This window comes from Ixodes scapularis, unplaced genomic scaffold (assembly GCF_016920785.2).
Source record: "Ixodes scapularis isolate PalLabHiFi unplaced genomic scaffold, ASM1692078v2 PGA_scaffold2__306_contigs__length_199485367, whole genome shotgun sequence".
NCBI classification, from domain to species: Eukaryota; Metazoa; Arthropoda; class Arachnida; order Ixodida; family Ixodidae; genus Ixodes; species Ixodes scapularis.
In genome coordinates this window covers 11,893,690-11,995,007 of record NW_024609857.1, presented here as the reverse complement: position 1 = coordinate 11,995,007, position 101,318 = coordinate 11,893,690, and the positions used below count along the sequence as shown (strand labels likewise).

The 101,318-nt window shown below is 45.7% G+C and overlaps 4 protein-coding genes across 10 annotated transcripts; 2 read left to right on the top strand and 2 right to left on the bottom strand.

Moving 5' to 3' along the window:
* Positions 1-4,285: 4,285 nt before the first annotated feature.
* LOC8033753 (protein dopey-1) lies at positions 4,286-71,146 on the bottom strand. 7 transcript variants are annotated; one of them, XM_042291704.1, is made up of 34 exons: positions 70,922-71,146; positions 67,253-67,415; positions 63,322-63,674; positions 62,374-62,563; positions 60,561-60,736; positions 58,678-58,867; positions 57,434-57,567; positions 56,503-56,797; positions 55,859-56,252; positions 54,325-54,588; positions 53,068-53,300; positions 51,509-51,718; positions 49,567-49,667; positions 47,425-47,836; positions 45,404-46,465; positions 41,575-41,734; positions 39,308-39,512; positions 37,852-38,083; positions 35,642-35,833; positions 31,968-32,093; positions 28,430-28,567; positions 24,699-24,859; positions 23,141-23,207; positions 22,808-22,946; positions 21,619-21,752; positions 21,421-21,530; positions 18,975-19,186; positions 16,829-16,981; positions 15,684-15,820; positions 14,491-14,546; positions 13,638-13,652; positions 10,959-11,120; positions 7,331-7,469; positions 4,286-5,939 (listed from the first exon to the last, which is right to left on the bottom strand). In XM_042291704.1, exons 2-34 carry the CDS (start codon positions 67,397-67,399, stop codon positions 5,595-5,597), a joined length of 7,044 nt encoding a protein of 2,347 aa, XP_042147638.1. In that variant the 5' UTR covers positions 67,400-67,415; positions 70,922-71,146; the 3' UTR covers positions 4,286-5,594. The 7 variants fall into 7 exon arrangements, with proteins under 7 accessions (XP_042147638.1, XP_029851607.3, XP_042147639.1 ...); XM_029995747.4 differs by having other exon boundaries at positions 53,068-53,297; XM_042291705.1 differs by having other exon boundaries at positions 21,619-21,749; positions 70,922-71,127.
* A 228-nt stretch (positions 71,147-71,374) lies between these two features.
* LOC8037256 (dynein light chain Tctex-type 1) lies at positions 71,375-75,947 on the top strand. Its single transcript, XM_029995769.4, has 5 exons — positions 71,375-71,555; positions 71,676-71,717; positions 71,783-71,906; positions 72,031-72,108; positions 74,880-75,947. The coding sequence occupies exons 1-5, from the start codon at positions 71,532-71,534 to the stop codon at positions 74,948-74,950; spliced, it is 339 nt and encodes a 112-aa protein (XP_029851629.1). The 5' UTR covers positions 71,375-71,531; the 3' UTR covers positions 74,951-75,947.
* Positions 75,948-76,173: 226 nt separating this feature from the next.
* Positions 76,174-85,442, bottom strand: LOC8024793 (coiled-coil domain-containing protein 174). Its single transcript, XM_029995767.4, has 11 exons — positions 85,199-85,442; positions 84,931-85,029; positions 84,749-84,852; positions 84,569-84,630; positions 84,035-84,248; positions 83,081-83,179; positions 82,157-82,302; positions 80,813-80,907; positions 80,051-80,171; positions 79,178-79,363; positions 76,174-77,216 (listed from the first exon to the last, which is right to left on the bottom strand). The coding sequence occupies exons 1-11, from the start codon at positions 85,262-85,264 to the stop codon at positions 76,933-76,935; spliced, it is 1,476 nt and encodes a 491-aa protein (XP_029851627.3). The 5' UTR covers positions 85,265-85,442; the 3' UTR covers positions 76,174-76,932.
* Positions 85,443-85,462: 20 nt separating this feature from the next.
* Positions 85,463-96,127, top strand: LOC8024791 (transcription initiation factor TFIID subunit 12). Its single transcript, XM_029995768.4, has 7 exons — positions 85,463-85,560; positions 85,756-85,942; positions 87,810-88,004; positions 89,397-89,474; positions 89,972-90,086; positions 95,570-95,658; positions 96,028-96,127. The coding sequence occupies exons 2-7, from the start codon at positions 85,796-85,798 to the stop codon at positions 96,064-96,066; spliced, it is 663 nt and encodes a 220-aa protein (XP_029851628.2). The 5' UTR covers positions 85,463-85,560; positions 85,756-85,795; the 3' UTR covers positions 96,067-96,127.
* Positions 96,128-101,318: the final 5,191 nt, after the last annotated feature.

The window sequence follows — 101,318 nt, the reverse complement described above, 5'->3', positions numbered from 1 at the left end:
TCTCTGGACACAGCACCCTTAGATGAGGCTCCTTATTGTGCAAAACACGTTTTCAATCAGATAAGCTGGCCCTCAACGAGAGTTTTCACTATGAAGTCCTATTGAAGTGAAGCCCTAACAAATCACAGTGCACCACCTCTAGAAATTGATTGATGGGACCTGTAAACCCCCATACTGTGAGAAGGTTAAGCCTGACTTTTCTGTAATCATTTAAATTGTGTTGTTAGAAAGTACAAAAGTAGGAACTAAGTTTCAAGAATGGAAAGAAAGTTTTCTTTCCCGATAGTCTTGTATCTATAATTCAGTCATGCGGGAATCTCTGCTGATATTTCTGGAACCCCTGCACACGAAAAAAGTATGATTTAGTGTTAAAAGCTTCCTCCTCACTGACACCTTCCCTCAAAAATGGTGGCATGCAGCCAAGGGACAGAGACCGAAACAGGGAAAAATGGCACAAAGGAACGAAAATCGCACTACTTTTCTGTATACATGGGCTTTAGCGATTCTAACTTGTGCACCTTTATTGACTAATTGGAGTCTTAAGTTGCCAGATTGAAATCCCTAATGTTTACAAGTTTGAACCCATACAGTGCACTTTATGTTACTTTACGTCCATATGTGGAGCACAAAAAAATTTTGTTGCTTACATAGAACGTTTCAGCATCAAAAACGTTTAGCGATACTCCCGAGTTTCCAGATGCCAGACGACGCCCACGTTGACGGCGCTCTTTATCAGATAGTTTACCGCGTACAATGTGTACACTTGATAGTTTTTATGATGAAGCGATACTACACTAATTCGGCTGATAAACCTGGCGATTTTCCAGAGCCTTCGATACTGTCGAGTTACTCTCCTTCAGTGTGCACAGAAGGTCAAGCTCCTCCTTGCCTACCCTTCTGGTCACATGACCTCCCCGTTAACAAATAAGCGTCGCACACCTCAGTCCTCCTCTCCCACCCATCAACCAATCAGTGTCAAGCCTCGTGGCCATGCTTTTATCTGGGCTTCATGAAATGCCGAACAACTAGCCAAAGAATGTTTTATGTTAAAAGCTTTCACTGAGAATTGGAGGGAGGTTATAATGATCCTGTCAAACTCTATGGAGGAAACTACAAGCAACTATGGGAGACTGGAATTTCACTTCAATTATTTTCGTTCTCCCACAATGCATGCAGCACTTCCGATTCAATTGATCACCTCTGTTTAATCAGTTTCTAGGGCATGCAATCACCCGTTTGGTTTAGATCTTGTACGCTATTTTCTGGGGTACTCTCCTATACGTTACAACAGTAAAATTAAATATTAAAGATCATTTCAAACTTTAATAAAAAATAGAATTGCTCATGGATGAAAGATAGTCCACGGCACCATTCAACAGGAAGGAGGTTACGTGTTTCGGCGTGTTTCGACCCGACGCAGCCGACGCTAAGAGCTAATGGGACCAATCAAGCTGCATCAAAAGCACGAGTCACTGGGTGTTTATGATTGGTTCAGCGATTATAGAACACAAACAAACACGACAAAAACCATGATGGTGCGCTTTTAACGCTGTCCAATTAGTCTCATCGGATTCGTAGCCCTGGCTGCATCTGGACTTGGCTGAAACAAACTATAGAGCCATTGTTCATCACTAGCAGTCTTGATTAGCCGGTGGAAGGTACTTGCTGTATGCGTTTCCCAATTGAGCTCGTGTAGTTGCTCTTCCTAAAACTTAGTTTTTGAAGACGAGCATGATGGCAAGACAAATATAATCCATGTGTGTAGTTGCAGCTTGCTTCATTGCATAAGCAATTTATGTGGCTTGTTGAAATTACGACCCCTTCTAACTGCAACAGCTTGGCAAACTTGAGACACACCAGAGGCATAAAAACAACTCCTAACCTCTTATGATTCCTGGACCAAGATATCCATGCACCAATATCTGCAAAAACTGGGAATAATAATGGGTAGACAGAAGTGTAGTAAGTTGGGCGAGTTGGTATGATGACATGATGAACAGAACAGCGCACACAAAGACAAGGACAGAGAAAAGGAACATGCAGGACACACAAGCGCTGACTCGCAACTGAAATTTATACACAAAAAAAGAAGAAAACGTTCTGAAAGACATGCAGGGCACGCAGTGCTTATGACACGCGACACAACACCATCTAACTGCAATGTCTTTGCCCCATAGTTCTTTCTAAAAACAAGGTTTCAGTGTTTAGTAGTGTCACTGATGGGTGGCTGACGCAGCAGTCCCCCAGGCTGTTGATGCAATGTGCTTCTAAGATTTCGCGAGTTGTCTTGTCTCGATAGTGTCCAATTATTGTTGTGCCTTTTAGAATCGGAACACACGAGCAGGAATTGCAGTGAACTGGAAGGTGACCACCCACCGTAGATTTTAGCGAACGATCATGCTCGAGAAGGCGATCGTTTAGGCACCGTCCGGTTTGGCCCACATAGCTTTTACCACACGTTAATGGGATTTTGTACACCACACCAATTGAACATGGCACATAAGGGTGGCTGTGGCATTTCTGGCACTTGCCTTTGTTGAGGTTATCCGCTTTCGAGCGAACCTTTGAACAGATTTGTGCCATTCTTTTTGGAGCCGAAAACACCACAGGCACATCGTACCTTTGGGCTGCTCTTTTTAAATTATGAGAGGTTTTGTGCATGTATGGTACAACAACCTTTCGTTTCTGTGGTTCTCGAGGTTTCTTTCTCCGAATCCCTTTAGTCTTGCGTACTAAGACCGGCACCACCTCGTTTAAGACCTGTGATGGAAAGCCCGACTTTTGGAGTCTCTCAACTTGAGCATTAAAACTTTCACGAACAGTGTGAAAGCAGGACTTCGTAAGTGCAGCCCCAAGTATGGTAACCGCAATCCCCCTTTTAACAACTTTCGAATGTGCGGATGTGTAGTGAAGGATGCCCTTTTTTGACCTAGGGGAGAAACTCCAGCAGATATGGTTTGTTTGAAGAGATAACGAAAGGTCCAGGAACTGTAACTTTCCGTCCGAAGGTTTTTCAACAGTGAATTTAAGCCCAAAGCCGCACCTGGAAAATACGCTCATAACCTTATCAACGTAATCACCTTCAACAGACTTGGGATACACTAGCAAAAAATCGTCAACGTATCGGAACACCTTTGACACTTCTGATGTGCTAAGGGCACCTTCAATAGCTCTATCAACACTTGCTAGAAAAATATCACTAAGAACGGGGGCCACGCATGATCCTATGCACACCCCTGACCGCTGCGTAAAGGTACCCTTGTTCCAGCCAACGATCATAGAGTTCAAATAGAATTTCAGAAGTTCTAGAAAGCCTTCTAAAGAAACACCACTAGAGTTTCTGAAGGAGAGCTCCCCTTGCTCTTCAATGCAGGACTTGACTGAGGCAAGTAATGCTTGGTGTGGAAGAGAATAAAAAAGGTCTTGCACGTCAACACTGAACACAGAGTGGTTGTTGAAATTATTGTTCTTGAAAGCTTCCACTACTGCTTCAGAATTGCTGACTAAAAAGGGGTCCTCGATTTGCAAACCTGATAGGTGTTTTTGAAGAAAGCCCGCCATCTGGCGCTGCCACGTGCCTCTCTCAGTGATGATGGCACGGAATGGGCAGGCTTCCTTATGGGTTTTCACACTAAAGAACACCTCAAGGTTAAGCCCTGTTGCTTTCTTGATGTTTCCGGACAAGCTTGTCAAGGAATGGCGTTCACAGAGCTTTAATGCCTGCGCCTTAATCTGCTTGGGGGACACTTGTACCCGCTTGAAGTTCTTGCTCATGGCGGTACAGGCTTTTTCATTAAAGTGTTCTTCAGGCATCAATACAAAGGATCCTTCCTTATCAGCCTCTAAAACGCGAAGGTGATTATCGGTCAAAAAAGATATCAGAGGACGGGGATCATAGGTATGTCTAGGCCGAGTATGGCTGCCACCGAGAGCGTCAACACATCTGGACACTATCGAGACAAGACAACTCTCGAAATCTTAGAAGCACATTGCATCAACAGCCTGGGGGACTGCTGCGTCAGCCACCCATCAGTGACACTACTAAACACTGAAACCTTGTTTTTAGAAAGAACTATGGGGCAAAGACATTGCAGTTAGATGGTGTTGTGTCGCGTGTCATAAGCACTGCGTGCCCTGCGTGTCTTTCAGAACGTTTTCTTCTTCTTTTTTTGTGTATAAATTTCAGTTGCGAGTCAGCGCTTGTGTGTCCTGCATGTTCCTTTTCTGTGTCCTTGTCTTTGTGTGCGCTGTTCTGTTCATAATGGGTAGACACAGCACAAGAGTATTTACTTGCAAAGAAGAGATCTTGCTTTATTTATATAATAAAATAGATTTAAATTATGTCATCCAAGCAGGTTCAACATGGCAAACTATTCTGCACTGGTGATGCATGCACTCCACTATACACCGCAACACAGCATGGTGTGCACTATGCACACATTAAATTGGCCTCGAACACATGCCACATGCAGTTTTAAAATCCTATTGCGTCGCACAGAATAGTCAACATTACAACGATATAACAAAATAAGCCAACGCTGCGGAGATTTCCTTGCTACAATAAAATGACGTTGCAAACTCCCGCAAAATGCATAATTGCAGCATACCAGACACAAGCTGTAACCCGAGAATGATGGTATGATGCGGCTCTAGTTAGTAATTTGTACAGCATTGCCTCAGTAAATTTGTGGGTGCAGCAAATCAACACTGGGCCTCGGTCAATTGTTCTCAATAAGGTACAAGCAACATTTACATATAGGTAGCAGTATGCCTATACCTCACCCTAGAAATTGCAAGTCATCAACCAAGCCTGCAAAGTCGCCGTAATTTGGCTTCAAGCAAACCTTCCAATCAGGCTCAACTATCACAACCAAGAGCAAATCATTGCTTGCACCCACCGCAGACCTTTTCCCTCAAGTACTCTGTAAGGCTTTTACCCGAGAAGATAGTTTCAGAAAAGAGCGATAAAAAGTAACCGTAACTCGATTCGAAATTCAACGGTACAATCACATAATTCATGCCACTTGAATCCGCCAGCAAAAAGCCAAAAAGGAGAGAAGTGCGTTGTGACTAGCTTATGGCAATGACATTTGAAAGGAGGAACGCACAGCTTAGCTGAACTCCTAGGCACCGGTGTAACAACAAAGCGTCGCTGCGAGGACCGTCTCTGGCGTTTCCGATCTATTATATATTTTTTCTGGACCCTGCGTAGGAGCGCCGTACGACCAACTTCGTTCCGAACCTCCAGCAGAAACATCTTCCGCTGGCCCCGTCATAACAGTCCATCGCTCTATTTAGTGCCCCGTAGCACCAAACAGCACTATACCATACGCAAATGGAGAAACACATAGAAATGTCCGAACAAGACACTGACGGCGAAGAGACGGGCAAAACGAAAACGGCCCGGCACCTTCACGCCGACGTTCTGCATCACTTGAAACTGGCCAAAACATCCTTTCCGACGAGGCGTCATCTCGACTCTCCCAAACGGCAACATCCCCCGTAACGTTTCCAGATGCCGGGAAGTAAAAGTTTTCCGCCGCTCGAGCGCAGCTGGCGGCAAGATTCTCGACCAAGAGCGCCGAGGGTTCCTCTCACGACTGCCGCGCCTCGAGGAAATCGTGTTCGAGAACGCATTCCACAAACTGGAGCGCCGTTTGCAAGCCGCTTTCCTCCGTTGCCACGCTCGGCGTCGTTGCGCTACTGAGCTCGGGGGCCGAGCGCGACTTGGAGAGTTCTTGGCTTCGGGAGGAGGAGGCAACGACGTCGAAGGCGGCGTCTCTGTGCAGGCCGCCGGAGGACGCGTGCAGCTCGGTTGCACGAAACGAGCTGTCCACGAGGCTGTTGAAGAAGCCCTGCATGTCGTACAGCGACTTGATGGACGTCAGGGTCAGGAACGGGTGCCCGGCACGCTGCACGAGCGGCTCGTAGTTCGGGTTCTGCGAGAGGGGTCAGCCGGGAGTCGGTTGCGGTGGACAACGCAATGCGAAACAGAAACAGTCGTTACGAGAGCAAGACGCAATGGGGCGTGAAGTCAGGCTAGTTGGTTTAGCATAGCTTAAGTAAAAAAAAACAAAGGAAGACTAGATGAAGGAGCACACAAACACGGCGCTGGTTGGCAACAAAAAATTTTACTCCTGCACGAAACAGCAGGTAAATAGGAGACGGAAAAGATGGAAACAAAAACAACGAAGTTGGTAAAACACCCCCAGCATGCAGACACATGCCTTGCCTACACAAAGGTGCGGAGAGTTTGCGTAGGCGTGTGTCGGTGTTTTATTGAGTTGGTTGTTTTTGTTTCCATCTTTTCCGTCTTTTGTTTACTTGCTGTTTTGTCCAGGGGTAAAAATTTCAGTTGCCAACCTGTGTTTGTGCGCTCCTTCATTTTGTAATCTTCAGTTTTCTCATGCTAATTTTTTTTTTTTCTTCACTTTAGAGCAAGATGGCAGAGGACTATGGGCTGAGCGAATAGCAGCTCGAATCGAATAGCACCACCTCATTCATAGCATTTGCGGTGCAAAAGGAAGTCACGACAACCAGTTTTCTTAACATTGTTCAAGCTAGGTGTGACACAACGCTATTCGGTTTAAACCACTATTCACATTCTGCCACAGATGACAGCTTGAAGTGTGGTCCCAACATATCCCAGGCACGGAGATATACGACGAAGCACGAGTAAAGATTATTGTCTGGGCATTGTGGAACGGAAGAAAAGCATCAACGTATTTTCGTGCCATGTGGTGCAACTTTTACCTAAGAACAATGGGGTGCTCCTTTCTGAAAGAAAGGCGTTAAAAAATACAGCTGGGACTAGGACCAAACAAAAACTAACTGCACCACCTTCTTGGGCCTTGGCCAACTTCTGGAGATGCAAGTAAGGCCACGAAGGCACTAATTTATTTTCCCTCATACTCAGTTATTCAAACTGTTATAGAAGTTTGGTGTATAAAATCTAAACATGTATTATTTTATAGCTTTTTTAAAAATTATTTGTTTTCTTTTTTGTGCCTAACCCTACTCCCTCTCCTTTGCGAAGTAGCAAATCAGCTTTGTAGCAGGTTGACCTCCTCGTGACTGTAAATAAATAACTATTCTCTCTCAATCAAATGCTGCAATAACAAAAAAGACATTCTTGTAACTTTTGTATATTGAGTAGTTTTTAAGGCCAACAGTGGATGTTATGAATTTCAGTCCACTGCACTTGCAAAGCAACTGCAGTAGACTAGATTGCATTTCTTGGTAATTTGGTATGTCAACGTTATCCGGAGCAATGAATCTTCAGGGACCTACAATATACACTAACGTGTGATTGCATTTAACTGGTACTTACATTCTTGTTCATTAGGGCAGCAAGCCTCATGATGTGTGGCACAAACTCGTGGTGCTCGCTTTTCGAGTTGTCTTGCAAAGGCTGGGTCCCATCAGACGACAGCAGCGGTGCGTTGTCCCCAATAAAGGCCCAGCGATACCTGCCACATCAGGCCACATCGGTAAACGTCATTGGAAAATGTGTAAAGCAAACGCATGTCAGAGAAATCTAGACATGTGGAAAGAGGCGAGATCTCATCGAGAAACTGTTCCGGGGTATCACATAAATTAAATAGCATGCTGCAGGTTTTTTTCAATTAAAAAAAACATTGACAGCCTCTGGGGCTTGGCTGTATCCTTTAGATTCTTAGCACTAGACTCTTCAAAATTTAGTGCCGTCTGGTGGCTCGAAAAGCAGTTTCACTTTTGACAAACTAATGGCGATCATGAAACTACTTCATCAGGCTTGGGTGTCAATGGCAGACGAGAATTGGTTCGTCGATCACCACATAAGTCTTGATTTTGTTTCAGTTTGGATAGTTTGAACATAAGAACTAACTAGTATGAAGCGGCGACCCATAAGCCCCTTTAGTAAATTTCCACCATCAAAAGGTTTTAGAACAAAACTTATGCCAAGAAACTGATTAAACCACATTTCCCCCCCCCCCCCCCCCCCCCAAAAAAAAAAACGCTTATGCAGTTGTGGTATACTTTGTGTGCAGTGTTGTACCGACGTCTAGAACATACAGGCCTTTTTTGTACTCCGCTTGGTAGTATCGTAAACTTCCCTGTTTATCAGCCTCGAGAAGGCCGCCGTTTGTTTGGCACAGATGCCATACACCGAGGTGATGATAGTGATAAGGCACCCAGACCGAATTTCAAAAAAGGTATTTTGCACCATAATATTGCCATGTCAAGTACCAATTTCATTATCCCCTCACTAGAATTTGCAATTGGTCGGCAATAATGCAGTGAATCGAGAATTTTCTGAAGTGCGAAAGAGGCACGGCTCGCTTAGAAACTCCTCACTTTCCGAGAAGCAAGACAAAGCTATGGCCGGCCAAGCAAGTACCGTAAGTCAATTGCCCTTTCGTTGGTGTCGCAGGATGTATGGTACCACCTTTCTGCTTTAGTTGGAGGCGCAAGTGTACCTTATCAAGCATTAATTTTCTGCTGGTTCAAGTAAACTGAGAAAAGAAAACAACCGCATCTCCACATGGTGAATGATGTTGATTGGGGCGAAGCTCTGGGGGTGCTTGTCTGCGTAGACGCTGAGCCACAGCATGCCGAGCCTTTCGTTCATTTTCATCCATGTCACGCTGCGGTCAAATGCTCAAATGCGTATATAATCACATTCCCTACCACACATTCTCTTTCCGACATGGATAAAAATGAACGAAAGGCTCGGCATGCTGCGGCTCACCGTCTACGCAGACAAGAACCACCAGAGCTTTGCCCCAATCAGCATCATTCACCACGTGGAGATGCGGTTTTTTGTTTTTTTTCTGCCCTACACGAGCACAGGAGCACATGCTCACGTGCTCGTGAGCGCGTGAGCTCACGAGCAGGAGCACGTGCACCCGACGGCGGACGGACATACGGACAAGGCTAGCCCCTAAGGAGCTTCGCCCCTAAAACTAAACACTCTGGCAAAGATGTGTTGTAAAGGTTCAGTACTTCTTCCCCGAGATTTCAGGGCTTAGAAGTTCACCTACCACTTGTGCTTCTCGTGATAAAACAAGTGACATAGTGAAAGGTTAGTACTGGGACATGCCACCTTGTCCACCTTGCCAGAATTTTACTATGCAATTACTTGAATAAGTAGTTTTTCGCTAGTCTTTCACACAACGCACCTTGCCTTGCCAGAATTTTACTATGCAATTACTTGAATAAGTAGTTTTTCGCTAGTCTTTCACACAACGCATGTTTCACTTTAGTCTCTACACCTCACCTCTGTTGCACTTCTTGGCTTACCTGAAATGCTTCGCATAAAGGATCCCCGGCAATATTCGAGAGCTTGGCAAAGAATGCGATGAGACTGTTTGAATATGCCTCTTATATTAGTGAAGACCGTTTTTTTCCAACGTCAATTTTTCTAGTTTTTACCTCTTCTCCTGCCAATTTTTAATTTTTTGCATTAAAAAATATTAATGCATTAAAAAATATTAATGAAGCGAATAAGAAGGTGCAATTTTTTCCAGCAAAAAGACACGAGTGTTGTAGATCTTCTAATAAAATGTTAAAAGTCTTTTTCCCGTGCATTAGGTGTAAACATATTTCCCGCGTAAAGGAACTTGCCACAAATACGCTTACGGACATCGACCAAAGATCTCAATCGAGCGACAAAAGTAAATCAAAAGCAACTCTTTCCACCACATGCCGCGCGTCTCGTTCACACCTGTCGCCCGACAGAATTCTCTTTAATGGAGACATGCAAAGGAAAAACTTTTTTTTTAAACAGGCTAGATGGAAAAATTATAAAATGAATTTACAACGAAGAAAGAAAAAATTTAGAGCTATATTTACAGCGTAAAACGAATTTGTAGTTGGTGCCCACGGGAGCCGCCGCTAGTAAAGTGGCAGGCCTGTGCGCCGCCGCGCTGCGTCGCCGCCGCCGCAAAGTCACGCCGCCGTCGCACGCAGAGCGTTGTGCGACACTGCTTCACCGCGTTCTCCACGCCGCCGTCGTCGCCACCGCACAAATTCGTCTGCTTCGGGGCGCTGCCGCCGTCATCTGACCGGCGCACAGATCTATCACGTCTGCTTGCGCTTTTTCAGGAGTTTCCTTTGGGCTCTAAATGTTACTTATTAATCTTAGTTTTTTGTTATACTTCAAACAAAGATGAATAAGTTAGTTTTGGAGGCCAAAGGAAGCTTCCGAAAGAGTGCAAGCACCACATGACAAGTAAGGGCCAGACACGTGATAAGTAAGGGCCACTACGAATTTGTAGTTGGCGCCCACGGGTGCCAACTACAAATTTGTAGAGCGCCGTAAATATAGCTCTAAAAATTTTTTTCCTTCGTTGTAAAATCGCTTTATGACATCCTTTTTCCATCTAAGCTGTTGAAAAAGAATGTTTTTTCCTTTGCATGTGTCCTTTAACTACCTCGGCGTATGTTACGTACCAACCAAATAACAACGTAGTATAGCCACCGACAGAATGGGAACATATCCGGGCACGTATCACGAACTCCTGGGTATGCACTCGTGCCTTCCGCCATGCTCGAGGTGCAAGAGACAAGACAACCAAAGCTCCTCCCTGCTGTTCTCACCTTGCTCTAGTATACTAAATATTACCAGAGACCGAATGGTTTTTGATGCTTTTGAGTATGCATAGAAGGGAAAATGATCCCCAGCGTTACAGTGCCTAGAATGCATCCTCGACCGATGTGTTTGGCGTCTCATTCCACCCACGCATCAAAGACAATCCCGAAGCGGCAACAGATGACGTCGAGGAAATCGGCGCGTTGCATAGTCGGACGTCGCGTCTCGTAGTCGAATGTCACTAACACCGCTGCTGTGCCACCGTTGAGGCCACGGGCGGTGACGACGCGACGCTTTTATGACTTCATCGGGGGCGGAAGTTGAGGGACCGCTTTTTGGGACACGCTCTGGGCATCGTACTAGCCCTTCACGAAGAAGCACCCACATCTGGAACTGAGGCAGCATGTCGGCGGGCAGGGCCACGGCCAGGTCGAGCAGCTTGCAGGCTGACAGGTACAGCTGCAGCCAGGCCGGGTGGTTGTGGGCGTTGAGGCCGTTGCTCACCGCCCAGCTGCTGTCCAGCCCCTGGAGTCTGCGCAGGTGCGAGCTGGCACGGGACATACGCGCATGGGGCATCACTCCGTCTGCCCCCACATATTGCGTAATATAATGTAAACTTGTTACAATGAACTATGATAGTGACGAAGCTTCTGGTCTACTGTAAAAGGAGTTTGCAGAGTGCACATTGTCTTATTACACACTTCGAGGTGGGTTATGACTGGAGTCTGTTCTAATTGGTGACACTGACGGAATGAGAAAGGGTCATATTAGAAAAGAACTGGTTCACTTAAAATTCTCAACTTTGAAAGAAGCTACAGTGACTTTTTTTTATTGAAGTGTACCAATGACCGTCGTCACCGCGCGATTCGGGTCGTATGAGGCTCACGAGTTAGCCGAGCACAACGGCAGCAGTCCAAAAATGGATGCCACTGCAGCCACCCTTGCCAAGCCAAAGCCAAAATAATGATTGCCATAGAAGAGACCGCCATAATAGAATGGTGAACTACTTACAAACTCCCTTATACATCCAAACGCATGTTATAACAGAATCTGTAATAGGCGAAGTTGACTCAATGGCATAATTAGGAAGACCAACCAAACTTCACAAATTGGTGTGTCATAACTAAATGTCTGTTGTAATTTAGATCTGTTGTAACGACATGATAAAAAACAGCGCACAAAGAACAGGACAAGGAAGAGACACACATAGAACATACAAGCGCTGACTCGCAACTGATATTTATAAGAGGAAAAAGAAAACGACGTTCATGCATAAAAAAGGAAAGTTTTCTTTTTCCTCTTATGAATATCAGTTGCGACTCAGCGCTTGTATGTTCTATGTGTGTCTCTTCCTTGTCCTGTCCTTTGTGCACTGTTTTTCATCATGTCTCAATACCAACTGGCCCAACATACCACAGTGCTCCTGTTGTAATGAGGTAATACTGTGCTATAGTCACTGATAAGGCGGGAATGGCAGGGAGGAGTTTAAGCTCTCCCGCCTCCAGGATGAGACATGCCCTACCATTCTCAGTTTGTCAGTGACTATAGCATAAAAGAAATGAATTAAAAACAGATCCACGCCAATGTCGGACACGCTCGTCGCGTCGCAACTTCGAACGAGCTCACACTCGAAAGAATGCAAAGCTGGTATGTTCTTTCCTCGAATGCAAAATGTTACCAGTAGCTTAGATCTGTTTAGCACATGCATAGATTTTTTTTTTCTAAAAAGTGCTCAGCAGGCTTTACAGAGTTTCAATGGCACTTGTGCAAATAGAAAGCAAACGGCTACAGTGAAGCAAAAGGAAAAAAAAAAAGTATGCCTTCTCTCTAGCCGCTGTCACAAGAGATGTAATGCGATAGCATTTAGGATCCTTTGCCTAGCGTGTTACTGGCTCCTTCGCCCACTGAATAAATTGATGAGTATACATTGTGATGTTGACAGAGTAAATTGATAAGTATGCTGTTGTGTTGATCCTAGTTGGTTCACTGTAAATTTGATGGAACTCGACTGTGCCCACCCATCAGTGCCCTTCAATGCTAAGACTGACAAAAAACAAAAAGCTACGGTCACATATTTTATGCGCTTCAACATGCTCAAGCTGAAGCGTCGGTATCTTCAAAACTTTGCATGAAGCATGAGTCAATGCCTACATAGGCCTATAATTCGGGCACTACAATGGCACGCAAATTATAGGGTGATTACTGCTGCATGATGAAGGCTAAAGGACTCGTGTCGGCAGACGTACCACACTCATCACAATGCCCCTCAATAGCTAAGACATAAATGGGCACCCTTCAAGACAGACTACTACTAACTACAAACTGTCTACACATCCATATAAACAATCTGACAACTGTTTATACCTATACAGGCAGCACAAATTTAACCTATGTAAACAAAAATGCTCTCATAACTGCTTTATAATTTTACCCATACTGTTGCGCATGCATCCCTAAATGTCTCCCGAGATCAAAAAGATTACAAGGACACCTAAGCACTTCTTACGAGTTGTGAATGCACAAGCATGAACGTCATTCTTCCGCTCCGTTAGTTCGTCTGCGGTGTACTGGCATGGACAACCACGTTTCCCTACTGCCAAGGTTGCCGAGCGCGCGCTCTCGTGAAGCGACCGCCAATGGCTATCTAGGAGCTGTTTTGCTCAGCCAATGGCATTTCTTTCCCGTTTTCTTGCGGTAACAGACACTGCCGGCTCCGCTTCATGAGATAGTTAATGCTTTCACATTAAAAGGATTGAAAACCAACTGCAAACACAATGGGAGACAGCATGCATGCGTGTGTGCAGGCAAAACAGTTATGAATTAGCAGTGCAGAACACAGCCTAGAGGTGCAATCCCTGCAGCGGGCCTCTACCTTAGTGCAGTCAACAAATCACTGTTATTGCTGTCATATTTTTACAACCAATGCCTTGACCAGAATAGCTCTTAATTCCACAAAGAAAGGCAGCAAGACTAGCCTTCGTGCATTATAAAGCAACTTTCAAGCTCTAATGCTGGCAGCCATCCCATCCCCAAGTGCAATGAGAAAGGTTGCATGTTTGGATACCTGGGATTCCGTTTGCTTCAAGTGTGGAGTCCGCCACCGTCCAAAGCATTAAGAACAAGACAACACACGAGAACTCGTTAGTCCCATTAGTCTGTCCCACTCCTTCTGTAGTATTAATGTTAATCAGTACTAACACATTCGAGTTTCAAGGTAAGAGAAAGATAACGGGTGTTAGTGCTTGTCAAAGGTGGACGATAAAAGTGAAACATTGAAAATTTGTCACCAGGCTGCGTCTAAAGCCCACAAATCATAGCATGTCCTAGCTTCAAAAAGAGGCAGAAAAATTGTAATATAAAGTAAGATAAAAAGGTAGCTTGCACTTTTAGGATGTTTTTCAATATAAAAAACAGTGTTGAAAACTTTGTAAACTAACACAGAACCCTTCATCCATCAAGCACTCGCCCGCATACACACTAAGACTTGAGAAAAGTGCTCTAAGGATGATGACATATTTTGTCTGCAGAAAGCTACACTTTAGTGACTCTTGGCCAGCAATCAGTATTGGGCATGTATATTCTCTTTAGAAATATATTTACCAAAAACTGCCCAATGAAACACTCCTTATCAGGAAAAGAGTTATTAGCTCCTACAGTGCCTAGAGCAAGGAGAAGCATAACCTTTCAATTCAGAAGGCAACGAAAGTTCTAACCACCTCCTGTAACATCCTACTCAAACTTCACAAATTAGCCATGACAGTACCGACCATGAAAAATAGTTAAGCTTTGACACAAAAAGTATAGCAATGAAAGAAAAATGTGAATGACATAAGCTACATATCATATATGTGTCACCTTATCTTAGCTATTATTTTCTAAGCTACAGAAGAAAAATTTAGAAAAATACTAGAACTCACCCAAATGCTTCAGAGTCTGTTGATAGTTCCTGCTCAATCTGTAGAAATGCTTGTACCTTTAAAAGTGGGAGCAAAGCATACCCTTTTCTGAAATAAACTTTGTCATCATTGTATGCTTGAACAAAACATTCCATAAAAAAAAAATAACAAAAATCTTTGAAAGGCGGGGTTTTTACATGTTTCCAAAAACAAAAATTCAAACACGAGTGTGTTTAAAAAAACACATTTTACCCCCACACATGCACACAAGTACATGCGTGCAAACACACACACACACACACACACAATGTTTTGGGATTAGAGAGTCCGAGGTCATTTGGCTATTTCACTGTCTCTGCAATCCTCAAGTATCCTCAAAGTATCCAAGATAAAAACAAGCCCGTTAAGTGTGGGCAAGAAAAGTGACCAATGGCCACCTCTGGAAAAAGCAGTTGGTTGGTAACAAAAAGGATCCATCCCAACATGTGGACCAAGGTTAACTGTCGATAAACCTTTCCAACTTCAACATCCATGGTTCTTGTTCGGGGTGTTCAAGTTGCAAAAGTTCTTATCATTCAACACGTGCCATGTTCCATAGTTCCATGACAGACTCCAAAAAGTGTTTAGGTAAGGATCCACCGTGCAAGTCAAATGTGTATAGTAGTTTAATGTATAGTTTAATATACGCGTTTGAAAAAAAAAAACATATCTACTCTCAAAGCTCCAACCCGTCATACAAAGGTGGCTCGCAACCTTTTATTTCTCAAGTCCATCTGACAACGACCAAACAACTAATCTGCTGACATGTTGCTTACACTTTCAGGTTATAGGAACAGAATATGGTAGTCCTAGCAATGTATCTAAAAGACAAAAGTTTGTTATTTCATATATTTATCCTACCATACTCTTCCTCCCCCTAATACCCTTCTCCCCTGAGGCCATAGTGCCACGCCCTAATAAGAAGGTAAAGGGAATCAATCAACCTTATCCTCCAAAAGCTTTTCCTTTGGAGTTCGAGTTACCATTCTTGATATCTCGAGTTACCATCCCTTTTCCAACAAGGAATCGAGTTACCATTCCTTTTTGATGTCTCCCAAGAACTAACTCGAGTAAACCTCCACCTCAAAAAAGAGGATGGCTTTGCAATGCAACCCCAACAAGTCATAACCGTATCAGAGCACACGGATCATTGTGCAAGGGCCTAAGGCACTCACCAGCTCAGTGATGATTCCCGGCCACAGTGAAGTCACCTGGTGCGGAGACATGCGCAGCAGGAGGACCCTGAAGCAGAGGAACACCTGCGCCTGCACTGCAGGCACGTGGCTCAGCTTCAGGCTCTCGGCCAGGCGCTCTGCGGAGGTCCAGACGAGGGTGGTTGGCCACGGCAAGCTCGTATGCACAGTTCAAACGTAAGAGCACAGGACAGCAACTCCCACAGCCTTCATTACATTCGCCTATCCTCTTCCTTTAGGGTTCTCAATTTCTTTAATCTCAAGGAAGGTCTGTCTCTCTCGGATGGCAGCGAGGGACTATACTCCCGGTCTCGACATTGATGAAGTGAAGGAAGCCCACAGACCATGTAAAGATAAATGCACATACTAAGGAATGTTTTCCACATAGTTATGCATCAATGGATGGCCCAGATTTTCTCAAATAGTGCTCAAACTGAGAAGACAATTTACGGACAAGGAAATTTCGGAGCTCGGTAAGCCTCGCCACCCCCGATTCTCAAACTAGGCTCCTAGGTACCCATGTATTTCCCAAAATAGTTTTCTTAGCCGTCACTGCCACTAAGTAAAGTTCCTTTCTTGGTTTAAGTGGCATTCTAGAAATTCTGAAGCATCCATTTATGCATAATTAGGTACTGCATGTGCCAAACCCTCCCCAGTATGTGTTATTTACAAGGTTTGTAAGCTTCTGCACTGATTTACAGCATCAATGCCAAAACCGGAAGGAGTTTCCAGGCTACAAATTAGGAGAAATAGACATTCCTTGAACTGAAAAAGTTGGAAACATATGCTCTAAAATATTAAAGCAAAACAGAGACACGCAATTTTTAGTTCGAGCACTACACAACATGTACTGCAACCTTTGCAAAACAACAATCATATTCTGCAACCTTTGTGAAACAACAATCATATTCTTCAGAGCGAGAAACAATTCAGCTGTACGACTCCTGGGTCATTTTATACATTAAAACTGAAACTGTTAAGCTTAAAGTCTTAAAAGAGCTTAAAAGAACCCCTGCTGACATTTCACTAAAAGGCCAAGCTTCTTTGAGGCTTCTAGACATTTTATTACCGGTAACGCTACCCACACTTTCTGTTAATGCAACACCTCCCTCGGCCAAGCTCCTTACCCTGAATGTCGGGCATGTAGCGCTGGTATTGGTCTGGCTCGCTGCAGAAGAGGATAAAGGCTAGTCGCTTCAGCAGCTGAGCACGAGATTCGTATTCTTGCTCCTTGCTGCTGAAGATGTTCAGCGAGCCGCTCTGCGTTACTGCAAAACGTGCTGGAAGGATACCGGAAAAGTACTGTGTGGAACTTGGAGTGAACCGTCAATCTTGTACGGGGATAGAGCAGCGAGGAAAATATCAAAGGTAGCCACACTGGAGGCAACAGCTGATTCAAGAGGGCATTTATAAAACTTGAGTGAAAATGAATAATCAACCCATCTTAATTTTGATTTCTTTGACCAAGTTTAGCAATATTTGTATAATGTATAGGCATGTACAAATTGTGGATTTTAAGGTCGAAGCGAATTCAAAGTGAATAGTGATTTTGGTAGAATATTTTTGAAACGAATGTTGAATAGTTTCCTCAAGCCCTTCGCTATCGTGCACGATGCTTTAAGAAATATTCAGCTGAACTCGTGAGGATTGTTCCTAACCTTCCACTTGTCCTCTCCTAAGCTCAGTTAATGTTATATTCATTATATTTAATTTATATTTATTATATTATATTTACGAACGCATGTAAACAACAAATTTGTCACAGCTACCCTAATCGAGGGGATTTATAAATCTGCTTAATATATGCAAATATTCTTTCTTCAATTTCAAATTTGGCAAAAAAAAAGTCAAGCACGAAAGATGAACACAGGTTGTCAAGATAAAGCTGCCTAAAACATACACAGCTTGCACTAATGTCACTTGGTCAGACATAATGGGGGAAGGGGCACGTGAAAGGCTCGCTTCCAATGCATTAAAGAGACGATTCTTGCCACCAGAAAGAGCGGCGGATTCGAGAGAGAGGGCACGCAAGAGCGTAGCTTCCGCTGCGTTAACGAGGCATTTCTAGCCACCAAAAAGGGCGGACTGACGTCACGTGCAAGCAACGTATACTCTTGCATAATCGCGGTGGGTTAGCCCCGTTGAGTGCGCTTCTCATCGAGCCCTTAATACTGCAAGGTAGCAAAACCCGCATAGCCTGCGAGTTCCGCGGGTATTGCTTCCCGGCAGCGCACAGCTGCTCGGTGAGAAGCGCACTCAACGGGGCTAATCCGCCGCGATCAACGCTTTGGAAGGTATGAATATCGCAGTTCATTAGCTTTAGTACCCACACGACAGGGAAAAGCTCACGCCGTTCGTCTGCAGACAAAACAGTGGAAAGAAAAGCGCGCCGCGTACAGAGGAGGAAAGTAATGAAGGACAAAGGCGAGAGGGAGGCAATGTCACAGAGCATGCGAGAAATTGGTGAACAGCGAAAGCAGCATCAGGCAGCGGATGCCGCTGCTAAGCATGCCAGGCGGGCGAACGAGACAGAGAAGAAGCAGTGCCTAGCTCGGCTGGCCGAAATGCGGCGCAACAAGCGGAAAATTGACGTGGGTCTGCGTACGACAGAAACCGGGGTGAATCAAGCACCAAGACCCCGCTTCGCCGGAAAAAATTAAATGAAGATCTATTGGTGGATCCTCAGGGAATGCGTTAGCATGACCCTTGGTGAATGCCACACGCCCTTTGGAAAACGCCAACACTGACCCCTTAAACGAAGCCAAAAAGAGGCAGCAAAAAATAGAGGAAGCAAAAGAGAAAAAGCCAAAAGTAAAAGCCAAAACCGAAAAGTGAAGGGGTCAGCATTAGCGTCTCCCAAAGGGGGACATGTGTGGCCTTTCCCAAGAGTCACGCTAACGCATTGCCTAAGGATCCACCAATGGACCTTCCTTTAATTAACGAAAGGGTGTCCCAAAAATTATTTACAGGGTTCTTCTCACTGCAGAAATAAACCATGCGTCGCCGAACACTCATTATCCATCCAACTGTAGCGCTAGCAGTCCGAACCAAATGCCAAAGTTTCAGAACTAACCGTCATCTTAATCAAAAGTTACGAGTGATTTTCTGAAATTTTCAATGGGAAAATGAAGTAAACATGCTTCGAAGATGCGTGAAGCATGACCGCAGCTAATTCTGTCAACGTGTCTGCGGGACACACTGGGTCTCTTGTACGAAGACCGAGCGGTGTGACCACGGCTTAACCAACCAGCCCACCAGTTGATTTCGACTCACCGAGGAAGTCCCTGAAGGTGGTCTTGTCGTGGGTCATGAGGTGGTCTACAATAGAGCGCCAGTGTGCCATGCAGGGCTGGTCCATCTGGAAGAAGGCGGCGTCCAGCAGCAGCTCCAGGGCGTCCCGCTTCCAGGCCTTGCGGGTGTACTGGTAGCTCGACAGGCTCGACACCAGCTGGGAGCAGGCCCGGAAGCTGGGAACGTTGTGCAGCCTGCACCGCGGGAGACCCCCTCGTCAAAAGTCGCCCCGCTCTGCAACACTGCCTTCACCAACTTTGTGCCTTTCACCCTGCACCGATCGCCAGTATGTAATAATGATAATAACAATAATAGGGCAATCAGGTCAAGAACTGTGCTAGTCGGTATTTGTTATACATGACGTGATTGAAGCAGTGCGAGGAACACGGACGGAGGGGGGGCGGTAAGAAACAAGTAACAGGACAAGCGCCGACTTGCAACTGAAGGTTGCTAGCCACCCTATTGCACCACAATAAATTACTGATAGACCTTCAGTTGCAAGTCAGCGCTCGTCCTGTGCTGCTTGTTTCTTCCCCTCTGTTCGTGCTTTTTGCACTGTTTAATCTACATTGTGTACAATAATACAATTTATTCCCATTTAAGGTACATGGTGATGACCGAGAAAACAAGAGAGACTAGACTGCTTTGTGAGCTCTTGACCCTGCAGCAGTAGAGCGACAAGGAAGTCTGTGCAAAGTATATGCAATTAACTAATCGCTTAGCACTTTGCAAAAATGAAAAAAAACAACAAAAAAACACAGAGAATGCAACAAGAATTTGCGCCACTACAAACAATTTGAACAATGCGATTCAATATCCAAACGTCAGAATGTAAACAAAAAGGTAGCATAATGTTTGCTATAAAAATGTTACCCTACTGCACCGTAATTTGCTCTTTGGCAAGATTAAACCGCAGTCACAAAATCTCAAGGGCAGACAAATCCCTCGTCGCATAAACATCCACGACGCCCGGTTTACCTCTTCTGGTACGTTTACATTTGCGGATCCGCCAGCGAATCCACCCAACTTCTGCCGCTGGGGCGAAACGCTGGGTGGAAAAAGCGGCGGCGAGCCGTATAGGTCCAGGGCCTGTTTCTGCTGCCGAACGAGGCGTTTCGCTGACCGGATGCGACATTCTTGCGCAGCGCGACGCTGCCTACGTCATCAGTACGCTTTTCCGGGAGCAGCAACTTCCATAAGCAGCAACACCCGGAAGAGACAGCCGAGATGGGAACTCTTGCGCCTTCTCGTCATATTTGACAAGATGTTACGAGAACAGCCGCCACAGCGGGCGCTGCCGCCGTTGCTTGAAGGCAATAGATGTAAACGCAACCCGCTCGTCGCCGCCGCCGCCAGGAGCGGATTTCTTCTCAGGTGTAAACGTACCATTAAAGCGGCGGCTTTACGGGTGACGCTTTGCGGGGATTTCGGTGTTGGCGTTTGTTGTCCGTTGTCAGACCGGAGATGGAAAAACCCTTCTTTCCCCCCATGGCATGAGCAGGGAGAAGTCGGGTGTTCCCATTGTCCGCACCGTGTGAAGAGGAAAGAGGGCGTGACAACGAGGACGCGTCCGCGGAGCTGGCAGGGCGTCTTCCCCTGCTGCCGCTAAAACAGGGCGTCAAAACAGGCGTTTTCAAACATCGCTCACATTATACGAAATCCCACTTTGGCAGTACACAGTTGCTAAGCGAAATGTTTTGAGGGTTTTAGAAACGTCCCCCACTGCACTCGATCTCGCTAGAAAGTCTCTACTTCTTGAACTCAACTTGAAAAGTAAAATATGTGTTGCCAAAACTCGTCACCTTTCACCTGCCTCCCCATCAGAGCTCAGCCTCCTTTCTCTGCAAGCGTCCCACTCTCCTCTTTTTGCTGAACATCAACATCACCCCCCCACTTTCACTGCTTAAAGGCCGACATACACTTCACGCTTTCCCCTTTTGACCGCCTCCTCCTTTCCTATATCCTCTCCACTTTTTACCTTGCTCCAACTTGGCTCCCCTCAAAGCTTAGGAGAGGGGGATCGCTAAGAGGATTATCTTCCCTGCAGAAACCCGAGGTTGTACGTCGGCCTTTAACAACGCCAGGAGAACCCACAGCTCCACCTGCGTCATCACTGCCTCACACCCTTCCTAATGGCATTTTTGTGACAAGGCCACACTTCGTCCCAGGAGCAAGCGTGGAGGGAACGGCTGGCTTCCGTGGCTCGTGACCGGTGTCGCGCTCACACTGGCCACCCGTGCCACACGTATGGGGCACCACGAGGACAGTGAGGATCCCGAGGTACGACAGCAAGAGGCAGACGCGTGTACACGGCAACAAACAGCTATCACTTTTATTTCTTCGCATGTTGTAAACAAAAGGCACCTTTCCGTTTTATTTTTATTTTTTTTTTTTGCAAAAAAATGCATGCCAGGCCTTATGAGCTCACCTGCGATTCCTGAGGTACGGCGTGACGTAGCACATGATGCTGCTCAGCAGGGGAACCACCTTCTCCTTCTCCTCACTCACGTACACCACATCAAGGACTGGTGCCAGGAACTGGGCACAAACGAAACAAGCTTTAGGAACGAGAGGGCAAGTAGGGAGAAAGTGAATTGCGCAGGAGGCCACCAAAGCAGAGCCATACCTCAGCCAACACTGACAGTGCCTGCACGCTGTACTGCGCATGTGACGACGTGGCGAAATTCGACGTTGAAGGTGGCGACTCACTGCCATCCCCATTTGTGAGCATGCGAGTGTCTGTGCTCGAGGTCGGGTCTACTGAAAAAGTGAAAATCACGGTTTAGGAACTCGACAGCGTGCTGGTTAGTTAGGTTCTTTAAGTTGCTCTCCTTTAATTTGTATTATAGTAAGGACTTGTCTATTTGCCTGGTTCACTGCCTGGAATAATATTCAAGTGACCGGTTCATTGGTTAGCTGTTCTACTTAAAAGTAAAAAAAAGGGTAGCACCTTTCAAGCATATCTTGCCCTTTTATTTTAAGCCACAGCTCTTAGGCGCCCGTTTCCGGTTTGAGCGGCGTCACCGTAGCCGCGCATTGCATTATGGGACGTTTCCCATAATGACGTCACACGTGACGTCACGAGGGTCACTAGTGATGTCATGAAGGTCACTCGTGAAGGTGACAACGAAGGTCACGACCTTCACAGTGAGGGTCACAACGAAGGTCACGACCTTCATAGTGAAGGTCATGTGAAGCTGCCTGCGGGGGGGGGGGGGGGGGAGGAGAGGAGAGGAGGAGGGCCATACCTTCCTCTCTGTACCCTCCCCTTCTCCTTCTCAAAAGCTGTGCTCTAATTCGGCATTAGAGGGAGTTGTAATCGTCTTTAATTTTTTTGCAAATTTTGTAAATTAACAATGCATATTGCACACTGCACATTGCAACTGCCTTATATGCAAACTAAAGAATATACAACGTCCTCTCACATATGACAAAACTCTCTGCAATATTAGCATATTTCAGATAATATACCCTAGAGAACTATAAGCATAAATTTTAATTACAAAACAATGCTAACAGAGGAAATAAATTACAATAAATTATTTAATTTTCCTGCAGACCTCACTTTCGCAAATTTGGCCACCAGAAAAATATTACGTAAAATTGACCGCACGGACGTACCGCCCCTTGGTCACAAAAACGGAGCATATCATTCTAAATCGCAAAACATTGCGCCCATAAAATATTCCCGATGTCAACATTTCACAAAATTAACGAAATATTGAGCCCAAAGTAGTTTACGGTATGTTTTTTTCCGAAAATCCGGCGACCATATATTGATTCCTAGGGTTCGGATGAAGTGATAAGCCACATGCCTTCAGGATCGGCATCGCTACCCAGAATGTCGGGCTGGGGTCCCGGCCGAACGGCCAGGTTCCGGCGAAGCCATGTCGTCTGCTCCAGGCAGGCGCTGGCCACAGTGCTGCAGGCCTCAATCACCTTCTGAGTGATGTCCTGGACGAAACAACAGTAGTGTGCAGACGTCCACAACAGAGGTTCTCAAACTTTCTGACCTCAAGAAATGCACAATTTTCTCGATTGATAGTCAAGGAGCACCTTTCGATCTCGGCATTTATGCAATAAAACGATAAAAACACCTATGGACCTTGTAAAGAACACTGTGCACACTAGGCCCAGAAGTTGCTCACCTGCAAGTCCTTCTGGTCCTTCTTGTCCTCGAGAAGAGGAGCCCTTTGAACAAACTCGTTCAGGAGCCTGGAAAGATTCAAAACAGGGTGTCACACTCAAAACTCAGTTTAAAGGTTTGTTCGTCTATCTTAGAGCAGCAAAATTTCCCGAGAGAAAGCCAGAGAAAGACTGGCAAAGAATGTGCACAGGCTGACATCTGGTGTGCAGCCACAAAAACGGTCAGTAAATATTTTTGCAATTTTCAAATTTCTGTGCGTGTAACTTGCTTCACCCTATCTTCACTGACGACTTTAGCGAAAACACATAAGCATCTGCAGAGGTGTTCAAGCTATGAGAATAGTAGTTTCCGTAACAAGATGTAATGTATCCCTTAGAAATATATGCTCCACCGCAAGTACAGAAAAGTGGCATCTAAAATAGATGGACCCAACTGCTTTGCAAATGGGAAAGTATTCAGATTGGTAGCCTTACAAATTTGACACAGTTATTTCGTGAGGCATCGTGCAGTGAGCTGCAAGGCCCGTGATGTATGTGTCGTGAATGAGGGGGCAGGCCGGGCGCGCTTAAAAGTGATTGGTGAACGCTACCAGACATATGTTTGCGAGTTCTAAACACTGAGTTACACTCACTCGTCAACATATCACATACTTCCCAACCTCGCAACATCTTAGTTGAACTTCAAGGCTAGTAGCATGGGAATAAACATGCTCGGATGAGAAGGATAAAAAGAGGGCTAACCAAGAGAGTGATGTTGAAGTGCCCCACAATAAAGCACTAAAACGCCCATCGAAATTCTGTTACGTGCCTCGTCGAGTGCGACTTTAACCGCTTAAAGGTAGTGCCAGCCTTAATTTGCAAAGCTAATGTGGTAACAAAAAAAAAAAAAGTTTTCAAAGGACAACTCTAGCCCAAGATGAGCCTCATACTTAGAAACCAAACAACCTGGCACGAGACAGCAATCAAATCATTCACAAAACATCACTTCACTGTCCTAAGAATGAAGTTCATAAATGCCCTACTTTCCCTCTCTTTTTAATCCAACCACAAAGCGAAAAATTGACCCTCTATCAAGGCGCACGCTTTTTACGTAACATCAATTGTAATTGAGTGAGGAAAATTAAGCTTCGCTTAATTCTGCACCTAAATCTTCTTTATTATGGTTCCGAAGTTTGGGCTCCGTATTTTCTGGCGTACAAGTGTCATTTTGTACTTCCGAATTTTTTTCGGTGCGGCATGTACACTGGTGTGACTTACGCGGACTTTATTTTTGAACAAAGTATGAACCCTAAATGCGCAAGTTTGCCGCAGGAGTTGTAATTCTTGTGTGATGCGCCAACTGTACAAAAAGGTGACTTATAAACCAACATTTTTTGTAAAAGTTTCCATTCATGGGTAAGTGTGACTCACACAACAGTGCAACTTGCAGACTGGAAAATATAATACACACGATTAAAGTTACGCCATCTTCCGGGCTGCGATAAGACCGGCAAGCAGTATGTCCTGTATCTGGTGGAGGTAGTCCTTTAGAAATTATTTTAGTAGGGAGAGTGGGCCCACCCAAGCAGGTGGAACTGTACGAGGGGCAGGGCGGTGAGCTGCAGGCCGTCCTTCCAGAGCCCCAGCAGGGCGCTCCATGACTCCAGCAGCTGGGTGCCCGGGGTGTGCTGTACGTACGCCAGGAAGAACTGCAGCACGCTCACCTCCAGCGGCACACGCTTCTGCAACCCAAAGGGAGAAAACCACATGTCAGGAAGTGTTAGAGCAAGCACCGACGTCCTTGTCGCGACTCCCATGTACGATAACCTGTTTTTTTTTTGCCTGTTTTTTTTTTTTTTTCAGAGCGCTGCTTTTAGGCGCTTGTTCCTGTGTTTCGCGGCGTCGCCATCGGCTTGAACACGCGCTTTGCTATATGGGACGTCACAGACCTACACACAAATTCAATTCCCTGCTAAATTTAGCAAACAAACTGAATTGGTATGTAGGTCTCTGACATCCTATAATGCAACACTGCACATTCAGTTTCCTTACTCAATTTAGCGGTAAAATTGACATCGTATGACCAGAACACCAATTCAGTTTCCCCGCTAACATTAGCGGAGAATTGAATTGGTGTTGAGGTCACGCGACGTCACTTATCCTGCTAAAACTAGCGGAGAAACTGACTTTGTTCGTAGGTGACGTGCCATGAAGTCGTGTGATATCATTTTCCCTGCTAAATTTAGCGGGGAAACTGAATTGCAGTTCAGGTAATGTGGCATCAATTTTCCAGCTAAATTTAGGAGGAGGTTATGGAGGAGGAGGAAGAGGAGGGGAGGAGAAAAAGGACAAGAGGGGGTTTTGCGAGCCCTTTTCTATGAAAACGACTCGCAAAACACATTCTGCGTTATAAAGACAGGAGTGATGAAAAAATTTTCAATATACGCCGAATTTAGGTACGTACTGTAGCTACGTCACCCCTTAGTCTTTGCACAGATTTAAGCTGTTATCATAAGTGGCAAAAACTTGTGAATGCACTCCTCTGAGAAGGCTGTCGCCTGGGCTCTTGGTCATTCCACCACGCGTTCAACAAGACCGTCAGTCGCCACCAACGCTCTTCTACACCTCCATCATCATGGACATCGTCTGTTCTCCCTGCCCCAAACTTTGTGCCATTTCTTCCATACAAAATATTTAGTAGATTTCGAGTTCGAAGCAAATTCTGGTTTGGGGTGAATATTTACATAGAGAATAATAGACAGTTTTTACAAGCCCTTCACAACCGTACACCATACTTAAACGAAAATTAGGCTGAACTTGTCAAGGTTGTTCCCAACCTTCCACTTGTCCACTTCTAAGCTCAGTTAATTTTAATATAACTATATTTACGAACTGTGGCACGTAAGCGACGAATTTGTCACAGCTATCTCAACCGAGATTTTATAAATCTGTTTCTTGTGTGCAAATACACTTTCTTCAAATTTAAACTTGACCAAAAAAAAGTGAAAGCCGCTTACAACTCCCTGTAACGCCGAATTGGAGCGCAGCTCTTGAGGAGGAGGAAGGAAGGGCGCTGGGGGGGGGGGGTTAGACTAACCAGGGGGGGGTCACGTGACCTTGGGGGGTCACGTGACCCCCAATGCCGATGATGTCATCACTGACGTCACTGATGACGTCATTAGTGACGTCACTGATGACTTCACCAGTGATGATGACGATGACGATGCGAATGTCGGTGACGTCATCAGTGACGTCGCTGACGACGTCATCAGTAATGATGACGATGCGGATGCCGGTGACGACATCAGTGACGTCACTGATGACGTCATCAGTGATGATGACGATGACGATGCGGATGTCGGTAACGTCACCGGCATCCACATCGTCATCGTCATCATCACTGATGATGTCACCGGCATCCACATCGTCATCGTCATCATCACTGATGACGTCACCGGCATCCACATCGTCATTGTCATCATCACTGATGACGTCACCGGCATCCGCATCGTCATCGTCATCATCACTGATGACGTCATCACTGATGACGTCACCGGCATCCACATCGTCATCGTCATCATCACTGATGACGTCACCGGCATCCACATCGTCATCGTCACTGATGACGTCATCATCATTGATGTCATCATCACTGATGACGTCACCGGCATCCACATCGTCATCATCACTGATGACGTCACCGGCATCCGCATCGTCATCATCATCACTGATGATGACGATGACGATGTGGATGCCGGTGACGTCATCAGTGTCGATGACGTCATCGGGGGGTCACGCGACATCGGCGGGGGTCACGTGACCTCGGGGGGTCACGTGACCTCAAGGATTGGGTCACGTGACCTCGAGGAGGGGGCCACATGACCTCAGGGGAGTCACGTGACTTCGGGGGGTCACGTGACCTCGGGGGGGTCACGTGCCTCCCCACGAAGTCACGTGACCCCGGTGGGGGGCTCGCGCGGTGCATTATGGGATATTTCCCATGATGCACCGCGCGGTTACGCCGACGCCGACGGCGACGGCGACGGCGACGCCGACGCCGCTCAAGCCGGAAACAGGCCCCTAAGAGCTGCGCTCTAAAAAGAAAAACAAGCACGTGTGATGAATGCGGGTTGTCAAGATATTCGTGCCTAACACATACTCTTGCATAACAGCGGCGGCTTAGTCCCGTTGAGTGCACTTCTCCCCAAGCATCTGTGCACTGCGGGGAGACATTACCCGCGGAGCCCGCGAGCTCCGTTTATATTGTTTCCCCGCAGTGCACAGGTGCTCGGAAAGAAGCGCACTCAACGGGGCTAACCTGCCGCGATTAGGTAAAACTTCGAAAAGTATGAATATCTCAGTTCACCTTGAAGCGAACATTGAATAGCGTTCTATGCGAAACTACTATGAGAAAATTCAAATATCTGCACAACCCTAAAAGTCGCACGTTTGTGGTGGCTGATGATCTTGTCAACGTGTGATGGAATGACTAAGCACACAGGCAGCAACCTTCTTTGAGGGGGGGGGGGGCATCCAAAATCTTGCGCCATGTCATGAAAAATGCCTAAATCTAAGCGGTGATTATGTGGAAAACCAGCTAGAGCATATATCTAAAGTTTGCACATAATAAAACATTTTTCATCACTCTTGTCAGTCCATCAGTGGTTAAAAAAAAACTGAAAAAAAAACAAAAAAAAAAAACAGCCCTTATGCTTCCTGCCCAAAAGCTTTGAAACAATTTTAATGGGCAAGCCCACTGGACACCGCAATAACATACCTAAGTGCATTCTCAGGTCGTGGCTCACTTATTTGGAACTCCGTAACGTTTTAGTTGGAAATATATACTATGTGCAATGCTTATTTACTCCAACCAGACAAACTAAGCAATTAGTTAATGCCGTGGCTCAGGGAGGAGAAAGAAGCTATGAGCTAAACTCGACATCATTGCTTGTTGTGAAACCACTGCAGCAGCTGTTTTAAAGGTAGCTGCCGCGTTGGCTTCACTACAAGCACTCATGTCATGTTTAGCCCCACCTTCTTCCTGTATAAGTGAGACGTTTGCTACAGCACCAGAAACACACACATATATGCCACTACTATGAAAACTTGTGAAAATCTTGAAGTACAAATTTCTTTTTTCCACGTAACATGAAAACATTATTATGGGCCTCTCGGTAATTCAAGACGTGTTTATGAACCCATCCATTAGCTGCACAACCCCAGGAGACAAACAGACATTAGTGAAGAAATCTGCAACTAATCTGCAAAAAGAGTTTGTTGCAAACTTTCGCTACAAAAGGGGAGGGGCCCACCTTCTTGTCGTGGCTGGTGGGCGGTGGCTGGCGGAGGACTTGCCTGACCACCTGGACCACGCTGTCCATCGGAAGCACCTTGATGGCAGACACCAGTTCCACCAGCAGCAACTGGTCGGGGCTCCACTGGGGAATCACCTGCACCGAGAATGTGCACAGACACAGAAGAAAAAAGATGTGCACCTTAAGACCACCTGCTGACAAGTACCAACACCCCTCTCTAGGTACCCTCATATTTTGTTGTTATTGTGCCTTTTGTAAAGAGCAAGCATTGTCTGTTTTTGCATTTGTTCTTGGCATATCTCTGCTTTTGCCTGCAAGCGTCACAATATCTTCTTAATTATTGTAATATATCCCAAAATATAGCCCTTCCAGAAAGGCCAAACTGGTTGAAAAGAAGGATGGGGCAAGTTTTGCCCGTCCATCTTTTTATCTCTCTCTTTGGTGCATGTGTGCACGCTTTTATGATGCTTACTTTCCCTCGTTCTGCTATTATATTTTTGGTTCAAGTCGGGGTTTGTGCACAGTGCACAGCAGAAGCATCAAGCTTCACAGCTCTGCACTAGCACAGGCATTGAGCTTCACTGCTACCCAAAGGCGTGCTAGGAGCAGCGGCTGCCTTGGGTGAGCATCTGGGCTAGCTCTATAAACTTGAAAATATTGCTCACTCTTGTGGATCAACGTTCTTTAGCTATAATTACCATATTTATATGAATTTAGGTCGACCCATTTTTCAATTTTTGAAAATCTGAAGTGGGGGGGTCGACTTATAATCGAACCAAAGCATTCCACCAACAAAACCAATTGTGATGTCATGAACACCTTGGCTTGTTACGAGTCCAGCCGGCTGTACCTGTAGCGTTCCGCCATTCCGTGCACTCATTTTACAGGACCCTTTTTTTTAATTGCAAAAGCATTACTGTATTTGCACGAATATAACGCGAGGGCAAGTTTTGATGCCCTCAAAGAGAAAAAAAGAATTATTACTATTATAAGGCGAGCCGAGGCTGCATCGATTTCTTGCACTCGGGGACATAGCAAAAGTTAAAAGTCAATGGAAATAGAAGAAAAATCAGTTTATGTTTTGACTGCACTCATCCTGACTGCTCAGATCCTTCCGTTTACAATCCACTTGGCAACTATGCAGATAAGCAGCAGCACGGCACCCACCGCTTGGCTGGTAATTCCTTTTTCTTCAGCGTGAGCTCCTCGGCAGCTTACAATTTAAGCAAGGCACAAAGCAGAAGCACCAACACACAAACACCAGACCACTCTGGAGCAGAAACTAAAAAAAGCGCAGGCAGAAAAAATACTGCTGAACCTGATACACTTCTTCTGGTCCCTCAACATAAACAAACGCCTCGTGTTGCGTGTTGCACGATTGCACAAACGCGGTTGGTGGTCTCGTCTTGGCTTGCGTTGACTTGGCCTGGCTTGGCTTGAATTGGCTAGTGCCCGCATTCCCGCATAGCGCACGCGTATGGCGCGCGCTGAGTTTTTGCGACTAAGTTTCTGTGGCGTGCGCGCGTTGTACAAACACAAAAGCGATAAAAATGCTTTTTTATGTTTTCTATTTGCCCCTTCACATGACCCAATAGCTAGTAAATTCCCTCCCACACCCCAACTTCTTTTCCCACCCGATCTCCTGGATTGAGCAGGAGGAATGGCTTTCTCCTCTGGATTTCCCAAAACTTATGCGCCTCGTGGCTAAACTCGATTCCGAATATAATGCGAGGTGCAATTTGGAGCACGTAATCCCGAAAAAAAACTTGCGTTATATTCGTGCAAATACGGTAACTGTTTCATGGACCAAGCCAACGTCATCAGCCACACCGAATGGCAGATAAATTCCCGAAGCCGTGATCTGAGGCATCCCAGCTTTGAAACCACGCAGAAAGCCATGCAAAATGGCAATGATATGAAGCCGTCGTGCGTCAGCTTCAATTAGCGCCTCACCATGGCGCTGCATGTCAGCGAAGCAGCGGCTCCACTGCTCCACGCCCAAGGTCAGCGTGGTGAGGAGAGCGCGTGCGCACACGACCGTCGACGCAAGTAAGCCGCAGACAAAATAAGGAAGCGGAGGAACGGCATGCAGGATTTCGCATTCACAACTCATAAGAAGGGCTCAGGTGTACCTCGGGTTTTTTTTTTAATCTGTGGAAGCTAGCACCACTGATGGCAATTTGCAAATCAGCCCAAATGCATGACGGTAAACGGCACACGGCGCGCCCAACTCCAGGGCGTGGCGGCACTTGCTCCAAGAGCCACACCGGAATGGCCACTGGAACAGCCTCACTCAGCCTCACTCCCTGCTGCTTTTTTATCACGATTCACGGTCGCACATTATTTGATCAAGTGTCGAGATCATGGTGGTGTGCCAGCTACGTTTCTCTGTATTGACATGCTTGATCCAGGCAGTTTAGATTTTTGGTGCTCACTTCGGCCATTCTTTATCCAAAAGCAATACACAACTCCGCTGCTGGATGCAAGTTAGACCTGTCGGAGCAGGCAGTGCTGCAGTGGCATCTTCAACAGCGCATGATCTTAACTATGACGACAAACTACAAGAGGCTTCCACGGGACAAAGTCCGGACAGGTCTGGGTGCCTCCCGGAGTTAGAGGTCAGGCTTGCAACGTACGCGCAGAAGTGCACGATCGGTCCCAACCCGTGACGTGCGACGCGATCACTGAGCAAGCACAGAAGATGCGGTTTGTGCGATCATTTGCGAAGTGCCAGATTTCGTTGGATGACGCCGACGATGTGCTTTGTGAACGTAGCAGCGATGACGACGGGAGCGACAGCACAAGCGCGGACGAATCATAGTCTCTATTCACAGACACAGTGAGAACGACTAGGGAGCAGCTTCAGCTGTCCCACCTCCAGCATGCGCTTCCTAGCTTCGATAACGATTGGGCACCGCGTGCGCCTCATGCCTGCGTGCAAAGCCAAAGCACACTGGAAGGCATCGAGCGCGTGTTGGAGGCTGGGCTTTCGAAAGAGACACCCTGCCCTTCTCATGCGTTTGCCGTAAAATGTGCCCCTAAAATATATATATCTTTTTTTTTTTTTTTTGTTGACGTGCAATGTAAGTTTAGCTTGGTTGATTTGCAATTGAGTTGACTTACAATCGTGTAAATATGATATATGGCAACCCCAAATTTTGAACAGTGCCAGAAAAAGAACCATTGACATACTATGTCTGAATACACATCCGGTAGCTCTCTACAGTCATGAAAGTCAACACAGAATGAATAGCTCCAATGCCGTCTTCCCAGATCATATGATTTTCTAAATATTGTCGCCTGAAAAACGTTTACTGCTACTGTGTGATTCTTCTTATTTAAAAACGATTTCGTGGGTGCACTCCTTTCAGACTCCAAGAAGAAAGAACTCCTTCCTCAAGGAGACCTGGTGTCTCGTCACATATGGAACCCAAGGAACCATGTGCTTAGTGCGCAAGGATGGGATCATCATCAAAGAGGCAGCCCACGTTAATAATGCAGAAGAGGCCGTGGAGAGGGTAGCACCGCTGCTCACCTTACGTTGAGGGACCGCATTCTTCTTTCTCCGCTCGTACCAGACAACCGCAACGGCGGCCATAAAGTTTGAACCATAGCTCAGCGAGATGGGGCTCAGGAAACTCAGGATGTGCTGCTTCACCACCTGGAATTCAGCCAAACGAGTGGCCAGTGCCCAGTGGTGGTCCAGCCAGCTTTGAGTTTGGAGCAATTTTTGGAGCAGAAAAAATCTCATTATGGAGCCATGTTTGTATCAGAAAAAGTCGCTTTTTGAAGTAGCTTTGGAGCAGCATACACGTAAGTTTGGAGCAATTCGGTGCAGTTCCCTATTAGTGATACCAGCATGCATTTATGCGATCAGTTATGTGATGCCCATTAAAAACCCAAATTTAGCAGTTATGCTGTACTATAGTTGGTGACAGTTTAAGAGTAAAGTGGAAGCTCTTCCCTCCTCTTCCCTCTTTTGCAGAAAGAACGCTGGTGAGGGTCTCCTCTCCCGCGGTCTTTCCAGTGACGCCTGGCCGCGAGTTAGGCATCACTGGAAAGACCGCGGCCATCTGCGGGCCGGACAGAGCGTGTCCGTGGGCGGGGTTTTGAGAACCCTGCTCTAGATAGAGAGGTAAATTAGCACCATACAAAGTTTCATCACGTGAAACAAGCAAATAATGAATAAAAATATTCTGGGACTTCCCTAATGTATAGACATATTAACAAGTCATACAATGAAGGATTCAGATCATTTGACGTTAAAAAAGGCAACAATTCATAACCAAGCAGTCCCGACCAAGCATGCTAATGAAATGGGAACCGCATGTGCGAGCACATTCACATAAAACAGTGCCACGCTTCTGAACATGAGCACGCAGAAAAAAAAAGAATTACTTGTGTTTGCTAATCTTCAGTAGTGTGCTTCGAAATGCAATTAAAATGGTTAAAACTGTGGTGCGTTAGGAATGTCGGTAAAATTGGTGCGAACCCTGTGAAACAATCCTGCGGAGTCGGAAACCTGGGTCGGATTGTGATGGCCAAACCCCTCTGGATTCCCACAGTTGCCAGACGAAAACAAACTCTTACAAAAACCAATTCGTTCGCAGATATGTTCGCCTTGGCGCAGTTTGGTGCAATTACAGTAAAACCTCGTTATAACAAAGTTGAAGGAGCGGTCGTAATTATTTCGTTATAACCATTAGTTTGTTATAGCCAATGTCCATTTCTTCCCACTATTAGCAAGCAAGGGGAATTATGATTGCTTTGTTATATCCATTAATTTGTTATATCCTGTTTTGTTATAACGAGGTTTTACTGTATTCCCTTTGGGCGCAGCAAGGTGCAGGCAAGCGGGAATTTATCAAAATGGCGCAAATGTAGCAACTGGATCACTCCGAGTGCCCTTGCAAGGAAGCTGCAGTTGGATTTGGCTTTGCCAGATTACGCAGTTTGAGTACAACAAAACCCAAATTCCTATTAGTATGACTCTGGGTATCCAGCTTCGTTGATCAAAACTCTGCGAAAAGAACAACAAAATTATTCATTAAGATTACAAAGAGAGCAGCAAGAGGAATGCAAGTGTGCAGAAAAAGATGATTTCTGTGCATTAAAAGAAACTTCCTGCTTGATTCGTGCTACCTTAAAAAAAACATTTTGATATGTTTTTTTTTTAAAGATTGCATAATGCTTTCTTATAATACATTTAAAAAAAAAAAAATCTTTCAGCAGAAGCAACTAGTAATCTAAAACTTCCCCTAATCTCAGCCTATTTATACAAGAACTTTTTCACACTGTAAGCCTATGAGAAAACTTTTTATCGACCTCATATGTGCTAGGGTCGTATCTTGCAACATGTCGTACAGACGCGGTTCATCAACCAACCGCCGTGAACATGTTGGGGATCTCAATCACAACTAAATAAAAACCTACGCTCAAACAGCACCGAGCTTGGATATTACTCAGGAACCTGATCTGAGCCAGTACGGTTGATCTTAGATTTTAGAAAGCACCCAAAGTTTCTGCTCTGTAGGTCAAATACAAACTGAGCATGCCACACACCCGCTCGTCGTAGCGATTTAGAGTGCCTGTTCTTGGCACGTGGCGGCGAGCGACGCAAACTGCCGCTGCATTCGGAACTTGCGCAATCAGAGGCTTCGGCAGTCAACTGGACGAGCCTAGCTCTTTTTACGGTTATCGGGCCAGCTGATGGCACTTTCACGTCCGAACCTGGAATGTAGCCTCAACGCAACGTGTAGCGCGGAGCTTGCGGTCACCCGTGGCACGCTGTGCACGCAACCGTTGACTGCCCTCGGAGAGGGAACTTTTCTCAATGGGAACTAGGCAGCAGCAAACCGGACTACACATACTAAAAAGGCTCTCGCGTTCGGGCTTTGTGCACCACCAAAGCAGCAATGGCGGGCGGAGCAAGGTGAAGAGGGAGCAGGAAGGAATGCATGGGGCAAGACGAGATTGCCGAGTCCAGCAGTGACGCGAAGCCAGTCGCCATAAAAGAACACATGCAAATGAAAAAAAAAAAAAATTTGTTTAAACAACCTAGATGGAAAAAAGAAAGTCATAAAACAAATTTACAATGAAAAAATAAAAACTTTTAGAGCTATACTTACGGTGCGAAACGAATTTGTAGTTGGCACCCATGGGAGCCAACTACAACGAATGGACACATGACAGTGGCACAGGTCCACCACTGTTAAGTGGCAGACCTGTGCGCTGCCGCACGCCGAGTGTGGTGCGCCACCAATTGAACGCGTTTTTACACGCCGCCGCCGCCGCCGCAGTCGTTGACGGAAGGGAACACTCCGGCGTGCCGCTGCCGTCAATTTCTAATTGGCGAAAAGGTCCATCACGTGGTGCTTGCGCTCTCTCAGGAGCTTCCTTTCGGCTCTAAAAGGTATGTATTAATCTTTTTTTTTTTTTTTTTGCACTTAAAACAAAGATTAATAAGCCACTTTTAGAGCCCATATGAAGCTCCAAAAAGAGCACAAGCACCACGTGACCATATCGGCCAGTCATTTGACCGTAACAGCCACTTTTCTGCGGGCGCCAATCACAAATTCGTTTCGTCCCGTATATATAGCTCTAAAACTTTTTTTATTTTTTTTATTTGTAAATTTGTTTTACAATGCTTTTTTTCTATTTAGGCTGCTTAAAAAAGAAAATGTTTTTTCTTTTGCATGTCTGCTTTAAGGCTCGTTCAAGCACTTGCGACAGCCTAAGACCGTGATCCTTGAAACCTCTTACGACGATAGAACACTGTGCTGCCATCTATCGGATAGCCGGTGAACAATTGGTAGTTCTCTATATTTCCTATTTATTTCGCTCATCATTCGTTCTTCCTTGGCTCAAAAAACTTTTGGCAATCTTATACATGACCATTTCTCATAAAAAGTACTTACAGTTCATCTCGCAAATACCGCAAAGACTTTACTCGAATGAAATGCAGTTTCAGGGGCATCTCATAGATGGCGCCAGCGTGCTCTCTCGTCGTAAGAGATCGGAACAACTCGGTCCGAAGCAAATGCAAGTCTGTAAACAGGTTTTTATTTAGCGGCCTACAGGCAGTTCAGAGCAGTGTGTACCGTGCGCGACAGACTGCAGTTTCGGATGGACGTCGGCAAAGTTGTTCTTAAGGCTACGCATTCGGAACGCCTTCGAGAAATGCCGGAGAGATGGCCGATTTCATTTTACCTTGGGCGCACCCATGATCCAGAGCCGGGACTGTTTGGCCCCGCTGCCGGCGGGGGGCCCCCCGTCGTCCCGGGAGACCGCCTCCCAGACGGTGACCAGGGCAGCCAGGATGCGGGGCAGGTTGCTCAGCAGGGAGCGTCGTGTCGACAGGATTGGGTCCAGGCTGCCCCCGCTCTCCCGGTTGTTCAGATCCTGGACAGACGGCCACAAGCTCAGACCATGGCCAGGCTAGACGGCGGCATCCCTTACAGCCCTTGCTCTCGCTAAAAAATGACGGGACTTTTTCTACCGCGCAAGAGCACGACCTTGCAAACCCATCGAATACTGCCCGAGCCACCCTGAATGACTGTTCAAACCACCGTGATTAAAATTGTACGCAAATGTACTCATACAAAACAACTGTAGTGCACCGATAGGAATACTTTCGGCTTACAATAAAAAAAATGCTCGTTTATGGAAAATTGTTTTTTGATAAGACGAAGAAGAAGCTGCGTTCTCTAAGGAGGTACCCCTGAAACAGGGGTACTTCCTCAGAGTGACTTAAAGTTCCCTCGAAGGGGCAAGGTCGCACCCATCCAACCAAGTTGCGGTGGGAAGGAGAGACTACCCCTCAAGTGAAGGCCGTACAAGTTTTCATACTAGCCCAGCCGTGCTCAGGCTTAAAATAAAAAGGCACCTCTCTTCAAAGGTTCACAAAACAGAAGCCCAGATTCATTGCCTTCAAAAGCAACAAATTGTTAGTACAAATAGCCGCCCACTCCCCAAAAATAACTGATTTTGTTTCCCAAGAAATGTAACTGCATCAAGAAGTTTCAAGACAAGCACAACATGGCACAACATCATTAAAGGACCCATGAAACAAATTTTGGGCTGGAGTAAATCAATTTATATTGGGATTTTACTAATAGCACATCGTTCAGTGGGCCAAAAGAACAAAGGTAGAAAGTCAGAAGCCTGACTTTCGCAACGAAAATTTGCAAAACATAGCGGACTATTTCATACCTCCTTCCCTTCGTAAACTCTCCGCCTTTTCACTGTGATACATCCGCGGACCCCGCAGCGCGTCACCGGGCTACTAGCCACCATAACCGGGCACCCGCAGCGCGTCACCAGGCCCAAGCGCACGTCACGCGACACCGGACCTCACTTAATCCCTTTAACCCTAAGCTGACATTGCGGTGGAACCTACGCGCTTGCCGGACCAATCAGCCGCCTCCCTTTCATCACCTGACCTCATTCTCTGCGGGTCGGTATGCGCGAGAGAACGTGATCATGTGGAAAATGTGTGGCTGGCCCAACGAGCACGTAGCTTCCACAGCACTGTCAGCTTCGGGGTGAACGGGGTGGGGAAAGCAACTAGTTGGAATTTTGAGTGACGGGCTAATCTTCTAGGGGGACAATGGCTGTGTCCGGCTACAAAAGCGAGATTCCGAGCAAGAGGGGACAAACCCCTTTCCGACTTCTTGAACTGTTTGGTACAATGCGCGATTTATGAGTTGAGGAGGAAAGCTAAACACGAAAAAGTTGGAAAAGCGTTTCATGACTCCTTTAATGCGAATAAGCGGTCGCTGGTTATTTTCATTTTCTCTTATGACCAAAACCGAATGTGGTAGGAAGCGCTCCTATGGGGCACAAACACCCGAGTGGTAAAGTTTGGCACACATCAGTACCCTTTTGAAGCAAAAATCCCAAAATGTACCAATGTCGTGTTCACACTAACAGTTCGACACTTAACGTACGAGAAGGCTTCAGGGTTCCTTTAGAGCAACAGCTGTTATAGGAACTTACCAGCTGCATTCGCGGCATCGGCGTTGCACCATGAAGAAAATTCCCAATCATGTGCACTCCATGACATTGGCCAAAGTGCATGCACTTGGCTCTTGCGAAATGCTATCTGATATAAAGCAACTCACCTTTCATAACAGTATTCTTAGGCAGGGACATTGACCCATGCAAGCAGTGCATGAGTCAATGTCCCTGCCTGTCCCCACAGTGCATGAGTCAATGTCCCTTTCCTATATCCCCCAGAGACCACGAGGGTGCGTTGTGTGTGATCGAGGAAATATTGAGTGGATAATTGTAAAAATCGAGGTCACTATGCGCAATAACAGCCGCTGCTGTCACTTCTTCCCACACTGTGACAAAAAGCTGCAAATATTTTTTCCGCACTAAAGCTAAAAGAGAGACCACAGTGCAACGTTCCACGGCACCTTCTGGGGGTCGGTGTTGGAGAACACGTGGATGAGGTTGTAGATGATCTGGGAAACGTTGGCGCTGGGCGTGAGGGCCGGCGGTGCGGGGGGCGGTTGCTGGGTGACCGGGTTCACAGCCGGTGCCGCCACCCCATCCAGGAGGCAGTAGTGACAGAGGAGGGTCAGCCCTTCCACCAACGAGATGAGGTAGTCCGGGGGCCTGGCCACACCCTCTCCCTGGACGCCGGGCCTGCACTCACGGAAACGGACGTTCGCAGCACTGTCCAGTTTGGCGCACCCGAATTGCGCTTCGCTCGCTGCTTGCCTTAGTCACGAGGCGAATATTGAAATGAGTGAAACTCTAGCCTTCGTTTCAGATCAGCACCATGACCAGGGTGTAAGATAGACAGGTGGGGAAACGAGAGCCAAATGAGCGACCGGATTGTGTCCCCCTCTGCTTTTTCTTTTTCTGTGGCGCCATCTATGTGGAGCACCGCGAACTCTCACTCCGGGTGAGCGACCAATGGCGACCGGCTAAACTGACGGAGATGGTTTCTCGTGGATTTTCAATGGAGGACTGTCGTGCTCTCGGTTTATTTTGCGCACTCTCCCATAAAGTTCGACGCATATCCGATTCCGACTTTTTTTCCTCTCGCCGCAGCGCTATCTGTCGCAAGTCGGGGGTACCCGCAAGCAGACGAGTACACAATTCGGTCACGGCGCTGCGGTAGGGTTCAATGGGCCGTTTCCCCACCTGTCTATCTTACACCCTGACCATGACCAAAAGATGGATGTTAGCTTTGAGTACTGTCACGAAGGATGACCGTCAGTTGGACAAGTGGTAAGTAACAGTAAAAACGAAAGTCTGTTGGAAAGAACATAACACCAACACTTCAAGCTGGTATCACCGAGACTTTTAAGAAAACATTGCGCACCCTACCAAAAAGGCAACTTTCACATTCATTCTGAACTGGACAATTTGAAATTGGATAAAGATCTTAAAAAGAGCATACAAAGTAAATATGGGGGATAATTCGCAAATAAATGTATGTTATTCTTTTGTGGTCATCCAGCATTTTTTAGCGCCTCTGCCAGGGCAAAACATAATCTTCAACTCCTAGCTCATTTACCGCTCATTCACACTGCGCGGTTGTATAAAGATCCAGTGCAATTGCATGCGCACTCGATGACATCAAGTGCGCGTGCAATTGTACTGGATCTTTATACAACCGTGTTCGCAACTACTTTGCGAACGTGGATCCGCTTCCAGTGTGAATAAGCGGTTAGAGTACCTTAATTTATAATGGTGACTGGGCCTCCACTAGGAAAAAAAAAATTAAAAGAGGAAACTGTTCAACTGTGCTCAAGAGCACAGCCTCGTTTCGTATTCCCCTTAGCTGCCCCCATTCACCCCTTCTTTAATCTCGGAACATTCTCAAAGCAGAGTTCCGCGCAGGGATTTGTGGCCACTGACCCTGCCCTGTCGGAGACGACGGCCTCGAGGTTTGAGCAAACCTGGCTGGCCACGGAGAGCACGAGCTGGGTGAGGCACTTGCCCGCAAAGGGCAGGGCACACATCACCAGGCTCAGCCAGTGGGAGTGAAGCTGGGCCTTGTGCTGCTGCCGCAGGGCCGTCAGCGTGGCCGTCCCGAACATGGCCTGGCACGGGATCGGCACCCCTGCACGACGCACGGGCGAGCAATGTGTGATGCGACAACTCTCTCAAACTTTGGAGAGAAGGCCCGTTCGCACACTTGCATCTGCTTACGACCGAGTTCTTGGGACCTCTCATGACAAGAGAACGCACCGGCAAGTTGGCGCCATATACGTATGAGGCGACCCTGGAACTGCATTTCATTAGAGCGAAGGTTTTGCATTATTTGCGAGATCAAATGTATGTGCTATCATTAGAAATGGTTGTTAAAACATTTAAAAGGTTAATGAGCAAAAAAAAAAAGGGAAGAAGGATGCATAAAAAAAGAAAAAAATATATGGAAACGCCAAGTATTTCATGACTACCCGAAAGATGGTGCTAGTGTGTTTTCTCGTTGTAACAGATTTCAAGGCATATGGTCATAAGCAGTCACAAGTGTGTCAACCAGCCTTCAGTTCTTTGGTCGTGAGAACCTTCACCACGACAGGTAAGTACAGGGGCTTGTCTCTGTCACAGTTCAAGTTGTAAGAAGGAATTCCCTCGGTGGATTCGGAGCAGTTTGGGGGCACATTTTACAGCGATAGCTGTTAGTAGGACACCTCGCGGTTTCGCACCGTCAACCGCGCTCCGTATCGACGCTGGTCATTTTCGGTTCTCTGCCAAAACATTCCACAGGTCGCTGATAGCAAGGTAGCAAGCAAGCAAGAAAACATGCATGGTCATGCATGGTAGCAAGTTAAAATGTATGGTCAGAAAAACAGTCCCAGCCAGGCCATCTGGCAGTGCACTGGGATAAGTGCCCTTGTGACCCAGAATTACCGTAGCACGAACAACAAATCTGAGGAGACAAGCAGATAAAACTGCCTCAGAACTTTACGATGCATTCTGTATCAGAAAGTAAACGGAAAGCAAGTGCATTGGTGCCCCATCAATGCACCTGACAGATAGAGTTTTATTTTCAAAACAAATAGCCAGAAAGAAGATATTAATAGCATCTGTTTGTTTCAATAATCCTCCATTTGAGAGTGCACCTCGTCTTGTCTACTTCACTGTTCGTTTATGCTGCGCTTTTCGTTTAGCACGTGTGACTCTTCGTACCGAAGTGAACTACGAAAACATGCTCCCCTCTAACATAGACAGCTGAAATGCTCTCCACTTAATGCACCCTCATTGGTTCCAAAACGCTATGGAATTTTCGTCCGGTCTGTTACTCGGTGTAATACGAAACGCCTGAGCAGACTCTATGGTGTGCGCTCGCACCTTTACCATTCATTCAGTCCACCTGCTTCGAAATGACACCTTAGCGGCTCCGACGACACACCTCAGCTATCGCTGCGTTTCACCTTACGGGTTGTTTAAGGTACCTTCTGGCACCTGCAAACGCACGCTAGCATAAACTGCTCCAAAGGCGTGAGCATGAAGAACTTTTGGATTGCTCCAAATACACCGAGGGAATTCCCCGTAAGAGTGACAAGAGCTACAAGCAGATCTAGGCAGAAGTTCAACGTTAGAGCTCGCATGTCGTGCGAATTGCAACTCTCGAGGCACCTCTGTCCCCTTGAATAGCAGATCAATTTACTCAAGGTCTACGGCAACTAAAGGGTCACTCAAATCTGAAATATTGCATCTTCTAGTATACACTGCACGACTTTGGCGCTTTTTTACATTCTACAATAGAAAGGCAGGCATAAAAATTTGCCAACAACAAGTTAGGACACAAACTAGCTGGTTTGTTGGGATCCTTAAACCCTATATAAACTCAAACTTATTTCAAATAAATTCAGCCATGTTTGAGACTTTGTGTGTTGTGTTCGTTTTTAGCTTCTTCCCAGTCTCTGGGTTTTGTCTTAAATTATGTTCAAAATTCACCATTTTGGTTAGTGAGCTCTCTCCACCACTACACTATTAGTTTAAATGACAGTCCTTAAATACTGATTGAAGAACAGTTAAAACCGCCGCTGGCTTCTTCGTGCCAACAGTGTTGCGGAGTGTAGTTGCCAAATAGTTTTGGAAATCGCCTGTCCCAGAGCAAAAACTGAACGTCAGCAGGAAGTTCAATGAGGGAACAACTTGCAAAAACAATGCACCATGCTGGTAGCGAAGGGTGGACATCTGTGGCTGGAAGCGTGTCTTCTGGGCCACCTTGTCCGTGCTGGGCTTGTGTGCCGGGTGGGTGTCGTCGCCCATCTGTGCTGCCACCCGGTCCTCGAAGATGATCAGGGCTGCTATCAGCTGCAGCAGGTACACCTGGAGCACAGAGAAAATGAGGAGACAAACCTAAATACAAAAGAAATAGCTCGCTAACAAACTGCTGATAATCTATCACCCCGAAACATAGGCCTCCAGCCGTTTGCACGTCAGTCTATTTACCTGTCAAAACACATAGGACGTGCGTGTTTTGAAAAAGAACACCAAACACACGGAGACAAATAGTCAAACATTAGTAGTTTGTAATAAAAAACAGTAATAATACTAAAAATAATAGCAATAACAAATAATAGCTTGATTTCAGACAAGTACTATGGGAATAATGCTGAATAATACAATGCATAGTGAATAGAGCAAGAAAAATTCAAAAAATGCATATTTCTGACACACGAGTCTATGTCACGACGAAAATCCCGCTTTCAAGCTGCCGTTTCACATATTACTGTAGACAGGAATCTGAAATCACTTTGCTATATCCGCTTCTTCGTTATATCTAAACACCATAAAAGTAAGCAAAAAAAACAGATTGTGAGTTGAATGAATACATAAGTAAAAGCGACGATAGCTGACCCAAAAAACTTGCGTGTCAAAGACTTCACGATCTTAAAAAAGAGTTTGCTTGTAGAAAAAAGCATCTCTACAAAAGCAAATATATCATGCAATGTAGATGTAACTTGACTGGGACCGCAGCGAAGTTTCCACTTGACCAATTTTTGCCTGGCTGGTTGTCAAGACCATATTGTGACCCACCATAGTTTTATATGAATCTCCACAAATTTTTATTTGATATGAAAGTAAAGGTACACAGATTTCCAGCGTATCCTCGTTAAACAAAAGATCCATTGGTGGATTCTTAGGGAATGCGTTAGCATGACCCTTGGAAACACCACACACGTCCCTTTTTGGGAAACGCTAACACTGACCCTTTAACTTTTCTCCTTTGGTCTCTTTTGCTTCTTCTATTTTTTGCTGCCTCTTTTTGTCCTCGTTACAGGGTCAGTGTTAGTGTTTCCCAAAAGGCGACGTACGTATCATTTCCCAAGGGTCATGCTAACGGATTCCATAAAAATCCACCAATAAATCTTCCTGTAAATCTTTTCACCCCTTCTCTGTACTCTGCCTGTCAGAGTATGTTGACGCCCTTAGATAAAGTCTTCAATATCGCTCGTGAAAAGAACCACATCCCTACCACTCGTGGAAGGAACCGTATCCATATTACTCATGGAGGGAACTGCATCCATCATTTTAACTACGCACACACACATCATAGCACACGCACCACTACTACGGAAACCCAGACAAAAACAACCAGCGACGGCAGAGCGGCAACTGAGCATGCCCGCACTCCACCGTGCCATGGCGCAACAACCCCTAGATAACAAAGCCGTAGTACTGAATGAGATGGCGTCATCAGCGAAGGCCAATGCTGGGCACAGATTCGACCCGATGATTGCGTCAACGTTTGGCTCCAATTTGACTCGAAGCAGAGCGCTGACGCAGCACTCGTTTCCAATCTGTATCCAGGGTTGGCATTCTCTAATGACGCCATCTCTTTCTGTACTACGGCTTTGTTATCAGGAGGTGTGTGTGGCACCTCCTCCTCTCTGGCGCGTAACTTTAACGAAAACGAAAGGGCTCGTTTTATCAAAAACCCCGAAGTGTCTATCAGTTTGTCAGCGCCAGGGAGAGAGGGAGAGGTTAACGCATGCTGGCATCAGTACTTCAGACCAATGGGAGTTTCGCACGTTTCAGCCTCTCTCCCTCCTTCTGCCTCTCTACCCAGCACTGACAAACGAGACACCACCGGGTTTTCGACAAAACGAGTGTTCTAATGCTAACGCATAAAACAAATGTAGAGCCCTTCCACTTCACGTGAAGATGGAGGACCAGCAAAGCTGTTATCTTCACGACATCTAGGACGATGTCTAGAGGACGACGTCTAAGATGACCTCAAAGACGACTTCTTGGACAACCTCAATGCCGCCGCCTAGAGGACGATGTCCAGGACGACCTCAAGGACCACTTCAAGGACGACCTCAAGGAAGACACCTAGAGGATGACCTAGGGACGACCTCGAAAACAACCTCTCGGACGACCTCAAGGACGACGTCTAGGACAACCTCAAAGCTAGGACAACCTCAAGGACGGCTTCTAGGACGACGCCTAGAGAAATTCAGCCTTTTCACACTGGTGAAAACCAGAGTGGAAAGGCTGAAAAGGTTGCCGCCATCTATGAGCGACGGCGGGAGCTGTCTGGAGTTTTGTGTCGACATTTGTTTGTCCATGGACACGACACTGGGGAAACTAATCCTTAACAGCTCCGCCGTAAAAAATAAAGATAACACGGGCCGTTACGGGCACATGTTTATCGTGCCTGGAGAAAGCGGTTGAGGCTTCCCTGCATGAGTTCTCTGCTGGATTGGAGCCACTTCTCGCCAACCGCGAGAAGCTCCGATCAAAAGAAAATTGCGCGAGCTATGTACGAACCACGTTCAGAGCCCTATTGACAGCTGCAACGGCTGCCGCAGAGGACGCCGGCGGTGGACGGCATTTTTCCCGTTGATGCGCACTTCGTTGAGGAAGGCGGCACGCTTTTGTTTCAAAGAGATGGCCTTTGTCTTCCCCGCCAAGGTACTGGCAGTGCAAGGACTCGCCATCGTTGAGTGGCAATCAGTCGCCGAATCGATGCTTGTGCGAAGCTATACTTCCGCGCAGAGAGCGACCACACCGACTAGCGACGCTGACACGAAACACAAAGAAAGAAAGCGCGCATGGCACCGAGTTCACGCTGAAGTTTGTGTTTCGTCGGTATAGAGAGCCTAGATTTAACGAAGGGGGCAACTCCATCAGCGTCACATGGTTTGTGGGCCAAGTTTGCAAAACGAGCTGCAGCCTGCAAAGAGTCAAAAGCCTCCACCGTCTGCCAACATGTCTGCCTCTCTGCCTGGTTTCTTTGCCACGCTGGCCGCGAGACAACCAAATGCAGACGCACTTGAGCCTATCTGCCCAGGAGGCGTCTGCCACTAAATTGGAGTTGCTCCCTCTCTCAAATCTAGGTTCTTTCCTGGGTGGCAGCAGTGGGGTAGCAAGGGACTGTGACTGCGCACCGTGACAGTGTGGGTATTTCGCAATGGCGGCTGCTAAAGGAGTGGCGGAGAATATTGCCGGAGCAAGGACGGTGTCAGCCTACAGGGGGGAGAGAGAGGGAGCCTTGCCCTGGTGTGAAGAACGACGGGAAGAGGGAGAGCAGTGCCTTTGCTGAAGAGGGGGGTTTTGCATTCATACATGAGCATTTTTTTTCAGGAGGGTGCACTAACATCTACCGCTGTAACGATATAGTTGGCAGTGGGCTCGCAGGATGTGGTTTACTTTGCACCAAGAATGCCAACATATTTACAAATCGAACATGGACCAGCCAGCCGAGCACAAGGCTTTGCATGTGCATTACGTCACAACTCGCGACTACCGTCGAGACCGGTAATAAGAGAGCCAAAGAGAAACGGAAATCACTTCGCTATACCCGCTATTTCGTTAAAACCGACTTCGGTTATAACGAAGTCAAAAGGAAATGAGAAATTGTGATCGGTTCGCTGTAGCCACTATTTCGTTATAACCGGCTTCAACAGTATGACATCTGCTCTTGTCACACGCAAACGCGGACGTGCCATGTAACACGCACACAATGTAAAGGAACATAAAATCCCTCACCTGGAAGGTCTCCTGGAAATCCTCGGCCAGGCCTTCCCCGACGGGCACCTTCTCGTTGAACTCGATGATGTCCGTGGTGATGGCCCGCTCCCCGTCGGACCCCGTCTTCTGCTGGAACCCGTACACCGAGGCCACCAGGCAGTGCAGCAGTGCCTTTTGCACTTTGCACCGCATCAGCAGGTCCCCCAAATACACTGCAAAGCTGCGCCCGCTGTCCCGCACCACTGCCACCATCTCAGAGAACACCAGCCGGAGCAGCTCACAGCATAGTAGGCGCACATCCCGGTTCCCTGACAGCTCGGCGGCCGTGAGATGGGCCTGCGGCAGGCTCGGGTAGTAGCTACGCACGAAGTAGAGGCAGGCCGATACGAGCACCTCCAGGAACATGCTGCTGCGGTACCCGGACAGGGCTTCGGGCGCCATCTCCCCGTGGAAGTTGTTGCCGAAGATCGACTTGCGGTGCCGGGCCAACAGCGTCTGCAGCTGCGCACCGCGCTGCGAGAGTGAGCTGCTCACGCTCGTCGTCGCCATGCTGCACAGCGCCGCGCGCGGGTTCGACTCCACAACGAGCTTGAGCACGCCCAGCGCGTAAAGTGTCTTCTGAGAGTCGAACACCTGGCAGTAGAGGAGCAGGTGCGAGTGGAGCGGGTGGGCCGTTGGCTGGCCAGCAAACGCTCCGACGGAGCTCCTCTTGGACTCCTCGTGGAAGACGGAGTCTGACGCGGCGGCATCGTCGTCGTGCAGACCCTTCGGAATGGACGTGGCGAGGTCGACGATCTCGTCCAGGATCGAGCGCACTATCTCGTGCGCCGAGTCCTCCCTGTCGCTGGCGGCGTTCTCGTCGGGTTCGTCAAAGGAGCTCTTGCGAAGCGACGTCCCGTGGATGCGGGTGGCGTTGGAGAGGTCAGGGGCGTCGTAGCCGTAGGAGTCCAGCAGGTAGTCATTGGTGAGGGACGTCAGAGAGCCAAAGGGGTTCACGAACAGCGACATCTGGTGGAGGGAGTCCAGGGAAGCCGGGGGAAACTCCACGTCCACTTTGGAGCTCCGCGTCACGACCTGCAACTGCAAAGACGCCGTGTCATGGGTCGGAACATGGAGCAGGCCCGGAAAAATAAATCAGAAATCAGGTGCAATTGCACTGTAATTTGTAATTTTGCATGTTTATCCCACAGTGAGATGATATGCTGCAGTTCAGGGAAAACTTTTTGGAGAGCAAATAATAAGTGCCATATGATCGAAATATAGACAAGCGGCTGGTTCCTAGCATTCTCTTTGCAGTATAAGGCAACACAAGAGGCACAATATTTAAGTCCAGTGCACCAGCAGTTTGCTCATAAATCTACCAAACAGCTGACTGTGCGAGGATGTAAAAAGAAGTCGGGGGGCGCTTAAGCTTCGCCTTTAAGAGTGGAAGGTGATAGCGTTATCGTGCCCCGTGTGCAAAGCCTCCTCATTAAACATGCGCTTGTTTCCAAGCCGTGCAAGCATGTGTGCGTGGTCTAGTTGGTAGCGTCACGTGTCACGTGACGTCACGTTTTCATTGGAATTGGCCCGCTAAATTTTGTGGGAAAGATATTTTGCTAAATTTAGCGGAAAAGTTTCCCGTCAAATTTAGCAGGTCGACAAGGGTCATGACGTCCCAGCCACGTGTGACGTCACACGTGGCCATCCGCGTTGCATTATGAGAATTTTGGTCCTACCGACACCGGATTTTTTGTGACACAAGCTCGTAAACACTGTCAGGTTAAAAAATCCAACTTTCCACACAGAATGAACTAGCAAAGATATTTATACGAGGCAAGAACACTAACCTCTGCCACAGCAAGAAACAAAGGATCCACTGCCACATGCAAAAGAGCGCTTTTGCAATGGTTCTCACACTTGCAAAACCAACCGGTCACAGACATTTCCTCGCCACAGTTCTTAGGCAGTCACCGCCAGATAAGGCAATCAATATATATCAAACAGCTTCCCACCGAAGAACCAAAACCACCGCCGCGGCGGTACAGAACGGTCCTCACCTTGGACCCGTTGCCCTTCTCGGGACCAACGATGGAGGTGAGCGCCAGCACCCTCTTCTCCGGATTCACGGAGGCAAGAGGGGCCACGGCTCCGGCCGCCACCTTGGCCTTGTCCACGTGGTAGATGACGTTGCCCCCAACGCTGCTGATGGCGAAGATGCGGGCCTCGGACGAAGAGGCCTCGTCCCTGGCCAGCACGGGCACGGGCTCCACCGTGGCGGCCATGCCCGAGTGCACGCTCACGTGCTGCACCGAGATGCGCGCCGTGTCCGGGTGCAGCAGCACCATCATGGGCGGCTCGAGCAGGCGGGCCAGGTCGCCGCGCAGCAGCGAGTGGTTCAGCCACACCTGGGAAGCTGCCCGCTGGGGACCCCAGGGGCGGCTCAGGCAGTGCAGCATCTGGAACAGGCACCTGCCCAGGGATGCAAAGACGGACACGGAGCATCAGATATGTGAAAAGAATAGTAACTGTGTCGTGCTGTGCTAACGATGTAACCACGGCAACCGCCATGGTTAACGTTGTAGCATTGGCATCGGTTGCTGCCTTTATGCACAGAGGCAGTGTATCCTCGCGTACGTGTCCCGCTTTAGTCCCTCAGCTGCCTGGCTCGCTCGCTGATGCCCGCTTAGTTTCTGTTTCTCGTCGAGCCATAGATTCGATCCGGTTCACATCTAGAGTTGTACTGCTATGCAAAATATTTAACCTTTATATGTGAGCTTCGAAATGCCCTGCAAAAGCACAGCATCCGTCGTAGTTACATGAAATTTGGTGGATGACCATACTGGCCTGTCGGTCTCCTTATATGATTGTTCCGAGCACATTACTCTGAGCAACTAGAAACACCAGAGGATCAAGGTACAAGGTTGATGAGCCAACTTTTGCCAAATTTCATGCGCCATATTTTTTGTACCCGGTGCATAGTCCGCAGCGACAAATTTGGGGTCAAAAATAGAAGTATCTGCTTAGATAGACCGCACCTGGTGAATAGTTTGCACTTAGTGCTCAGTCAGAACCAAAAAAATTCGGCAGACACACTTAAGACTGCTTCCGTGTAGGAATGCGAAAGCATTCCTACGTGCAGTGCATTCCAAGAAGCAGCATGCCACGTCTTCCCTTTTTTACACGGCGTGCCGGCTGTGACATCACGCTCCCCCACTGTGCAGGCGCAGCCACCCGCCGGCTCCACGGCAACGTGTCCGCTTCGACCTTGAGCGCCCCCCTGCCTTCCGTGACGAAACATATGATATGACACATTGCAGCCAATGGGAATTCTGCTTGTGGGTGCCGTTTTTCTGCTACAGACGGTTACTGACAATGTTGGCTTCGCTCCATGAGACAGTTAATGCTTTCGCATTAAAATCATACACAGCACAACTTGACAAATGACTGCTGTATTAGCTCCCAAAGAAGCTTGTATCATACGTAAATCAACATTAACATACATCGTTATTCATAAAACCCTTCACGTCTTGTCAAAGTGAACAATCTAGAAAAAAAAAAAAATCCTTGTATAGTCTGCATTAGTAGATAGTCCGCATCGGCTAAAATTTCAATTTCAACCGGAAAACACGGTAATTTATTTTTTGTGCAAGCAGATAAATGTTGCAATCATTAGAAGCTTGTTTACCAGTTTGGAAGAACACGTCCTGTCAGGTCTTGCACCTCTTTTATTTCCCAGCACTGTCCAAGTTCCTTAAACAGTTTTGGTTCTCTTTGAAAAAATACAGTTTATATTATCATAATTTTATATAAAACATTATTTTTAGGAAAATTATTTTATGCAAAAATTACACAGTTTGTTTTGAGTTTGTTTTATATTATTAATAATTATTTATATAAAATTGTACAAAACTTTTTATTGAAACATCAGAAAAATATATTAGGATTTTACAAAAAATGCACATGCAAAAGATGAGTATGACACACTAATTCACCTGATTAACTTGTAGAGCGCCTAAAAAACGAGGACACGAGGAAGACGAGACAGGACCAAGCGCTGATTGCTTGGTCCTGTCTCGTCTTCCTCTTGTTCTCGTTTTTTAGGCGTTTTATGAGTTAAACATGCACCAACTAGCCCACCTATCCATTTTACTGTAATTCACCCGATTCCCACAAATTTCTGCAAAAGAAGGAACACCAACCTGTCAAACGAACGAACCAGACTGGATGGAGTAGATTTGAACTTCAGATTCCTACTAAGGTTCCACAGGATGGAAAACCTCTTCTGAGCTTCAGTTTGTTCCTGCAAAAATAGAGATACAAAAAGCTGTTGTAGCAAGCAGATTGCAAACCACACACAAAAGGTCAGATATGTCAGACACCGCTCACCTGGGTTCTTACAGTAATCTCATGTCGAGATAAGGCCAAATAAAAGAGTGAGTTGAATACACTTAAGTTAATAATAGAGAGGCCGCAGCAGAGAATTGGCTTCCCATGATGCAAAGCACAGCATATCAGGAGCTTGTCATCAAGCAACAAACTGCAGCTCTAAAACATTTTCGACAAACTTATAAAATTTAGAACGAAGATTGACCTAGCATCATGCAAACATTTGTACAATGAATGAGGTTTGGTTACTACAGTCAAACGACCACGTCACATATACCTGCTTTACAAAAACACCCGCTTCATGAAGAAAATAAACTCCTGGCTCATTATGTATTGCTTGAACTCGCTAGCCAGACCACCATAACAAACTCCAGCTTTAAAAGAACATACCTGCTCAAGGAATAAAACTTTCTGAAAAACAAAGGTTCTGCAATTGACTGCCGATAAATTCTACCACTCACACACACTACAGTGACAGCAAGAACAGATTCCTTTCCCCTTTCTTCCCCACCTACGCCCCAGTAATTTCTCTTCCTTCCCTTTTCTTTTGTGCATGTCAAACAAACAGCATGCTTCAATGAGGCAAAAACAAGGAACTAAAAAATATGAGGCAAAAACAAATCAATTTAAAGAAAAAAATTAATTGCCATCGATTTCTAGTGCAGTCACCGTCGACCGAGCGCATCATCAAAGGCTTTACGATGGTATGGTCCTTTGACAGCAGTACCCTGTTTTCTTTTCTTTTAATGATTAGGTTTTAACCAGGTTTCTTACACCTGCCTTCCTTTCAACTTTCACTGGCAACTTCCAAAACATTCAGTATTCGCTCTGAACGCCGTTCACGCAGACCCGACGCTACACAAAAAGTATGTTCTGACTTCTGGGGCCCTAATCTACACGGCGGGATCAAGTGGGACCAAGAGACCGGGACATCCCTGCCTGCTACGATTGGCCGGCGCCGCACCACTGACCAATCGCAACAGGTGGCGATGTCCTGGTTCCTCGGTCCCGCTGTGTAGACTAGGGACCCTGATGTCCCGTTCCTTGCACCACGCATATTAAAACAAAGTGACTCCCATATCTACCTAATGTAAATGCAGAATGTGCTAAAGGGCTGGGGTCCCTGAGAAAAGTGCAACTGGACACCACGGAAACCGTTACCAAATGTGGAATATGGAATAAAAAGAGTGGTAAATTCTGAAGATGGAATGAAATCCAAAATGCACCCCAACGGGAATCGAACCCATAACCCCACGAACCCACAACCCCACGACTGTGAGCTCAACATTTTACCACTGCGTTAATGTGTGGGTAGACGTAGAGCTAACTGGCTTTGTCTCTATCACGGTGGTAGTATGTACTAACTGTTTGAATGCGAATACCAGGCGCCGGTGTCACTGTGTTCAAACAGTTTATGGGAAGGAACAAAAATTCAAGAAGTGCCCATCATCCCATAAAAAATAACATAAAATCACACAACATAACAAAAAATTTTTTTTTTTAAGCTGCAATGTTTACTACAAATTTTAAAGAATGCCACAAAAACACATCCTGCATACACATTTACTTCTGAGCGTAGGGTCAAGCTAAATGGAGCATTTTTCTGCCAGTCCCCAGGACGTTAGACAAAAGGGATTCCGACCATCTGCTGTTTCGACAAGTACAAGAACTGAGAAGACACAACCTCTCCACTAATTTTTTTTTCAGCCTCCAGGGAGTTAGTTATAGGACAAACAGGAGGGCACAGCCTCTCACCTGCTCGTCCTCACTTGAAAGCGCCCTGCACAGGACATCCTCGCAGGCCCCGTCCCCCTCGGGCGCCACGTTGTGCAGCAGCTGCAGCAACTCCACTGCCCTCAGGTGCAACGCTTCCCTGTGCGGCTCGAGGAGCTCCCAAAGTCTACCGGCTACCACCCGGACAAAGCGCGTCTGCTCCAGCACGGCGCTCAGGTCTGACGGGCGCACCTGGGGATTCAAAGGGGTTGCCAGCAATTCGAGACGGCCCAGAAATAAACATGTTTTCCCGGTAGAAATAAGAAAAAATGTGCAGGCGAGCCAGTGAACTTTCAACTTCTAGGAAACCCAAGACTTGGGAAAAAAATAATCGGATGGGCTGTCCCGGAAATGCAGCCGCAGTGGGGTATATATGTGAGACGTCTTGTGCATGCTGCAGAAGGTGCATGGGCACCAGGGTACACCAACCACGTAACCAAATATGCAACTTACATTTATTCACGCATTACAAAGCTTACATGTCTAACTCATGTTATTTCTAGTGGGGGTCTTACAGTCTAATCACACAATCGTGCTCGTTCCCTAATCGCTCCCTATGGAGACAGACACGTTCTGCCAAGGTCGAGGGGTGGGCAAGGATTAGCACCCCTCTGCCTCAATGCCCGAGTCTCTTCGTGCCATTTCTGGACCCTATGTGTCGAACGCAAGAACGCCATGGCCGAGCAACTGTCAAAACTTCTGCAACCAATTACAGCCTTGTAAGCCTTATAACTTCCGATGAGCACTGATCCGAGTTTGACAGGTTATACCTACTATGGCAGAGTGAGCTCTCACATGACCACTCCCGCTCGGATCGACAAATGTACTGCCGAGCAATACCTCCGTGAACGCCACGCACGAGGCGTTCACAGAGGCGGGTCACTCGTTCACGACGCTTGTGCACAACACACCTTGATGATAATTTTTTCATAAAAAAAACTACTACTCATAGAAGGGAGTTTGTGTTAAAGTTGACAACACACACACAGGTTGTTTTTGTTCGCAAGTTTTGAAGTTTCAACAAAAAAATTTAAGAAACCCGAGAATCGACGCTCAAGCTTTCATTTGAGAAGTGTGCGCTCCAACGTCGCCCCTGCCGGTTTAAACGCGACTGGCCAATGTATAAAAGTGCACTCATGTGACCACTACTGTATGAAACGCACTGAAGACCCCAGATCAGTCATACTGCGCTGGCCACATTGCTCCTTTCGAGCAGAAGAGAGAGTGAAGTTGTCTCACCCCAAGGCAGAAAGACGTTCAAGCTGTTCAAACATGCGCAAAACAACTTTCCTTTTTTTTTTTTTTTTTTTTTTTAGGAATTTGATAACTATGACAAGTGAATTTAAAATTAAACTAAACTCTGTTCAGCCCTTACAGGGCAAAAGAGGCTACGAGCACATAATTGCAACTTCTATGTGCACTTTCGCAGAACGAAATGTCGAGCTAAAAAGGCACATTTGAAAGCAAGGGATTCACGCTAGTTTGTGCTTGTTGCCTCGCCTTCCCTGTAGGCTTCAAGTATGAAATATTCTAGTCCCTACCATGGGCACCACCACGATGGCCAGGGTGGCCTGACTCCCCCCCGGAGTCAGGCAGCGACTGACGTCGCGAAAGGAGGGCTCCAAAGCTGCGGCCGCGGTCCGAGACAGCTCGAGTAGCTCCAGCACCGTTGCCGTGGTGGAGATCAGGAGGTCTTGGTCGGGAGCAAAGCAGGACAGCATCAGGAGCTGTCGCAGCCAGTCGGGGAGGCCGCCAGTGCCTTCCGGACCTTCTGCTGACGGGAGTTGAAGGCAAGTGGCATGTCATAATTTTACATCGGTGTGCATCCACGAGTGTGTTTCGTATGGCCTAGATCAAGTTCTAGTATATCTAAAATGCCATTTGTTAACACTGCCGGATGAGAAAGACCAAGATAAAAATGTAACCTTCCTCGCTCCAACTAAGCATGTATTCAGGAGTTGCATACTTGGATGTATTCTGATTAGAATCAATTGTTACATTTTCACGGATCACATATCTCTCCTCAGTCTCCGGCAAAATCTGTCATTGAGGTTCTACTGTATAGGAAGAGGTCAATAATAAACGTGCACAAATATTATATTCTAAACTCTTATTTCAATTCCAATATATTGGGGCACTCCTTTCAGCTTCTGAATGAAAGAGTTGTTCCCAAAACGTTTAGGATATTTTCCAATGTTCCCATATCGGAATTCTTGACTGCTTTAGCTCCGCTGAGTACGCTTCCCCCATAGACAAAAGATGCTCCACTAGTCGCATTGTAAAGTTAGGTTTTCTAGGCAAGGTCGTTTGAAATGGTGTCTGATTTAGGGCAGTTTGATCGATACCGAGGACACACAAGCAATAGGCTTTTACGCGCCACTCCAATCCCAGTTTTGGCGGTGCCATCTTTCAGACTGTCGCAAGACTTACCTAGAGCCACTAAGTGAGCTATGCTTCAATGTAGCGACACTTTAGCCATCTCTGTGCTCAGAGTCATTGTTGCCAGTTATCCAAAGCTTCACTTGAAACCGCAGGAAACATTTTTCTGTCACCCAGAAATGTTCAAACGGTCCGCGACAAAGCAAGGTGACAACACCTGTGCTTCCATATATTGCATCAAAAGCTCGTGAAGCCACATTTTCCAATCGTAACGATCGCTAATTACACTCACTCTGCACTGAATGCCCAAATGGCGGCACCCACAAAAGAATCGGGGAACGAAGTTAAGTGCCAGTACACCAAGCGTAGTATGCTTAGCAGCGCCAGACCGGCTTGAACGAGGAGGCAGGGAGCGTCACCTGTGCCCGGCACCTCCACGAGCAGTATGGTCTTGAGCGTCGCGAGGGAGGCGGGGAAGGAAGACAGCTCCACCAGCAGCTGGCAGAGGCAGGCGTAGGCCTCCTTGAGGTCCGAGAACTCCGGCCGGAGCTCCAGGCTGACCTCCGGGGCAACCTCCCTCTCCGGGGTCTTGCGGCGTGGAAGGTCGATGCTCCGGTAGGGGTCCTCCTCCCCCCGCCGCAGGCACTGCTCCAGCAGTCTGTGCAGCTCCTTCTCTCGATCACCTTCACCGCCAGCGCAAGTAAACAAGTCGCTCAACAAAACGAATCTTCACAAGTAGGACTAAAAAGGTACCCAAATTTTCCAGAACGTAGCCTGCGGACTATACGTGTTCTTTAATGGCGTATTCGCACAACGGATCTTAATCTCCGGAGAAAACCCAGTATGTCACAGATATGCGAGGAAGAAAGGACAGGAGAAAGAGGGGGTGGTGCAAAAAATCCGAACAAGCATTCGCTTGACAGAGTTGTGTGTAGTTGAATCTGCAGCGTTTTCTTTTCGTGAATGTGTTTGTAACCTTCGGGGGCTTGTTGAACAAAAGGCGGGGAAAAAAAACAAAGAGACATATTGAATAGCGAGTCACTCAAAACTACTATTAAAAAATTTTAATATTTGCACAATACAACAGATTACAGCTAAGCTTCTTTGTGTGCTAATAAAGCAGGCCTTATTTGATATGTACTGTGCAGGATAAATGTTTTATGTGCAGAATATCCACCAGGTATGAAATATGCGCTGGGTGAAAACTACGGTCTGGAAAATCTGGTACTATTTATAACAAGATAACAAAGTTAATATAAGAAGACAGCTTTTGGTAAAACCCTGCGAGTCGTGCATATAACCCAGGATAGAGACGTAACATGTTCGAGAATTGGGTCGATTGGTACACATTCAACGTGATGAAAATCAAACAGCACTCAAGGTCCAAGACAAAGAAAAGGCTGTCAGTGTCTGTCATGTTTTGAGCATGCCTTTTATTTGTCTTCGTTCTTGAGTGTCACTGGAAATCTACCATGTAAAAATATGGACCAAAAATAATGTAATAAAAAAATTTATGACATAATGTGAACAAATGTATTTGCACACCTCAATTTTTGTGAACTTCTGGTCACTGACAAGATAAGAACAGCTTCGGTTGTCTCACCTCCAGTGCGAGCTTCCTACCTTTGACAACACTTACGCGTCTTTTCCAACCTCGTAAGCACACGCACAGCAAAAGCATGACAGAAGGCACGGAGCGCATGGAGGCGTTTAAGAGACACGCCCTGCCATTCTGATCTTGAGAGTGACTAAATTAGAGTTTGATTGCCACATGTTTGGGAATGTTTAAACATAACATAGTTGTCCGTGTAACAATGCACGAATTGCTCGGGGCTTGACTCGGTCTTACATCTCGTTCCAACAGAACTATAGTCCAACTGGCCAATCACTCGAGGCAGTGGCGTCATCCAGCCGCCTCGCCCAAACCCATCTGCAGACAGTCCCACAGCCCACCTTGCATGGTTCGCTTGCGGAGCAGCGCAGATCCGAACAGGGCGAGTGTCTCCTGCGGCTGGACCAGGACCCAGAGCTCCACGAAGCGGAGGAAGAGCCTCTGGAAGGACGCCACGCAGTTGGCCATCATGGTTGCCGAGCAAAGGTCGTCAGCCCCACCCGGGGGCACGGCCTGTTCCAGGCAGGTGTCCGGCTGGCTGGAGCGGGAGGTCGTGCCCGGGACAGCCTCGGAGCCACCTGGCTGGAGCGAGGGCTGCACCTTGGACAGGAGCCGGGAGCACAGCACCAGCGCGCTCTTCAATTCTGGAGGGTGCAGGCAGCTGCAGTGCTCGCGCAGGTCTTCGGCCACGCTGTGCAGCAGGTCTGGCAAATGCTCCGTCTCCATGTACGAGTCCTTTCAACCGAAAAGCAGATGACGGCACAGTGTTTATACGGGGGCTCTCTAACGCCTTAGTCTCAGGGAACTTGGCACGGCTACCTTAAATGACGGCCAAGGATTGCAAGCCCAGATTCAATAAATAGATAAACCACAGCACGATTTGTTTGCTGAGAACTGGTGCATCTGTGTAATTCCAAGCAATCGCATAAAACAATCATATACCCTCGAACCGGTCGTCAAGCCCGACGCCGTAGCCCAGACTCACCATGGAGATGACTTCAAGGAGGAATTCTGAGAGTATGCAGACCTCCTGGAGGGTGGGGGCCCCAGACCCCACGGGGGCCACCTTTCCTGACTGGAGGGTCCTGGGCAGGGGGTCGGCGCTCCTCCTGACGCAGGCACCGTGGAAGCTCTTGGCCACGTAGCCCCACAGGTAGTCCGGCTCCAGGGAGCTGAACAGCAGGTTGGCCGTCTTGACGAGCTCAAAGTGGGTGCGGTCCGCCTGCTTCTCCTGCTGCGACTTGGCAAGCGTGCCAGAGCTGCACTCCAAGTACAGCGACCTGCACGGTATGCACGAGGGAAGGATTGTGAACTCCCTGCAACAAGTGTACTTCTAGTATTTCGTAAAAAAAAAAACCTTCATGACCGGATGTCACTGGGCAGGATGTTAGGGCATCCTAACAAACTGTAAAATATTAGATCGCCACCAAGAAGCGTGAGCGTTGTTTCGTCCAGGTCAGAGGGCTAGCAATACAAATTGAGAGACAAAAGCCAGCACATTACGTCATTGTGAGTGGATACACGACCCTTCTCGTGTGGCAAGCACGCCGAAACGCAGAGTGCATGCAACAAGGCGGCAGACCCGTGCGCCTTGGCATCGTCTAGCGCTCATTGCGCTTGCGATGACGTGAGAAAGATGGTGCGGCGAGGATCCACTAGCGACGACGTTAAAGGAGGAAAAGCGCAGGTCTCGTCTTCTATCATCACTAACAGGATGAAAACGTCGAGGCGTCTCTTTCGTGTTATCGAAGTAATTAGCTATTATTCTTAACATCGATAACGAGCCTTATCAAAGGTAAGAGGCTTGCGCTGAAGGTGGGACTGCTGAAAGTCCTTCCTGCTGTTGCCATCCTGTCAGCGTGTATGAGTGGTTTTGGCAGCAGCCCAGGGCCCGTGGCAGGGCAAAGAGTGCCGACCTGAAGACGTCGATGAGGATGTCGTCGAGGATGGCGGTGGTGATCTCGGGCTTGTCCATCAGGCTCACCAGGATCCTGTAGGGCCAGAACACGGAGAAGTTGCTCGACAGCACGGGGGCCCTGCACGTCGAGGGCTGCCAGCAGCAGAGGGCGGGGAAGGGAAAAGAAAATCTGCGCTTAGTTGTAGGTTTAGAACAAACAACAGGCACTGAAGAGGAAGACATATATGGATATAAGATATTGTTGCACTCTACTCTGCTTTTTTATTCGAAACATGATCTCTCGTAAGTCTGTTTCCAAGCTAAAACGTCCGCAAGTTCACATTATGACAGGAACTTTCATAGAGACATTCTTGACGTAAATGGGAAACACTTCAGTTTCTAACCTTTCAATGCCTGTAACCACACCAAATTTAAAGTTACCTTTTATAGGTGTCAATTCATTAAAGTGCAACTGAACTAAAACAAATCACAATACTGCTTAACGGGATGTAAGGTGCCAAAATATTACATCAAAATGATAAGAGGACTTTCGCTACAGCCAGTATTAAATATGGTATCACTAAAACTTAGATAGCCATTGGTAGGTTAGCTGTTTCTGAAGTAATACTGAGCGGCCTCATCATTTCCACACAGCCCATACGTTTCTGCAGCACAGTATGGGCTCAGTTCCTCCTGCACCATTCCGCCCATTTCCACTGCACTATCAGCTGATGATTCAACCAATCCTTGAATGCACTTGTGCATGGCAGCAGGATTTCACGACTATAGCTCATTCGACACAGCCAGCTACATGCACCATGCCACAGAAGTGACCATTTCGCCATTGCAATAACAGATTACTAGCATTACCACCGCTTTAGAGTCTGTGCCACAAACACCATAGCTTGATACCAAATATCCACAGTACAAGAAAAGAAAAAAATATATATATAGATGGCAATAGCTGTCCAGGTAGGTTTGTGTCGACATACGCAGACACGATCCTGGGGAACTTAGCCCTTAACAGCTCCGCTGTAAAAAATATTACCCAGTATATATATCCTGTACTTCAGAAACACTTGCTACACTAAATACAGTCGTAATTCCAAAATCTAAAAGACCCAATGAAGCTGCACTTTAAGGAATGTCTCTTTCTCGAAGCCGGTCATGCTCGAGCTCTGACAACGATACTGAGAGGTGGTCGGCTGACATGCAAATGCAGCAGCCCCCCCAAAACAGAAGTAAGACGAGCATGCAGCTTACGCTGAACAAACACTTGAGCGCCTCCAAAAGCAAAGCGCAGGAGTTTGTGTAAAAGTATGTCGAGGCCGAGGCAGTTGACGCATCGATGGGGTCGGGGATGGCGGCGGTAGACGTGGTTGCAGGCGGTGATGCAGCCACTCCGCTGGTGGTGGTGGAGCCGTCGCTGCCAAACAGCCATGCGAAAAGGCGCCTGGAAACAGGTTGTGGCACACAAGGTTGGTCCACACCCTTTGGGAAACCGAGCAGCAGGTCTTCCAAAACAATAGGCATTGAGGTCGTCAAGGAACCCGCATAAATTAATATTGCAAGTTGGTCGTAGAAGAAAACCATGATTCTGGAAATGAAGGCTTCACCTTCATTAATAAAAACAAAAAAAATGCTTGAAGTGCAGGTGAGCTGGTGTGTTTTTCGATGGTAAACCCTGAGACTGGGATGGAAAGAAGATAAAAACAGAAAGAGAAACAGAAAAGAAGGGAGATAGACAAAGTTCTGAGACTTTGTCTGTCCCGTTTTAATGTGAAACGTTATTTGGCTAGTTGATCGGCATTTCGTGAAGCCTGGACAAAGGTGCAATCTGGATAAACGCGTGGCCACTAGGCTAGACACTGATGGATTTTGAGTGGAGGGGAAGAGGCCATCGCAGCGAAAAAGCGTTTGTACCAGGCAGAAATTGATCCCAAACCATTTAGATAATGAGCAAGTGCCTTTCCAGAATGTCACGACACATCGCTGCGAGTTGAGGTGCCATTTGACGGGAATGCCCTGTAGGGCATCTGCTCTGCATCCAGCAGGTAGCAAGTTAACACCTTGTCACACATTCTTAAAACCCAGGTTGGCACCGGTATCTTTATTCCAGGAATTGCTATAGAGTTTTCATGCTATGCGTTAAACCAGTCGCTAAACTAACCAATCAAGAGCGCCGACAGCGTAGATGCCAGATGTTTCACGTGCAACACAATTGCCCAGCAATTGGCTATACTTTTTTTTCCCGTCTTTCTTACTGCTTTTCTCTATTCCATCGCAGTATTCAGGGTTAACCATCATGTTCAGCCCTACAGTCCTTCTAGCAATGTATGCCATCGTTTGCAATTGAAGTATGACTAATAAATGCTGTCACCTGCATTTTAATCGTGGTCAATGAATCTTGTCATTTGTTTGGTTAATGTGTGTTGTCACTCAGTTTTTAGAGTGGTCGATACCAGTGTTCACTGGCTTTTGAATAGGGGTCAATATGTGTAGTCACTTGTTTATGGAATGTAATCAACAGGAGGAGGAGAAAGCTTTAGTAAAAGTAAAAGGTCCTAAGTCCAGGGCTAGAATGTAGTCAATATCTATGGTTCCTTGTTTTCTTAATACGTAGAAGTTGATATGTGTGCCTACTTGTTTACAAGCTGAGGTCGATATATACGGTCATTTGTTTGTTTTTTATAGTAGTCGTACCGCGGTCATCTGTTTTTGAAAAGTGGTCAATATGACGCGGCCATCTGTTGCTGTTAAGGGTTAACATGTGTAGTGTATTCGTTTTTGAGTAGAGATCAAAATATGCATAGTCATTTGCTCTGCATAGTGATCAATGTGTGTAGCCATTTGTTTTTCAATAGCAGTCGATATGTGTAAGTCATTTGTTTTTGAACGAAGGTCAATATGTATAGCCATCTAATTTTTAAATCGTGATAAGTAATATCAATTGTTTCCAAACGGTGGTCAATACATGCAGTCACCTGTTCACGAAAACCAGTCCGAACAAACTTGGCTGCTACCGTGTTCATCGCACGCTTACTCTTTGGTACTAAGCCACCCACCCAAACCAGAAGTGATGGTGGGAGAGAGACGCCCCACGCATGCATGCACCCAGAGTCCAGAGAGACAGGTGGCCCACGCACCTGTTGAGGGACATGTCCCTGCGGAGGAGCACCACGACGGCGGCGGTGCAGACGCGCACGCGGTCGGCCGCCACCAGCTGGCAGCTGTGCAGCGGGAAGCCCAGCAGCAGCAGCTCCAGGGCACTCCTCTGCACCAGCACGCTCGTGTCTTGCAGGGCAGCGCACAGCCCCTGCACCTGCACACCAGTTTGGAGCAGCAATTAAAATAAATTAAGCAGGAAGAATATAGGGCTAGGGTTTCATAAAAAACATTTTATTCCAAAATTACTCCAGCCCGATAATGCTGCCAAAGACAAAGGAGCACAGAATGTGTCCTGCACAAACCACACACAATATTTTTTAAAAATATATACAGTTAAACCTCGATGTAACAAAGTCGGTAAAATTCGCAATTTACTTCGTTACATTGAAATTTCGCTAAATCGAAATTTGGCTTTAGCATGCAAAAAAACAAATTCCGAAACATTTTACGGGTATGAAAACTCACCGAAAATGACATTTATTTAGGGGCAAAGTAGTCCGCGAGTTTTGCTTGCGCCTTGTCCGACAGTAGCAGCGGCGTCATACGGCGTTCGAGCGCCCAGAGCGCTTGCACGGCATCTTGCTGCCCATGCGACGCCGTGTGCCTCCTCAGTACGTCCATTCCGTCGAGTACTTTCCGAGTGCTCGTGATCTCGGCAGTTTCTTCAGGATGGCGTGCAAAACGTTTGCTTTCTCATCCAAAAAAAGAACTTTGCGTTTCCTTATGGCAGCAAGCACGTGAGTGAACCGCCCGGTTGAAAAATAAAGCTGTTTAGTTTAGGCCACGGTGTAGTTTAGGCGGTGCCAATGTTTCCAACCTACACAGCACTCTTGCCCGCACAGTTTACTAACTTGCCCTTTTGCGCACACAGGGCCCACAGTGTGCTTGCGCCTTTGCTTTACATCACGCTCGCAAGACGATAATCCAGCGATAATCGGTCTTCTCGGTCTTCTCCTGGATGGCACTGCCCGTGCGGTCGCGCCATCACGTCGCTCCCCCGCTGAAGTTGGCTCCCGCGCTACCCGCGGTACAGTGGACTATGATGATCAGTGAATGTCAGTGGTGATGCTGTTATGCCGTGTTAACTTTTTGCTCGGCATTTTCTGTCCAGCCCCGCGGAATCCGCTTTGCCGCATGCCTCGCCGGCGCTACCGGCGCCGCACCCTCGGGCAGCCTAGGAACGTTGGAAGGCCTGTCCCCGTGAAGTAACCTATCAAGCGCTCGCGTTTGCGCATAATTTTTTTTTTTTTAACCACAATTTTTTTTGCGAAGTTGTTTTTTAGAGTCTATTTATTTATTGCCTTCTATGGCAATGGCGCTTCGTTATATTGAAATAGCAGCAAAATAGACTTCGTTATAAAGAGACTAAATATACATGGTGTCTATGGGCAAAAAATTATGAAAAATAAAATACTTCGTTAAATCGAGGATTTCGTTACATTGAAGTTCGTTATATCGAGGTTCGACTGTATACGATTTTAATCTGTCGCTCATTTACGACACTTTCCTGCGGTCCTTCATGACAATTTTCCCTTAAAAGATTTCACAAAAAACCTATTTTGAGTTGGAGGTTCAGTGCAGAACCATGACACGCTAAATTGAGCAGACCTACAACTTACCAGCTTAAGCAGGACGTAAGTACTAAACGACTAGACGGGATAATTTCCTTCTTACCAACTTCGAATCCGACTGTAAATTTCAAACCGGATATTTCTGGAGAAAACAACACCTTGAATCTGAACAAATTGGATGACAACTGGACCAGGGAAGGGCGTGAGCCAGAGCACCCACCATGCAGTTGATGTCGGTGCCGATTATGAACAGCTGGTCCTCCATGCTCTGCCGCCGGTTGTAGTGGGAGATGATGAAGTTGATGGCCGCCAGCCTCACGGCCGGGTTGCACAGCACACACTTCCACAGGCTGCCATAGAAGTAGCTCTTCTCCACGCTCAGACACACGTCCAGCAACAGGGCGTCCGTCCTGAAATCAGGCCGGCCAAACAAAGAAACGGGAGATGTGACTACGAGGGTATATTACGCAAGCTTAAATTTTTTGCATTCTGGAATACATGTGTGACCTTCTTTTGAACCACACTGTGATTTTCCCCTTTGGGATCGTGCTAAAATCTTCCTGTCAGATAGACAAAGTCTTTCAGGCTCTCAAGTGAGCTCCTTTGCCGAGAAGTCATGCAAGGTGGAGAAGCGCTGGTGCAAAGAGGTAAAGCTTGATGCAAGAAAGCCCGCACAAAGCAGCTTTGACGAGCGCGGCTCGGCAGTTTTAAAAATGAGGGGCTCTGCCAGACCCCCGCACTATCACGGGCAATACAAACTGAAACAGTCCTTCAAGCTTCTTTAGCATACCTGCCAGTACTGGAGAGCTGCGGTACAAATTAGGAACAGAATGCCAAGTTGAGGCCTCATACTTCACATAACTCGATAAATTGAGAGATAATACAGCTCGTGGAGATCACAGTCACAGAAGAAAGCCCGGATGGGGTGTTTTGGGCTCATATTGTCCGCGGGGTTACTGCTCTTATACCGTTCCGTCAGATGAGACAAAAGAATAACCTGCCACATGCGCACCTTCTCCACCTCTGGAGTGGGTGCTAGCTTGGTATTCTACGGTAGGAGGGAGGTGCCGGGCACTATCATGGAGGTTTTCCTCTTTCTCCCCTAGCTAAACAAGTGAATGGATGTGACGGCAGAAGCGGTCAAGAAGTGAATGGATAGTGCAAAGACCTGTCGTAGTGGTCAGAGCCCTCCTCCAGGCCCGGCAGCACCCCGATGAGGAAGCCGTTGAGGCCTGGGCGGAGCCGCTCCCCGAGGGGGAGGAAGTGCGTCTCGTAGAGGGCCAGCAGCGCCGGACGCACGTTCATGGCGGCATGGGCCAGCAGGGGAAACAGGCCGGCGCTGTACAGGAACAGCTCCTGGCCCAGGCGCTGGGGCCCCGCGCTGCGCAGCATCAGGTCGTACGTCTCCAGGGCCTTGAGGTGCACCCCGCTGGGGAGCGCGGGGTGCATGCACTGCGCCAGCCGCTTGCTCACGGTCAGTCGCCGGGGGATTACTTGGTACCTCGCATTGCTCAGAAGCACCTGGATGCCAATCACGAGTCGTGCACAATCAAAAATATCTTCGTCGAGGTTGATTTTACAATTAAAGGATTTTCTTAATAGGGCACCGAAACTCCCAAGCTTCGTTTCAGAACCGAGTCGCAGCGAGGCAGTCACGCTCCAACCCATCCTCAATATGGCGCTGCCCTCTGCGGTCGAAGCGAAGCACATACAGTGTAGCCATTCATTCTCATGCGAGCTCTTCAATCCACTTTCTCGGTCTGTGGCGACGCTGGTTTGCTTGTATTCAAGTTCTTTCTTTTGTTCCGAGCAATCTGTGACTTGCTCCTAGCTGTCTCGCCTCAAAACACATCGAAGTCACTTACTTGGCTTAGCATCCGAGCCGTAGAGTTTGAAACGCGGCACCATCACAACCGGAGCGAGCAAACGATCCGGCAATCTTCTTTGGCAAACCACACTAGCGGCTACCTCATATAAAAAAAAACTAGAAAAATTCAAGGTACATTTTCATTCGGTCCTCACTCATCAATGCCCAGAGCTCCAACCTGAACATACCCGCCATATCCGCAATAACGTTTTATGTACTATGTTTTTTTTTTGCCGATCCCAAGATGGTTGACGGATAACTACCGCCACAGGCTAAACCGGCCAATCAGAACTAAATTCTGCAGGATTGACCTCCGGTAAGCGAACTGAATGGAATTCGGTACTCTGGGAACATTCAGTGACCCTAGTGCCTTTGTCTAGCCTCCTTACTATGCTTGCAAAGAGAGGAGTGTGAAGAGGCCCTATATACAAAACTTGAAAGTACAAAAAAACAGCGAGGACGAGGACCGGAACAGGATATCTTTCATTTAGCAACAACATAGAATGGCACAACGATAAAACCGCCCCCCAAAGGTCTCAACGTTCTCAAAGAGAGAAAGGAGATAATAGTTATAAAGGAAAGGGAATACACTAAATATAAAAGTTTGAAAAGCGCTGGCATCACGACTTGGTATCACTAATCTAGTTATTTCTGATTACTTAGAATTCGACCTTTGTGATTGTCAGTGATAATGAAGGTGCAGAATTATTGTTGTTTGCAGTCCAAAAGGGAAATGTACTATAAATATAAGAGTTTAAAAAGCTGTAGCGTCACGACAAGGTGTCAGTAATCTAGTCATCTCTGGTGTTAGGAATTCAACCTCTGTCTTTGTCAATGATAATGAAGGTGCAGAAATGCTGTTGTTTACAGTCCCCATGGCAAATGATTCAATGCAACTCCAACTGACTATAAGTGGTGCCATTCGTTTTTCAAAATGGCAGTTATAGTGAGGGTCAGAGATGCATGCCGTTGCTGAGCCTGTCTAGCGTGCTGGCTTCACTGAGCAACACAACTTATTTCTGGTAATACAAGGAAGCTAGGGTGTTATGAGCACAGGTCACCTCTTTATTCTGAAAACAAAAGTGGTGTTTAGTGTAATATTTACGCCAGGAGCCACATTTTAATTTTGGAGCAAAACCGAAACTAACCTCTATTTTGGATTTAATTTCTCGATATAGATCTTAAATTCGGATTCTTTCATAACTCAACATGTGTCTTACATCGTAATTGTTTAGTTAATGAAGTTGTTCGCGGAACCATTGTTTTGTAACATACGTGTTTGATCCACACTTCAAAATATTCAGGAGATTTCAGTGTCCTTAAAGACAGGGTCTTTCATACACCTTCGGGGTAACATAGAATATTGTATTTGTTGAAAAAACCAGGGCTGATATTTGTGCGTTCTCGCTGCATTTTCTCGCTCGATAATTGTCATGTGAAATAATGAACTGCGGGCCTCTTAATGGGTTTTTCTATATTCAAATGATTAATTGCTTTAATATTATTTACAGCACAAGAATGACAGAATAAATCAAATGTTTACAATATGTTCGCAAAACATGTAAATTAAGAAACACTGTCTGTCCTCACTACAAAAACCCAAATACGGAATCCGAGTCAGGCAGCTGAAGTGTTTGTGTTTTTTAAAGCGACACATGATGCATAGGAGTTTATACATTGCATCCAGTGTTTGACTGTTTGTCAATCTTTATAACGATGTCAGAGTTTTTCATATGCCAAGAAGAAAATGAAATGATACTTTTCTTGAGAGACTATTATGTATAAATGCATATTTTTGTGATTGTGGCATTAATTGGGGGCATACATTGCCACAATTTGTATTAATAATAATATTAAAATTAAGACATTTTAATATGTAATTTTTTAAGCTCGAATATAATTTGTAGCTTATGATATAACTTCAAATGTGCAAACAAGTATGACAATCAAAAGTGTGCTAATTATCATCACTGATGCCAATGGCAGCATTTTTAATTACCAAGTTATAAAATAAAAATAGTCTGAAATCCATGTAAAATTACATTAATTGTGGGTAAAGCATATAGTGCTATCAAAGTCGCGACTTTTGACAATCGGCAAAACTCCCAAAGTCGCCACCAATATCCTTCCAAACCAACCGCCCACCATTAGTGCTTTGTCAACCAATATCCTTTTAAATTATCAATCTTCTTGCAACATTTACTTACTTTCACTTTTACACGCCGTCATTTTGCCATTCTCAGCCTTTCCAGTTTGAAAGGAGGCCTACCTGCTTGCACGCCTGCACACTGCAGCACATTTCTTTGGCGTTAGAAGCCGGTGAAACAGTAGTGAGTTTTTAGTATTACGTGTAAGAGCAAACGCAAACGCTGTGTGTTTGCTTTAGCTTTGCGTGTTCCACACTGCGCGCGCGTGGAGCCCAATATTGCGGCTTTAGATTGGTGCATGGCAATGACATGTATGCGCAACATGGAGCGCAACACTAACGCAAATGCACAGCACTTGTGTTTGCTTCTATAAGCAATACTAAAACTTTCTAATAAGGTACAATCCCATACCGGCTGCAGCACTACATTGGGAAAGTAAAGAGTGTTGTTTGCATTCCAAAATGACATTTCGCAAGCCATGAATGAGAGCAGTTCCGCCGTGCCCACTAAGCAGGAGAATCGGGGGACCCTCACTAAAGCGCTTCCCGTTTGTGCTGCAGGAGGGCGAATAAAAAAAATTACCAGACATTTTTTACACTTAAAAAGATGGAAAGTTGGCACGGTAGCATAATGTAATACAGCACAAAAAGACAACAGAAGATCATCAAGAACCTACAGGACAAAGCACTAATGGTCCAGTCAGTTCTTGTTCGTTGTCAGTTGTCTTTTCACTGTTTTACATTGTGTTACCATATATCACATACATACAAAGTAGTTAGTGAAAATATTAAATTTTGGTAAAGGGGCGGTGATGCTACTTTTTTAAAGGATGCCTAGTCTTCGGTCACACATAGAAAACTTATTTTTAGGCTTCGAATCTCTTTTGCAGCTTTAAAAAAACTTTGAGGCTAACATTTTGCATTAACCAGAGATTGAATTGAACAAAATGCCTTAATTTTACATTGAGGAACACACACTTCCCAAGGGGGTGACAATTGAATTTGAGAACGCAAGTTATCCACTCCTAACCTTGGAAGACCATTAGACCAACGACACTTTTTATGTTCTCGTGTCTCCCCGCTTACCTTGTTGAGTTTTCCGAGCGCCGAAATGAGGTCAGCCCACTCGCTGGTGCTCTCGAAGCTCTTGAGCGCCTTGTCAATGGCGGTCACGTACGAGCGGTACTTGGCATCGCCAAGCAGCTCGTACTCTTCGAGCACCACGGTGCCCATCTTGCCAGCCTAGGGCCTGCGGGAGAGACCAGATCATTCCTGGATTCGCCTTCCTTCGTTTAAGCTTGACCGTGGCAGGCGTTCGTCTCACAAGGTCAGCACGTTGTCATTCCCGCACATACTTGATGTCTTTATCGGCACTATAGTGTCTGAAGCCCATCTCAGACTGGTCAGTTTACTGTGTACTCAAGCGGGCCCTTGATTTTCACCCGACGACATTCTAAAAGTGTCACGTTTTCGCCCGTCGGGATCTTAGCAGTGGCACAGCGACAAAGGTGGACCTGGCAGACATATGCTCGGCTGCAGGCCGCTCTGCAGCCAGTGAATAGATGGAGACTGAAGCAGACGCAAGTTGGGATGCCACGACGACGGCAACCCTTGTGTCTGCTCGCCTTTTTTGCTGGCATTTCTATGACTGACCACCAGGATCGCAACGTCCAACAGCAAGACGCGCTGGCTCCTGCGATGCAATTTGCTGCCACTTTGGGACAGCTTTCTATGCATGGGCGGGATGGGACCGTAGACAGACCAGTCGAAAACGCACTCCAGGCACTATATCAGCACTGCACCACTGTCAAATAATTTTACTCCCTGATTTATTAGTCATCTTTTTTTGCAATTTTGAGGTAAATGCCTAGTATATTTATTCCATAGATTCTCATAAATACAGTATTGGGCAAGAAAATTTATAATTTAAGTGAAACTTAACACCTAGTAAAAAAAAAAAAAAAGAACAGGTTTTAAACACACCTTAGCATGCCTTACACCGGTCAGTGTTTCTTCGTTTGTGAGTCTGGAAGATTGGAAGTTTGCTATCTTGCCTTTATTTGCACTACTAGTACCTTTACTCCATGAAATTATAAGCAAAAGGTTTTCTGCACCTAACGATGACAAATTCCCATGGAGTACCAAAGAACTTGACGCTGCTATCAAATTGGTGAACCACAAAAATAAAGAGCACCACCAATCGGAAAACAAATCTTAAACATGAATGCAAGAAATGTTCTAAAAAAACTAAAAGAACTCGAGGTATGTCGTTTTAGTACCTATCCTAATGATATCATTGTCACTGAGACGTGGCTAGCCAAGAACATTTTTAATAGCAAAAAAAAGATGGACAATGGAAGCACTCTATCCTCTACTTGTAACCGGATGGGGCTATCTCTCAGTGAAATTGGAAGAGTCTTGAAATCAGCTCCAAAGTGTTTTTGAATAAGCATCTACCAAAAACAACACTGCTAGCAATAAAACATCAGTTCATCCCATTGTTGAATATTCTGACGAAGTCTGTACCTCACCCCACAAACATTCTTGTACAAACAAAAGCATTTGGCTAAGCTAGCCTCAAACACTTTTGTATGCACCATAGACATTTGTGAACAACATGTGTTGCCAAGCTAGGAAAGGGTCAGCGTCTTTTTGCAGGACTACTTTTTGATATGTCTGCAAGCCTGGGTGGGAAAGCACGTCTTTTATACGAAGGAGATTAACTAGTAAATGTTGACAGTAAATCTGGCAAGGGTCTTGAGGAGGGAATAGGGGCAGGACAGAGGTGAGGGGGAGAGCTGAGAAGACAGATTTTCTCCATCACTGATGTAAGGGTTTTGTTAACAGAGAATGTGTTTTACGAGTCATTTTCTATGAGGAAATTGTCATGAATGATTGACTCACACGCTGGCAGTGTTACGCAATGTTAAGTTCAGTGTTGGGAGGTACTTCAGGTACATCGTACTTAAAGTAATACTTTAAGGAGCTTTAAAATACTTGTACTTTACTTGAAGAACATCCTTTGAGTGTGTACTTGTACTTAACTTAAAGTATTTTTTTCTGGTACTTTCCGAGAAAAGTACCCCAAAGTTGGTCTCGGTGAAATTAGGCTCTTTCAAGAATAACGCGTCCATAATGAGTCCAACCTCTAACAAAAAAAAACGGTTGATCATTATGTGAAAACGCGCTATCGACTTTCGAGACATCATCTGATCATTTTTCTGAGTGATGTAATGGTGGCTATAAGTATGATACAAATAAGTGCTTTATAAATAGTTTGTCAGTGAAGGTAAAACAACTACTCTGTGGCCACTTGACTTTATCCAATATTCGCTGCAATTTTCGAAAATAACTGATGCTGCCCCGATTACCCCTGGGGCAAAGCATACCAGTTTAAAAAAAAAAAAAAGGAAATGGTAGGGCATCATTAAAGATTATGTTAAAGTACTCGTACTTTACTATGAAAGTACATTATAGTTACAGTACTTTACTTCAAGTACTTCTTACATGTACTTTACCCAACGCTGGTTAAGGTTATATATAAAGTTTATGAATAAAGTCTGAACTTGGGCCAGTGCAGTGGCAGTCAGATACCATAGCCACAGAGCTATGTAGCACAGCTGCTCTGAAAGGATTGGGCTCACGGCAAAAGAGGCGCGACGTCATATCATGTGACCGCTTGCCTCATTGACCTCAAGCATAAGAAGCATCCGTACAGCACGCTTGTTTTGCTTGGTCTCATTCTGGCTAGCATTGCGATGCACAATGAAAACATTAGCACAAGCCACGCACGGAGTGTGGTTTGTGCTAGTATCTCGCGCACCTATGCGGCGTGCGGGACACATTTTGTGCTCCCTGGTCTTTGTCAGCATGATCAGGCAAACAAGACCTTTTTAATACTTTTGTTCTTCTTGTTATAGTTGTTTGACTCTGCATTGCAGAACAAACTGTAACTGGAGGGCATTTTGAAAGTAACAAGTGACCTTCTTGAGCATTTAGAACCCTGCTTAGCAAAAACTCAGTAACGCAGCTTAACTGAGGTTTTTATATCGTACAAATCTAAAATAATTAAGGACCAAACCACTGAACGTAAAACTCTCCGGGTGCCACACTTCTGAAATGCCAAGTGGGACTGGTAGTAGTTGTATAAATAAATTAGAAAGCAAAATAGGTTCCTCGACATTGTACTAGTTTGCTAGGAGGCCATATTCAAGTTATCGGGTGCGCCCAGAGAAACATCAGTCAATGTCGCGCGCGCGTTGCAACACGAAACGAAAAAGAAAAAAAAAAAAAAAACAAGAAAAAAAAAAAGTCTAACGATCGTATCACGACTCCTATCAAGACGGCTGAAGCCAAGTAAGGCGTATATCAAACGTACTCGTACACGACACCTCACGAAAAACGCAAGCGCGGTATGCCCAACGAGAAAAATAAGAAAAGAACATCGCTAAAAAACCGCAGCGCGAAGGAAACTATGATGCAAATGCATACTGACGCGAATGGAACCCCTGTCACGAAGGCGCAAAGTTCGGTAAAGATACTGTTTGCGACGACAGTAGCATACTGCACGTCCGGCGTTAGTCCGTCAGCGAACTTTTAACCGATTTTAACCGAGAAACTGTCGGGCTTTCCTCAGTCCACCGCGAAGCGTGGCTTCAAATATGCACGGTACAGAACGTAGATTTTGTTTTTAGATGAAGCTTCGAATGTTCCTCCGACTCCCGTAGAGTATGCGAATTAGAGTAACGCACTTACCTGGCTTCTTCGTCCAATTGAGAAAGTAGCATAACCTAGCTCGGAGACTCGGACATGTAGCCAGAAAGATATCACATGTCGCCACGCACTACGTAAACAAATACTGCCCCATGTCTATCATAACAACGCGGACTGTCGTCAAACATGCAATTCCCCACTTCTTTTCCTCACTTTGTGATGCCCAGTGTGATCAGTACTCCGTCATTCTTCCGCCTTCGCGGTTCTAAAATCACTCAAGATCGTGCTCAAGACTCAAGAGCCAATAAAATCCTCAACACTTACAAATTTAACGAGACTCGTAAAACTATTGCAATATTTTTATAATTTTGATAATACAAAATATTGCAATAATTTTATAACAATAACGTTAATAAATATAACACCATCCAACGGAGGATCATAAATTATTTGTTTAAAAACTCGTAGCGCCCTCACGCCGCGTACACTTGTTGCTCTCATTGCCATTCTAAGCCCATATCCGTGTCTCCGATTTTTTTTGGGTGGGCGATGTTTTCGGAGCCGTCGAGAGCTCTGCTTCACGTAGTGCATTGATCCTTGAACCTTTTAACTCTAGGGTATCTTAAATAAATTAATATTAGCTGCACAGACCATGGATAGCAACGACTTCACAGAGGTAAATACGCAAGACCGGCGTTGCTAGGTTAACAGAGGACACATAACACGTCTGCAATCGGAAGACAACGTTTATTCAAGAACAGCATTTTTAACCAATTGGTCGTCGTATTTATTGCAGGGTACTTTCGTCGTCGACGAAGTTAGCAGCATCATTAAGGAGGTAATTCGCAACGGTCGCGGTCTTTGCCACGGACGACATCTAACCGAGGGAACGAATTTTGACAGGCGATGGAGACGATCATCGGAGGAAATATTTATCAACACAGCAAGGTGCCTCAGTGGACGAACACCACCGTGGAGCATATTCTGGGTCAGCTGACGAAAATGAACAAGCCGTTCAAGTATATCGGTAAGGAAGACTCCAAGTATCGTAGCCGCACACTTCACTCTCGAGCGTTATTCTCCTTCCATAGCTCTCGAACGTTCTTCCCTTTTCTTGGCTTTCTCTCGAACGTTTCTCTTTGCCGTTCCAGTCACGTGCGTCATCATGGAAAAGAACGGTGCCGGCCTTCACACTGCAACGTCGTGCTACTGGGACAACACAACCGATGGTGGGTACGCGGAACTGTTGTCGCAGTTGCTTCGACCTCGCATATCTGCTCTTAAGCTTGAATAAGATTGCCCGAGCTAGGACCCCTTCCACCTGTCAAAGAGAACAACCTCTTATTTATTGGTTTTTGTAGACATTCAGTTTCCGCGTTTAGTACTTCGCTAGACTCTCAGAGATGCTCGCCTGAACGACATTGCCGCTAAATGTGTGCAAAAATAATTAACTGTTTCGAGGCATCTTTAAGTTATGTGTAAAGCTATACGCACGAGCTCGTGCACTTTGACCAAAAATAGCTATACACACGATGTGGAGAGCTCTTGTTATTTGGGTCACCTTTTTCGGACGGCGCGTGTATCACTGGGGACACTCGTGTGGATTTTGAAATTGTCTATTTATTGCCATAACTCAATCTACAGGCTCTAAGTATCCTAAAAACAAAACGAATTCACACTCAGCATTGGCCGATTTCATTATTAAAAGTCAAATCAAAGATCGTGCCACGCCCCTCTTTTTGCGCTGTGGCGCAGAACACCAGGGGGCGCCACCAGGCGGGAAGGCAGCTGGGGAGCTCACGCGACAGCCGATCACAAGTGACTGCTTCTCGGCAGACTGATTTTTTGGAGGCGCGCGTATTCGAAATTTTAGTCCGCCAGGAAGCCGTCACCCATGATTGGCTGTCGCGTTCTCTCCCCTGCTGCCTTCCCGTCTGGTGGCACCCCCTGGGGTTCAGCACCGTGGCGCAGAAAGGAGGGTGTGGCACAATCTTTGATTCGATTTTTAATATGAAAATGCGCCTCGCTTGAATGTAATTTAGGGTTTTTTAGGATGTTTAGAGCCCTTAGATTGATTTATAATTGTAAGCAGACAATATCAGAATCCACTTAAATGCCCCTTTAAAGGGGCACTGACACCCCAAAGGTCGTATTTATTTTTATTGTCTAAAACGATGCAAGTTGCAGTCATAGACACGCAAAAAAAAAACGCATCGCGAAAAAAATTTTTCCCGCGCGCGCCTTTTTATTTTTGGCGTTTGATTTTCCCGCCTCTCGCCTCCTCGCTTCTTTTGATTGGTGACGTCAAAAATCAGGAAATTGAGAAGCTTTGTAGGCGACATCTCTATAACATTTAATTACGGCAATCCTAAAACATGTTTTTTAATGCAATTGCGAACGCACTACGGCCCTTCTTTTTGAAATACCAAAAATCGGGAGTTCGTTGTGGTGCCGTCTCCTGGATTTGTATCCTCCAACGGAAAACAGGCGACACCGCTCAAAACCGGTCCGCCGCAACGCCGCCGCTCACTCCTTTCTTCCTCGCTTTGGGTCGCCATGGCAACAGCAGGGAGTGGTGAAAGAAAGTCGACTCTCAGGTCTCCGCAATTTTTGACGTCAAGGCACCGGCGCCGATCGCGCGGGAACTTCGAATTCGGCATTTGGAAATTGTTTTTTTACTTCACAAATACTCAATTCCCAAATTTCAAATTTTGAGGGTAATGCCCCTGGCATCGTTTTCAATCGTTTTGGATAATAAAAAAAAATATGATTTTGATGTGTCAGTGCCCCTTTAAGCCCCCCCCCCCCCCCCCCCCCCCCCCCCGGGCCTGCATTCACGCTGCTTCACGGCGACAGTCTGCAGCTGCTCAATACAAAGCTATTAACCCACATGGCCCCCCTGTACACGCCGCTTCGCAGCGTCCAGCCGGCAACCCAAGCCCTGCTGTCCCCCCCATTACACCTCCGGAAAGGGAGCCCTATACCATTTAGTTCAGTGAAGTTTCGTCGACAACATTCGTTTTGTTCAGTGTTAATTGTCTAAAAGAAATGTCATAAATATCGCCAAATGCTTGACAAAACAAAATGTTTGAGAAAAAAGAAAAAAAAGTAAGCCCACCCTGCGGAGCGAACCGGGGGCCGCTGCGTATAAAGCAGATACCTTTCCACTAAGCTACACCACCGCCTCGTAAACTTCTAACCATTTGTTTTAGATGTGTTTTGCGGCGTGCGTATGGCCATTTCCAGCCAAGGTGCACCAGCTCGTGCGTATAGTTTTACTCTTAAATGATATGGTTACCTATAGTCACTGACAAAATGAGAATGGTTTTCCGTTCTCATCTTGTAACACGGGCTTTCTACCTTCAGTGACACTTGGGCGTCTTGTGAACTTCGAGAGTGCTCACGCAGTCAAAGCATGATGGAAAAGCGAGGAGCAAAGGCTGAGCATCCAAAAGAAAGTCCCTGCATTTTTTATCCTGTCAATAACTACAGATTCCTCTTTGAGGGTGCACCACTGGCATTGGAGTATTAGGGTGCCAACCTTTTGCATTTCATGAGAATCATTAACGGACTTATCAGCAATTCACTTCAACTGCATATGCCATCGGATACATTTTTCCTGGCACAGGGTCGGTGATTTCCCTACACCCCCTCTACGAAGATGTACTCCCCCCCTTGTTTTTCCGAAGGCACCCCGTAATTCACGACGACTCCCCTATTCTCAATGCCCCCCCCCCCTAATTTCAATTCCTGGGTCACACTGCCACTAGCAGACAATGACCTGCCCCGCAAGCTCGAAGCAAACCCAGATATTTTTGTCCGCACATTAATCCTCTTTCAAATCATTCTCGTGTGTTTTAAGTTGACAAGTATTAAAACAGCTTCCTCATTACTCCCTGCTTACCTGTTGGGTGGAACGATTGTGTCACAATATAGTTCAGATACAATTCAGTGGACATGTTCATTTTGATTCTTAATTTGACACACTTTTTCCTTTCAGGGAGTTGCACTGTGAGATGGGAAAACAAGACCATGTACTGCATAGTCTCAGTGTTTGGTTTGGCCATTTAGTTTATAAACCTGCTGCCTTGCTGAGGCAACAATACTGACACAACTGCAAAACACTAGTTTCTTATTTTATTGTCCACCATCGACTGCTGCATCCTTAAGGAAGCCAAATGTTGAGCTTGAAGGGACCATTTAGTTCTGTGTATTTCAAATGGGAGGTGTATATGAGGACAACTTACCTGCACATCTAAACTCTGAGTGCAGGAAATACCGTGGAATTTGTTTACATGAGCTGAAAATCTATTGGCTAATGAGAGTATGGTATTTATTTGCAGTACTTGTCCCAACTCAAGTGTTCTCTGTTGAAAATGGGCACAAGAGCTACTTGAAAATTTGCAAGTCCTGCAACTTTCAATTTATAATATGATTTCTTTCAATCTTCTTATTTAAATTTTTTTTTTTGTATGAAAGAGTTTTTGGGTTCTTTAAAGCCGTATAATTTAATAGATGCATCACACATTTGCAGAAAATGAAGAAATAAATTATTCTGGTTTTTGTTTTTCCCCCAAGAACTTTTTTTTTCTGTAAACCAGAATTGAAAAGAATCTGTTGCCTCATTCCGAAAATTGTGCCATTAAAAAAGTTTTGAAAATAATTTGTCTTTAAATTTGAAGAAAAGCATACCCTCTTATACTGACGAGCTTATTATGTTTTGCGGCAGATAAAACTATTTAATACTTTTTCTTAGTGGAATGTTTCAGGTGAAGTCCTTATTCATAGTGGGGTGGCTATCGTTTTTGCATATTTACTTCTCGTTTAATTGCCGCAACATGCTTCGTATCGTGCAACCGACTCCTCGGAAACATTAAATGAGATGTGTTGAGCTAAAAGGTGGTTATTCTGCAAGCAGTGAACTTCACTCTTCCACTTGTCTTTAGCGTTCCTGAACTCTCACTGTGACTGGCCTGCTGTATCTATGTTTTGCAAGCACCCCATTCACTTCCCTTAAAAAGAAAACAAAAAAACTGAACTTTGGAAAATAAATCTTTTTCTGCTTTTCTACATGCCTCAAAATTAATATCTGTTAAAAAAAAAAAAAATTTACAGCGAGCAAAACTTATGACTGGTCCAACGACGACGTAGCTTCCACTGCAACCTCAGCTTAGGGGTGAATGGAGTATAGTTGGGTACAAACACTATCATAATTCCACAGGAATATAATTTCGGTGTCGCCTGCAAATCAAAAAAATGTTGCAATATAAATATTGGACGAGAAAACCTTTTTCTTTTTGTCACACATTTGTTTAAAAATAAGAATTGTTTCCCCGTGTTTACTGTTTATTGAAAGCCTGTTGACCCCTGCACTACATTAGCCAGTGAAGCCAAGATATGCTAAGAACTGTGAACATACTATTATGGATATGTGAAGCTGCTAATAAAAGCCTTGTATGCTCTAGTCTATCGTACCACATACGGATGTGAAATCTATGCTTATGGCAAGGCACTGGTAGCAGAGACAAACAGCAAAGCGAATTAGACAGTATTTACGTAGTGCGAGGTCAGTCTGCCATTGTATCGCAACACTGGTTCATGTTGTAAGTGAGAAATTCAGCCAGTGCTCTACGCCTGCTGGCCAAGGGTCTTTAATTAATGTGCATCAGCCTGTACTGATGCACAACCATGCGCCGGTGCGATGCTCATCCAGATCAGAACAAGCAGGAGCGGAGATCGAACCCAGGATCCGTGGGTTCTGCAGCGCGAGCTTTTGCCCCCCAAAGTAAGGTTCTTTGAAATTTGATCAGGTAAAAGTTCATATAAATAAAGATTCTATTATTCACTGTATTCACTACCACTTGCAAGGCACGTGCAAAGGCATGGATTGAGAAGTGTTGCTGCAAAATATTTAATGTTCCTTTGTCCTTTAATTGTTTGGTGTAAAGACCAGCGGGGGCACCCCAAAGGTGTGAAGCTTTACATTATCCCAGTGACCAATGTGAACAAAAAAAAACATGGTCCATCAACGTTGGATTTAGTCCTTGGGCCACCTAGAACGGACCCGCGAAAGACTGCTGTTGCTGCTCGCTCAGCTTCCGCACTTCTGCCAGTCTCTGCGTTATGAGGTCCTCAAAAGACAGTTTCGGGGTGTAACTGGGCTCGGACGTTCCTGCGCTGTAGGGCTGGGAGCCGACTGGGGTGTGCCCAAACGCCTCCCCTCCTCGGGTGAAGTTGGAATATTTCGGCTGCTTTGCACCCGTCGAGTAAGCGGACGGAGGTGCAAACTCGCCCTCCCGTTCCTGCCTCTGCATCTCGATCCAGTCCTCTTGAGTAACTGCAATGCAGGAGTGGGCAAAAATATGCTATAATTTTCATTTCTAACGTGCATTTATGTAAAAATAAAAAATGAGACTCGCTACAAAGTCTGCAATGGTGGCGATGCTAGTGATTAGAAGTTCTGACGTCCTGACCAGCACGGTTGACAAGCGAGTTTTTACCTTGTCTCACCTGAAGTTAGGACGCAGCCGATGCTACGAACTGATGGGACCAACCAAATGGCGTCAAAAGCGCACCAACATGGCGTCTGTCATGTTTCTCTAGGTGTTCTATCATCGCTGCACGAATCATGTACAGGGAAGGCCCAGTGACGTGTACTTTTGGCACTGTTTGATAGCTCTCAGCGTCAGCTACACCTCGTCTAAAAGAGATACTACAATGAAATTTCGGCACTTATATTTCTTGGTCTATTCGTGTTCAAGGGAGCAGTATCACATCAGACACACTAATCTCTTGTTGAAAAGGACACAAAAAGGAATTTTAAAAGAAATTAAACGAATAGTAAAGAGCACCTGGTGGATGTCGCTAACGCCTTGTTTGTAATGCCCATGTAGGAACCTTGACAGTTAGTGACAATAACTGTCTCGCCTCCGGCCACCACGAGAGAAGAAGGGAAGAAGGAACTCCCCTCTCCCCAAGACTCCCTTTTGTGTGTCCCAGACGTGGCTATGGTCCCTCTATAAGATTATAGGAGATTTACCCATCGCTCAAAATTCTTACAAAAGCAGCTTTGGGATTAGTTAAAAGTGGCCCGACCACTGGCGTGCTTCGGCCGCTTCAGTGGCTGGAACGGCTCGGACGTCCTCTCATCGTCAGCCTCCACGCAGCTCTGCTCGTCCCGAGAAAATCTACGTCACGATTACGGAGGATGTCACATGCTCTCCGCTGGCTGCTCTCCGTTGCCAGAGCGGGCCGTTTATAACGAAAAATACAGGCTCAAAATACAAACATCTGATTGTCATTTATAGATATAGTGGATCATATTCAGCCTATTTCTGAACACGACGGGTATATTTCATATTTCGTTGAAGTATCCCTTTAAGGTGAAATGAAGTGTAGGAGCACTGCCAAACGAATGTTTGCAGAAACTCTTTAAAACTGAGAATTTCTCTTTTCCACTGAGCCAAGATTGCCAATGAAAACTGAAACTAGCGAAACCCAAAAGAAACGACCACAATGTAAGTATGTGTCGGAGAAAGAGATGTAAAGATCCAGAAGCACAACGTGGAGAGGCAAAGAGAAGAGTGCGAGCGGAGCAAAAGGAAGAGGGCAGCCATCGACAGGTAACGTGCTGAACGTGTCGCGTCTCGTGGCAGTTTTTGAATGTAACGGCCGGGAAGGCAAGCGCAACAAACAAAAAATGAACACATGTTTCTAGGGGAGTTCAACGAGACCGGCATTCGTGGATGTAACAGCCACGAAAATGTAGTATCGTGAAATAACTTAAAAACAGAATAAAGGGCTGGTTGCAATACATCGAGCATATTTCGGATGGCTGTTGCAGCAATTACATATACGTTCGACGATGGGAGAGCAGAAAGCCAACATGTCTATCTCGCTTAACTTTTCACTGGGTAAGGAGAGATTTAAAAGGAAGCACAAAGGATGAATTGGGTGGCATATGCTATAAGGGTTTCTATTACATTAAATTATAATCAATGAGCAATGAGCGGATGACAAAACTTGTAACAATGGCTAGCACACATCGTCCGATGTTGGTCTCGCTGAACTCCTAGAACTATACAGATAACTAGACTACTAGGCAGATGGCTTGAATGTGTAGCACAGTGATTCACAAACCCAGCAAAAACAATGACTATATAAATGTATAAATGTGGTGCCGAGTTTTCAATTGCTTCAGAAGCAGGCCAGTTCCCCAGCCACAACTCCTAAACACGAGAAGGTGCACACACTACACATGACAGGAAGACGACCAAACGAGCACGAAACGAGACTTACGCTTCTTCTTGCGGAAGTGTGGCTCGTTCACCATCTGGGCCAGGTTTTTACCCTGGTCCCAAGGCCGCATCTCGGGCACCTCGAACACGCGGCTGTCCTTGGCCTCCTCGGCCGCCCCCTGGGGCAGCACCGACACCTCTTCCTCTTTCTTCTTGTCCTCGTCGCCGCTTTCCTCGTCGCTCGACTCTGGAAAAGCGGAACAGGGCAGCACGACGAGTTCAGACGCGATCGGCAAGCAAGTGGTTCTGGATTGGGTTAGATAATGCCCCTTTCCCCCCGCCCCGCCCTCCTTGATCGGACACCTTCTACTGCATCACATAATTGGTGCCTGTGGGCCGGGTGCGCATCTGGACCATTCACTCAGCAGCCACTCCTCCACCAATCCTGAGCATACGGTAGTAATGTAGTATCACTAAATAAAATACAAACCTCCGGATTGAGACGGCACTCAGCTAGTGTTGGAGAGGTCACAGGATCAAACCCTTGACCAAGTGGATTTTTTCGGCGGCCACCGATCGCCTAGGGGGCGCCAGCTGCACTCCATTTTATATGCGAGTCGATTTATTCTCGCATAAACCTTTTCCATCTTGGGCTACTTCCACTAAAAATCCTTAAATTTGGGTAGGTGAACAAAAGTTCTTTATAGTATGTCCATAGCAGGATGAACTGAAACTTTCCAAAAGACTTCCGTACATCTCAAATAAGTTATAAAAATAGTATGTTCGAAATGGTCCCTGTAGAAATTTGAAAAAAAAGCTCGCTGCTTCAGAACAGGGTGAAGCTGTAGCACTAGTAACGTAGTAAGGTGCACTCTTTGAAGTGCATGCTCCGTGATAAGCGAACCCCTATGACACGGTGCTTGGTGATGCTCACCTTTCTTTTCTTCACCTTCGGTCTGGATGTTCTTCCTCTGGCGAATCCTAGCAAGACGGGCCTCCAGCATCGCTTTCCTCTTCTCCTTCATGCTGTTGGAGATGGCCTTCTGCTTCTCCGTCTGCAGGTACGAAAGGTTTCGATCGGTCCATGCCCCACCGTTCGGTTGCAAGTACGGTGCCTGAAATGCATCTTCGACCGACGCGTTTGACGCCCCGTCTTGCGTGTGTGTCGAAAGTGGTCCCAAAGCGGCAACAAGGGACGTCGTAAAAATCGCAGTGTCATGCTCTCAGACATCGCATAGAAGTTGGTGGGAAAAAAAGCCGAGAGAATGCAAACGTCGCTGTCATCGCAGTGTCCCGAAGCGTCCGTGGGCAGTCAAACTGGAGAGCGACCTGCAGCCGAACAGGCGTCCCGCCCCGTCCCGCCCCGTCCCGTCCCGTCCCGTCCCGTCCCGTCCCGTCCCGTCCCGTCCCGTCCCGTCCCGTCCCGTCCCGCCCAGCTCCATCCCATCCCCCCACCCCCCTTTTTGGCTGCTGCGGCACCGCCAGAATAACGTATGGCGACGACGTGACACTTTTATGACGTCATCGGGCGGATCGGGGAACCACTTCTTTGGACGAGGTAAACGCACCAGTCGGAGATGCGTTCTAGGCACCATAGCTTTTAAGCGACGCGAAAGTCATCCAACCCTACCAGCAGACAGGCCGGCCGTCATGCGTAGGGACAAAGAGAGGAAAAAAATAAAGTCTAAGCATGTACCTGTTCTCTCAGCTTATTGAGAAGGTCCAGTTGTTTCTGACGTTCGGCCGCATCTCCGGAGAGGTCGTAGAAGCCGACGCCGTGCTCTCGTGCCTCTGTGCGGAGCCAACCACGAACGCATTCGGTTACGATAGTCAGTAAATGTTCGACGAAAACCAAAGCTAGGAACCCGGTGTTAAACTAATTGCTCTGGTAAAAGAGCGAATGAATTTAATGATTAGTCTGGAACAAGTTACACACGATCTGGCTTTCCAGGTATAAAGCTAATGTTTAGATGACCTTGGGAAACTAGGTTTGAGGGCATAACTCCTGGGGCCATTCTGCAGCCAATTATCCTACACCCTCGATGTTGGTTGTGAAACCACTCAATCTTTACAAAGGTTTTTTTTTGTTGTTGTTGTCGTCTTTTTTAGAGGAATTGTAATTTTTGGGTAAAAGGGAACCTGCATTAAATATTTTTTTAGCTCTGGGGAACCGTGAGGGCCTCTAGAAAAGAGGCAATTTTGGTTATTTGGTTATTAACTAAAAAGATTGAACTAACTTTAAATTAAAATTTTTTTGGGTATGACGTAACCTGCGAATCAATGCTGGCTACAATTAAAATTTTAAATGTGAAAATTAAAAAATACATTTGTAGTGGGTTTTAGAAGACAAGTTTTTATTACGGCTTCAAAACCGTAACTAACCGACAAAAAGCGCTCGTGACGTCGATCCCTTGGCTCTACGCTTGTGTCACACTGACCACGCCACTTGCAACCTTGGGTTGCGGAACAGGCGCAGGACAGAGGGGTAGACGGCACAGGCACATTTCGCCGGTTAGTTTTGGTTTTGAAACCTTATATAAGGACGAGAGTTCTCGCCCCATAGCCGAGAAAAGTCATACAACGAAAATAATTTTTCACACTACTACACTTCATATTTCTCAAGGACATTACACCTGTACAACTTACCCATTAAAATATCATTAATAAAATTGTGTACAAAAGATCTTGAAATTTCAGTTTACTGAAAGAGTGTAGCAGAGTTAAAACTTGGTCGAAATTTAACATATGAACTGGAGCACTACCCTAAAAGTAAAAGAAGAACAGAGCCCGATTTAGCTTCACTGACGTGCACACCCACATTATAAAGTATATGTAGAATCAATATATTGTTTTACGTTTGGAATTAGAACACCCACACTATGAAGCAAGTGGAATCAATATATTGCCTTTTGCTCGGAATCTAGCTTACCTGTTTTCCTTAGTGTTACACAATGGCAAGCCAGTATTCTTCCTCAGCTCAGACCACATTCAAGTTGCACGACGCCACACTGCTAATGTTATAAAGCAAACACGGGCAAACCTTGGAAGCGCACGTCTCCGTAATGAATGGATTCCTTGAAGGCGTTCTCGGCTTCCTGCTCCTCCCATTTCTGCCTCAGCTCTTCCCGCATCCGTTCATGCGACAGGAACTGTGCCGTGCGCTCCGGCTTGTCCGTCTCCACAATGCTGCAATTAGGTAGATGGTTAATTAAAACAACAGCACTTAACTGCTTCATTGTCTAATGCACGCAGCATGACACAAGGTGTTGACAAGCAGAAAATTCGGCATTTAGGTTAGAGCCCTGAACAAGTACTTTCCACACCATGCTAGTTAGCTTCTATGATGTCCTTTCAATTTTGAAAGAAAAATGGGAACCGGCAATTGCTTGTCCACGCTAACTAGGTCACGTTCTTGTAAGTCCATTAACAGGTAATTGTCCCATCTCTCATTTATTAAACCAATCATCCTCTCTGTCAAAAGTTCAAATAAAGAAAATAGATATATTTTACTACATCAATACTGAAAATGCCTCTAGGAGCTTACAACTTCAAAATAAAATTCTGACTACAAATCAAATATGACTATGTAAAACGAAATATCACTGGTTTTCATATAGATTTGACAATTGAATGCAAATAGAATGAGCCATGATGTTCAAGCTACAAATATTAATAAAATAAAAAGTTCAAATTGCCTTTAGAAGTGTTTTTTTTTTTTTTGAAAACATTACTATGAAAGGTATATATATATATAAGAACCACAGTTTGATATATTAGTATAGGCATTTCATGCAATGTTATAAAAAGAAAGAGTTGTGTATTTGACCCGTAATGTTTTTTGATAAAACATAATTTCTAAAGAAAAATTTGTGAAAGCAGCAACATATTGGTTCTTAGCTACCTACAAACAACAAATGGAACAGCAGCAAAAGAAACAAAACAGATAAATGAAGAGGTTGCATACCCAGTTTTCCCAGTGAGTTCCCTGTCATTCTTGATCAGGATAGGCAAGTCCTTCCTCATGCACCTCCGTGATCGACCCAAGGCATCCGTGTAATCAATCCTGACAGAAGAGCAGTACAACATTAGCATGTGCCCAAAACACTGGCTACAATACCTTCAGATGCCATGAGGTAACAGCACAAGATGAGGTGGCACCATGGATATTCTGCACATTGAAGTGGCATCTCACTCACATTTTAACATTTAACTCAAGTGACATCCACATGTTGTACCACAAGTCAATGCACTACATATCTGATAGACAAAACATTAGCAGCATTTATTAGGGATGTATGAGGCCTCCCAAAGGTTAAAACTTGAGAACTTATAACCCTTTAAAGGCCTAGAACAGTGCAAAGTTCATGAAAGTGAGAAAGAAATCCTCACTTGTGTCTAAAAAAAAAAAGTATATTTCAGCATGTCCTCAAATGCAAACCAGACGAAAGCATGACAAGCATGTTAAGTATTAATGAAATGCTCAAGTACCATTAGAAAACTAGGAAAAAATAACCACAAAACGTCCTAGTAGGTGCCTGAGACGTCCAACTTCCAGAGATGTCCCAACCTGGAAGGTTTCACTCGCCCACCCAGAAGAAATATTTTTAGGCCTTCAGATTCCTAAAAAATTTGTTTGTAAGTGTGTTCCATCATAGACTGTTTGTCAGTGACTGTAAATGGCTTACACTGACGCCACATCAGTGACCATTACGAAGAACCTAGCTACCGTGCATATATTTCCTTCTGAAGCATACATTTCCCACCACTGAATGTGCTTTTCTCCGCAAAGGAGAAATAGAAATGACGGTCAGTATGGTGCGATGATATCACGTGCTAGCCATGTATAGTGAGCACATCCTGCTCAAACTCTATAAAGCATGCCAAGCTTCCTCAAGAGCAAGACAGAGAAGACACTGACCACTCGTCCTCTGTGCCTGCGAGGCCCTCGTCGATCTTCTCGTACTCGGCCCTCGGGAGGTTCCTATCTTCGTCCTCTTCCTTCTGCCTCGCGACCTGCTCCCTAGTGGGGACAGTCGGAGCATCCCTAAGTTCTTTATTTTCCCTCTCCTCTATGATGGTGTCCACTGCTTTCCGCTGGAAGTTGACCATGTAGTGCTCGTTCTCCTCATCGTCTGTAAGAAATGACACTTAGCATCACATTTTAACTCTTGTGTGAATCAACTCATCTTGGAATACCGAGCAGTCAATGGCTAGGGTGAGCATATATATTACAGTAGAAAGACAGTGCAATCTAGGGAACCATTTTGTTTTAACTGATTTTGGCTATAGAAATTGACACCTGTGAGGAGTAAATATTGGTTCACTATCTCACCCTCACTTGTACCGGATTTAGTGTCCCTGTTTTCCTTCACGAAAGAGGGATGTCACATACAGTTGCAAAATAAAAATTGCTCCATTTCCGCACTATTGCGGCAAAGGCAGTGGCACATACCAGGTATGACTTGGCCCGAGCTCAGTTTGTCATAGAGCTTCGCCTTTCGCTCTAATGCGGCTCTAGAAAAAGAAACATATTAAAAGGCATGAGCGTGATGACTCACGATTGTTTCCTCCTGCTTGCGTACAACTTACAGCAGCTTTAATAAGATAATATTACAGAAAAACAAATTATAACCTTGATTTCTGCAGGTCTGCGTCTTCTTCTGGGAACTGCTCGGGAACTGGGGTTGTCTTCGGAGGTCCTTTTTCAGCATGGGGAGGCTGGTTCGCAAAGCTTAGCTGCAACGACGTTGGAGCATTCGATTAGCTCTTGCTTTTAACAGCAATATTTATGAAACGATCGCCACGAAAGCATACCTTTTGCTTTACGTACACCTCTTTCTGGGCAGGTTGCTTCAACTTCTCTGCCTTCAGCGCCTCTCGCTTTCGAAGCAATTCCGCTTTCAAATCGATCAGCTGGAGAATCAAACAACGAACACAACACTTTTGAGTTCTGATCTTAGTTCCATTTGTCAAATAGCGAGCAAACAGCTACGGATGCATGGATACCTCGACGTGAACCAACGCGAAGATAATCCTCAGCACGAATCTGTCAGGATTTCGAATCTTTCAAAACGGTACTCACCGATGACACACTCGCTCCCAGCGATACCTTCCCGAAGTTGCGACTCTTTTTTTCCGGTGCCTCCATGTCTTGCAAGAGAACCAGACCTTTCTAGTGAGCAGGCTTGTAAATAAGAACCGACGAATGCCTCACTCAACCACTGAACGATAAACAGCTCCTACGATTCACAAGTTACCAAGATACGACATGGTCAGCGCCATGTTTGTCTCCCAAAACATAGTCTGGTTTTGAGAGTATGCAGCGTTTTGTGTTTTAGCGCCGTCTAGTGCGCGTGGAAAGAAGAGTTAGAAACCGCCTGGAGACGAGGTTATCCAGGATCTGGGTTCGATTGTTGCTTGTCGTTGCTGGATGTTGGTGCTCAGGTATGCGAGAGTTTGTTTATAAATGTCTACAATTTTGAGTGAAATTAAATCCTCTCTAGCTCTGCCCGTTTCATACGCGATCATAAGCTCTTCTTGCTGTCAGATCTTAAAACGCTGAAACCTTCCGCGGGCTAGATTCTGGCCTTTCACCATGACAGCGCTGCCTCAACTCAAATGTCGTTCGTTTTTCTGCAGAATGGCACCTTGAGAAGTAAACCTGGAGTTCTCAACTGCGATGGCCACGGTCCCATCGAGTGTGGTGACCACAGCCAGCATCTACACCACCTCCGTGCCCCTGTGCCAAGCGACGATCGAGAACCAGCTGTGCGCTACCTCCACCGTTGCCCTGCCCATTCAAGTGTCCATGCCCTCCATAGTCACAGCAAGTCATTTTATATTTTCTTCGTCATGTTCATATTTCAGCCTGCAATGTGCCTACGAGGAACTGAAAGTTCAATTGCTCAATTATGTCTGTAATTAATGTAGTTAATCGAACGTTCCCGCTTATCACTGTTAACTACTTGTCACCAACCACAATCGCAATGGTGTAAACATTGTGCGCACGCCCTTGTAAGTAGAGCCCTGCGCGAATAACAACTAGCGTGAATTAGAAAAAGTCTGGATGGTGTACTGGATGGAAAAAGTCTGGATGGTGTACTTTATACGCTGTTTGCTTATCTTTGTACACAAACTTTTCGAGTCAGAATATGATTAAAGTACCTGACACTGTTAAAGTACCTGAGAGGTGTTATATGACATTATTAGCTATCACAAGATCGCCTGCACACTCACTGTCTTTTCACTTATAGTTAAAGCCATTTCATATCTTGTTTTATTGTATGTCTATCATAAGCGATCGTCCGTCATTTCATTCATCTATTAATACTGTCAGCCCGTTTGGGGCTATTACGGGGCGGATGAGAAATATGTAATGAAGCACACACAGGTAGCTGGTACAAACTAACCAGTTCGTCCCAGATAAAAAGTTATAAGCAATCATCCTTCCAGAGAGACTCTGCGTCGCTGGACATTCTGCCCAGAAGATGCGCATATAGAATGTTTTCATCTACTTTTTTTACTTTTTCTTTTGTAACACCCTCTTCACATGGACGCGCATTTTCTAAACCTGAATATTAACAAAGGACAGACTAACAACATTATGTCATTTTACTTAGGTAAAACAATAAAAGAAAGTGGGAGAGGAAAGCCGGTCACTCACTGAGCAAAGTGACAAAATGCGAGTACATAACCGGGAAAATAGCACAATATTGAATAATGGCAACATATCCTGTCAGTTTCAATTGCAATCACGACCGCGAACTGGGGAACTGTCGAAAAAAAAAGATGCACACAGGCGCCACGTTTTACTTGTTGGAAGAGGCTTCTTCTTTCTTGTGTCTTGTACGTTTTGGGCTTTTCTTGCCAAAGAATGTTATCCTCTCCTTTCCTGACAAACAAGAACACGCTTTCCCAGGACGATTGATGCCCCTGCATTTTTTTTTGCTTTTTCTAGAGACAGCATTTTTGACGAGATAGAATGCTCTAAAGCGATTTTTGGCTAGAATCGGCTGTTTCTGGGCATAAAAAACAATATTCTCCCCGATTGGCTCCTTTTCTTTAAGACAGTAATTAGCTCCCGTGAAACATTCAATGACGCACTTCATAGTATCGCTTATTTATTCACCCTACACTCTGAGGTCACACACGTTTGTGGGTTGCCTCAGCGAAAATGTCGATCAGGACCCGCGGATATTCTATCCGCCAGCACTGCGGATAATCTGCGGATATGCGGGGCTCAACTCGTAAGCAAGACACCATGTGGTGGAAGAAGGCACATCCGTGAAGGCACACAGTGCATTTGCCTTGCCTGTGGTTTTGCTGCCGAAGCATTTTTCAATTGATGCTGTAATCGTAATGTTTCGACAGCAAAAAATAAATATCAATATTGGGAAACCAACATGGAACGCCTTTTCAATAACTGAGTGTGTTAGACCTATGCGGCGTAGTCCAGTGAGATAACTTAGTTTGCATCTTGTTGCACATGATGCTAACTAATGTTTAAAACTCAAGAACTGTAGAAAAAAAAAAAAAATAGGCTCCTCTAAATTTTTTTAATATTATGATTCTTTTGAAGTAGGTGAGAGTTGTACAATGCCAGAAACGATGTTTCACGGTGTGAAGCTGACGCCGCGAAAGGATTGCCTTTAACAGCGAAAATTGTCGTTGACTGTGGGGTGCTTGCCTCGCAGCACACGATGGTCCAGCCCACGTCGGCGCTCACGGGGACCATCACCGTCCCCGCTGTGACTCCGACGGTGACGCCCATAACATCGACAAACCTCGGCATCGCCACCGCGTGCACCCCAGTTCTGACCACGACCATGGTGAAGACAGCCCCAACCAGTCTGCCCGAACGACACATCAACACTGGCGACGGTGTTCAGGTTTGTTTTAGCAGCATCAATAGCGTAGCCAACTCCCGCCTGCACTTTGACGTGCCGTTATTCGACGCTCGCATTAGTGTGGGTTTTGGAGGTAATTTGTGAAGGGCACACAGGACACATTTTAATTCTAAAATGAGTGAGGAGGACGGACTATTATAGGGCATCTCTAGTTGGTGACAGGTTAAGTGTTTGGGGAAAGCTCTTCCCACCTCTTTCCACTTTAGCAGAGCAAATGCTGGTAAGCAGGCAACATCCTCTCCAGCATTTGCTCTGTTAAAGTGGAGAGAGGTGGGAGGAGCTTCCCTTGAACTCTTAAAGGGATGCTGAGCGGAAATTTGGGTTTCACAAAATAAAGGTCGCAGAAGTGTTGAACGGGACTCTACAATCTCCAAAACATCAAACATACATCTGTATCCCTAACGGATGGGCGTATTTTTTTTGGAAAAGTCGAGCGGAGGATCGTGACGTGATAATCCTCCTGGAACAGTTGAGAACGAGGGGAAGCGGCCTCGCCTCTCTCCTCCTCGCTTCGGTTCACCATCTCGAGGGGACGAAGCGAAGAGGAGAGGGAATGAGAATTGTGACGTCACGCGTCTTTTTGGCTGTGTTCATTCGTGCTCTTCTTTTCCGAAAGTATGGCCATCCGTTAGAGACGTTGCTCTACGAGTGATGTTTTTGGGTTTTGAAGCATCCTGCCTATCGCTCCGGCCCTGTTTTGTGAGCACCGACTACAGGTGTAGCCTGGCAGTTTTTTTCAGAGATGCCATCATTGGGCAGAAAGCTGGTAGCATTGGTAGAAATCTAAGTGCTTAAAATTGGAATGTGTAGTTGTGAGGAGGAATTTTTTAAACCTAGACAGTCATCTTGATGTACACCAGCAGTAGAACCATTCAGGCCGATTCTTTGATGGCATTGTTTTTTGCTGCACAGTTACTGTTAAAGCCGACACAATGCCAGAGCCATAACAATGGTCCATGACTGAGATGGGCCTTTTTAATGCATTTCACCATAAGTGCGAGCAAAGGCGGAGCTATAAGGGCAAGCAAGCTCTACTCTTTGAGTGGATATCATTGAACATGCCAGCTCTTGCAGTAAATGTGCCGTTCAAGGCGACTCTCACTTTTGTAGCTTCGGCTCTGCTTGCCCTTTCGATGAAACCGGGTATGGATGGGTGCTTTCTGGACCTTTGAATGTACCTATAAAATTGGGCAATACTACATAACTAAACAGTTAACACAGAATTTGACTATGACACTGAATAATATAGGCTAGCAACAGAGGCTTTAAGTTAAAGTTCATCCCAAATGGGGGCAGATGATGCATGAAAAAAAATTGAGAATACCTGTGTCTGTTCATTTCCTATGTAATTAGCCCGTGCTTCTTGCCTTGCAGGTGCTGAACAAGCAAAGACTCCAGGACCTTGTCAAGGAAGTCGACCCCAATGAACAACTGGACGATGACGTTGAGGAGGTGAGCACATCGAAGTTGAGTCGCCTGCCAACCGAGAAAAACATGGGTGGATGATACTAAAAAGCTGTTCATTGATGCTCATCACGTGAATCGTTATTGTGATGGATTTTGATGATGCATGTATGACAGGCACAGTGATGTTACTAAGTGCTCGCACGAATTTACTGGGCAGTATTTGTAACTTGTGGCTTAGTTCAAGTCAAGGACTAGGTTCTCCAGGGTCATTAAGCATCAAAAGAATGTTATGACTAGTGAGGGTTGCAAATAAGACAAACCAGGTAATTTTGTGTGGTTCTTATATTTCCTTTAATTAATTTAGAACGGCAAGCCCAGTTGTTGAGCAGAGCTGATACGTAACTTCGACTGTTGCAGGTTTTTAGTCAGGGGGTAGTATTACATTGCTTTTCTGATTTTCTTTTTGGTTTCTGTGAGATTTTGAATATTGGTAAGTCTCGAGCAGTTTTTTTATGTTGTTCATGCTTTCATTTTGCTTCCAGCTCCTGTTGCAAATAGCAGACGAGTTTATTGAGAATGTGGTGACAACATCCTGCCTCCTGGCGAAACACAGAAAGTCCACCACCCTCGAAACCAAAGACGTCCAGCTGAGCCTGGGTAATTTATTTTTGTCTATTTTTTTAGGCACTTATTACAATGAATTAAGCCTAGGACACCAGACTACTGGCTTCCAATAGGAAGCTTGATCAGGTCTGGAGTTTTTAAGGTCGGGTTTGAGTTTAAAAGTGAAACTAACAAAGTGGGTTCTCAAACTTTCGCAACTGAAGAGCGGCTCATGAGGTTTAGTAAAATTGTTATCAATAAATGGTTGATACATGAAAAACTATGCTGTTTAATTACTTTTTTTTTTTTTTACATTTGTACTTTTACAAGCAAATCTACTCATTGTAGAGTTATCAAATTTGATAGGCAGAGAGCTCCTATATTCCTGCACGCCTACTACTAAAACAACTTTCGTAAAAAAAAAAAAAAATTAGACCATTTTTTTTTTGTAAAATAAAGGCATATTTTTTCACTTTACATTTATTTTTAAAAAAATCACGAAACAAAATAAGTAATTGATAGTTCCATTCAAGCTCACAGCAAAAACACAACTGTGCAAAAATTTTATTAGAATGCAAAGTTGTTAAAAAAAAAGGTACCTATGAAAAAAAAAAAAAGAACTAGAAAATAAAGTATTCAATTATATATTAGCTTATTTTTGTTTTTGTGTGTATCTACAATGTATTGATATCAATTCTATTATATTTCATAAGCCTTATTTAATTATGAAAATTTTAGAAACCACTTTATTATAGTTTAGTAGGGTATGTTGGGTTAGTTGGTTCATTTTAGTTAAACATATAAAATAGTGCAAAAAAAAACAAGGACAAGAAGTGTACAGGACAAGCGCTAACTTCTAACTAGTTCTACTCAGGAAAAGCAAGCATATATACACACGACAGGCAAAGCAGCACCACATAACAGTTTATTAATTTTTTACCCAATCATTCAAAAACTTAAATTCATTACTATGAAGTACAATAGAAGTGTCGCTGACACATGCTGTCCCACTTTTTTTTATAAAGGATGCTTCCAATAGCTTTCAAGCGACCATCTCTCGGCTTCCACCCAGAATCCTTATCGGCCGAAGTCACGGAACACAGCCACACGTGTTGCAATCTGTAGGCAAATGCGAGCCATATTTATTTTTTACTGATAATGCATGCTCCCGTGCTCGGGAGCATGCATGTCCGCTTGTCCTGTATACTTGTCCTGTCTTTTTTGCACTATTTTATATGTTTATCCACTTTATTATACATGATGAAAACAACTCAAACACCGAAGACGAAGTGAAGAAACAAACACGACAGGATGATGCTGTCATGTTTGTTATTATTATTTGAAAGTGAAACTTTATTAGTTTCACTTTCAAACTCTCAACCCATCCTGAAGACCCCACTGGCATGCTTCAAAAGCATTTTTAAAGGATGGAACTAAGGAAATAGCTTATGGATATTGTGCAGGAGCAACAATCCCTTCTTTATATATACAGGATTTTTTTTTTTTTAAGCATAACAGATTTGTTTAAAAAAAAGCTGTGAAAGCTGCATTTATGCAGATTGTGCAGGTGAGCTATATGGTCAGTGGGACATAGTATAGGGGGCTAATCATAATGATCAGTTGGCTAATTAAGTAAAATTTGTTAATTAACTTTTTAATTGGTGAAAATAAACATGGTTCCAAATAGAAACTTGCTGAACGTCACCTAAAATCACTAGATAAACTCTTTTTAGTAGGATATAACGCAGGGGTAGCATTTTATGGCGTTCCATAAAAACGCTCCTTTCGGGTGCGTTTCTAGATTTCGGTTCCTTATCAAAGTGCATCTCTGCGCCCGCGATCCTGCTCCCCAGTGGCTGAGAAGCGCAACAGACGTGTGCACTACTTTCCATTCTACGAGGGAGACGAGGAGGAGGCCCTGCGCCGCGACTCCCAAGGACCAGACTGCAGGCGCAAAGATGCACTCCGATAAGAAGCCGAAACCTAGAAGCGCATCCAAGCTGAGCGTTTTTGCAGAACGTCGTAAAATGCTGCCCCTGTCTTATATCTTCCTAAAAATGACCGCATCTCCACGTGGTGAATGACGTTGATTGGGGTGAAGCTCTGGGGGTGCTTGTCTGCGTAGACGCCGAGCCGCAGCATGCCGAGCCTTTCGTTCGTTTTCATCCATGTCAGAAAGAGAATGTGTGGTATGGAACGTGGTTATATACGCATTTGAGCGTTTGACCGCAGCGCCCTCTCATCTATAAACGTTGAGCCAATGCATGCAAAGTTTAACGCGATTATATACGCATTTGACCACAGTGCCCTCTCCTGTATATACGTTGAGCAGCTACATGCAACGTTTCATCCATGACATCCCCAGCTCTTGAGTTACTACCACATCTCAGGCCCCTACCCGTCCCGCAGTCGTGGCCGAGTGGTTAAGGCAATGGACTAGAAATCCATTGGGGTCTCCCCCGCACAGGTTCGAATCCTGTTGACTGCGCAAACATTTCTTTTTTTTTTCTTTTTTCTTCGTTTTCTTTTTTGCCCTACACAAGTATGTGCTCATGAGCACGTGAGCTCACGAGCACCAGCAAGATCGATGTGAGCACGGACGCCGGACGGACAAGGCTAAGCTCTAAGGAGCTTTGCCCCTAAAAGAGTTGATTTAGTGGTTTTCGATGATGGCTAGCAAGTTTCTAATTGGAATTGTGGCGGTCGAAAGACCCAACAGATATGTCACTAAAGCAAACCATCGCCAACAAGCATCAGTGCGCCTTTGCACGTGCGAAAGACCACCGAGGCCGGCACTCTGACTAACCGCCATTCCCATTCCAACTGATCTCGGCGCTTGGTAAGCTAACTGCAAATTTAAAATGATGGTTAAATAGGTTTTTATTTTAGTAGCATGGACGATCTACGCGTTTTCTGCGCAACATTGGTGACCCAGACTCGGACCTCTAGCTTCTGATCAACCGTGCCACATCTCTTCGACAGCAATGACGGAGTCTGGACTGCCCACTGGTTCCCCCGCCGGCGATCCCATCTTACCGGCTACACACATTGCCACCCCAAGTTTCAAGCTGCCCGCCTTTTGGGATGGCGACGCAGAACTCTGGTTCTTGCATGTTGAGGCCCTGTTCCGTTCTCATCAAATTTCCTCCCAAAGGTCCCGTTTTGACTTTGTAGTAGCCGCGTTACCCCAGGCTACAGCCGCAATTGTCCGTGACATCCTTCGTGCACCACCAGACAATCCATTTGATCACCTTAGAGGTGAACTTATTCGCCGCACCACGGTGTCGGAACAACGCCAACTTCAACAGCTCTTGACAACGGAAGAGTTGGGTGATAGAAAACCAACGGACCTTTTGCAACATATGCATCAGCTACTCGGTGACCGATTGGACAGAGTCGAGGAACCAATTTTACGAGAACTATTCCTTCAGAGGCTCCCAAAAAACGTCCGCATGATCCTGTCCGCTTCGGAAATAGAATCTACTGAGGCCTTGGCTCGCATGGCTGACAGGATCATGGAGGTGAATACCACTGCCATTGCAACTCTCACTTCAACGACACCTTCATCGAACCAAGCGGTTGACCGTCTAGAGAGACTCAACGACGACGTCCTACAGCTCTCGAGAAAGATGGACCAACTCTCTTCTCAGGTGTCATCCCTCCGTGTCACAGAGTCATCTTTCTCAAGAAACCATTGGGGTTCATCGAGGTTCGGACCCAGAGCAAGCAGATCTCCTTCCGCCGAAGCGAGCGGATCATGCTGGTACCACCAACAATTTGGTGACATGGCCCGTTGCTGCATTCCTCCCTGTTCTTACCAGGGAAACCCCCCAACCACGCATTAAAGACTGCAAATGCCATGGTACCTGATGTCAGCCGTCTTTTCTTTATCTCCGAGAAGAGTACAAAAATATATTTTCTGGTCGACTTGGGGGCGGAGATCAGCGTAATAACTCCAACTTCAGAGGATCGCCAAAACTGCCTGACGCTTCAAGCTGCAAATGGTTCTCCCATCTCAACGTTTGGGGAAAGATCGCTCACTCTAGATATTTGTCTTCGTCGCACCTTTCGCTGGGTGCAACCATCTGTCTATTTTCACTAATTAAAAAAGATAATTAACAAATTTTACTTATTTAGCCGACAGATCATTACAATTAGCCCCCTATACTACGTCCCCCTGGACGTATAACTCACCTGCACAAACTACATAAGTGTAGCTTTCATTGATTTTTTAAACAAATCTGTAAAGCTTAAAAAGAAACACTGTGTATATATATATATCGTATATATATTTTTTTATAAGCTAACAACCCTTTTTTTTAGGCAGGGGGGGGGGGGGGGGGGCGGCAAGGGCGGGGGCATATTCTTATTTGGCATAAGATATTTTTTTGCTGCACAAAATAATTTTTATTTCATTACTATGGGGCAGGTGTATGGATAAATCACTGATCAATTTGTGAAGCTGTGAATGGCATGTTCATGAAGTGTAGACTACCTATGTATATCGTCAGTTGAAGGAGGGGATGGTTCTGTCAGTCGAGTATTGCACATACTTGCCTGGTGTTTACAACCCTTGGTATTTAGTGTTATTTCTTGGTGTAGCATACGTTCCATTCTACACAGAGGAAAATTATGGCTGGAAAAATTTCTTTGGGTAATTTCCGCTAGGTGTTGAAAATGACAAGTCATTCATTCCAAAATCAATAGGACTTTGTGCGGACTTAAGAAAGACATCTCTAAACTGTCTTCTTTTTGAAGTTCTTATTGTTTTTTATACTAAGAAATGAAAATGAGCACGAACACTCTTGCTTATTTTGAAGCCGTCTCAACCATGGATCCAGAAAGGCTCCTTGATTCCACTCCCTCGTTTACCCACAGTAACAACTTTACAACTGCAAGCATTGGGCATTTCAGCCACCAAGATCAGACTTGATCATTATTAGTACCTTGAGCGTCGACCACAGGGGCACCGAGGGCCAAAGCAGAGCACAGTCTGTCTATGCTTTTCTTGCTGACTAATGCCCAGCAGAATCCAATGTGATCTTGATAACAGCATTGGGCAACAACTACACTGATGACGGGAAACTTTGACGAACAAATTCTTTTGTGGTCTTCATGTTTAGATAATCTGTGAACTATAGTGCATACAATATGGTAGATCAATGTTACTTACCCGCATTACAAGGAGTAAAAAGAGAGTCATATTTTTAGTGTTCATTTGTCACTCCTCGTAAAGGTGCTATACTCCGTTTCATACTTAGTGTGCAACGCTGTCACAGCTACTGGCGCGAGCGCGTGGCTTCATCTATGGTTTTGTTTGCGCGGCAACGCGTGCAAATGATCAACGAGATCAAGCCCCACGCTCGCGCCAGTAGGTTTGACAGCGTTGCACGCTAAGTATGAAACAGAGTATAGGAGGGAGAGAGCCCCTGTGGCTGACTTGCAGCTTTGGTTTTTGAGCAGAAGAGCTGCTGTTAGGTCAGCATAAAATATGCTTTTAATGGTACTGACTACTTACATTCTCTCCCTTACTGCAGAGAAAAACTGGAACATGTGGATTCCTGGCTTTGGTGCTGATGAATTGCAGCCGTACAAGAAATCAAGCAGTACTGAGGCACACAAGCAGGTGAATTGCTGGACTCTCTGTTTATGGATCATGCTGTTACAAACTTGTGACATCTTACCTTTCCTCAACAGTGATCATCTTTTTCTTTTTTCTTTTTACAAAAGCTTGATTTGCTGGTTTACCATTTTTTTTCTTCTTTAAGACTTACTACCTATTGCAGTCGTAATAGTTGGCAGGCTAAATTTGTTGTTCACAGAATCACTTCTTTGGGAGCACCTTGTTGTAGCAGAATGAAAAGCCAAGCTGTAGTTTAAAGAAAATTTCTAGCGTATTAGAAAGAGCAGATTGCACCTCAGTTTGGTCCTCAGTGCAGTGTTCCTTTGGTGCAGAACAGTCTGCTAACATTTTTTCTTGCTACTTCCTTTTCAGCGCATGGCCCTTATCAGGAAAACACTCAAGAAGTACTAGAATGTTTCTCTTTTTTATGTTGAGTTTTGAAATAAATTAGTACCTGTGTGTTCACAAAGTCTCCATTTTGTTTTTCTTTAAATGCTAGTGTGCTTTCCTTTAGAACCTGTGTGGCATTGTCAGATTTGTAATATGAAGAAAGCAGACACCAGAAGCTTCCATGGTGGTTCAAAGATCTTGAGAACCAGTCATGTATAAGGATCCGCTGAAAAATGTATAAAGCATTCTTTAGTGCCTCAAGTGCAGTACAAAGCAACGTCAATCAATATCAGGACAAGCAGCTGACAATATTACTACCCCTGAGGGGGGGGGGGGGGGGGGGCATTGTGCCATGATAGCACACTGAGGAAGTGGACGGGCTTGAGAAAAGTATAGACCCTTTCAGGCAACATTTCATGGGCGCCGCCATCTTGACGTCACGTGACCCTGCCGCCATAGCCGCCCTTCAGTTTCTCACCGTTCCTCCGCGTTGTGTGCTGCACCGGCCACTACCAGAGCTTTGTTTTCGCGTTCTTTTACGTTCCACGTTGAAATAGTGTGTTTTCTTTAGGTCTTTTGGATATTTCAGGGTTTCATTTAATCATTTGATATCTATATTTCAAGATAGTTCTTGTATTTTCTTATTTATGAGATGGAGTCGGACAGCGAATGGATCGACGGTACAAGATTATGAAACTTTAATGACATGTAAGTTCATCCCATTCTAACGTTTTTCTCGCTAATAAAGAGCAGTCAACACCATTGTGACATATGCAAATGTCAACTGGCGCAGTAAGGCTATCGCAGTCGTGCTTCTCGCTGCATATGCGCGCTCGTTTCTGTAAAGCCGACCCGCATGCAAGCGATTTAGCGTGCGACGAGACGAGCGACGGCGACAACGACGAGAGTTAGCGACGAAGATTTCTCACTGTCGCCTGTTGGATCGTTCGGTTTTTTGGGTTTCTAGAAAACGTCGCTCACCGTTTTGGTCGCTTACTCCTGTCGCTTCCATGCGGTTTGCCTCGTCGCGCGACTGCCCGAGCAACAGCGACGCGGGTCACCGTCGCTTGTCTCGTTGCTCGCCGAATCGCTTGCATGCGGTTTATATTTAATATCGAGGCTCCAATGGTTCAATGGTGTGTGCATAGAAATTAATTGAGTATAAACCGCATGTAAGCGATTTGGCGAGCGACCAGATAAGCGACGGCAACCCGCTTCGCTGTCGCTCAGTCAGTCGCGCCACGAGGCAAACCGCATGGAAGCGACGGAGCAAGCGACCAAGACAGTGAACGACGTTTCCTAGAAATCCCAAAACCGAGCGATGCGACGGGCGGAAGTGAGAAATCTCCGTCGCTCGTCTCGTCGCACGCAAAATCGCTTACATGCGGGTCGGCTTTAAAGGGGCACTGACACCCCAAAGGTCGTATTTATTTTTATTGTCTAAATGATGCAAGTTGCAGTCATAGACACGCAAAAAAAAACGCATCGCAAAAAAAAAACTTCCCGCGCGCGCGCGCGCCTTTTTATTTTTGGCGTTTGATTTTCCCGCCTCTCGCCTCCTCGCTTCTTTTGATCGGTGACGTCAAAAATCAGGAAATTTAGAAGCTTTGTAGGCGACATCTCTATAACATTTAATAACGGCAATCCTAAAACATGTTTTTTAACGCAATTGCGAACGCACTACGGCCCTTCTTTTTGAAATACCAAAAATCGGGAGTTCGTTGTGGTGCCGTCTCCTGGATTTGTATCCTCCAACGGAAAACAGGCGACACCGCTCAAAACCGGTCCGCCGTAACGCCACCGCTCGCTCCTTTCCTCCTCGCTTTGGGTCGCCATGGCAACAGCAGGGAGTGGTGAAAGAAAGTCGACTATCAGGTCTCCCCGATTTTTGACGTCAAGGCACCGGCGCCGATCGCGCGGGAACTTCGAATTCGGCATTTGGAAATTGTTTTTTTACTTCACAAATACTGAATTCCCAAATTTCAAATTCTGAGGGTAATGTCCCGGCATCGTTTTCAATCGTTTCGGATAATAAAAAAAAAATATGATTTTGATGTGTCAGTGCCCCTTTAAAAGGAAACGAGCGCGCACATGCAGTGAGAAGCACGACTGTGATAGCCTTACTGCGTCAGTTGAAATTTACATATGCCGCAATAGTGTTGACTCCCCTTTATGGCGACAAAAACGTAAGGATGGGATGAACTTACATGGTCATTGAAGTTTCATAATCTTGTACCGTAGACCCATTCGCTGTCCGATTCCATTCCATAAATAAGAAAGTACAAGAGCTATGTCGAAATATAAATATCAAATGATTAAATGAAAGTCGTAAATATCGAAAAGACCTAAAGAAAATACAAGATTTCAACGCGCAACGTAAAAGAACACGAAAGCGAAGCTCCGGTGGTGCCTGTGCAGCACACAACGCGGAGCAACCACTGGGAGCAACGGCGAGAAATTAAAGGTCGGCTATGGCGGCCCGGAAGGATGGATGGATGGATGAATACGGCTGAGCCCTTTGGATCGGGCGGTAGCTTACGCCACCTAGCCATTTTGTTTTACCATTTAAGCTGAGAATATTTAAATGTGAAATCTATATTCACTCCGCAGTGCAAAGAAAGTGAGGCTATGAAACCCCCTTGCCATCAGTGAATAAGAAAATACCTAGTTTTCTCTCGATTTCTGCCACCATTCACTTAATCTTTGCTTGGTAATCTGTACAGTCTTGAAATCCGCTCTCCCTTCGCTGTCTCTAAAACCCAATGACTTTATTAAATCTAGGTTGTCTTCGGTAGGCATAGGGTGAAGCCCTTTACAGTAGAGTATCAAGTGCTCAGCCGTCTCGTCCTCTTCTCCACAAGCAGTGCACACTGTATCAATTTCCTGGTACTTCACTCTGTATGTTCTGGTTCGCAGAACACCCGTTCTTGCCTCAAACAGCAATGAGCTTCCCCTAGAATTGTCATAAATGCTTTCTTTGGCAATAACTCTTTTGTTTAATCTATAGCTTTCCAGAGCCGTCTTTGTCTGCATTCCCTCTAGCCACCAATCGCTTTCTGTGGCCTTAACTTTGTTCTTAACTGAGACTTGCTCTTCCGTATCTTCGCTATAGCCCAAAAACTTTCCTCTTAATTTCCTAGTGCGCTGTCTCCATTTTGTGTCTACACTCCTCATGTATAAATAGCTGAAAACCTTTCGTGCCCATTGCTCCCCGTCCATTTGCATCAACCTATCCTCAAATTCTACCTTGCTCACCGCTTCCCTGCTCTCAAATGATGCCCATCCCATGTCTCCTTGTACTCCCTGGTTTGGCGTTTTGCAATGTGCCCCCAAAGCCAGTCTACCTACTCCGCGCTGTTTTATTTCTAGTCTCGCATGCACTTTGGATTTCATGCATAGCACTGCGTTTCCAAAAGTCAAGCCAGGCACCATGACCCCTTTCCAAATCTCTCTCACCACCTCATACCTGTTGTAATTCCAAAGTGCTCTATTTTTCATTACAGCTGCATTTCTGTTGCCCTTACCTATTATATACTTTTCATGGTCTCTGAGATATTCTGCACCATCACATATCCATACTCCTAGATACTTGTATTTACTAGCTCTCTCAACTGTAATATTCTGTATCTTCAGCCTCTCAACTTCATCCTCGTTAAAAATCATGACTGCCGATTTTTCGCTACTGAATTCTAAACCTAATTCCTCTCCTTCCCTACCACAGATGCTCATTAATTCCTGCAACTCTGTCCTGTTGTTAGCCATTAGTACAATATCATCTGCATACATCAATCCCGGTAAGGATTGCTGAATTTTTTGGCCTAGCTTACTGTAAGAAAGGTTGAACCCAAGCCCACTCTTCTCTAGTCTATCCTCCAATCCTCTCAGATACAACATAAACAGCAAAGGCGATAACGGGCACCCCTGCCTAAGGCCTCGTCTTATCTCTATTTTCCCTGTCGCCTTTCCTTCCCATGTTATAATCACCTTGTTATCTTTGTAAATGTTCCTTAATAGTGCTGTTAGTCCTTCATCTAGGTTTAAGTTCTCCATTATGTCCCACAGGTTTCTTTGGTTCACATTGTCATAGGCACCCTTGATATCCAGAAATGCCAGCCAGAGCTGTCTGTTTTCTTTTTGCGCTATTTCTATACACTGTGTTAGAGAAAATAAATTGTCCTCCAATCTTCTTTGCTTTTGAAACCCGTTCTGTAACTCGCCCAGTATGCCCTCGCAATCTACCCATTCCTCCAGTCTGTTCTTTATAATCTGCATTACCAACCTGTAAATAACCGGTGTGACGGTTATAGGACGATAATTCCTAATATCAGACTTATCTCCCTTTCCCTTATATATCATACTCATCCTACTAAGCCTCCACTCATCTGGAATATTTCCTTTTGTTATCATGGTACTCACTACCTCCCTTAGTTTTGCCTTAGATTTAGGACCCAAATTCTTCACCAGCTTGATAGGGATACCATCTGTGCCTGTCGACGTGCCACTAGGGACTCTTCGTTCCGCCTTTTCCCATTCTCTTTGTCCAAAATCCGCGATGTCACAAACTGGACTGCTACTTCCTTCGGTTCTCCTATCTTCCACATGTACCCGTTCCCGAAATTCCTCCTCCATCACTGCTCCTATATATTGTATCGCATCATCTCCCTCCAATTGATCTCCCTGATGCGAGAGTATGAACCTTTGTCTAGCTTGCGTTGTTTCACCGAGTGAGTTCAAGTGCTCCCAAACTTCTTGGCAGCATTTCTATCTTTCTTACTTACATTACGGAAAGCGCGCGAAGGGCGCGCCGACTGGTGGCAGTTCGAGTAACTGACTTGCTGAAAGCGTCTATTAGCCCCGAGAGCGAACACAAGCGTCGCTGCGGTCGCCGCGCCCTGATTGGGTGAGGTGTACCGTGACGTCAGGAGGAGGACTCCGCTCCGCGATCTCGCATCGGCTCGCTTCCCAGCACCAGTTTCCTGGTTTGGCGGTGTGCCGCAAGCTCTTCGAGGAGCTGGACTTCGTTTACTCGGTGTACAAGACGTTGAGTTAGGCCGATATTGACGTGCTTCCGTACATTTTATAAGCCTGCTTGTCCCTTTTACCTTTAAAATTGGGTTACCAATCCCGAAAGCTATCGGCGGAGGCAATTCCGCTGACGAACCTCTCCGTCCGTCCACACGACACAAGGCAATCTTGCGAGGGGTCGGTGAAGCGGTGGCGCAAGTGTTTCAGACGCTGGAATTCTGTTCCTTGCATGTTCGTGATTTAAGACG

What these genes read in the sequence shown, in the direction of transcription:
- LOC8033753 (XM_042291704.1), bottom strand. Translation starts at nt 67,399, where the DNA reads ATGGGCACCGTGGTGCTCGAAGAGTACGAGCTGCTTGGCGATGCCAAG. An exon ending in CCGCAAGCGAACCATGCAAG is followed by an intron (nt 54,589 to 55,858) that starts GTGGGCTGTGGG and finishes CTGGCGGTGAAG; the next exon opens with GTGATCGAGAGAAGGAGCTG. An exon ending in AGGACCAGAAGGACTTGCAG is followed by an intron (nt 22,947 to 23,140) that starts GTGAGCAACTTC and finishes TGTTTCGTCCAG; the next exon opens with GACATCACTCAGAAGGTGAT.
- LOC8037256 (XM_029995769.4), top strand. Translation starts at nt 71,532, where the DNA reads ATGGATAGCAACGACTTCACAGAG. An exon ending in ATAGCAACGACTTCACAGAG is followed by an intron (nt 71,556 to 71,675) that starts GTAAATACGCAA and finishes TATTTATTGCAG; the next exon opens with GGTACTTTCGTCGTCGACGA. An exon ending in CAAGCCGTTCAAGTATATCG is followed by an intron (nt 71,907 to 72,030) that starts GTAAGGAAGACT and finishes TTGCCGTTCCAG; the next exon opens with TCACGTGCGTCATCATGGAA.
- LOC8024793 (XM_029995767.4), bottom strand. Translation starts at nt 85,264, where the DNA reads ATGGAGGCACCGGAAAAAAAGAGTCGCAACTTCGGGAAGGTATCGCTG. An exon ending in CTCGGGCCAAGTCATACCTG is followed by an intron (nt 84,249 to 84,568) that starts GTATGTGCCACT and finishes CATTTCTTACAG; the next exon opens with ACGATGAGGAGAACGAGCAC. An exon ending in CGAAGGTGAAGAAAAGAAAG is followed by an intron (nt 79,364 to 80,050) that starts GTGAGCATCACC and finishes CCGCTTTTCCAG; the next exon opens with AGTCGAGCGACGAGGAAAGC.
- LOC8024791 (XM_029995768.4), top strand. Translation starts at nt 85,796, where the DNA reads ATGGCCACGGTCCCATCGAGTGTGGTGACCACAGCCAGCATCTACACC. An exon ending in CCATGCCCTCCATAGTCACA is followed by an intron (nt 85,943 to 87,809) that starts GCAAGTCATTTT and finishes CTTGCCTCGCAG; the next exon opens with CACACGATGGTCCAGCCCAC. An exon ending in TGGACGATGACGTTGAGGAG is followed by an intron (nt 89,475 to 89,971) that starts GTGAGCACATCG and finishes TTTTGCTTCCAG; the next exon opens with CTCCTGTTGCAAATAGCAGA.